This window comes from Armigeres subalbatus, chromosome 2 (genome assembly GCF_024139115.2).
Source record: "Armigeres subalbatus isolate Guangzhou_Male chromosome 2, GZ_Asu_2, whole genome shotgun sequence".
NCBI lineage: Eukaryota > Metazoa > Arthropoda > Insecta > Diptera > Culicidae > Armigeres > Armigeres subalbatus.
The window spans coordinates 406574042-406718220 of NC_085140.1; the positions used below are offsets into that span (position 1 = coordinate 406574042).

Genomic DNA, 144179 nt, shown 5'->3' on the forward strand with positions numbered 1-144179 from the left:
TTTTTTCATCGGTTTTCATTACCGATGAGAAGGTTTTCCTTACCTCCCGAATGGTTTCATTACCATTCAACATGATGTTTTTTAAAATTCGGTTTTCATTACCAAAAATTAAAAAAAAATCATTCTAGTCTCACTTTTTCTCTATTCCACAAGCATCTTACCTATTACCTATTATCCTTCCGCTTTCCACTCGTATCGAATAGCTTAATCCACAATTTTTGGCTTATACTCTACAAATTGGTACAACCAATAATTAAACTGGCAGGATCGCCAATGTAAATATGCTAAAATTATAGTTCGTTATTTGCGCTCCGAATTGCTATGACTGGTCGGAACGCGTCACTTGCACTGGCTGACTGCTGATGCCGGGTCGGGCGATGCCGGCCGGCGACATGGTTATCCTCGGCTTGCTCGCGATCGACATGCGACAGTCAGTGATACCAACAGAATGAAGCTGAGTTTGTATTGTATCCAAATGGGTAAGGAAACTGATGTAATAAGACTGGTATGCACCTCACATATATATATATATATATATATATATATATATATATTAGGGTGGCTCAAAAAACACTTTTTTCAAATTTTTTGATGGGCCGCCCTCTTATTCGGTTCTATTTGATGCCCTGATGCTCTGGACAAAATTTCAGCCAAATCGGTCAACGTTTGGGCAGTGCTAAACTCGTTGGAAGTTTATATGGAAAAATGTATGCAGAAACATCCAAAAACAGTGATTTGCAGTTGGACGGCACTATTTACGATCAAGAACCATGACACTCATTCAGTTCTTGTAAAATAAAATACAGAATGTTATGCTGAAAACCGCGAGAAGATTAGAGTGTATTACGCAAAGATATTAGCATTTTACTGGAGTGTTGTAGGGGTGCGGTAAGACGCGCGGCTACAAAGCAAGACCATGCTGAGGGTGGCTGGGTTCGATTCCCGGTGCCGGTCTAGGCAATTTTCGGATTGGAAATTATCTCGACTTCCCTGGGCATAAAAGTATCATCGTGTTAGCCTCATGATATACGAATGCAAAAATGGTAACCTGGCTTAGAAACCTCGCAGTTAACAACTGTGGAAGTGCTTAATGAACACTAAGCTGCGAGGCGGCTCTGTCCCAGTGTGGGGATGTAATGCCAATAAGAAGAAGAAGAAGTTGTAGGGGTGAATTTATTTCTTTTCAAAGGTAAAAGAAACGAAATTTGCTCAAACCCCACTGCAGAGAAATGCTAATAACTTAGCCGGGCAAACTCGAATCTTCTCGCGGTTTTCTGCATAACATTCTGTATTAAATTCTCCCAAGATATAGTTTCAAGTTCATAGTTCTTTATGGTAAGTTGTGTAGTCCAGCTGCAATTTACTGTTTTTGGATGTTTCTGCATACATTTTTCCATATAAACTTCCAACGAGTTTAGCACCGCCCAAACGTTGACCGATTTGGCTGAAATTTTGTCCAGAGCATCAGGGCATCAAATAGAATTGGATAAGAGGGCGGCCCATCAAAAAAATTGAACAAAGTTTTTCCCATACTAATTTGAGCCACCCTAATATATATATATATATATATATATATATATATATATATATATATATATATATATATATATATATATATATATATATATATATATATATATATATATATATAAGATGATCAAAAGTTGAAAATCTCAATCTCAATCTCTCTCAAGCTTTTCACATGAGCGTTACATTGCACAAGCAAAAGTGTCGTAGTGTGAATTTTCATCATTTTGAGAAATGTGCTTAAATCATAATTGAAACACAAACCAATACATTCATATTCTTTAAAAAATAATTGCTACAGAAACGAAAGTAGTTTCTACAGAAAGGAAAAACATAGAAATAACAATTAATACTATGTTCGCACTAGGTCCTTATAATATGTTATTCGGCTATCTTGATGAGCTTTCTTTTGTCGATAATTTGAATAACATGTTATTCATGCTGTAGTGCGAACATAGTATAAGACATAGAAAAACAAAATAAGAGTGACTACTGACTTCAGAACTCTTGAAGTGAAAAGACAAGTATATGTTCAATGTTTATGTACTTAGTAGTTATTTGATGATCAATTAAACAGTCTTTCCACATTTTGTCTATTGAATCCATGTCCTTTTCTGGATTATCATCCACTAGATTGGCACTCAAATATTTTACATGTAGGATGAACAAATCCACGTTGGCCACGGCATGAAAAACTAAGAAAATGAACAAATAATCGGCTAGTATTGATCCCAGTATTCCGAATATGTAAATATCTATGTGTAGAAATAAGTTCAAGATATATCCGAAGGAGCTTTCTGAATCCATCAACGGTATTTGGTACGTAAAAAGTGGAACCAGTTGTCCTTTCGAATAGTATACGTAGATAGGCCACATGCCAAAAACGAACAAGGTCGACGAATAGACAATCGCCAGCAGCTTCCAAATGATTCCCAGATATCGCACAGTCTTTTCAAGTATAGGTAATTCTTCCTTATTGCCATTAGAATAACGTTGGTGGATTTCCTCCGCGGTATCGACAATTTTCCGTATGGTATACTTTTTGGAAATTATGTAGAAAAATTTGAATATCAACTGCGAGGCAATCCCAAAGGTAATGGTAGCCTGCATCATCGTAATCGCATCCTTGTTTTGCTCGTAGATTGTAAAAGCGTTGCAAACGTTATAAATCACCATGTGAACTATCAGCACATAAGAAGCGGGTTGAAAAAATGTATCACATGTCCAAATTTCCGCGCCTATGATTTTTGAAATCGTAATCAAAGGGGCACGAATCCCGTAATAAGCTTCAAGATTGCCCATGATTCAAACAAGCACTAGTTGAAGTTAGATTGGTATTACAAGGTAGAACGTAATCTGATATGTTTGAGCAGGGGATAGAAAGTATTACAATCTAAGCATCACTTTACTAAGCATATGCGGTATTTCGAAAAATTTCGTTTCAGGTGGTTCGAAACGAAATTCCGCGGAATTTCGCGGAATTTGAGCATGACGAAATCTGATTTTTTGATTTCGTTTCGTTTCGTAAAATTCCAAAAATTTCGCAAGCAAAAACTAGCTTTCAACGAAATTTAACGGAATTTCGCGAAATTTCGAAACAAATTTAAGCTTATACCATACTTTATATTATCAAAAATGAACTGAAGCTGAACTGTTTTCAAAATTTTATGTTATACAAATTTTTCTATTAACGCATACTACATAACCCCATTATGAGTTCAGAGGATTGAAGATATTCCACACAACAATCAATAATCGGCTAATTTTATGATATTCTTTGACTTTTTGCACAACATGTAAGGAACATTGCATAGTCGTGGGCATTTCTAGATATTCGCATGGAATATGCCAAAAAAAACGACGGAAAAGATCAATAAAATTGCTGAAAGTTCTTTACTCATGATTGCTTTCAGCTCATACTGTCCATAGCAGCTGTTTTTTGCACTGAACTGAAAGCGTACTTCAATGCGAAACCCGATAGAATCCAACTTCAAATCTACTCCACGCTTTAGGGGGAACACATCTCAAAATACATGATGCTTTTAACATGAAAGACAAGTTTTCACCTTTGATGCGTTATAGAAAGCATTAAAATTTGTTGGACATCTATATTAAGGTGGCTCAAAAAACACTTTTTCAAATTTTTTGATGGGCCGCCCTCTTATTCGGTTCTATGTGATGCCCTGATGCCCTGGACAAAAAAAACAGCAAAATCGGTCAACGTTTGGGCAGTGCTAAACTCGTTGGAAGTTTATATGAAAAAATGTATGCAGAAACATCCAAAAACAGTGATTTGCAGTTGGACGGCACAATTTACGATCAAGAACCATGATACTCTTTCAGTTCTTGTAAAATAAAATACAGAATGTTATGCTGAAAACCGCGAAAAAATAAGAGTTTATTACGCAAAGATATTAGCATTTTACTGGAGTGTTGTAGGGGTGAATTTATTTCTTTTCAAAGGTAAAAGAAACGAAATTTGCTCAAACCCCGCTGCAGAGAAATGCTAATAACTTAGCCGGGCAAACTCGAATCTTCTCGCGGTTTTCTGCATAACATTCTGTATTAAATTCTCCAAGATCTGAATGAGTATCATAGTTCTTCATCGTAAGTTGTGTAGTCCAGCTGCAATTTACTGGTTTTGGTTGTTTCTGCATACATTTTTCCATATAAACTTCCAACGAGTTTAGCACTGGCCAAACGTTGACCGATTTGGCTGAAATTTTGTCCAGAGCATCAGGCCATCAAATAGAACCGAATAAGATGGCGGCCCATCACAAAAATTGAACAAAGTTTTTCCCATACTAATTTGAGCCACCCTAATCTATATACATAATAAGAATTTGGTTAGCTGGCCCTTCAGCTTTATTTCTAAGATTTACAGTTTGGTTTTACATCACAATTTATTAATTTTCTAATATAACATTTTGTCCTTGAAATATCAAATATCAAATTATATGATATTTCTTCATGCGAAAATCAAGATTATGGTTGAGTAAATCATGAACAACTAAATTTAAGATTGGAATTTTTACATGGGCAGTTCACAACGCACATTTTGACATACTATACAGGGCAACACTTCCTGGGTCAACTAGTAAGTTATAGAAACAATGTCATAAAGCACTGTATTATGCAAACAAAATTATAATTATCATAGGGTAACTGTACCAGTTTTGACCATGTTACTAATTTGGCCAGTTTATCTCATAACTCCAAAAGTAAAGTAATTTTCGATGTTTTATTAGCTCTAACAGAAAATATATCTCTTATCTTTCTTCGCTGTTGAAACTGATTGATATTTTTTAGAAAATATGCATTTTTCAGGGTTGGCCAAATTAGGCACTAAGGTGGCCAAAACCGGTACACTTCCCCTAATCATCTTCCAAAGGTCTCATAGATGTGCAGAATTTATCCGCAGTACAAATTGCACGTGCCATCAAAGCATTCACTGCCACAATCCACCACATAGCTGCCAAATTAGGCCGTTACAAATATTTAAAAACAATTATGCCTCCCCCCCCCTCGTTTTTTTTTTGCCCAAAAATAATATTTTGAGGGGGCTACAAAAAAAATTCAGACAATTTTGAGGAAAACATTCCGTAACAAATCCGAGGAGTTTTATTGATTTTTTCCATTTCAATATTTATTTTTTATCCCCCCCCCCCCTTGACCTTTCAAAGACCAGTAGGACATAATTTAAATTAAATATTTGTAACGGCCTTATAATTTTCAAAAATATCAAAGTTGCTTTTTTCTGAAGGTATATTCTTCTTAGGCAACTAACTGGCGCTTATGTTTGGTTGCAACTAAAAATAAGCCCAGGAATAGATTTTTTTACGCGCCGTACAATATATGAAGGTAGATTGAGTATTGCTGTTTGATATTTTAAATCGAATTAATACGATATGCTGCTCAACTCCTCTATAAAAGGTCAATTTATGCATATGAAAAAAAAATGCTTTTCTCATATAAATTCGAATCACCATTTTTGCCTTTCTCGTATACAAAGTATACGTAAAGGCTATATGTTCGCTCCAAAAACGAACTTTTTATAGGAGTCCCGGAGACCCATAGTGTTATATACCGATCGACTCAGCTCGACGAATTGAAGTGATGTCTGTGTGTATGTGTGTGTGTGTATGTGTGTGTGTATGTGTGTGTGTGTATGTGTGTGTGTATGTGTGTGTGTATGTGTGTGTATGTGTGTGTGTATGTGTGTGCGCAAAATAATCTCACTCATTTTTCAGGCACTTATCAATAACCGATTTGCTCGCAACAAGTTGCATTCAACGCGGAATCTTGTCCCATTGTTTCGTATTGAAAATTGGCCGAATCGGACTATGGGCTTCGGGGTTATGTCCAAAATATATTTTTTTACAACAAAAATTTTCACTCACTTTTTAGACACTTACTCTAAGCTGATTTACTCGCAACAAGTTTCATTCAACGCAGAATCATTCATTGTTTCGTATTGAAAATTGGACCAATCGGACTATGGGTTTCGAAGTTATGGCCAAAATCCACTTTTTCACATGAGAAACACGTACAGAATTCTCACTCATTTTTTAGGCACTTATGCTTAACCGATTTGCTCGCAAGTTGCATTCGACGCGAAATCTTGTCCCATTGTTTCGTATTAAAAATTGGCCGAATCGGACTATGGGCTACGGAGTTATGGCCAAAATATATTTTTATACAACAAAAAATCTCACTCACTTTTTAGACACTTACTCTTAGCTGCCCTAGCAACACACATGTTTCACAAAAGTTACTGCAACTTATATGTGACCAGATTTAGTCACAATCAAGTTGCTGCAACCAGCTTTGTCCAACTTGTGCTGCTCGGGTGATTTACTCGCAACAAGTTTCATTCAACGCAGAATCTTGTCCCATTGTTTCGTATTGAAAATTGGCCGAATCGGACTATGGGCTTCGGAATTATGGCCAAAATATATTTATGTATAAGAAAAATTCTCACTCACTTTTTAGGCACTTACTCTTAGCTGATTTACTCGCAACAAGTTTCATTCGACGTAGAAACTTGCCCAATTGTTTCGTATTGAAAATTGGCCCAATCGGACTATGGGTTTCGAAGTTATGGCCAAAATTCATTTGTTTACATAAGAAAACCTACAAAATTTTCACTCATTTTTCAGGTACTTATCTTTAACGGATTTTCTCGCAACAAATTGCATTCGACGCGGAATCTTGTCCCATTTTTTCATATTGAAAATTGGCGGAATCGGACTATGGGATTCGGAGTTATGGCCAAAATATATTTTTTTATAAGAAAAATTCTCACTTGCTTTTTAGGCACTTACTCTTAGCTGATTTTCTCGCAACAAGTTTCATTCGACGTAGAATATTGTCCCATTGCTTCGTATTGAAAATTGGCGAAATCGGACTATGGAGTTATGGCCAAAATACATTTTTCAAAATCTCACTCATTTTAGTCACATATGTACCCTCAGCCGATTTGCTCGCAAGAAGTTGCATTCGATGCAGAATCCGGTCCCATTGTTTCCTGTTGAAAATTGGCCGGATCGGACTATAGGCTCAGAAGTTATGGTCAAAATACTTTTTTTCACCAAAATTGAAATTAGAAATAGAAATTACTCACTCGAAAGAAACGAGAAAGGCACCATCACCGCTAAGTGGATTAATCTGGGTTTTTTTATAAATTTTGAACGCGATGGGCGATCGTATACAAATTCAACAATGAAAAAGGAGTTGGCCCCTGTCGAATTCAATAATCGGTTGAAGAAAATTTTGCAGCAATCTTTGCATGCCTCATATGCAGAAATATATATACAAGGGCAAACAGACAATAACTCAGTTAGTCGAACTGATTGTATATCAGACTATGGGTTTCCGAGTCTCGTATAAAAAGTTTGGATTTGGAGTGAAATGATAGCCTTCTTCTTCTTCTTATTGGCATTACATCCCTACACTGGGACAGAGCCGCCTCGCAGCATAGTGTTCATTATGCACTTCCACAGTTATTAACTGCGAGGTTTCTAAGCCAGGTTACCATTTTTGCATTCGTATATCATGAGGCTAACATGATGATACTTTTATGCCCAGGGAAGTCGAGACAATTTCCAATCCGAAAATTGCCTAGACCGGCACCGGAAATCGAACCCAGCCACCCTAAGCATGGTCTTGCTTTGTAGCCACGCGTCTTAACGCAAATGATAGCCATTTGGTACATTTTTTATTTTATTTTTTTTTAATCTATTATTTATTTGGAAGGCTTATTTGCCGTGAAGCGTTACGGAGCCGGAATCATGTTTTTAAATACAGTTTATTATGATTCTTATACACTAATGTTAGTTTTTCATTTTTTAATTACTTCTCAAAATTATTATACCTATCTCCATACATACAAACTGCTGATGCTGCCACAAAAACTTTGCTATCACATTTCTGAAATACAATCTAAAATTGTTATCTTTGTGCATCTTAGAAAGTTACGATTCTTAAATCATTACTTAATATTGTAAGCGGAGCGGTTGGTATATCCCCGTTCTATGGCTTGAATGTGGAATCAAATTATGAATTGATTTTCACAGAACTTCTCTGACACAGTAGGCCTGGCCGCTTTTATCTTTGAACTACACATTCATGATGTGCATCAGAGTCTGCTTATATACAGCCTTGGAAGAATCATGAAAAAATGTTAGAATCAACTATTTTTGTTATTTTTCTTGTCAATATTTGTGTTCATACTGACAAGAAAAATAATTAAAATAGTCGATTCTAACATTTTTTATTATTCTTCCAAGGCTGTGTATATGCGGACTAGACTTACTGATCTCCCATACAAAAAAAACAACAATTTCTAAATAACTCGAGAACGAATCAAGCCAATGAAACCAAAATCGGCATGTGGAGCTTTTAAGAGACAAATTTTTTTTATATAATGGTTCGAGACCCCTTTCCGCTCTAGAAGTTTTGACGTTTGCTCTGTCTTTCTAATCGTAGAGCAAAAATTAAAACTTATATAGTGAATGCAAAATAAAAGTTTGTACCAACTAATCCATTTTGGGCGAGAGGAGGTTCTACGGGTCTGCTATTGATATATAAACGGAAAAGCGACGAGTATGATTCTTCTGTTATTAAAACTCTATTGATCACAAAACCGTTATTTAACTTCGAAAAAATAAAATCATATAAGGTAAAACGTCCTATCGTTGTGGTATGCCCTAATGTTGCGGTAGTGTTAAAGTGATCCATTCTGGATATAATACCATTGAAAACAATTGCGGGTACGCTAAAACTCTTCGAGTTAACGACTAGAACAGCTTTTGTTTGACAAAATTCCGTTCAAAATGATGAAAAATCAACATTTTTCGTTAAACATTTGAATCCCTTGAGCCTATTATTGCGGTAGTGCTAAGGTCCTATTGTTGCGGTATCGCTCTCCATAAGAATTACATGCAATACCGCAACAATAGGACTGACCTTCAAGAAATATCGCAACGATAGGCAACTGCGTCCTATTATTGCGGTAGTTTGTTTTTATTGTGATAAAAACAAAACAACATAAGTTCAGCACAATCAAGTAATATTTACGAAACTATAGTTAACGAGCATCCTATTCAACTACTACAATGTGGAAATCGACCAACAGGTAATTTTTGAAGAATTTTTGTAATCAATTTTGTTTTGATACGGTGCTTAACCCCTCCATAATAGGTCGTTTTACCCTAATATAAAACCAATTCAATAAAAATTTCGCGGAAAAAATTTAAAATTTCGTTTCGTTCCGTGAAATTTCGAATTAAATGGACCTTGATTTCGTATCGTTTCGAAGTCTCGAAAGTAAATCTATATTTCGTTTCGTTCCGTTTCGAATCAACATAGACATTTAATATTTCGTTTCGTTTCGTTTCGTTAGGAAAAAGTATTTTATCGCATACCCTTACACTTTACATAACTTGCTTTGCATATGGTTCATTCCCAGTGTGTAGAATGGTACTCATTGAGAGCAATTATCTTAATTACAATCAGACTAATTTGCATACTAAACTACACAGTTAAAAATATAAAAATTCTGCAAATTACACGCTATGGAAATATTGAAATCCGTATTTTAGTGTCTTTACATCCCACTTTTTGTTGTACGTAATATCGAAACCAGCTCTATAGTAATAGAAGCATGTAATTCTAAAAAGTGATGGAAAAATGAGTTGAAAAGAAAGGAGCCTTTTGTTACATCATACGTGCTGTAACATTTTTATACTGTGTATATTGAGTAAACTCGTGGCAGCAATTACATTAATTTTCGCATTATTCCATACATGCTAAGATTTACAGTTCATTTGAATGGTTGGCAACAATGTTTCCCTAACGTTATTTTCTGATTCCGAGCCTTTTTATGGGAAATAAATTTGTGAATATCAGCTGGATATCAGATGTATTTTTTTTAAGTAAAACAGTGGTGTACCTTTCGAAGTGTTCATTCCACCTGACAGCTGCTTTAGCTTTATTATTGACTTTTTTATGGCACATGATGGAAAATAGCCCCGCATGCCATTAACAATCTCATACAACCTCAGCAAATCGTTCTGTCTCATGCTTTCTTGCGCCCAATAAACACTCGATCTTCATACTGTTTTTTTTTTACCTAAGATTACGTCCTTTGGGAAGATAAGGGGGATAAGTTACGCTGTGGATATGGATACTCCTAAGTAGTGCGTAACGGTGTAAATCCGGTCATATCGCCAGGCTAGGCACAACACTGAGGCTGGCAATATGATGTCCCTAATCCCGAATCCCAAGATGTCAGGTGACCCGTGCGAGGGGATGATTAGCCCGTGGGGTTAAACAACTAACCAGGCAGCCAACGGAGCCTGTAATGCTGGGGAGACACATTTTCGTGGTGCATTACGGGGTAAAATTTACCACACTGTGCTCTAATTCTTACTATTTTTGGTAGATGAGTGATGGTCGGAAGAGTATGGGACACCTATAATTTGCTTTTAGATGACCCATCTTTTGGACCTTTTGGATGGAGTCAATGGAGTAAATTATAAAAACGTTTCGAAGCTGACGACATGAATCTCCCTCCAAGCTTCGGAGCGCTGATTAATTAGAGAAAAAAAAACCATATCAATCCACCTCGCGTTGGTGGTGCCTTTCTCGCGCATAAAAAATAAGAAAAGCACATAAGAGAGGTCTGAATAGCACTCTAGGGGGATAGATTTCAATTTTACAATTCATATGTTCCAAACTTGGACGTACATGTTCATGATAGAATTAGAGGCGAAAGTATAGAATTGATAGTTCCGTTAGGATACGGCAGGCATGAAGAATGTTTTTATAGAAGTCGATTTGAAAGCGAGCGGAGGGCAATATTTGTGATGGCACATATCACACGACCTTCCTTCTGCCAAGCTCCCGTATGAAGGGGGAGGGAAGAATATCAGTGTGGAGGCTGATATATCTTCACTGGCGAAAGGAAGGTGGTTTGACTTGCTCATATGCCATCGCGTGCGGAAGGATTCTCTATCGACGAGTACTGTCTCCGAATTTCTAATATGACATCAGCATTTAGTCGAATAGGATTTTTATTGCACAGTTCTGTTTTCTCATTGCGTCCGTCTCGTCGCAACCAACTTAGCTGCCTCGGAGAGAACAAAGCAGAGAAAGGCACTGCTGCTGTACCGTCGACCAATAACAGCTGAATTGATGGATGCCCCCACCAAGGGTAGTACACTAAATTAATGATTTCGTGTGTGTTACTTCTACGTGAAGTTAAACGGAAAAAAAACACCAAGGGGGACCCAGCAGAAAAACAATGTTTTTTTTCAATAACTTTGGAACGCAATAACCGATCGGGCCAATTTTCAATAGGAAACAACTAGACCGAAATGCGCGTCGATTGCATCTTGTTGCGAGCAAATCGAATAATGCTAAGTGCCAAAAAGTGTGTCTCACATTTTTGTACACACACACACACACATACAGACATCACCTCAATTCGTCGAGCTGAGTCGATTGGTATATAACACTATGGGTCTCCGAGCCTTCTACCAAAAGTTCGGTTTTTGAGTGATCCTATAGCCTTTACGTATACTTTGTATACGAGAAAGGCAAAAAGCGGAATTTGGTGGATCTGCTGAACCCTCTGACTGATTATTTCTCTGTGTAAAGGTGAGCTTCTGAAATGTCAAACGCAATGAAATCAGATCTCTGTACAAAACCGGATTAGGAACTCATAAGAAGAAGCAAAAATATGTTCGAACTTTAGTACCGATGTACCGATGCATGGTCAAAATCAGGGGCGCGCCTTTGAGAGTTGATATAAGCCACATCTCGAAGGGTATAAATAACGGTACCTCAATCTCAAGAGGCCTCATAATAAGTTTTAGAAATGTCTGAATAAAAAACGACTATTTCACTTCTTCTCAATGGAAATGGAGCAGAAAGACGTGCACTAAACAAATGACACGGGTATACTACAAAAGATTAATAAAATGGACGCAGTGGTTCATACCGAACAAAAAAAATAAAAATGGCTAATAACTCAGCCATCTTCCATCCGATTTTGGTATCGAACGATCGACGAACTCTTCAACATGTTGTCCAACTATTAAAAACCATGAATTAAAGACGCTAAACTAATGAAAAATCGTATTTCGCCAAGCACTGTTAAGAAATCAGTAAACCGTGGTGGATACGGGGCGATGGGTTTATTATTTAGAATACTACCACTTCAGTAAATCTTCTGAACCCCTTTACAGATATCTACAAAAATTAGGACAAATATCCTTTAGCCTAAACAGGCGATTATAGTAGAACGGAAAAGGGGGAGGTGTAAAAGAGAAGTAAGGTGCGCGAGTAAGGTGCGATAGGTTTATCGAGCTTTGGGCATACTTCATATTTCCCATTCTTTAGTTAGGTTATTTGAGATTGAAATATTTAATTGAAAAATCCCAAAAATATATAACATATTCCCGGGAATAATAATAATAAATTGCATTCTTCTCCTTCATTGACTACTCACATTCGCCGCCATAACACTGATTCTGGCCCTCCGTTGTCTATTTCATTAGTTTCAGTAGGTGCTGTTATAGGCAATTTTTTGTTCTTAATTTGCCTTACACCTGGTTAATTCCCAGTGTGTTGAATAACGCTTCATTGGGAACAATTATCTTAATTGCAATAAGACTTATGTGCAAACTAAACTATGTTGAGTAGAATTCAGTTTACAGCAATTACATTAATTTCCTCTATGTTCTTTTGATTTTACAATATACAGTACCGTTGAATAGCTCCGTTACCCGTTTTTCAGTAAATATGTTTTATGATTTCGTAGCTATATAATAAAAATATTATATTATATTTTAGCAAATTTTGTAGCGTTGGCTCATCACGCAAATTCATCAATAATTCAGCGATAATATATCGTTTTGTAGAAAGATACTTATCATTGCTTCAAGCATATTTTAGTTGCATTACGCTATATTCACGTACTTCTCCAACTGATGAACCCAATAAACTTGCGTGAAAAATCACTTTTACTCGTTTTTTTAGCAGCCACTTAAGCAGGCAGGCTGTGCCAGAGCTTTTTCTTGTGCCCAATAAGGTAGTATTCTGATTGGACTTACCTATTTCCGCACATTAGATGAACGGATCGTTGTCCGTTACGGATCGTATCACGGATCTCCACTTAGGAAGGCGTTGGATTGCCAATCCGGATATAGCGAGTACGATTCTCGATCCGTTCTAGGATGTTTTCGGGTGGGAAACATTCTCGACTCCCTGGGCATAGTGTATCCCTTGTACTTGCCAAATAAGATACATACTCGCAATGACGGGCATAGAAAAGCTTTTAATTAATAACTGGGAGCTTTAATATATGAAAATTTATTGATTAATTAGGTTTTGATCCATACACCTTATATCGATAAAATACCTTCAGAGAAAACGATTCTGGTTCGTTTATGATGTGAAAAAAATATTGAATTTAGTCAGTATTTTATTCAAATTTGTTATAAACACTGCACTGAAAAGATACGGTTGTCAATCCAAAAGTTGTGTCGGGCAATAAATAACAAAATTTAAAAAAAAAAACAGGAAAACACGATCCATTAAATTAGCTGTTCCATATTACGTTGACATCACTGTAACAAATGAAATGGTCGCGGTCCAAATAATTTGTCGATACGAAATCCATTATATTAGAGTAAACCAAATTATTAAAATTTTCACTTTTCTGTGCTGTACATTAATAAAAAAAATTTTAATTGAATTGCGTCGACGCGTCGGATTACTAACGGGTGGCCACTAAATTCCGGTAATGAAAAAAATGGCTCGGGAGGAAAACTACAAAGAAGTACAGTTCAAACTGTTATACGTTATTTAAAGAGTTGGCCTTAATCTTTAAACTTAGATTAATGAATAACAGCATTTGGTCCGTGGTCCGCCGTGCAGCGTAGTTTAATCTTGCAAGTATCACATGACCGTTTAACGGCGGCCATTTCCGGATGATGCTTCTGATCCTACTGATGAGTTGCTTCGTGTCTTTGGTCTTCGAATCATCTTTGAATACAATGGAGCTCGGTCCCCCCTGAATTTTCTATGATTTTTTGTGAATTTTTTCGTGGGGTTAACTCATTGTTTTATTGACGCTAAAGGTCTTAAACGACCAAAACCAAACCGTGTAAAAAAAACCTGGATGTATTTTTTCCACGAACTTTGTTCACCTTCCTGTTTTGATGGCATGTTTGAAACAACTGAACATGTTGAGTAAAAGTTTGTGGGCGACAATTTTCTGAATATTCTAAGGATTCATTTACATAAGGAAATATTTCTCTGAAAGCATTAATGTTCTCATAGAAAAGTATTGAAGTATTAAAATACCCGTTTTTCTGTTTTGATGGCATGTTTGAAACAACTGAACATGTTGAGTAAAAGTTTGTGGGCGACAATTTTCTGAATATTCTAAGGATTCATTTACATAAGGAAATATTTCTCTGAAAGCATTAATGTTCTCATAGAAAAGTATTGAAGTATTAAAATACCCGTTTTTTAGTGACCGCCCGTTAGTTTAGAAACGATGTGATCCGGTTCCTTTTTGCTTTCCGAAAAGGCTATATGTTCGCTCCAAAAACAAACTTTTCATACGAGGCTCGGAGATACCGAACGACTCAGATCGACGAATTAAGGTGATGTCTGTGAGTGTGTATGTGTGTGTGTTTTTTTTCTTCCTAAGCAATGGAGGGGGAATCTGCTCAACAGACATCCTGGGTTGTCCAGGAAGTGCGGGGTTAGGGGCCACCTCCAACAGCAAACGAGGGAGGCAGGACTGCATCCCCGACCCGCTAAACCGTTTCAATTGCCGCCAAGCCCATCGTCCCTTCGGTACAACCAGAAAGTAATGCTTCAAAGGGGGGCCAGTGCATAACGCACCCTCGAGGTTAGCTGCGTGTCCTTGCAGCATCGAACATCATGACTCGCTTTTTTAGAAGAACACCATGGTATCGTGCCAGCGCATTGCCGGCTTTCCAGGTGACCTTACCACGCCCTATGTCCTCGGAAGGTGGGAAGAGTCGACTTCGCGCCTGCTTCCCTCTGCACGACTGGTATCAAGAATGATGCACCCCAAATTGACCTCTCTGCGATAGGGCCTATTCGCCAGCACACAGAGGGACTTGCCGACGCGGTGCCTACGCCTGCCCCAGCCTTGACGAGGACCCCTTTCCGTCCTCGGGCTCGGAACCCGCCCGGTTGACCGACGCCGCAAAGCGACGATACCATGTTGTTCTTCACGCGGCCACTTGTAATAAAAGGATCGAGTTCGACCACAGGGCACCGGTATGACCCATGAAGCCGACTCCGATCCCTTGGACCACCTCTTATTTGCGCCTGAACTAGCCATTCCTCGAGTCCACGCGCCACCTTCTGTGTAGCTCCGAGACGATTTGGACGATAGCCGATAAAACGGCGTTCCAGCCAACTTCATCTTTACACATCCTCCGGACTAGGTTGTCCGGGGTAGTGTCCAGACCACATGTGGCAAGCATGTGGTCACGCATTGTGCGAAAACGCGGGCACACGAACAACACGTGTTCCGCCGTTTCCTCTAAACCTGCGCACACCGTACACTCGGGCGAACCGGTGTAGGTACTGTCTGAAGCAACCATGGCCTGTAAGGACCTGGGTCAGGTGGAAAGTGATTTCCCCATGGCGCCTCTTGACCGACGTACCTATCTCCGGTATCAACCTATGTGTCCATCTACCCTTAGTGGAACTGTCCCACGCACGCTGCCATTTGACCATTGAGGCCAACCTGACAGTCCTACGGATGCCTCTCGTGCCGCGCATTTCGAAGCACTCTATGTCTTCACCGATAACGATGTCAATAGGCATCATACCGGTGATGACGTAAAGTGCATCGTGCGACAAGGTACGGTACGCGCTCGCAACTCGCAAGGCACATGAGTCTATACGTACTTTCTAACTTCGTTCTGTAGCAGTTAATACGCAGGGCCGTGCCCCAAGCTGGCCCCCCATACCTCAGTATGGACAGAGCAACGTTAGCCAGAAGCTGTATGTGTGTATGTGTGTGTATGTGCGCAAAAGTTTGCCAAAAATCTATATAATTTTTCAGGCACCTACCCTTAACCGATTTGCTTGCAAGTTGTATTCGACGTTGAATCCTGTCTCAGTATTCCTGAGGATACGCGAAGGCTATAGAAATACTCTTAAACCGAACTTTTGATAGAAGGCCCGGAGACCCACAGTTTTATACTCCAAATCGACTCAATTCGACTAAATACTCCAAATCGACTCAATTCGACTATTCAGGTACAATATTGAGTTAATGTCGCTGTGTGTGTATGTGCGCAAAAGGTCTAGCTCACTTTTGAGCACTTGTCCTTGACCGTTTGCAACAAGTTGCACTCGACAGAAAATCTTGGCTCATTGTTTCCTATTGAAAATCGGCCAGGTCAAATTATGGTCTCAGATGTTATAGCCATAATACATTTGTTTATACTTAAGCGCGTAAAAAAGTCTAGTTCATGTTTCAAACACTTCCCCTCAACTAATCTGCTCGCAACATGTTGCATTCGACGGGAAATACTTTCCCAATACAACCAGGTTTTTTTTACGCGGTTGGAATTCATTAATTTCTCGGTTAACCTAAACTTTCACAGCTTTTTAAATACCCCCTGAATTTTCTTTGATTTTTTGTGAATTTTTTCGTGGGGTTAACTCATTGACGCTGAAGGTCTTAAACGACTAAAACCAAACCGTGTAAAAAAAACCTGGATGTATTTTTTATTGAATATTGGCTAGGTCGGATTATGAGCCCGAAAGCTATGGGTAAAATACATAAAATACATTTTTGCCTTTCTTGTACACTGTGTACCGAGAGCTATATGCTCTCTTCAAAAATGTTTTTTATAGAAGGCCCGGAGAACCATAGTACTATATACGAATCGACTCATTTCGAAGAATTCTGGCTCTTTTTTTCAGCTATTTAACCTTAACCGATTTGTTCACAACAAGTGGCAATTAACTGGAAATCCATTCCCTTTGAGCTCATTTGAAAGTACACAGGAGTCGTTTTTAACGCAAATAGCTTTCATGAATATTTCTAGCTACGTAAATGTCCGCAACATCTGCAATAGATTTTTGGATTGAATAAATCTGAAAGTCATAACCAATCAAAAACAAAATTCAACAACTGTTTCAATTGGTGATGTTGTTAATCTGTTCGATTCATTCGTTTTAATAATTTTGTTATTTTATATGCATTGTTAAAAGCAGTGAATCGACGTTCTTCGCATATAACAATAGACAACAATAAATTCCTTCGTGTTTTGAAATATTTATGTTACTCTTCTTATCTTTTCTTAAGAACACACTGATGTTTTACTCTCTGATCAAAGACATTATTTGGGTAATAGAATTATGAGCGAATTTTTTATGGTCAGGTCACATTTATCAGCTTATCAGTGAGATCCAGCAAATTTGCACAGACGTTCATGAAATATCAAATGTTGTCATTGTAGCTTAGGAAAGCGTAAAAAAATCCAAATTTGAATCACCCTACTGTACATTAATAGTTAGATAATGGACACGTATCTTATTTCACAGACATTATATATTAAAAAGCTGTTAGCATCTACAAAATTGTTACCTACCAATTATTAGACCGATTGTTTATCCAACATTCCATAATACTTTTCGCATTCGATCACTTGCCACTAGAAGCAGCAAAACATCGCAACGATGAACGCCATCGATTTTTACCGTCAGAGTATACGAATCCTGAAGTTCAATTCCGTGATTGTGGGTGCAGAGCTTTGGAACACCAAGCAATTTCTCACCTTCGGCTCATACTCGATCATGACGCAGATGGTTATCTACTTCGGGTGCGTTTTTTCGACCGTGCATAAGTATCGACACGATATGATGCACGCCATGAAAGTATTGAACTGTGCAGGGATAGCTTTCCAGCTATCGGTAAAGTTTTTCATTGCCATGTCAAACAAGGATACAATACGTGATTTGCTGCAGATTATTGAAACAGAGATGTACGATCGCTACCCAGATCGATCAAGTCGTGAGGGAGAAACTGTGTTCATGTACGCAAAGAAATACAACATTCTATTGAGGTTGCTCTCACTGTTGTACTCGTCTACTCTGCCAGTTTTTGCGCTATACCCGCTGTTCATTTACTTCTCAGAAGGTGAACTTATTCCATTGTTCATGCTTGAAATTCCGCATGTCGATTGGCATAGTACATGGGGATACTTATTTACTAATTTTTTACAAGTGGAAACCTACGTGATGGGCCTGTGTGGATTAGTTTTGGCAGATGGACTGCTAATTTTGATAGCAGTTCATGGATTGGCATTAATGGAAATCCTCATGATTCATTTGGAAGAACTGGGGGAAATGCTAAAATCTGGAATCACAGATGAAAATGAAAATGTGATCAACAAACAATGGAAAGGATGCCTTCGCGAGCATCAGAGAATTACAGAGTGAAATATTAAAATATGAAATTAGGTTACGAAAATAATCTTTTGATGTTTTAGATTCTTTGAAGAGCTTACTGGATTCAGTGCTGGAATTTGTTTAATACTTGTTTTTACTGGAGTATTCGCAATATGTGATAATTTGGTTTTATGCGTTTTGGTTTGTGATATTTCATTTATTGAACTCTAAAAAAATAAATTCCTAATTAAACTGGATTTTTTTATTTCAGACTGACTGGTATGCATCATATCTATTTTTATTGGTTTGTTTTGTGCAATTGACTATCTATTACGCGCTGGGAAACACAGTTGAGCTAAAGGTAACCACTGTTCAAAAATGTATCTTCTGTTCAAGAATGGAGTCGATGATTTAGTGGGAGTTTCATTTTCCAGCATATCATTACACTACCGTAATCTGGAAAAGTGACGTAACCGCCATTTTACAACATGCATGTTTTCCATTTTTCTGTTAAAGGGCTCGATGAGTAGTACTCGTTAACACCATTTTTGGAAAATGGCATATACGTCACTTTTTCAGATTACGGCAGTACAGAGACTGGAATTCAAAATTTATTGCATTGTTAACTTTCAGCGCGATATTTTTCTATAACTACATATGTCTAATAACACATTGTTCTAAGACAATTGTTTATTATATTCAGTGGGTATTAGCTACTGTTATTAGCGCTCTAAGTATGTAACAAATGAAACTCAAACCCAGCTTCTGTAATGAGTTATTAGCAAATGAGTCAAATTCTAACTAAATGATCGCTGTTTTATTTCACGCATCGTATATATTGCAGAGTGATGCGCTGGACTTGAGCGTTGGAAATTTTCCTTGGAATCTATTGAGAAATGATCAACAGAAAGAATATTTATTTTTGCTCGGTCGTATGCAGCAACCAATTATATTAACGGTCTATGGATTCTCTAATCTTAATCTAGAATCATATATGTCGGTAAGTTTCTTTTTTTGAGTAAAAAGGCTGAACTAATTATGTTTACCTTCATATTTAGATTTTGAAGGTGTTATACCAATTCGCAATGATGATCATCAACTTTGTGGGCTAGTAATTTGACGAAAAAACATCCAAAAAATACAACATTTCGATATGTCATTTAATGTATTTCTAATTTATTTTCTTAAAATGAAATTGAGTAGTATAATTGAGTAAAAAATATATATGTAAATTGTATACTAGCAAATAGTGTTACTGAATGGAATAGCTCTTGATCGGATAATATACAAGTCAAAACAAGGCTTTTTTACTTGCATACTCTAGGCAATGCGCACCATAAATGGTGTCTTCGTGTACCAGACGGAATAGAATAAAACCCGTTGAGCGGCCCTTAGCCTTTTGCCTGGCAACTCCTATCTTCACCTCATGGTTCTGCAAGCGGGGTACGAACCCTAGGGAAGATCGGGCAACCAAACCCGGTGAGAATTTTGGTCATGTTCCGAAATGGAAATGGTGGAGGTCGCTCCTTTCCGGAGGTGTAAAAATGAACCAGGGAGTTGCGGCTGACAAAAGCATCTGTTACCCATGTTAGAGACGGCTGATCATCGGCTGAATAACATCGAAGAACTCCAAGCGAAGCAATACACTATAGTCCTCTGTAAACTATGGTCCTTCGGATATTCAGGTTTGGTGTCAGGCCCTGCAAACCAGCCATAAAAACCTAATTAACGAACAATCAACGAGGAAATTCGGACCAGAACAATCGGCAAAGACCACAGTGACGAAACTGAACTAGCGATCTGAAACTCGATATATGGAACTGTTCTTAAGAACGGCGGATTACAAATCGTAGCACTGCAGGAGGGTTCAACTATGCAAAAGTTAAAGGTTCCCCCAAACACAAGCGATGCGACAGTCGCGACGCGATTCTATCGCTTGGCGACAGCGATTCTGTCGCCATTGGTATGGAAGCGTAAATAGAACATTGCTGGCAGCGACCGAACGATAGAATCGCGGCGACTAGTTGTCGCCGTCGCGGCGATGAAATCGCTTAGGTCTGGGGGAGCCTTAAGAGGTAATCACTACCAGAGCTGTGGAAACACACACAAGCGAAGAACAACTTTCATAGCGATGGGCGATGCAGAGGTCAGTAATCGGGCAGTGGACAGTCAATTCTTCTTCTTCTTCTTCTTATTGGCATTACATCCCCACACTGGGACAGAGCCGCCTCGCAGCTTAGTGGTCATTAAGCACTTCCACAGTTATTAACTGCGAGGTTTCTAAGCCAGGTTACCATTTTTGCATTCGTATATCATGAGGCTAGCACGATGATACTTTTATGCCCAGGGAAGTCGAGACAATTTCCAATTCGAAAATTGACTAGACCGGCACCGGGAATCGAACCCAGCCACCCTCAGCATGGTCTTGCTTTGTAGCCGCGCGTCTTACCGCACGGCTAAGGAGGGCCCCGAGGACAGTCAATTACCGGGTCAATTATCAATGAAAGAATATGCAGGTTAAGGATCAAAGCTCGGTTCAACATTAGCATAACCAACCTTACTCCAAAAGCCCTCATGATGATAAAGTCGCATCCTACGCGCAATTCAAACATAAGTATGACAGCCAAGACGCGACGTCAAAAATAATCATAGAAGATTTAAACGCTCAGGTTTGCCATGAGGAGCAGTTCAGATAGACCATTCAAAAGTGCAGCGCTCATCGGCCGACGAACGAAAACGGCCTCCGCCTCACCGATTTTGCCGCCTCTAAGAATATGGTTATTCGCAGCATACTTACAACACAGCCTTGTGTACCGGTGCACTGGGAGATCACCACATCTGACAGAATCGTAAATGCACAACATTTTGATCAACGGGCGGCACTTCCCCGAAATTATTGACGACAGGACCTACCGTGGCGTTAATGTAGACACTGGCCTATCGGTATCGACGACCACCTCGATCTTTATCTTGAAACAGCAGGAGCAGGTGAGCTCGACGGAGTCCATCTTAAGGACTGCTGGGGTATAGTCAAAGTGTTCAGCCATTAACGATGAGATCGACTTTGGGTATATGAAACGGAGGTAGCGAAACGATCGGTTCAGACAGATTCTAAAGGAGTGAGACACAGCGCGGGAGACCCGACAGAATGTGGAAGAAGGGGACCAGAAGCCTGGAAGAAGCGGAATGCGAGGAGATGTAGCAACTGTGCTATTCTAAATAAGCACGCAAGTTCTATTAGAAACTCAATGCATCCCGTAAAGGCCGAAATGTTCAGAGATGAAGATAAGAGCGTTCTTGATGAACGAATGTGTGGTGATTGAAAGGTAGAAGCAGCACTTCGAAGGAGACTCGAATGGTTCGGCAAGTACAGTTGTCAGTGTGGGTCAAGACAGCTGGAGGGACGACTTTACTAAGCACTAACCTCCCCGCCAATCGTAAAATTATTAATAAGATATTCATAATTTTCAAGAAACACTTTTTGTCAATCCAGTTTAATCGGAAGAAAGTTATGAGAAAGTTAAAAATTGATATCCGTAAGCTCGAGCCAAGAATAAGTCTGAATAGATCTAGCAGAAGGGGCGTTGTCATCGTAATTTAAAGCAAGTTTTTATCATCGTTGCTTTAGCTGCTTTTTAATCGTTCATTACTTTTCTCGAGTTATCAAGCGAAAATGTCTTTTGTATTGCATCCATCGTCGTATTTCAGGCGTCTAGTCGAATAAAAACGTGTTTTTGCTCGTTCCTATATATCTATGTAAAATCCCAGACCATTTCGTTTGTTTCCTGTACATTTTGTAGGCAATTATAGCTAAAACTTAACTTAAGTATGCTTTCCGTTCTCTTATATGTACAAGGCATGATTATTCTGGCAAAGAAATACAGTGTACACAAAATATATTTTCCGTTATGAATTGGTTCTTTTATTTGAATAGGTACGTTGCAAGCTTGCTATTTGAAAATGTATTAAAAATTTGTGTTAATAACAACTGTACGCTTTTGTTCGACCACATACAATGAATTGAAAACTTCATCGTATATTTCTGCTATTAGTTTCGAATATCTGTGCTAGTATTTAAATGGTAATTTCCCGTTACTTGTGAATACTAATGTTGTCGCATTGTTTCCTATGTTGTGGTGTTTTGGTCATTTAATGTATTAGCGTTTAAGTAAGGTAAGATACAAAACCGAAAAAATGTTTAAGGCATCAACTATGATTTGCAATAAAAAATAGACCACATATTTCATTCTATTATTGTTAGCGAACATCTATGATCATTTTTTTTTTCAAATTCGATTCTTTGTATAACAAAGAATCCTGCTGGTAAGCTTCAGAAAGCTCGATGAACAGAAACATCCCTGACAATAAAATACCCAACATGACAACGCCGCCTTATTAACAATTTTTCGGTAGGAGGCCATGGTTTTGGTAACCATGGTAAGATTTCCAACTAAATTGTGGAATGCGAGGCCAGTATAGGTAATAGGAGAAGAGAAGATAAGAAAGACCAGTCAAATATCTTGAAATGCTACAGCAGTGCGATTTCATGAATAGGATTCAAAAATTAATTATCTGGTTTCGTAAACAAATAAAACGTCAAATTATCGAATCTTATAGCACGCACACGAAAGCCAACACTACTGACAGGTAGCGGAACCCGAGTAGGAACGCAAAACAAAACTATTACAAAACTGTTATAGCTTCAGTTATGATGATTTGTTCCGAATTTTTTTCAAACAAGTATTGTTTCAATGTTTTATTAGAATTTCAGCAACACCCTAAACCAAATTTATAAAAGCCTTAAAAAAAACTTTTGAGCTAACATACCACATTAATTGTCACATGCAACCTGACTGGAGTGTAATCAGATTTGATCGACAAATCGACTTTAGAATCTTTTTTACAAAGAAAGAAAGCTCATTTTGAAACCTTATCAATGATTTGTTTTGATAAATTATAACTTATGTGGAAATAGAGTAAAATTTTGTATTTGTTTTTCCGTCGACCGAGTTTTGCTATGCGTTATTAATATGAATTTTACCTAGAATTTGATCAGGAATTTTTTGGCGCAATGTGTTTTATCATCTGCCTGCTTCAATTTGAATTCTAGTAGTACAACAAATTTAATGAGTATTGCATTAAAAAGGTACTATCCAAGGTTTAAATAACACAAAAACAACGAGGAAGGGTCGTTTGGCCGAAACCCATTCGACCGAAACCTAGCCGAATGCCAATAGACCGAACATTTGGCCGAATAGGTTATTTGGTTGAACAGATCATTTGGCTGAATAAGTCAACAGGTCGTTTGGCTGAACAGGTAATTTGAAAAGTGAGAAATAAGGTGTGAAAAGTGAAACGTCTCACATCTCACTGCTAATTTCCCACTTCTCACTGTGAAAAGTGAGTAGTGCGAAGTGAGACGTCTCACTTCTTACTCCTCATTTCTCATTTCTTACTGTACTTCACTTCTCACCCCTCATTTTCACTTATCACTTCTCACTGCGTAAAGTGAGAAGAGCACATTGAGGAGGTGGACGCCTCTATTTCCACTCATCACTTCTAACTTCTTATTTCTTACTGTTCACAGTGAGAACTGAGATGTGAGACGTCAAATGACCTATTCTGCTGAATGACCTGTCCGGCCAAATGACCTATTCGGCCAAATGACCTGTTCGGCCAAATAACCTATTCGGCTAAACAGACCCTTCTTAGCATAGCGGGAAGATACGCGGCTATAAAGCAAGACCATGCTGAGGATGGCTGGGCTCGATTCCCGCTGCCAGTCTAGACAATTTTCGGTTTGGAAATTGTCTCGACTTTCCTGGGCATACAAGTATCATTGTGTTAGCCTCATGATATACAAATGCAAAAATGGTAACTTGGCTTAGAAACCTCGCGTTTAATAACTGTGGTAGTGCTGAATGAACACTAAGCAGCGAGGCGACAATGTCCCAGTGGGGAATGAAATGTCAATAAGAAGAAGAAAAAGGCTATTCGGCCGCTATATGACCGGCTATATGACCGTTTCGGCCAAATAACCTTTTTAGTCAAATGACATATTCGGTAGAATGACTTTCGGCTTAATGGTCTTCGGTAAAATGGCATTCGGCCAAACGGCCCTTCCCGAACCAGAAACATGTTAAGATTTCCGTTAGTAAAGTGTCAGAAAAAGGAAGAATTTTAGAAACAAATTCTTTTAGCAAAGCTTTCACAAAATTAAATAGAAGATTGATTTCAGACCATGCTTAATAAACACGTAATGTAATAATAATTTTAAACACTATTGACATCAAAACGTAAACCTAACCAAAGAACTAAGTAGTTTTAGGATACGCCTTTAACAATTATTCCATTCAATGTCATCCGAGAATTTCTTAGCAGAATGTTCTATGACTGGACATGTTATTTGACGTCGTCTGATTAAATAGGCCATTTGGCATAAAATGCCTTAAGGTTAAAATGGCCGTTTGAGAGTTAGAGTTAATGTAATATAGCCGAAATGAGCATACGGTCGATAGTATCGTTTGGCCCACCTGTTCATTTTGCCGAATAAGTTGTTCAACCAAATAGGTCATTTTGCCGAAAATGCCGTTTGGCCGTAAGAGTCATTAGGCAAAGAAGACCATTTAATCGAACGGGTCAGTATTTTGGCCATATAACCCATTCAGCAAATAACATTTTCGACCCAATGGCTCTTTCGACCATTTCAGTCAAATGGAATTTTCGATCAAATTACCTATTAGGCCAAACGACTTTTACCGTCAAATTACCAGTTAGGCTAGATGGCCTTTGGCTTAACGTGTTATTCGGCCATGTGGCATTCGGCCAAATGGCTTTCTACCGAATGACTTTCGGTCAACCTCTCTTTTGCGTTTTGAACAATTTCCCACTGAAGAGTTCCACGCGAAAACCCCAATAAAAATTTTAAATTAATATTTTGGGAAAACTTAGAAGAATGCCCTGTGGATGTTCATTGGACTTTTCCGGCGACATTTAAAAGATTCCTCCGTTAATGTTTTGAGATTATTAAAAAAAACTACAGGATTAAATGAAACTCACCACATCGATTCACGCCGTCACCGGCTGAAATGGTTTATGGAGTGAAGCTGAAAGCGTTGCCGCCGCCGCATACCAAAGTTATGACAAACACCGCCGCTGACGATTTTCGGACAGACGCACACCTTTCTGTGCAATGTAAAACTTAAGAACCGCATACGTAATGTATGGTCTTTTATCTCTATTTTAAACAGATGCAAGCCTTGAATGATTGATAAACCTTTAGGCCATTATACAAATTCTTCGAGTTCTTTGCTGGTCTGAAACGGAACATGCATTCGTTACATATTAAATTTAGATCAAAAGATCACCATAGAGCATGTTTCATAAAGGGCACAAATAGATGGTTTGCTACGCGTATTGACCTCCAGGCCTCCATATCATGGAATTCTTCGATGGCCTGAAATGGACAATTCCAGTTTAGTTCAAGTGACCAATAAAAGCAAGATCTTTCGTGCAGTCTATAGACTCTAAGGCCTTTAGGGAGTTCTTGGATGACCTGGAACACATGGCATATCCAATTTGATGCATGAATTGTGAGGAATATTGATACATGGACCACTGAATTGCTGAGACTGTGCATCATATTCAAAAGATTTTCAAAAGCAATGAATTAAGTGAAAACAAGTATTCTAAGAAAAAACCTTTTAAAGTCCCCAATAAATAGCGTAAAATGAGGTTTGACAGAATTCCATCAAATTTCTCTATTGAATTGGAATCAAATACACCTAAGATTTTTTATGCGTTTGGAATTCTTAAACTTCTTCGTCAACCTGAACCTTCATCACTTTTCAAATATTTAATGAACAGTCTTCGATTGTTTGTGGATTTTTTGGTGTAGTGCTTCTTTAAACATTAAACAAAATCGATCCAATTCAAATCATTTTAAGAGAGAATGAGAGGGGCCCATACGAGAACAGCCCATTGCATATTGGTGGTCGGGCCCTACCCAGTTCTTGGAATGGAAACAAAACCAGAATCACACCCATCTGACTAGAAAAAAAAAATGGTATTTCGAAGATGTGGTTATTGTTGAAAATTTGAATTCAGCATTTGCAGTGCCAAATCTCGAGAACCAACTGAATTATGCAAGCCTGCTGCAATTCTATTCGAGAGACACACACACCCACATGCCCACAGAAGACCCATATGAAATGTGCAACAAATGACCACTCAAACAGCACAGCTCCCTTTATTCTTGAGGCAGAGAAAAGCACTTTTGTGAGAAAAACCGGCCCGGTCGGTTTGAGACGTGACAAAAGGAAAAAGTTTTAGCATAGGTAGTTTTTTTTTATATGTTCCAGTTTGTCTGTACTCGGAATTGCTCAAGGCTTTCGTGTGAAAATGTTCGGTTCAAGAAAACTTAAATTATTCAATAATCCTTTTAAAGTTTACCACTCAACAGAAATGTACTGCCCTTCCATCTTGTACTTACCGGTGGAATGTAAGCAAAAGGCAGCACTTACATTGCACGATGGGCCACGCCGGGAAATAAGGAGGAAAAAATTAATTTCACCTTGAAGATGATATTTTAAGAACAAAGTGTCTTAAGCAAAGTCAATGCTTATTAATTAAGCTTTATTTTGAAGTTTGTTCCAATAGGGTGGTCCCACTACATGTTGAGATAATAAATTTACCTTCGATATTTCTAATTTTAGCATTGTACGATGTTCTAGAAAGTTGTTCATTATTGAACTTTAAGGCACTTTGCTGAAGAAACCATTGTTGTACGTCGTTTGTATCATTTTTTATGATGATTACAAATGATAACGTTAGGGTTACCCTAAAAAATCAATATTTTGATTGTAACTTTTAAGTTTTAATTTTTATTGAAGTGACGTCTTCTAAAAAGTTTTAGAGCATTCAAAAAAAGCACGTCTTGGTTATACAATTGGTGGCTTGTAGACATATCACTGTGACATATCTTGAAAAAATCTGCCATTTTCAAATACCTGTATTTTTGAATGAGGTAAAAAGGGGGATCCATTTCTCTCTGGTTAGATAGAGAAAGGGCTAAGGATTACCCAGCAAAACTGAGGAATTTGAGGTTTTTTCATCATTTTAAAAAATGGCTTTTTGTGCGAGGAAATCGAAATGATCAGTTCTAGAAATGTTGCAAAACCCAAAACTCTGCTCAATTCGTCATAAACAAAATATTTATAGTTATCAGGAAGCGTACACTTCACTAATTAGGGAATATGGGTGTGCGCCGCTGCCACTGCCGATATTTTTGCAATAGTGTCGCGTGTCGCTAACCAACATTTGTTACTCCACAAATTAAAATTTCAACGGGAATTGGGAATAATTTCTCGTCCTCCATAGAGGGAAATTTATCTTATTTGCACACAACAAAAAATGAAAGTGGATGACTACGTTGCATAAATTGTAAACCAAAAGGTGCTTCAAATTTTTAGATTTCAAACTTTGCGGTACCCTAATAAGCTCAATTAATCCCATGCCAATCGTGCCTGGCCCTACTCAGACAGGAAGTATTCAATGCTCAAGACTTCCTCATTTTGAAAAAAAAAAAAAAACAAAACATCGTCTTGAAAGTTGTATAAATTGAAAGACAAACCTTCAAAAAAACATGTGATAAAATCTCCAGAATACCCGTGTGGGGTAACTTGCAACAATGAAATTGGAATAAGTTGAAGAGCTTGCATACTTTCCGGCGATTGTTTACGCGGAATGTGAATTAATTGCAATGATTGAAAACTGTTCCGTTTTCCATCTCACTGAACATATATTCATCTCATTGCAAAACAAAGAAATACAGCACCAATCTCGTCGCTTTTTTATGGTAACACGCGTGATCACTGGTGAAAAAAATCACAAAAATAAGAAACAAACCAAATTTCTTTTCATTGCTTTATTTTTGATGGTATGGAAATAGGATCTATGGGATGAAGTGCCGAACCTTTCCCCTACTAAAATAGCAATGACGTTATGATGTTATGAGAAAGAGTAGTTTTGAAATTTTACTCTATTCGTATATCATTAGAAAAATGTATTCAAAAACAGTAAAAAAATTTGAGTAACTTTATCCCTTATTGTTTAGCGTCATTGTTCTAAAACAATTGCTGGCAACGTTTGATGTTAAGCTTGTCGTAAAGTCGGTGAAGTTGTATGTTGAAGTTCGTTCTCCCGAATCAATTCAATTGCTATTTATTTGGATGAAGTTAGATGCATGACGCATTCTAGGCGTCCCCATTAGGATATGGGGTGGAGTACTTATCTTCTTCGGCTGCTTAATTTATAATACAATTACTTTAAAAGTGAAAATCGTTGCAAGTCACCCCATTTGACGGCACTACTTAATTCTAATTGCGCCTACGTTTTTCATTTCATGATCGTATTAAAAATATCCCAAACTGTGGCATTTGTTGAGATCTTCTAACAAGCATTAATGTGCTACTGTAAAGTTTTTTGCTAAAACAAATAATACTAAATAACCTCACGTTCTCACAGTTCAACAACGACCTACCTAACCTAACACGATGGGAGTTGTATTCATGGGGAATGTACTTTTTGTGTTTTTGCACATCTGCGTTCAGCTTTTCTATCATATATGTTAATCTCTAGGTCCACGATTAAGGCAAAAATAAGCTTGCACGCACATTTCCATTCGCATCGCAAGCGCATTCAACTACGTTGTATATGAACATTTCCCCGCTTAAGTTTTAGATCCATTTGATTTAAAGCTACTAAAATGCTATTTGTGCTTGAAAAAAATCTACAGCACTCCCCTCGTCCAACGGTCGTTTCTTCTACTCTGATTTTGAATGAATTCTACAGGTAAAATTTATCAAAATATCGTTGTTCTATCATCACGGCTGTTTGCGTATGCTTCTCCTTGCTTTCATTTGTATAAAATTTGCATAATAGTGCACACTCTACTAGACGCACGCTACACTGGCAATGTGATCCTACAACTCCTGGTGATGGATGAATAAGGGCAATAAAAACAATCCAGCTTAGCATACCGACGTGACGTGAGTGGCGTTCGTTCACCAACGAACGCACCTGACTAGGAAACAGACGTGGCGCGATGGTATCAGCCTCAGACAACCGGCGGACGATCATGTTCGCTTCTGGGCCCACTTCATGTCGTCCGCTCGTGGCTTGTGCCCGGTGCAGACCTCTATGATGGCTTCCAAAGTAGACCAGAAACTACGGTAGGAGAAAGTGACAACAAATGTTACTAATGATGAACCATAGCTCATATCGTTGTGGGTGGATGATGTAACATACTTTATCTTCTCCAGCGGCCAGTTAAGCCACCCCGTGGTGATGCAAAAGTAGGTTTCGTGTGGCGCTACGTGATGGATGCGATGATGTCGCCGCGGGAGAATGATGTGATGATTTTGCAGAAACAGAACCCATTTCGGGAGACCCCAGTAGGTGTGCGACCATTTGTGAATCTAGAATTTAAGAAAACAAACAGTGAGTCACTTTGAAATGAACAAATATGAAACATTTAAGCGCATTTGTATTTATAACTTAAAGGTGTTCTATTTTGTACATATTTCAGTAACTTATACATTACTTATGCTTTGTTTGGAAATTGCGCTCGAAGCCATAAATGCAACTTTAACTCCAAGAAAATCGAGAAAAGTTATCATATCTAAACCAGACTAGAATTCGAACCCAACCACCTTCAACTTTTATTACTGGGCTACTAACAGTTTGTCTAGCTGTGGCTATTACTTGGTTCAGTGTATTGTGAAAATAATTGAAATTTCTAGTACATTCAAAGTTAATTGCCTATATGCCGGGTATTAAGCCACCCGGAGTGGAAATTAATTACTATGTCTGAAACTTGATTATGCATATGTACAACATGTGATAGATTTAGTTCGGAAAAGGTATTGGAGGGTAACCGCCCCTTCGGTGGGGTTTGATCCCACGACCCCAGTTCGCATGACAGGTGCTTTCCCTACTAAGCTACGAAGGACCTCCGTCGTCCACCGTAGCTTAGCGGGTACTGATGAAACCAAATTCCCAGCACCAGGTACCAGCCGATCTCTCGCAATACATTTTCAGAACTAGCTCTCTCAAATGTATTTTTGTACACATCATGTCAACCAAGTAGGATGAGTATTTAGTATTGTCCGGCTCCTACACACTTGCTTCATCAGCAACGGCGCTCAATGAAGTAGGGTTGTGTGAGGTTGTGCCAGTTTGGTCGTCAGATCCCAACACGACCACACAAGCGAAGAGAGATCGCCACTCGAGATCAGTACATTCAAAGTTAATTGCCTATATGCCGGGTATTAAGCCACCCGGAGTGGAAATTAATTACTATGTCTGAAACTTGATTATGCATATGTACAACATGTGATAGATTTAGTTCGGAAAAGGTATTGGAGGGTAACCGCCCCTTCGGTGGGGTTTGATCCCACGACCCCAGTTCGCATGACAGGTGCTTTCCCTACTAAGCTACGAAGGACCTCCGTCGTCCACCGTAGCTTATCAAGACATTGAGGCATAACTAATGTTGTGGTAGAAGCAAAAATATCTAACCAGAAAATTATAACTCAATAATATCAATGTATCTTGTAGACATTTATCAAAACCCATCTCACCTGATTTGTCATTGCAACGAAGATGGAACACAAAAATAAATATGCACTTAGTGCGTACTCTTGCTGTATTTCCGAATTCGATCGAGTGAAAAAATTCCACGCCAACTTGGCAAGAATGGGCACTGCCACCATGAAATTGTCCCCGTTGGTTTCGATGAAATCATGCCGGGTGATTGACGTTGGGTCGATATGATGCTCTCGGAATGGTCGCAAGAAATTCTACACCATTGGAAAATAAGGAAAACAAACTGAAATTAGAAAAACGAGTCAACAAATGTCGTTATTTTTGGCACTTACTTTTCCCAGTATTGGCAGTTCCACCGAGCCCCAAGTGTCTGCTCCCCAATGCACGAGACCAGAACCAAAATCGGCTGTCAAAATTCCGAACACAGCCGCCACCAGCACTTTGCTTATCCGTTCCAGGCGGAAGTGTTTCATAATGAGAAACAGATTCAATACTATTAGCGTAATACAGATGTAGACACAGATGATTTCCTGAGTACGTTTACCTGCAAGTGAAGAAAGGACATTTAAGCTGGAATAACAATACGATGTACAACTTGAATTGATTAAATTAGAATATACCTTCCTTAAAGGCAACAGAGTTAATTATTGACGCTTTCAAACTGTCGGAATAAGCATTTAAAACTGTGGAACGTATATATGCTTGACCTCAGCAATCATAACCATCTCATTTAGAAAAGGTCATTCTTAAAATAGATTTCGACCAAAGTATTTTCGTCCACTTCGAATACTGTCGTGGTGTTTTACATCTATAAAAGGTAGTTATAGAGAAAGTATGCTACCGCTTTTATCGCCACCTCAGCACGCCAAATATCAATTACGCGATTCCGATTTGCATACCAAAACATAGGCTGCCCACTACAAAGACCACAGTGTGCGTCTTTTGTCGCGTCGGGTGTCGCCGGAGTGGCGGATTCAACTTGTGGCGAGCTCAATCTCCGCTACAAAACAGTAGGTACTCCAGACCGATTTGACTGGTCAATTTTGGAGTAAATGTTTTATTGTACTGCAACAAGTGCCGTGTGCCTTTATTATAATGAAAACATTCATAACAAAGGAACAACCGCAGAAGAAAGCTTCCAAATATTATAGGGACAAAGAAATAGCAATAGTCAAATGATTCATTGGTGGGTACTTGTTTATATATACATTCGTTCACAGCAATTAATTAACTAATTTATATAAAAAAACTTTTATTTTAATGCTTCTCCTTTTTTACTGACAACTGGGAAACAGTCGTATTTCAGCATTATATGCACAGATTTTTCAATTTATTTTCATGCACATATTGCCTATGATCGCATATCAGCATATTAGGAGCATGCAAATAAACGTTATATTTATTCGAAATGAATTTAAACTGTGCTTGCTTGTAAAATTCAGCCAAATTTTATTGGCAATCAAATGTTAATTCCTCACCATTGGAAATTCAATTGCTAGGCGACTAAGTTCTAATTGTACCAAAAAAATCATAATATTAAAAATGTATTGAGCATTTATGAATCCTTGCTCTGATCTATATGGTAGGGTTTGAAGAAATCGCAATGAATCGCCTGCTTTGAGCGTGCTTACAGCGGCACACTAGGAGTAACTTTTGAAAATCAGTATGGCGATGGCGAAAGGCATCTAATGTTTATTATCTTGAAAATAAGCACCTTAATCGAAAAAATGTTTGATAGGCGTAGTAGCGGACACTTTCCTACATAACTGTAACCTAATAGTTTTTCGTGAAAAGTTCCTACTGTTTAGAAAACCCGCGTTAGATGTCTTTCGCCATACAAACTACTATTTTCACATATATGTTAGCGCCTGGTGCTGACAGCATCAGTTCAAGCTCCAACACCACACGCCCCATCCACCAGCGAATAGCCCCCGCTTCCTCCCCCTGGATTCTGTCGTCAGGATAATGAGCCCCTCCCGGCCGAGGGCAACCCACCGCTCTACACATCGGAGCAGCTAGTTTCGATTTTCACCCAACAGGTAACGCAACTACGCGGTTGCAAAACTCGCTTCGACCAGGGACAAGAGGGAGATCGACGTGGCTTTCATCACGGAAACACACCAGACGCCCGAGGTGAGCATATGTATTCCGGACTGCCGTGTGGTGAGACTCGATCGGCCAAACTCCAGGGGGAGGAGGTGTGGCCATCACGCTGAGAAGCAACATCAATGAATTATTGGCAGTGGCTGATTTTCTACCCGCCGCTGTCACATACAGGCGCTATAGTATATGCGCAAAATAGCCAGCAAGAGTTAACCGCCAGAAGTTTGTATGGCGAAAGACATCTAACGCGGGTTTTCTCAAAATAAGAAACTTTTCATGAAAAACTATTTGGTACCGATTATGTAGGAAGGTGTCCGCTACCATGCCTACCAAATATTTTTTTGATAAAAGTGCTTAATTTCGAGAAATCGAACCTTAGATGCCTTTCGCCATACTGATTTCAGAAAGTTAACTCCTAGTGTGCCACTGTAAGCACGCTCAAAGTAGGCGATTCATTGTCGTCTGCTACCAAGTCTCTAGCTCAAGTTCATCGAGGCCATTGGGGTAGAAGTTACTACTTCCGTCGGCGTCATCACCCTCATCGTGGCATACTGCCCAACGCAAGCCAATGAGATCGATGGGACAACGGCAATGCAAGACATCAAACCTGGGGAAACTTAAGGAGCAATCGAAAAGGCATGATATGGAGTAGCTATCTAGAAGAAGGCCATTACACCATATTAAACCCGGACTCACCCACCCGGTTGAGCAGATCCGGGGTTCATTCGAAGCTCGATCTGTTCATCACGAACATGGATAACCAAATATCGCAGCAGGTTGTTTATCAGGAGCTGAATTCCGATCACTATCCGGTGGTGGATATCATATCTTCAATCTACCGACACCAACTCTCCAGAAGAAACTATCATCGAGTGAACTGGCAGCGGTTCCAGCAGTGCGTCGACAACACCATCGATTACGAGGTGCGTCCGGAGACACCAGAAAGTATTGACCACCAGCTGTGCACCATCAAAGAGGCAATCTCGGAGGCCAAAGAGCAGCATGTCCCGATGGCTCGGCAGGTAAGCAACTCCTCCGTAAGCAAAAAGTTCTCCACTGGTCCACTAAGTGTTATGTGAATATCCTATCCGTTGTCTCATGCTAGATGATAAGTGGTCTGTGCGACGAAATTTACCAATTTTCCATACACTAATTTTTAACCGATTTACTTACCACAATTGGTCGTGGTTCTGCTAAACCGCACCAACCGGCTTTTTCAATCAAGACAATTTTGCTCGCAAAAGAAACACGCCAAACTATTCATATCTATTTTTCCGTTTATTTGATACAGAGTATGTTTTTTGCGACAATAGTCATGCACTTTAGCTTAGGGAAAAGCATTAAACACACTTAAGTTATGATCCATTTTCTGGCTGTTGTCAAAACCTTTTGAAGCAGTTTTTCGTCGACGAGCCAGCCTAGCTTTTAAAGGTACTTTGGCATTACATGAGATTAATTAGCATTTGTGATTGCTACATAAGAAGTCTTATTAAATACAAATTATGCTTTTCTGACGAATGAAAAAAAAATTGGAAAATGAAAACGAGTAGTAAGAGAAAACTTTGTTCTACTAAAATACATGGCTTTGAAATATTATCATGCTGCTTGCTTACTCACCATATGCATGCTCACACATTTTCGGGTACATCAATCATCTTGAAGAAGCACTATGCATTTCCGAAATCGTGATAGAAAAAAGATCGAAGAAATAACACGTGGCCTAGACCCACTTTAGTCACTATAAACATTTCACTTTCCCATTGACGTTGACCAGGAAATATGCATTTTTGTTTATCGGTCTTAGCCGTCACAAGCAATCACTAGTGGAGTACTGACGTTTGTTTTTTAAACTTGAACTGTCAAATATTCTTCTATTATGATTATCATATATGTTGAAAAATCATCAAATGGCATTTGTAGCAGCCAGTCAATCTAGCACATAGACAATTCAACATGAAAATCAGCTTCATAAATGTTGCATCTAAATGTTATGATTTTATAGTGAATTTCATCGAAGCAAAACAATTTGAGCAAATGAATCTCGAAAAATCATTTCGGATGCCATCGCCATATTTTTTCACTACACATCAGTAGTGATTTTGAATCGAAATATGTAATCATATTGCACTACATTCAAGGATATGTGTAATATTTTCTAAACAAATCATCTACGAACAATTAAATAAATAATTAAATAAATAAATAATAATTTAGCAAAAAATTGCAAATTTAAAATTACTTTTTTTCTGAAAATATTTATTGAAACGTTGTTTTCTGAGTCCACATGAACTATGTCGGAGTTTTGCACTCTATGACACAATAAATCTCATTCGGCATCATAAAATGATGCACCATACATCAACTATGCTTTAATTATTCTATTCGTTTATTAAGAATATTTCATTTGAATATTTGGGTATGATATTTTATGTTTTCATACATAATACAGTTTAGTTTATTTTGATGAGACTGTACGAGTTTTATTAATTCAAGTGATTGCTTGAATAAAGTTAGATATAGAGAATTCCGCGGGCAGCAGGGACTATGTCCAAGGGCTTGACGATCCCTCCCCAGGCCATCTGAGAGTTGTGGGGCTTGCCTAGGATGTGGTGGGGTTTGACAGTGGGCCCTGTTAAATTCCTACAAAAAAGCTACATGTATCCGCAACTAGGCCCCACCAAAGCGACCGTGTGCCGCTCCAAGGGCGCAAGCCCAAGTCCTGGTGATAGGTGGGACGTTAAACAGCCCTGACACGACGGCCCTCCGACGAGACAGGAGGATTGCGCAGGCCCAATAAGCCGCCTGGAAAACCAATAAATACGAACAATATAAGAGATAATGCGACTCGATATAATCGGCAAAGACCTAGGCGACGAATAAAGGATCACGATTGCAAGCTTGGAACATGGAACTACAAGTCGCTAGGTTTAGCAAGGTACGACAGGATGATCTACGATGAATTACATCCCCGCAACTTCGACGTCGTGGCGCTGCAGGAGATTTGCTGGACATGAGCATGAGCATGAGCAGGATAACCGTACAATTCGTAGTTGCTACTCCGTGATTGATTAGAACTTGCGAAATTGCACAGGGAACCAATTGAATGGAGCTTGGGTTTAGCTATCATTCTCAATGTGCAAATTTCGGAAATACAATGCACTTTACTAAGTCAATTACGGCGCCGGCCACGTCCTTACGGTCATCAAGGGAAGGAAGGATTATTAGTTCAACTCTCGTTGCTACTAGAGACCGAGTATACCTCTGCATCTCCACGATAGTCTTAGGATAGGATATTGTGTTAGTATGAAGGGATATATTATCTGGATTCACTTTGGTAAGTGATGCGATCTATGGGATAGGAATATATGAATGAGAATTAGAAGTACTAGAGTAATGAAAAGTATTAAAGTGAATTCTAATGGGATTCATTTTTACAATTAGAATTTGAATGCTATTGGATTCTAATACCACGCACACGTCTACCACACCATCGCTACCCGCACATCAACCTCACACATTCTTACTTGTATGAGGCCTGCACGAGCATAGCGACCGTATATAGCATTCGTATGCGGGTACAAATGAATACCAATCTATTTTTACATTTTATTTACTGCTACTAAGTAACAGGCAGCTTTTTATAACAATTCTATATTTAGAATCATTCTTGCTAGCAATGAGAATTTGATTTGCAAAGAGATTGAGTTATATGATTAACGAAATTATCTAATAGGAAATTGGAAAGGGCCAGGGATCAAACCCTTAATCTCCTGCTTATGAGGCAGAAGCAGTGACACAAGGCCACCAAGCACCCCTCTATAAAGGCCAACGACACGCGACGTTCCCAAGCGGTCACCCATCTAAGTACTAATCGCGCCCGATGTTGCTTAACTTCAGTGATCGGACGAGAACTGGTGTTTTCAACATGGTATGATCGTTGACTGCAGGAGATTTGCTGGACAGGACAGAAAGTGTGGAAAAGCGGGCATCGGGCGGCTACCTTCTACCAAAGCTCTGTGGCACCACCAACGAGCTGGGAACCGGCTTCATAGTGCTGGGTAAGGTGCGCCAACGCATGATTGGGTGGCAGCCAATCAACGCAAGGATATGCAAGCTGAGGATTAAAGGCCGTTTTTTCAACTATAGCATCATCAACGTGCACTGTCCACACGAAGGAAGACCCGACGACGAGAAAGAAGCGTTCTACGCACAGCTGGAGCAGACATATGATGAATGCCCACTGCGGGACGTCAAAATCGTCATCGGTGACATGAACGTACAGGTAGGAAAGGAGGAAATGTATAGACCGGTCATCGGACCGGAAAGTCTGCACACCGTATCGAATGGCAACGGCCAACGATGCATAAATTTCGCAGCCTCCCGCGGAAAAGTAGTCCGAAGCACCTTCTTTCCCCGCAAAAACATCCACAAGGCCACATGGAGATCACCTAACCAAGAAAATGAAAACCAAATCGATCACGTTCTAATCGACGGTAAATTCTTCTCCGACATCAAGACCGTCCGCACTTACGCGAATATTGGGACAGACAACTACCTCGTTGCAGTATGACTGAGCTCGAAACTCAAGACGGTGAACAAGAGGCGTCGAAGTCGGACGCCGCGGCTTAACATTGGGCGGCTACAAGACGGTAGACTAGCCCAAGAATACGCGCAGCAGCTGGAAGTGGCACTCCCAACGGAAGAGCAGCTAGGCGCAGCGTATCTTGAAGATGGCTGGAAAGATATTCGATCCGCCATTGGTAGCACCGCAAACGCTGCACTTGGCACGGTGCCCCCGGATCAGAGAAACGACTGGTATGACGGCGAATGTGAGCAGTTAGTAGAAGAGAAGAATGCAGCATGGGCGAGATTGCTGCAACACCGCACGAGGGCGAACGAGGCACGATATAAACAGGCGCGGAACAGACAAAACTCGATAAAGCGTCAGCAGGAAGATCGATACCGTGAAGAGACGGAGCAACTGTAACTAATAACGCGCTAATAACTCACGAAAGTTCTATGAGAAGTTGGACCGTTCACGTAAGGGCCACGTGACACAGCCTGATATGTGTAAGGACATAAACGGGAACCTTCTTACGAATGAGCGTGAGGTGATCCAAAGGTGGTGGCAGCACTACGAAGAGCACTTGAATGGCGATGTGCAGACGAAGATGGCGGTATGGTGATGGACCTGGGAGAACGCGCGCAGGACATAATTCTACCGGCTCCGGATCTCCAGGAAATCCAGGAGGAGATTGACCGGCTGAAGAACAACAAAGCCCCTGGGGTTGACTAACTACCAGGAGAGCTATTTAAACACGGTGGTGAGGCACTGGCTAGAGCGCTGCACTGGGTCATTACCAAGATTTGGGAGGAGGAAGTTTTGCCGCAGGAGTGGAGGAAGGTGTCGTGTGTCCCATCTACAAAAAGGGCGATAAGCTGGATTGTAGCACATACCGCGCAATTAGATTGCTGAACGCCGCCTACAAGGTACTATCCCAAATTTTATGCCGTCGACTAGCACCAATTGCAAGGGAGTTTGTGGGGCAGTACCAGGCGGGTTTTATGGGCGAACGCTCCACCACGGACCAGGTTTTCGCCATTCGCCAAGTACTGCAGAAATGCCGCGAATACAACGTGCCCACACATCATCTATTCATCGACTTCAAAGCCGCATATGATACAATCGATCAGGACCAACTATGGCAGCTAATGCATGAACATGGATTTCCGGATAAACTGACACGGTTGATCAAAGCAACGATGGATCGGGTGATGTGCGTAGTTCGAGTTTCAGGGGCATTCTCGAGTCTCTTCGGAACGGCAGCATAATAAAATTTCCATTAAAAATTAGAAATTTTCAATAAACAGTTAGGAAATTGCTAATAAAGAAATCAGGGTATGAGCAATAAATAAATATAAAATTTCCACAAATAAAACCAAATTTCCATAAATAATTAAGAATGTTCCACAAAACAAAAACAAATAAGCACTTTTAAAAGCGAAAATAGCAATTGTAAAAGAAGAATTTTCCATAAAGAAATGAAAATGTTCCACGAAAAAAATACTAAATTTCCATAAATAAATCAATATTAGCAATAAACAATAACAAAATTTCCAAAAAAAAATTATATTTTTTCTCCATAAGAAATTAAAAATTTTCCACAAAATAACCAATAAAGAGCAATAAAAAATAAGAAAATTTCCATAAAAAAATACAAGAAAGCAATAAAGCTGATGAAATTTTACATGTACTTTAAACGCTTTTAAAGAAGGAATCATCTATAAAAAAAAGCATAATTTAGCATATTAAAGCATATTTCTTTATGGAAATTTTCTTATTTTTTTATTGCTCTTTATTGATCATTTTGTGGAAAATTTTCATTTTTTTGTGGAAAAAAAATATATTTATTTTGTGGAAAATTTTGTAATTTTTTATTGCTAATATTGATTTATTTATGGAAATATAGTATTTTTTTTTTTCATGGAACACTTTTTTTTATGGAAAATTCTTCTTTTATAATTGCAATTTTTGCTTTTAAAAATGCTTATTTATTTTTGTTTTGTGGAAAAAGTTTAATTGTTTATGGAAATTTTGATTTATTTGTGGAAATTTTATATTTATTTTTTGCTCATACCATGATTTCTTTACTGGCAATTTTCTATTTTTTATGGGAATTTTCAAATTGTTTAGGGGTAGTATCTATTTTAGTCCTTCGAAACCCGCAGAGGGTTACGGCAAGGTGATGGTCTTTCGTGTCTGCTATTCAACATCGCTTTGGAAGGGGTAATACGAAAAGCAGGGATTAACACGAGTGGTACAATTTTCAATAAGTCCGTCCAGCTATTTGGCTTCGCCGACGACATAGATATTATGGCACGTAGCTTTGAGAAGATGGAGGAAGCCTACATCAGACTGAAGAGGGCAGCCAAGCGGAGGAAGAGGTTCAATAGAAGACAATGTGAGCCACCCACCGCGAGTTTTCATCGGTGGTGACGAAATCGAGGTGGTAGAAGAATTTGTGTACTTGGGCTCACTGGTGACTGCCGAAAATGATACCAGCAGAGGAATTCGGAGACGCTGGACGATAGTGGCTGGAAATCGTACATACTTTGGACTCTGCAAGACGCTCCGATCGAATAGAGTTCGTCGCCGTACCAAACTGACAATCTACAAAACGCTCATTAGACCGGTAGTCCTCTACGGACAGGAGACCTGGACGATACTCGTGGAGGACCAACGCGCACTTGGAGTTTTCGAAAGGAAAGTGCTGCGTACCATCTATGGTGGGGTGCAGATGGTGGACGGTACGTGGAGGAGGCGAATGAACCACGAGTTGCATCTGCTGTTGGGAGAACCATCCATCGTTCACACCGCGAGAATCGGACGACTGCGGTGGGCCGGGCACGTAGCCAGAATGTCGGACAATAACTCGGTGAAAATGCTTCTCGACAACGATCCGACGGGCACAAGAAGGCAAGGTTCGCAGCGGGCAAGGTGGATCGATCAGGTGGAAGATGACTTGCGGACCCTCCGTAGACTGCGTGGTTGGCGACGTGTAGCCATGGACCGAGCCGAAAGGAGAAGGCTCTTATATACCGCACAGGCCACTTCGGCCTTGATCTGAATAAATTAAATGAATAGAAAATTCCGCAGGCATCGAGATTAAGTGGATTAGAAAAGGTATTAAATGATGCCAACTTTTTCTAAAATGGTTTGCAAATGTATTTCGAAAAGTTTTTAGTGCCGAGTTCCTGTTCATGGTATATTATATTCCGATCTTGACGTCCGTCTTACATTTACCCTTCAGACGACCCATTGCAAGAGTGGGTCAACTAGGCAGATACTACACTTCAAAAGATTTTTGTGTAAGCAATGAAGAAGAAAAAGCCTTGACTAGGGTTTTATTGTTATACGATTTAATTATTCTTGTAGTAAATCATAAAATTTAAAAAGGTTACTTGGGTTGCCATCCTGAATGGTTTGAAAAAAAATATTGATTTGAAAAAAATGACCATGATGTGCGTTTCAACATATTGTTATTTTCTTGATTCTCATTGCGTAGGGGAGAGGCCCCAAAACTCCCTCCCGAGGCAAAACGCCTTTCGTGGTTTCCCTCATATTTACCGTCATTAAGATGTCCGTAACAAAACTAGATCTAAAATTATGTAGGTTAGGCGAAAAAAGTTTCATAATAGTGTATGGGAAGGTCAGAAAACCCGAAAATTTCCACATTTTTAAGAAATATCTAACATTTTGGCGAGGCAAAACGCCCTAGTGGCACTAACCTATAATTTACTTGCGTCTTCACGCACTATCCATACCAGAATGCTGATTTGCCGACGCGTGGTGCTTTGTTCCCTAGGAGTTGCCAGCTAAAAGGCGTTTTGCCTCACGGGTTTTCCGGCAACAGAATATCAACACTTTTTTGAAATGTAAATATTATCAATATGATTGAGATTTTTGACAATTGTTTAATGGCATCAACTAGCTATCTTGTTTAACTGATGCATAATGTAAAAATACCCATGAATAGCGTTACAAATAAGATAATAAAGCAGTGTTTGCTTAGCAAGGGCATATGCCCCCCCTTCCCCTATTTCGTATTTCGAGTGTCTTTCGTGGTGGTTCGCCCTTATAGATAAACACAATATGTGCAATGCACCACACGTACATGGAGACGCATGGTTGCTCAATGCTCACCATGGCAAAAGAAGGTTTTTTTTAATGTATGTATCTAGAAAGCAAGCAATAGATTCATAGTTGCAATATTTGGTGACTCTTTAACCTCTTTTTTTATTAACCAGTGTAACTATTTTGTGGACAAATCGCATTTTTGCATTTCTCGTATTAAAAATACGCAAAGGCTATATGATCGCTCCAAATCCAATTTTTTGTGTAGAATGCTTATAGACCCATAGTGTTATATTGTCTATCCGGAATAAATTTATACCGCTTTTTCTACCGAAGTTGGATTTTTCTCCAGATAGGGGAAAGGGGGGCAATATGCCCTAGCTAAGTAAACACTGCTTTATTGTCTTATTTGTAACGCTATTCATGGGTATTTTTACATTATGCATCAGTTAAAAAAGATAGCTAGTTGATGCCATTCAAAAATTGTCAAAAATCTCAATCATATTGATAATATTCACATTGTTTAGATGTTTCTTCAAAATGTGAAAATTTTCGGTTTTTCCGACCTTCCCATAACCTACATAATTTTAGATCTAGTTTTGTTACGGATGACGGTAAATATAAGGGTAACCACAAAAGGCATTTTGCCTGGGGGGGGGGGGGGCGTTTTGGAGCCTCTTCCCCTACAGGCAACTTTCCCAACTTCGGAAGTAGTGCGCTGGATTCGCCTAAAGATGCGCTAAACAACGCATCAATTAGTTTGACAAATAAAACTTCGGAAGAAAGTTCGGTTCGGAAGTCCCGACTTCCGAATTCTAACTTGGTGCTACGCCGACAATATACCATTCGACTCAGCTCGACGAACTGTGGTGATGTCTGTTATGTGTGTATGTATGTATGTATGTGTGTGTATGTATGTGTGCTTGTGTATTTTGCAGACAAACTTTTTGGAACTTAGCATTGACCGAATTACTCGCTACAGGTTTCATTTGATGGGGAATTTGTTTTGTTTGTTATTTAAAATTGAGCAGATCGTACTATGGACTAAGATGTTATGGCCAAAATACTATTTGTTAAGTACAAACACGCTAAGAAATCACTCATTCATATTTTTTTGTACTTTTTAAGACCTAGAAAGGCACCAACACCGTTAGGTGGATTAAGCAGGGTTTTGAATTAAATCTTGCAAATATCTACTGTAGTACATATGCACATCGAGCCCTCGAACAAGTTGTTGTTGATGTCTTGAAATTGTAAAAAAATGAACTCAGTTTCTCAAACAAATAACTAAACTGTGCATATGCATATTAGAATCATTTACAGCCTAATGTTCAAGTTAGAGCAAAAAGCTGCACTCGGAACGTAGCGTTTTTTGGTTTGTTTTTGGAGAACTTGTTCATCATTTATTTCGCACCGTAATTGATAACATATCAATGACGCTGCTGTGTCTCGGAAAAAAACATTTATGGACAAATCAAAATGAAAATTTAACCCTGTTTACTCACAGGTTGTGTCGAGCCATTCACATGAATGAATAAATCACCAAAACGTAATCAAAAACACTGGTGATTAGGTGATTAATCACCTAGCGGTGTTGGTCCATTTCTGATCCCATAGTCCGATCTGGCCGTCTATTGAAACTTGTTGCGAGTAATTCGGCTAACGCTAAACACATATACATAATACATACACACATAATAGACATCACCTCAATTTGTCGAGCTGAGTCGATTGGTATATAACACTATGGGTCTCCGAGCCTTCTATCAAAAGTTTGATTTTGGAGCGATCATATAGCTTTTACGTATACCTAGTATACGAGAAAGGCAAAAAAACGAGGCGAATTTGATACTTATGTGTAAACATTTTTCCAAACTTCACCTTAATTTGTCGGTTCGGTAATGCATTGATTGTATCACATTTATGACACACAACGTACGTCTGCGATGAGTCAACTACAGCTTAAGTCAGGTAGCTCCTCAAATGTCAGTGATAATACTTATCAGTTGAGCGTGACATTACAATACCTGTGTATGCTGTCATAATTCTTGAGACACATTTCAAAGCGTTTATAGGGAATCCCCACATGCAGACTTGCCCTTCGCTCAAAGATAACAAAATTTAATCTGGACTTTTTGCACCATAACAGCTATAAAAAAATAAGCAATCATAAAAAAATAATTTAGTAATTACAACTGATACCGCACGGAACGCGCAAAGCAAAACATACTGGGGTGTGCACACCCAGATGTTATTCCAGTGCGCGCCTTCGTGTGGCTTTAGTATATTGAAACTTCATTGGTAAAGTTAAAACATTTTTCTATTTGTTTCACATACTAAATTATAGTCGTTCAAATAGTTCTGAATCAAAAAGTGAAAACGGTTTGCTCTGTATGTAGAAGATGAAACTGCCTACAGGCAAATGAAACCTATTACATCAAACTAATAAACCTCGGTTAGACGGTTCAAACGAGTTGCTTGACTTGAGCGCAGACAGGACAAATTCAAATATTAGCAAGTAATTTTTAATTCAACTGAGTTGGTCGATTAACTTGCCTAATTTAAACCTAGCAATACTTTTTTGAAAAGTTATTTATAAAAAAAAACTTATTAACATAAATTTGAACAAATGTAGTTATATTGTATAAATCAGTGCTTTGCAGCATGCTTGCTATCAAGGGCCGCACAGAAATTGTGAGCTATTGAAGTGAACCGCGGTATTTTTGCAATATTTGTTTTTCTGTTTATATTCAATATTACAGAATATTTTATAATTGAACAAAATATTTTATTGCTGTGAGAAGCATTCACCCAGGAATCCGACAGGAATGCTGAACAGAATCCGTTTAGAATTCTAAACAGAATCCATTTGACATTCTAAAAAGAACTCGCACGTAATTCTGAACAGAATTCAGGTCCACATTCGGAGACGAATTCTTTCGGAATTTGTTTGAAATTTTGAATAGCGTCCGTTTAGGATTGAACATAATATGTTTGGGATTCTGAACTGAATCCGTTTGAAGGTTCTGAACAGAATCTGTTTGTGATTCTAAAAAAGTTCGAATGGTATACTGAGCAGAATCCATAGTTGATATATACAACGTAAATTCTGGAAGTAATACTCAGCTCTATTTCGCCAAACCAAACTTATTAAAAAAAAGCAATTTCAAATCTACGATTAAAAATAAATTTGCTATTATCCTAACTCGGGTCGATAACATAGAAGTTTATTTCCATCATAATGGTCAAATTATTGACGATATATAAGACACAGTTTATCATATTGATGTTAGCTTGCCAGGTTTTCGAGTACACAAAAATATTGGGAATGATAAGAAGCTTTCCCGGTCGTATAATATTTATCAATGAGTCACTTGTAGTGTATTCTCAGAAATCATTTGCGGGCCGCAAGAAAAAGCTTAAAGGGCCATATGCCGGCGAGCCGCACTTTGGGGATCACTGTTACATTATATAAAACATTAAGAATATATAAATCGCATCATAAAGTAGTGAAAATCCCATACTATTTAATAATGGGGAATTTCTTAAATATTCTTACCATTAAAATAAAAATTAATTGTATTGTTGAAGTTAGTTTTTTGTGATTTTTTCCCAAAACCAATATAGTCTTTGTGTATAAGGAGTTTATTCTATATTATCAGATATAAGAAATGGTAAGCGAATTCCGTAAGAATAACACGCCCAAAGAAAGCTTGAAAGCTACAACATGAAGGTACGACCTATCGTGTTCGGTTGACTGCTTATCGACAACGGCGATGACGATGGCTCAACCGATATATGGTATTTATGGAAATGTTATTCATGATTCATTCAGGGGAAAATACCCTGTCGGTGTGGTACACCATTCCGGATGCAGCAATATTCAAAGCCATTGTCAAAGCATTTCATCAAATGGAAATACTTTTTATCCGATGAATTTCATTTCCTATTTCACTTTTTATATTGCATCTCTTGAGTTTATTGTTTCCATGGGAAATGTTAATAGAATAACACATTTTAGCACTTTTTTCTCAGAAACTACGGTAAAATTGGCACCCAATCGGCCACTTCAATATTAAAGAAAATATCCAATTAACTTTTCATCCATAATAGGTCATGTTACCCTATCAATTGCAAATAGCATTTTTTATACATTCACTCATCCGTATTCCTAACGAATGGATACCGTACCTTTATATAGGTGAGTGGGCCACCTGTCTGAGTCAAGTTTGTTGCATTCTGAAATATGTGCGGACGTGTGTACGAATTCTGGTGCCAAAAGAGAGGGGAAGCAAAATATTTAGATGGGCTGTGGCTCGACTGGCTTCTAATTTTGCTTACCTTTCCCCAATGTGAAACGGACATTTTGTGGGTGCTGGCTGTGGAGGTTCGATGCTATTAATACTTTGCTTGGCAAGCTCAAGTTCAGAAGGTGAATGGGCCAATCTATTTTGAGCATGGTGGTTGACATTTGGAGCTACCAGCGAACTTTTTGCATCTATCAAAGTTTGTTTTACCCGACGTGATATTTCTGGAGGAAAAGGTCATGTAAATTGGGAACATTCTGTAGGTTCGGGGGGAGAGACGATCAGTACCCATTACTTACATATTTCTGTACACTTAGGGACGTCCAAAAATGTTTGGCTCGGGCCCCCAGAAGCATAAATCCGACCCTGTTCAGCATTATCTGTACTTTCATAAGATTATTAGTTTAGACCTTCAGTTGGCCTTCACGAGCAAAGGTCCATTCCAGAAATAGCTAATTTGATTCTCGGTCAGGCCTAGGATTTTTGTAGGCGTAGGGCGGCCCTCCTTAGCTGTGCGGTAAGACGCGCGGCTACAAAGCAAGACCATGCTGAGGGTGGCTGGGTTCGATTCCCGGTGCCGGTCTAGGCAATTTTCGGATTGGAAATTGTCTCGACTTCATTGGGCATAAAAGTATCATCATGCTAGCTTCGTGATGTACGAATGCAAAAATGGAGACCTGGCTTAGAAACCTCGCAGTTAATAACTGTGAAAGTGCTTAATTAACACTAAGCTGCGAGGCGGCTCTGTCCCAGTGTGGGGATTTAATGCCAATAAGAAGAAGAAGAAGAAGAAGAAGAAGAAGGGTATTTATTGTGTAGTATAGTGATGAATAGCAAAATTTCTATTGGAATTTAAAGTCATTAAAGAAGAAGAATAGAAGAAGAATAAGTATCTCATTCCATCGTATGTGCATAGAAAAATATCTGGTGATTCACATTATTGAATACTTTCCACCTATGTATACAAATAACAGCCAATTTCTTACAAGGTCAATCTACTGAATAAAACATTATTAAAGAAAAATTTACGAAAACCTGAAATTTAAACCTGTGCGATATACCCAAGTAAATTAAATTTCATTACACCCAAATCCCATACCCACAAAACCAACAAAAGCAATAGAAACGTCATCATCCAAATTGCATCATAATAAGATTGGTTGCACCACTCTGGCCATTCGCTTGAGGTATTGTCGGCCGACACACAGTCAGTGCCCAACCTAAAACCATTAACAACAAACAAACAGCCCCAATGTGTATGTTACCGACCTGGCACTGCCATTGCGGTACGCCACTTACTACTGGTGGCAGCCGGTCCGGTCTGAATCCGGGGAAACCGTTCCACTAATCGTAACAATTACAAAATGTACCATCAGTGCACCGGATCTCACCAAGCACGGAATATTCCCCAATACATATACTGCGTTGTGCTAATGATTTCAATTCGACTGAAGCTACTCCACATGCGAGATTGGTATCCCCTTCCATGTTACAGATATACTGCAATTATATGGCTCCAAATTTATCATGAATCTTTGTCATTTATATTTGTTTCTGAACAATAAAGATCAATACTAAATAAGTTGTCAAATGAATCTTCGCATAGGAAAAGTTCATAAAATCCAGATACACCTGTACAACCAAACGCATCGCCACTCGAACGATTGCTAACGTTTTCTCGCTTCTGACCACATCCGAGCCTTAACATGCCGGCCGCCTCGTAGCAGTCTATCATCACGTTGCGGCGGCGAACTGAAATTCACTTACCACTGCTGTATAGTTTAGCCAGTTCCTGGGCCCCTTTGTGCTGTGGTCCCCATCGTGGTCGCTTTTCCAGGCTGTCGCATCCATTGGGGCTTTTTCCGTTCGCCCCATCGTTGGCACAGCACTCCGTTCCTGTGGTGAGGATTGTGTTAGAGTTGGGATCATCTTCCAGCATGGAGTTCTCCAGGATTTCTTGATCCGTCTTGACGGGTGTCTGCGGAAGGAAAACAGAATCAGAGCAGTTCTTTTTCCGCACGATTCATTTGGCATGCCGCTATATTAAATTGCTCAATCATGCATGCCACCGTTCTGTATTCAATCAAAATTCATGTTCACTGAGCAGGAAAGCGGAGAATAATTTTATTTTTCTGGAGTGTACATGCAAGGGTTTGTAATGTTTCGAACTTGTTGGAACTTTCAGTGGCTTCGACTCGTTGGCGTCGACATCTAATTGGTTCCGCAGCCGCTGAGTCACCAAATTCAATATGTTTTTCATATTAGTTTTAAGAAGTAAGAACAATAATAGAAGGTGCATATATTCGGATAGGGCGTGAAAAAAGGTCACAGTCAGTAGAGTAAATTAGATATAAAATATCTTATAATTTATGTTTAGCAAGAAATATATTTATTAAATTGACGTCAATGTCATTTAATTGACAATCAACTCATAAGCGACAAATGCGAGTGTATGTAGAAGAATCGTTCTATTTTCCATCTTTGATGCTACGCTTTGTCAGGGAAAGTGAATTGAACAACTCAGTTGAATTCAATTGACTTGCCAAATTTGAACATGTTCCTTTCAAGTGAATTGATTGAAGGTGTTTTACACGTTCAATTCAAGCGACTTGTTCAATTCACTTGCCTTCAGTTCAATCAAAGGTAATTGCCTATTTCCGGGGATTAAACCACCCGACTTGGACGTTAATTTACAATGTTATGGAAACTCATATGTGAATATGTACGTTATGTGGAAGTTATTGATTTGGAAAATGTATTGGAGGTAACCACTTTCCCTTCGATGGGACTCGAACCCATGACCCTACAGTACGCTAGACTGGTGCTTTAACCAACTAAGCTACGAAGGACCTCCGTCGGCCTTCGCAACCTAGCGGCTACTGAACGAGCTCGAGATTCCCAAATTGGACGCATAGTCAAATCACTCGCAATCCATTTCTCACATTCTAAATACTCACGCTCCTCTAATGTGGACGTGTACAATACACATGTGGAAGTATTGGCTTGAGAAATGGATTGCGAGTGATTTGACTATGCGTCCAATTTGGGAATCTCGAGCTCGTTCAGTAGCCGCTAGGTTGCGAAGGCCGACGGAGGTCCTTCGTAGCTTAGTTGGTTAAAGCACCAGTCTAGCGTACTGTAGGGTCATGGGTTCGAGTCCCATCGAAGGGAAAGTGGTTACCTCCAATACATTTTCTAAATCAATATCTTCCACATAACGTACATATTCACATATGAGTTTTCATAACGTTAGGAAGGTTAAGTGATTTTCCTTGCATGCTAAATATTAGTGATTGCAAATGCGCATTATAAAAATAAATAAATGTGCATTATGAAAATAAGCGCATTATAAAAATAAATAGTTTTGCCGCAAATTTCTCACTCGTGTTAATACCGTTAGACACTGAAAGGAGCATTATTGGAAATTACTCGGTCCTTTTCAGCACTACTTTTATATACAAAAGAGTGTTAAATTGAGAGGAATTTTTTGCAGACTGCAGAAAATCCGATGGCGTCGGTATCGGTCCCAGTGTCGGCCTTGTGCGGGTGTTTGCTATAAAAAAAACTAATCGCAAGGATGGAGCAAGTCGTCTGTATAGCAAATCGAGAGGCTGTCATCGGCGGCAGCAGATTTCAAATGATTTTTTTCACAAGATTCCGATTTTGATTTTGTTGTCGTCAGGGATTGAAAAAAAAATAGTTTTGTTAAACATCAGAACGGCTGGAAAGTGTTTTGATTTTGAAAGAATTGAATGAGTTAAAAATGAATTGTATCGTAGAATAGGGTGGCCCATTATTTAGAAGAAAAAAAAACAAATATTCTTCTTTTTTCGGAATACTGACATACAATATTCTCAAAGTTGATTTAGAGTTGTTTTACCTAATGTTTCTAAATAATAGGCCATCCTATTTTTCTATAGCACCATAATGACGGCCTTAATATTCCGAACAAGTATGTCGAACTTTTTTTTCTTAAAAATATAGTTTTGGCGTAAAATGCATCTTTCCTCGTAAATCTATATCCTGGCCCATAGTGCTATGGTTCTTCCTAAGGTGATTCTTTAGAACCCCATAGGCAATTATGTGCGGTCAAGTCTCCTACCATGAGCATTGCGTGCGGAAATGGGCCGACAAGGTCAAAAAGTCTTTGATAACTTCTTGTCGTACACTTATTACGTAAACATTTTTTCTGGGTTTTCGACACTCTCTCCCCCCATTGTAAGATTTCTTCCATACAAATGATTTTTCATTTAAATGGTGTGTAAGAAAACGACAGACCCCCCCTTTCCCCATAAATGCTTACGTAGTATGTATACGGCCCCTAACACATTTTAACAATAGAAGCAATAAGCGAAGATCTTACCTTTAACACTATTGCCCTCATACTGGGGTCTCATTGTGCAAATCAAATTGAGTTGCTGTTCTAGATCATCGAGTACGTTCTATTCAACGGGATGTAGACAAAAAGAATGAGGGATAGATCTATCTGCGTGCAGCATGTCGCACTGCCAGTGGAGATATATCAGCTTCCACACTGATATTCTTCCCTCCCCCTTCATACGAGAGCTTGGCAGAAGGAAGGTCTTGTGATATGTGCCATCACAAATATTGCCCTCCGTTCGCATTCAAATCGACTTCTATAAAAACATTCTCCATGCCTGCCGTATCCTAACGGAACTATCAATTCTATACTTTCGCCTCTAATTCTATCATGAACATGTACGTCTAAGTTTGGAAGATGATATTAGCATTTCCATATCATTGGAATTATTCCGCTAATTTTCCATGTATTGAGTGTTCGGAATATGAGTCTGTTCGGGATTTGAGTCAAAACGGTATCCAGATCCCTTTTGCAAAAAAAAACACCATTATCCTGCCTATGAGATAACTGATTTCAGGTTCCTCCAGATACTGGCCAAGAAGGCTATAACCATCCTTTTTCCCTGGATGAGCAAGACTTCGTCTTGCGTAAAGACAAGGGTAAATCCGCGGGACCCGACGAAAACGAATAACCTATGCTGAAGTGTCTGCCCACTGGCGGAAAACTCGCCGTCCTTGAGGGCATCAACAGTGCGGGGCTCTCGGGCACCCATCCCAAACAGTGGCGATCACACCTCGATGTTACGATACCGAAAAGTCGTGGCTCTCACAGCGATGCCGGCAGCTACCGACCGATCGCCCTCACGAACGTCACTGCGAAGGTTGTAGAGCGAATGGGCAACAGACGGCTGACGGAGATTTTAGTAACAAGCGGCCGTTTGGATAACAGGCAGCATGCCTTTCGCTCCGAACGTGGTACCAGTACGTATTTCGCGCCGCTGCGCCAGGTCCTGAATGGCACTAGGCGCTTGAAGAACCACGTAGAACTTGTCTCCTTTGATATAAGGTACACTGTGGGAAGTGCAAAAAGGGGGTAAGTGTAACACTCGACACGAAAAATTTTAATTTTGCATATTTTACAGTTTTTATCACACCATAACATTGTACAAAAATATATTTCAATGTTCACACTAATACTATGTTGAAATCTGTATAATACATATACCAACACAGCTCTGATTTTAGGTTTCGCGAGAAGTAAATTTTTGTATTCATAAGTCCAATTCTTATTTGCACAAATTATCTCTTTTTCCGTTGAATTTGATTAACAGTTGATTATTATACCACAATCAACTAATTACAATTTGTAGTGGTTTGTTCCCTCCTTAGCCGTGCGGTAAGACGCGCGGCTACAAAGCAAGACCATGCTGAGGGTGGCTGGGTTCGATTCCCGGTGCCGGTCTAGGCAAGTTTCGGATTGGAAATTGTCTCGACTTCCCTGGGCATAAAAGTATCATCGTGTTAGCCTCACATATACGAATGCAAAAATGGTAACTTGGCTTAGAAACCTCGCAGTTAATAACTGTGGAAGTGCTGAATGAACACTAAGCTGCGAGGCGGCTCTGTCCCACTTTGGGGATGAAATGCCAATAAGAAGAAAAAGAAGAAGAAGAAGAAGTGGTTTGTGCCATGAAAGCATTTGTTCATCGTGTCATATGAATATGATTTGCTGAAAAAAAATTTATATAGAATTAATATTGTTTGACCAATTTTTGTTTGTTTCATTTCTATTGAGTGCAATCTAAAAAAAACATGGTTGAGACAATGCAAAATATTGATGGATTTACACCTCACGCCATTGATTATTTCGAACGCGAGGTTTTTACAATATCGAGTGTATGATAAAAAAAACACAAATCTGCCTATTGAGTATCGAAGAAAGGGGCAGCAAAATATAAGAATATGTATATCACCTCTACATAATCGTTCCCCTATCTAAAAATATGGCTATCAAACATATACAAGAGTACAACAATTTTAGTAGTGATACTCCCTTTGTGAATAGGCTCCAAATGACGGTACCACAAAAGCCATGATGATACACAAAATCAAGATTTTTGTAATAAAATCATCATCATAATACCATACAATAGTCGCTCATTGAAATCTGTAAGAGATAATTTAATAACAGTGGCCATCTAGAAATCATGTCAATATATTTTATAGTAGTTTCGCTGTGGTCTTGATTGCATAAACAATTGTAAAATCTTATAAAGCGCATGGTAATATAGCGATTGTACCAAAAATAACAATAAAAATTAGTTCTCGCTATCAGTACGAATAATTAGAACGATTTCGAGGCAATCTTAATCCCACTAAATTCATAAAGGCTCCATAATACACTAACTGATAACACTTAACCTCATTTTAGAAAATTAACTACCAATAAGCAAAACTAAAGAACAACTACAAAACCAAACACACCAGCTTACCTTCAGATACGTGGTCGAGATCTTTATCGTCGTCGATGTGGGCGAGAGACCACCAGTTGCACTGGTCCCGGTCGTGATGGTAAGCTGGTGATGGTGCTCTGCAACCCCGCTTCCCATCTTGCCAGTGTCCACTCGTCGAGAGCACGGTGGAAGCGATATTAAATCCATATTACCGTCCCATGTAACGGACCGAAGAATCAATCCCTCGCAGACGTTGGAAAGCTTCTCAGAACTGGAACACTGTCTTCTTTATGCGGCGCCGTTTGTGGCACTGTTTACCGTTCCCTTCTGGCTCAAGGTGAAACAATTTTGTGCCTTTGTCCGAGCTGTCGGTCTACTCCGATTCTTGGCTTCAACACGTGCGCACCAAACATCACTGAACACTGATTTGCGATTACAGGCAAGTAAAGGTACTCTATTTACCACTTCAAGACAGTTGGCCTTTGTTACTGGATGGCATGGCTTTTCACTTTTCCACTTCGACCTATGTTGGTACCTTTGCAACCTTTTCTAGAACCGTTAGTTGTTTCCGAATCGTTTTTTTTTTTTGTGGGGTTCGTAGAGCACGTTTGCTTATAGATTATCACAGTTTATTTCCTTGAACTATATCACTTCCTATATGGCTTTACTTTTCCCGAATTTGAATTTGAATTCTTGCTGTACACGGCAACTGTTCTGTAACGAAAGGATAAAAAAAATAACTCATCAAATGATGGATATTGTGAGCAAGACATTTATTTGGACTGTGGTTCAATTTATTCAGTTCATAATAATTACATAACTTAGTGGTCACATTTCTATTTCAAACTCCCAAAGAGATTAATGTAATCGCATGACACTCTTTCTCCAGCGCCAATTAACTCATATTCATAGTTATTTTTCACTTCCACTCTATTAGTGATAATTAGTTTTTCAGCCCCGACAAATTTGCCAACAGCGTAAAACCCACAAACGCTGCGCGGATTCCGGGTTTGGTTCATACAGTTGGACGATGGAGCACGGAATGTCACTTTAGGCTCATTTATATCATCACCCCAGCAAAACGGCAACCGGATGGGTTGTTAGACTAAATATGTGGAACCATGGCTCAACAATTACATTGTATGCAGCACAAAATGATTGTGGAACATCCTGTGGTGGGAATAGCTTGTTATTATAAATATTTGATAAGCCGTCTCACGTGGAACACTATCCCACCGACACCGAATATGTCTCGTGGCTTAAGGCCATTGTAGAATGCGGAACCGGATATGTATGGTGACCGTAATGTGTGATGAGTCCCCACATGCACAGATGCTGTACTTCCCAACGTTCAGCAACCCTTCTTTGAATATTTGATGAATTATCGCCTGTTCGGTTGAACACCTCCCTGTTTATGTTCCAACTGCGAAGAACTTTGGGCACAACCCAGAACGGGTGTGTTCTGGTTCAAATAGCAGACCATTAAATACTTTAAAATGGCGATTACCCATGAATGGTTTGGCTCATCATTGTTTGCCTTTTTTTACTATAACAAAATTCATTTCTTTTTTACTTTACAGTGTAAAAATAATTTAAACAAACTTGTGTGTTGAGTATAAAATATTGTTTATTCAATGAGCATTGTTTAACATTATGCTTAACGTGAAAAAGAGATTTAAATGGCAAGCCCAAAATGCTTTTTTTCATTAATTGTGAAAATGCTCTTAGAGCCTCCTATTTGAAAAACGGACCTAATCTAGCTATGTAGGTCGATAAAAACAAATAAAAGCAGTAACTTTGAGTTCGGGTCTAATTTATCAGCTTGAAGAAATTCATTAACTCAGTTTATTCACATTACCGAATTGATCAACTTCAGCCAGGTCGCCAATGGTACTTCTGATCTCTGCTAATATCTCTGAGTAATTTGAGTTGAGTATTTCCTTATCAAATATTCCTATTACAAAATAAATAAACCTGATCACTGAGTACACCGAACTCTAATAGAAGTTTGAGCATAGGTTAATGACTGTAATAAACTATCATTTCCCATTCAAATATAACCCCGTAGCTCCATCCACAGACTCGCTCCACACCAATTGTTCCAGACAGCTCACCCTAGCAGTTTTTCATAGGGGAAAGGAAGACAATATACTCTAGCCAAGCAAATGCTGCATCAAAATAACCTGCGATACCATGCAGACATCGATAGTCGTAATGACGATGTATCTGAACAGTAGGAGCTCTGTTATTCTAACACCGAATATGTAAATGAAAATCAAATCTGTATATTTATGATAAATTTATATTTAATAAACATCGTATAACAGCTTTGAAGCTTACCATTGACAAATTAATTTGTCTGTTTGCTGAAAGAATCGGCAATTTCCGGAACCTCCTGCAACACTAGCAAAAGCAAAGGAGTGAGTAAATTGATATGCATAATTCTTATTTTTGTGGGTTTGTTAAGCAGTAAGCATGTTATCGAAAATAACCGACGCAATTGATGGTTAATTCTTTTACTTAATTACCAACCTGCTTACAAAACAACGTATCACTTCTCTTTATGTTGTATATAAACTGAGTGTGGAGGCGCATGGTGTATTGTAGTGTTGTGGGATTGCCGAAAATCAGTTTCGCCTCTAGAAGGCATTCTGGACCCTTTTCCCTAATCCTGCGTGACTCCACGCCAACACGAACGTATATCCATTATCCCCATCTCGTTGCCACCTACTCCACGTCACGCAGTTGCAGCAAAACAATGTTCCAACTGCCGTCGGTTTTTCAAAAGCAAATATCGATTACCACCAAAGAAGTCTGTCTCCGTTTCGAGCCGCTTGACAGCTTAATGCGAGTATGCGACCACAATCAACGGAGCACGAATTGTTGTCTGCGGGGCCATAATTGTTGCCGCTGATGAGGATAATGATCACACACCACTCACTTTGTCAACTGGGGTCATCGGGTTAACTTTATGTGGAGGACTTTGGACACGAGAAACGTTAAGACGCGTTTGTTTTTAATTACACTCTTAGGTTGTCTTCAAGGCAAAGAATCATTTAAAAAAGCGAATCTTTTAAATATTCATCAAGTGGAAACATATACCACAGACATTACACTCGAGAATACTTCGTCTAACGCTGATTTATCAACACGCCATAAAACAGAACAAGCTATAGGTTCTTCTTTGTTTTTCACTGGCCCCATCAAACACTTTCACACTTATTTATTGCGAAAATTCTAAGCACAGTTCCATTTATTTACCCATATGTAATATGTATGAACAAGTAATTATGATTATAATTTATGCCAGGAAAGCCGAGAATACTCTCCACTCGAAAAAAAATCCTTAACCGAATTGAATCAATAATTAACCAGTTTTATTTAGTTGGAATGCAACTTAATAAAACACGTTGAATTCGTGAAAGAAGTTAGATATTTTTCGTGAACCTGCGACTTTCGCTTTGGGATAGGAAAAAGTGCGTGTCTCTGTTCTATACATTAAAGAATTCCATTGTGAATAAATGGAAAATTTATCTAACAACGAGTCATCGCTTGGCAACTTGGAGTGACTATGTATTTGTCGATTAATTAATTAAATTGTTAGATCATCTTGAATAAGTACGTACACAGAGCGAAATAAAAATGGCACCACCATGCTTTTTCTGAAATTAGGAACAGATGATGGTAAATCCAGTTTAGAATGTAAGCATATTCTGTTTCACAACTTTGCAGTGCATTACATTGATATTAATACGGATCATTAAAAATAAAGCTGAAAAATTCATGTAAATAGTTGCGATAAAAATAGAAGAGGTGAAAAAAAATATAATATTAGTTTTGACCGATATTTATTTCGAATTTGAGTCAGTTGCTAACAACTAACATGGAAAGTCAAGTTGTTTGCAAAAATTGATGTAATAGAGCTTTGTTTTTGGTAATTTAGCAGAAATGGGTCTAGTGCAGCATCTTCCTTCGAAATAGATGGTTAAAATTAAATCTACAATGATGCAGGTCTCTTTTCAGAGAAATCGATCCTGAAGGCTTTCGATCACATGCCGTAGTCGAACGGTTTTGAGAAAATGCCAATAATGGCCATTCCAAAGACAAACGAGGGAGGACTGGATTCTACGACAAAATATGAGTAATAAAATTACCAAAGCCGTGTAGAATTGAAATATTGAAAGACAACAATTTGGGAGATTTGTGCAATCACCTTCACTGGCATTTCTTATCATTTACCTGGAAGTGAAAAGGGAAAGGAAGAGAAGATGAAGCTGGAAAGGAGAATGGAACAGGTTTCTGGGGAAGGAGCCCTAGAAGAGGGTTGTTGTATACACCAAAGGCAAAACACAGAGTAGACTGTAAAAATAACACGTAAAGCAAATACATATTGATAAGCAAATTTCTATGAGAAACTAAGAAATCCAAACCGTTTTCAAATTAAAAAAAAAAACAGATTAATCCACCTAGCAGTGATGATGCCTTTCTCGTGCATTATAAAATATATTGAAAAAATCACATTAGAAAGGTCAAAAAAGCTCTTTAGGGGAATAGATCACATTTTTTGATCATTTTGCAGGTTTTTGTATTGCTACCACTTTTGATATTTTTTTTTGCTTTTGATGTTTTGTTTCCAGGAAATTCTTGGTAAAAAAACAATGATTTTTCAATACTTCCGATCAGGCCAATTTTCGATAGCAAACAATGGGACCGCATTCCCCGTCGAATGCAACTTGTTGCGAGCAAATTGGTTAATGCTAAGTTCAAAAAACGGTTTGTCTACAAAATTTGTACACACACACATACAGACATCACCTCGGTTTGCCGAGCTGAGTCGATCGGTATATAACACTATGTGTCTCCAGGCCTTCCTCAAAAGTTCTTTTTTGGAGCAATCATATAGCTTTTCGGTACAACTTTGTTGCACGAGAAAGGAAAAAACAATGAACAATACAAACGATACATTTTGTAAAAGCGCAATTTGCCTAACATTTATGTGATCATTTATGAGTGGAGCAAATTAGGCTCATGTACATGAAAGTAGCTTAAGTCTCTGTTTGAGACTAAAAAGTCTATTGACAGACAATATTAATTGAAAAAAAATGCCAAAAGTGAAACAATTAATTGACTGCGATTTAAAAAAAATCATACGAACCTTAGTACTTAGTGAATCTATATTTTGTAACAAAAAAGACTAATCAATTGAAAAGCGTTTGATACGAATCAAATACTGGTATATACAACACTAATGCATAATATGAGTTATCATTAGCCTCAAGCATATTGACCGAATACTGTTCAGCCGAATGCTTTTTGGCCGAAAGCCAAAAAACAAAGAAAGTTGTTTGGCCGCGAATATACCATTTGGCTGAATAGACCATAAGGCCGAAAGTCGTTTGGCCGGAAAAGGTCATTTGATCGAATAGGACATTTGACTGAATAAGACATCTGGCCCATTAGGTCATTTAGCCGAATAGGACATTTGACCGAATATGTCATTTGGCTGAATAGGTCATTGGCTGAATAGGTCATATGGTCGAAATAGTCATTTGGCCGAATAGAACATTTGGCCCAATAGGACATTTGGTCGAAAAGACATTTGGCGAAAAAGGACATTTGGCCGAAAAGAATATTTGGCATTGTGTAAAGCGCATGAAGCGATTCCATATAGGTGACCATTTAGGTTTTCACCTAAGGGATGAAAAGTCTTCTGCATGAGCAGACTAAAAAAGCTAAATGCTGTGAAGATTGCCCTAAGACTTCGCAGACTCCGTTCCACATTTCTAGGCAACCAACACTACACGGCTATCTAGTAAGGGTATGCGATAACACATTTTTATTTGGCGAAACGGAATGGAATTTGAAATGATTATATTGTTTCGAAACGAAACGAAGCGAAATATTATTTATTTCCATGAATTCGAAGCGGAACGAAATTAAGGTCCAATTTTATTCGAAATTTTACGAAACAAAACAATTTTTTTTTCGCGGATTTTTTGTTGAATTTTTATTTTTATTATGTAGGGATACTGTTCGGCACTTCATTATGAACAACAAAGCAATGAAAATAATTTTGACTTGTTTCTCAAAATATTTCACCAAGCATATACACATGGATTTCGGTCCCTCACGGTATATTGAAAACTATTTTCAGGGTTACTGTGATGGTCCCATCAAACAGATTCCGATGGATTTTCTATTCCACATCTCAATATTTCCATGAGTCGATGATCCCTTCAATATCGATTCATGGAGGTTTGACTGCGTATCTAATAGTCATAATAGTGTACTCCAGGCAATTGTTTGAGGGTATAGCAAATTTAGTTATATGAAGAACGGAGGCAATGATTTTTTTTTTTTCAAAATAAATAAAACAGCTATTTGGTTTCGTTTCAGAGGGCTTAATGTTTCAACGACAGGAAATTCTTGGATGAATTGCAATGAAATCATTTTTAAACGCTTATCCACTTCAAGTCCACAGATCACATTCATCATAAACAATTGAAGAAAACCAACAGCTCTCAAAATGCTCAAGCCCCGTCTGAGATGCAAGAATAGTTGAAACATTGTTTTTATCTGTGAATCACAAAGGCATCAACAATGAAATGCTATTCCAGACAATTATTGGTTACTAGTGTAGACATGTGCTCCAAGGAATTTTTCGATGAGGAAATTTTTAGATGTGCTAGAACATAACAGTTATTGAAGTCGTATCCAGTTTGGTTTCATGGGTCGAATAGGGCATGAACCATTTTCAAAAAGAGATATCAGCCATTCACGATACGCGTGTAGACCTCCAGGGATTTTTTGGATAACCCGAAATGTAACAATTGTGGAAGGCAAATATTGAAGATGCAAAACAACTACTTTTTTCTGCGCTTCTATAAGTGCCCTCTTATAGGTTCACTTTTGATTGCCAATAATGCTAAAAATTCTTGTTTCGTCACGTATCGTAAAAAAGATACGGTAGAATGTAGTGACGTATAAAAAAAAGACAATTCAAGAAGATACATCATCTGAGCTCAGTTACTGCTATTTTATTCCAATGAAAATACAACAATAATAGGACGCAGTTGTCTACTTTTCCCGTATTATCCGATGCTAAGTTCTATTCAGTGCTAAAAAATGTTATTTGTTTAATTAGACCAACGTTGTTCATAAAGGTCTTATTTTCGTTTTCTGTTTTTTCGACGAACGTATTGCACATGAATGGTTCAATAATATATTGCTATTAATATAGAATCTTGGCAAATGCCAATAAGAATGAGAAAATATATATACTAATAGATTATTTTTACAATTTCCATTCAGAGGCGAAAAGATATATCTTTCAGATTAGCGTTGATGCCCATATTTAACCATCATAGCTGTGCAAATTGTGTGGACGCCCCATAGTATTATATGTCGACGAACTCATCAAATATCTGCACAATATTATTTAAAATCAACAAATGCGTATTTCAGTAGATTGTTCACCGAAAAGAATCAAGTAGTTAACCCCATACTGCGTAACGGTGATTAAACCTTTTGCTAGTTTCAAGAAGTTCTACAATAGCGTGCTCACAAGCTTAAGGTTTTATTTTGGTTTTATACAGCCTTTTAATTAGATCCGCAAGAGTACTAAAATACAAAACCGTGTTTTGACTTCCAATATAGAACATCGGGTTCTAGGTTCTATAATGCTTTTGTATTCCTCTTCAGAACTTTAAAATGGAATAAACATAAAACCAGTGAGTAAGTTATATTATGGTTTTGGTCAAGACTTACATAAGCTGTCAAGCTTTATAAAGTACTATAAAAAAACACATATTACCTTTACTCTTTAAGAAGACCTGCATAGGAACATAAAGATTTTTTTAGGCAGAAACAAAATAAATCATGACAGTATTTTCATCGACTCAAATTATTGCATAAATTGAACATTGGCGTTACTAGCCCCGATGCTTAGGGGGGCTATAGACCTTTCATCTATTTTCTTTGTTTTGAGCTTCCTTTAAAAACATCTTGAACATGTTACCACCTCATTAAGTTATCTTGATGGTAATGTGATAAATACGGTTTAGCCTCCTTCCTTAGGTAATTGACTTTTCCCGTCAAATTTTTTTATTCGCTCTTTCGATTCTTTGGCTTATTTAAAGTCAACTTTCCAAAAGACCCCATATTTTCTCAAGCCTCTAACTATTTATAAAATCGAAAACAAAAACCGAAAAAGTTCTGCACGTTCGTTCAAAATCGGGCAAATCTTAAAAAAACAGCACTTTTTCGATTTAAAAAATAATTAGAGGCTTCAAAAACTATGGATTCTTTGGGAAAGTTGACCTTAATTAAGCCAAAGAATCGACTAAGACAATAAAACGAGATTCAATTTTTGACGGGAATGGTCAACTGCGGAACAATCACTCTCATCCATATTTATTCGCTTTTCTCATGCACGTGCTTTCTGTTGTAGCCCACAGTATCGAAGGGTGTTTGTTTACCAGCCGATGATTTCTACAACGACTCAAATTGATAGCGTATGGTTATTGCGTCTACGTGTAGTAGCGCTCGGTTTTGTCCCGCACACACCGCAATATGCGACGGATCGCCGTCAGGTTCCCACCGGTAGGCAGTGGATATTTCATAAATATTGTAACTATCTCAAATTAAAAAAAGGCAACATTCCTCCAAGGATGGAAATGTTCCAGGGATTCCGACGAGAATCTCCAGAGATTTCGACGGGAATCCTCCAAGCACCGAAGGGAACCTCCAGGGACTCCAACGAAAACAAATTCAGGGATTCCAACGGGAACGACGGGATCCTCCATGCTCAAGGGATTTACTTACTTACTTACTTATGGATCCTGTACACCTCCGGTGGTGCAAAGGGCCGACTTGAAAGATCTCCATCCTGAGCGTTGCCCGGCTATCGCTTTAACCTGTTGCCAGGTTAGATTTCGGTCAACTTCTTTTATTTCTTTATTGAGGCTTCGCCGCCATGAGCCTCTGGGTCTACCTCTGCTGCGATGTCCCGCTGGGTTCCAGTCTAACGCTTGTTTACAGATTTCGTTTCCGCCCCTACGTAGAGTGTGGCCGACCCAGCCCCACTTCCGATCCCGAATTTCTGTTGCTATCGGCCTCTGGTGACAACGACGATGGAGCTCGTTGTTTGAGATCCAGTTGTGAGGCCACTAGGCCCGAATTATATACTGCAGGCATCTGTTAATGAACACCTGCAGCCGTTGAGTGTTCTCCACTGATACACACCATGTTTCGCTAGCGTATAACAGCACAGATTTCACGTTAGAGTTGAAAATTCGTATTTTGGTGCGTTCACTTATCTGCCTGTTTTTCCAAATATTTCTTAAACTCGCAAAGGCAGCCCTTGCTTTCTTGATCCGTGCGCCTATGTCGATCTTGGTACCGCCGTCTGACGCCATTTGGCTACCAAGATATTGGAAGCTTTCAACATTCTCCACTGGTTGCCCGGCTACTGTGAAACTGGAAGGAGTCACCGTGTTTACATCCAACGATTTGGTTTTGTTGACGTTGATGACTAAACCTGCCGAGGAGGAGCGATCGGCAAGGTCGTTGAGCTTACTCTGCATATCAGAGCGCCGTTGCGCGAGTAGTGCAACGTCATCCGCCAATTCGAAGTCGTTTAGGTGCTCCATGGTTATAGGCTGCCATAACAGCCCGCGGTTTGGTTCACGGTCAATCGCATCTACCAGAATCTCATCGATTACGATGAGGAACAGTAACGGTGATAGAATACATCCTTGCCTCACACCAGCTACGACCCGGATAGGGTCGGACAGGACCCCATTGTGCAGCACTCTACACGAAAAGGCCTCGTACTGTGCTTCGATGAGGCCGATGATTTTCTCAGGAACCCCTTGCGTCTCAGGGCGCCCCACATATTCTCGTGATTGAGACGGTCGAAAGCTTTTTCGTAGTCAATGAATACCAAGTAAAGGGACTCTTGGAATTCGTTGACCTGCTCCAAAATGATGCGGAGCGTGACAATATGGTCCACACAGGATCTTCCGGCACGGAATCCGGCTTGCTGCCGCCGGAGAGTCGCATCGATCTTCTCCTGAATCCGGGCTAGGATAATTTTGCACAGAACTTTGAGAACGGTACACAGCAACATAATGCCTCGCCAGTTATCGCATACAGTCAGGTTACCCTTTTTGGGCACCTTCACTAAGATACCTTGCATCCAGTCGACCGGGAAAGTTGCGGTGTCCCAGATATTACAAAATAAACGATGCAGTAGTTGAGCGGATGTCAGCTTTGAGCATCTCGGCTGATATGCGGTCGACCCCTGGGGCTTTATTCGATTTCATGCTTTGGATGGCTGTTTGAATCTCTAGCAGTGATGGAGCTTCGGTATTGACACGTGTTATACGTCGGATCCTAGGCAGATCATGCCGAGGTGGTGATGGCCTGGTTGGCACTTGAAAAAGTTGTTCGAAGTGCTCGAACCAGCGTTTCAGCTGGTCAGTTGGGTCGGTCAATAACTGATCATTCGCGTCTTTCACAGGCATCGTTGCATTCATCTTCGCCCCGCTTAAGCGTCGTGAGATATCATAGAGGAGGCGAATGTCCCCGGTTGCGGCGGCTCTCTCTCCTTCGTCGGCCAGAGAGTCTGCCCACGCTCGCTTGTCCCGTCGACATGAGCGTTTTACTTCCTTCTCAAGAGCCGTGTATCGTTGACGGGCTAAGACTTTGGCTCCTCTGGTTTTCGATCGCTCTATCGCGGCTTTGGCTTCTCTTCGCTCCTCTATCTTCCTCCAGGTCTCATCGGTGATCCATTGCATTGTTTTCTCTGGGTGCGTAGTTCACCCAGATTGTTCTCGCTGGTGGCGATGAAGGCATTCTTGATGGCGGTCCATTGGTCTTCCACGCTGCCACCTTCCGGAATATCTGCAGCACGCGTCTCCAGTTCTTCAACGAAGGACCGTTTCACCGTGGCATCTTCCAGTCGGCGTGTGTTGAATCGTCGTCCAACTCTTTCCTCCTGCCGACGAATCCGCGCAATGCGCAGGCGTATTTCGCCGATGAGGAGGTGATGATCAGACGCGATATCGGCACTACGTTTATTCCGTACATCAAGAAGGTTCCGTTTCCATTTTCGGCTGATGCAGATGTGGTCGATTTGATTTTCTGTAAAGCCGTCACGGGAGACCCACGTGACCTTGTAAACCGGTCGATGAGGGAAGAGCGATCCCCCGATCACCATGTCGTTATTACCACAAAATTCTGCGAACAGCTCTCCGTTTTCGCTCATTTCTCCGAGACCATGGCGTCCCATAATGCGCTCATGGTTCGAGTTGTCGGATCCGATCTTCGCATTGAAGTCGCCCAAACAGATCTTGATATCACCCTTCGGAATTCTATCTACGACGGCATTGAGTTGACTGTAGAAGTTCTCTTTGTCTTGCAGATCGGCAGCATCGGTTGGCGCATAACATTGGATTATAGTAAGGTTTCGGACCCGTGTTCTAAATCTGGCAACGATTATCCTTTCACTTATAGGTTCCCACTTCATAAGCGCAGAGTGTGCCTGAGCGCTTAGTAGGAAGCCAACTCCGCGATGCCGGGGAGCGTGTTCACCTCGTAAACCAGAGTATAGCAGAACTTGTCCCGACGGCGTTCTGTGTTCTCCAAAGTTTGGCCAACGGACTTCACTCAGTCCCAGGATCTCAAGCTTCATGCGGCGTGCCTCATTGGCAAGTTGTGCCAATTTACCCTGCTGGGCTAGGGTTAAAACGTTCCATGTTCCTATTCGTGTCCGTTGTTTCGCGCTAAGATTCGTCGCCGTAAAATCAGTCCGTATTCTTTCATTATCGGATTCTCGAACAAATTGATGTTTCGGGAACAGTAGGTTGTTGGCCCAAGGTTCCCTATCCACCGGGATGGGGCTGCCATCTTAGGTATAGCTTCCGGGGAATAGCATTTCATACTCAGCCGCTGGATGCCAGAACAGACGCTGTTGGAGCCGCACCTCCTTGGTGGACAGACGCTCGATCAGTCGGGTCAAATTTGTTTAAAGTCCCACCCAACACCAGGACTAGGCTAGTGCGCTTTGAGCGGCGCACGGTCGCTTTGATAGGGCCTGCTTGGGGACACATGCAGCTTTTTATAGAAGTTCAACAGAGCCCACTGTCGAACCCCACCACATCCTAGGCAGACCCCACAGTACGCACCCTCTCACTCTAGCTGATGTCAGAAGGACAACAGTGCCCAGGCTACACTACCAGCTAAGTACGCAACCCTTAGCTGGCGGTCAATTGTCATCGGAAGACCCGTGGAAGCGTGAGTATTGGAACTTGTGAGGACCAGAGCTATGTTAGGCGCCCCTTCCCGGATGACAACTCACCATTTCGCAGCCCCATAAAAACATTGCACCAAGCATATACACATGGATTTAGGTACCTCACGGTATATTGAAATCTATTTTCAGGGTTACTGTGATGGTCCCTTTAAACTGATTCCCATGGATTTTCTATTCCAATAACGTCCTTTCAATATCGACTCGTGCAGGTTTGACTGCACTAGTAGCACACACGTTTCACATAGGTATACCCCGTTAGGTATAAGTACGTTAGGCATAAATACGTTTGGCATAAGTACGTTAGGCGTAATGGACGTTAGGCATAATGCACGTTCGGCATAATGGATGTTAGGCATAAAATGACCCAAAGAACAGCCCATTTCATAAAGAAGGCAGAAGTATGCCAAACGTCCATTATGCCTGTCGTACATTATGTATAACGTCCGTTATGCCTAACGTCCAGTATGCCCAACGTACTTATTAGGGTGCCAATGGAATGTATCGAATTTCAAAAAACGACATTGCTCACAAGTTCCATTACCCCAAAATATGACCCTATGCAAAATTTTAGCTCAATCGGACATGATTTAGGGGTGCCTAAAATTTATCAAAGTTTTGAAATTTTTGCCCATGAAAATTTTCCCAAGGGGGGGGGGGGACCAAAGGAAAGTTGAAAATCGAATTTTTGTGTTTGATGGCAAATGACTTTAAAATGCATGAAACGCTGAGATCTGATACAATTAAAAAAAAATTGGAAAAAAAAAACGATTTTTTCTCTTAAAACATTTTTGGGACTTCAGACGATGAAATTTTTTTAACTATTAATTACTTGTGTCGACATTAGGACATGTGCTCCAGGGGATTCTTCGATGACCTGGAAAGGAACATTTAATAAATAACCAATTTGGTTCTATGGATGCATGGACCATTTTGATAATGGATAACAGTCCTTTGATTACGCGTATAGACCTTATGTCTGAAATACAGTGAATTGTACAATGAACAACAATTGTTGCAGGCTTTTGCAATTCGGCTATGGATCAAACTTTTGAAAAAAATTACCAGCCCTTAGGCTTAGATTACGGTTACGTATACTCTAGGAAATGTTTAGATGTGCTGGAAGGAAACAGTTATTGATGTCGTATCCAATTTGGTTTCATGGGTCGAATAAGACATGAACCATTTAAAAAAAGAGATAACAGCCATTTACGCCAGGAAATTCTTGGATAACCTAAAATGGGACAATTGCGGAAGGCAAATGTTGAAGATGTAAAACAATTACTTTGATATATGCGTGCCTTCTTATAGGTTCACTTTTGATTGTCAATAATGCTGAAAATTCTTGTTTCGTCACATATCGCAAAAAAAAATTACCATAGAATGTAGTGACGTATAAAAAAGACAAAACAAGACAAAGCTCAGATACTGTTTTTTTTTCAATGAAAATACAGCACTAATAGGTCGTAGTTGTCTACATTTGCCGTATTTTCCAATGCTCGGCGCTGAAAAATGTTACCACCATCGGGGGTGACAATGGGTCTGGGGGGTGAGAATGGGTCATCGCTCTCAGCGGCAGCCTGAAGGTCGTAGAGCAAAACCGTTCAAAAGGGACTCTTATATTTTAGTCTTCTTGCCCTCAGATACATTCAATCCATTCTACAAGTACTCTAAGTAGTTGAGACAGTGACCCATTCTCAACCCTATTTGACCCATTGTCACCCCCGACGACGGTATTTGATTAATTAGACTGTTTATTCGACAAACGTATTGCTCACGAATGGGTTAATGGGTGCTATGAATATAGAATCTTGACAAAATCCAACTTATTTTTGTCAAAATGCGACAAGTCAAAAATTAGCAAAAGATACTAGGGTATCCAATCATGGTTTGAACTAGTGAAAAGCGTATCATGGTTTGAACCATTTTGAAATCAGTAGAAATTACCATCTCACTGGCAGGAAATGAACCTAAAATAGTATGAATGGCATATTTAGCTATACTGGAAGTGATAGAGTTTATTTAAACATTCGTACATATTGTTTAAGTAATAAAATGGAGCGATTTAAAAACGTCCTGAATTTGCGCTAAATCCCCCCCACCAGTGGCATAATTTCAAAAAGCTCGTAAAAGACGCATTTTATGACATAGGAGTGAGATCAAAATATCAAAAGAACGCTATTTTTATCTGTAATCGATTTACATCATCATACAATTAGAAACAGTTTTGAATAGTTAAAATAGTAACATTTATACAAGGTAAAAACTGTTCATGGTTTGAACTATATTCGTACCATGATTTGAACTTGTAAATGCAGTCATGTTCTGCTGCTGTCCGCTAGGAGCGCTACATGCGCCTAGCTGAAGTATTTTGTTTACATTTCCAATATGAAAAAATCACAATTTTCATATCGATAATTTAGACGATTTTCAAACGTTACTAATCTAATGCGAGAAGATAATTAGTAAAACAAATTTGCTTTTCTATAGATTTCCTCAGCGTTTCATGCATGTGATTAGTATTATATTTAGGAGCTGCTGCAGTAGTTCAAACCATGGTACGAATTTAGTTCAAACCATGAACAGTGTAGTTCAAACCATGGTACGAATCAAAGTTATGTAATTATTAAGTTTTTTCAATGAAACTAAGCATAAATATGGGCACCCAGGATGTTTTTAGAAAGATAATGAACTAAGCTTCCATATAATCTAGAAATCGCAGTTGTAACATGTCCCTTCAATGAAATAAATCAACTTTGTTTTGACGGCTCATCTAAAACCCACCATTTGGTTCAAACCATGATTGGATACCCTACTTCATTAAAATGATTATTGCACTAAAATTAAGGATCTAGTTTGCCGCAAAAAGTACTCAAATAGATAGGTGAACTTGTTTCCCACAAGTTGTTTCAAAAGATGATGAAGGATTACTCCTAACTTTAACGAAGTCATTCTTTTATTAAGGAGCCTTCCTTAGCCATGCGGTAAGATGTGCGACTACGAATGCAGGACCATGTTGAAAGTGGCTGGATTCGGCCCGGTCTAGGAAAAAATCGACTTTCCTGGTCATAAAAGTACCACGAAGCTAATCTAACATTGCTTAAATTCGGCGAAATTCCGAGGAATTTCGTTTCGAATCACCTGAAACGAAATTTTTCGAAATACTGCAAATCCTTACTTACTAGGCTGTTCAGGATAAAGAAGTTAACATTGATGGTTAACGCCCTATGTGACCGAACAGATGCAATGCAAATGGTTCGTATAAATATCATTGTAATGCACTGAAAAGTTGCAAAACAGAATGTGCTTACTCTCTGAACTGAAATTAAAGTCATCTGTTCATTATTCAGATTATTCAGAAAATATTAGTGAAAAACATGGTGGTGCTATTTTTATTTCGCTTAGTGTATGTCACCATACTGGCTAGAGTTTTGCTTTGATTGCGGTTTCACTTGACAGTAAGTTAAAATTGCAATATGATTTTGAATTCAACATATTGCTGTATGAAGGGTTAAAAATGGGGGTGGTGGACCTGTAAGCAGAGACACTTACACGAAACCCACGGGAAAATGAGAATCTCTTTCCCGCAGAATGATCCAACAAAAAGAATAATGAAATTTTCAATACTTGTCAACCCAAGTAACAATTGCAATGCTTCTAATACTGTTGCTAGTTTTATAGAGGTTTTATAATAGCGTGCTCAAAAGCTTAAGGTTTTATTTTGGTTTTATACAGTTGCCATTTAATTAGATCCGCAACAGTACTAGAACACAAAATCGTGTTTTGACTTCCAATTTAAAACCTCGGGTTCTAGGTTCTATATTGCTCTTGCATTCCTCTTCAGAACTTTAAAATGGAACTAACATAAAACCAGCGAGTAAGTTATATTATGGTTTTGGTCAAGACTTACATAAGCTGTCAAGGACCCGTAATGCTGGGTAGACACCTTTACGTGGTGTGTTACGGGGTAAGATCTACCACGGTTACATTGTCAGCTACAGGCAAATCCTGACCCAACGAATACCTTCCTCATTATCCAACTCCGTGGTACTTATGAGGGTGTCGCTAAGTCGGTGGCCTCTCGTTAAGTAAGTACTGCATCAACACTTCCTTCCTCTCCCTAGTTACGGTGAAGATGGGCGTGGCCAGGAGTAGTAATCCTCATGCTTTTGTTATTTTTGTTTAAGACTGGAATCAAGGACCACTCCCCTTCTTGATTTCTGATAGCATTCTAGATAAGGATCTCAAAAGTAAAACATGAGTATCACTAGTGTCCAATCTACGAATTACACCGTAACAATGCTAATGCTAAAAGACTTACATAAGCTGTCAAGCTTTATAAAGTACTGTGAAAAACCCACATAAAACTTTCACTCTTGAAGAAGACCTATATAGGAACATGAAGTTTTGAACTTTTACATTTGATAAATACACGAATTTCTAATCCAGCATAAATTGTTTGGCCATACTAAAGATTTTTTTCTCATTTTGCAGGCAGAAAGAAATTAAATCATGACAGTATTTTTATCGACTCAAATTATTGCATAAATTCGGTATTGGCGTAAATAGCCCCGATGACTAGGGGGGCTATAGTGGTAATGTAATAAATATGGTTTAGCCTCTTTAGGTAATTGCGGGTCAATCACACTCATCCATATCTATTCGTTTTTCTCATGCACGTGCTTTCTGTTGTAGCCCACATCGAAGGGTGTTTGTTTACCAGCCGATGATTGCTACAACGACTCAATTTGACAGCGTATGGGTATTGCGTCTACGTGTAGTAGCGCTCGGTTTTGTCCCGCACACACCGCAATATGTGACGGATCGCTGTCAGGTTCCCACCGGTAGGTAGTGGATATTTCATAAATATTCTAACTATCTCAAATAAAAAAAATGCAACATTCCTCCAAGGATGGACATTAGACTGGCCCAGGATACAAAAAGTCGTCCGATTCTTCGGGGCACCCCCCAGGATTTTGCCTTTAGGTAAGAAAATCATTCTCTGAAAATTTCAGTCTGATCGGTTATTGCATAAGCTGGCGCAATTGATTTGAAGTTAATATGGGGGTTTCAGCCGAAATATATGGGAAAATACACCTTTGTTACTATTTCGTACAGGAAATTGGATGGAAAAGCCCGATTGAGCCCAGATTTGCAGGAAATGAAGTTAACATGCCAATGAACAATTCTACATAAAATTCTACTATGATGAAATAAACTTTAAATTAGTTTTTAGCTGATTTAAATGTTCCAGCAACTCCAACGGAAATGTTTCAAGGATTCCAATGAGAATCTTCTAGAGATCCTCCGGATGGAATCTATCCAGATTCCAAATGGAATGTTCCTGGAGTTCCAACGGGAATGTTCCAGAGATTCCATCGGAAATACTCCATGAATTCCAACGTGAATATTTCAGGGATTTCGTGAGCAATGTTCCAGGGATGTAGAAGCAAATCGTATAAGGATTTCAAAGCAATCTGACGAGAGATCCCAAAGCAAATCATCAGGAGGGACTTCGAATTAATCCACCAGGGATTAAAAAAAAACCTCTCCAGCGATTCCGAATGGAATTCTCGTGGGATGTTGAAGCAAATCTTTGAGGGATTCCGAAGCAAATTAGCGAAGGATTTCGAAGCAATTCGTTGAATTTTTTCGAAGCAATTCGTCTAGGGATTCCGGAGTAAATCTTCGAGGGAGGCCGAACAAAATCTTCGAGGAATTCCAAAGCAAACCGTCGATATATTCCGTAACGAATCGTCGAATGATTCCAAATCAATTCGTCGAAGCAAATCTCCGAACGACTCCGAAACAAATCTTCGAACGATTCTGGAGGAATTCCGAAGCAAATCAACGAGAGATTCTGAAGCAAATCCTCCATGGATTATGAAGGGTATCCCTCAACGAGGCCGAAAAGAATCCAGTGTTGGTGGGCTATGTTGGGAATTCCTCTTGGATTCTGATGAGAATATTTCTCGAATGCTCTCATGCTGCTATAGCCTAAAGACAAGCGGAAGTCCGCTGGAAAACTGTCACTCTAGTCCAAGATGAATACAAAGTGGTGTATTCATCTTGCTCTAGTCCGTGATGGATGATGACATGTCTTTGATTGCTGGCGAAGTAGCACGATTGCTTTGATTGATATTTTGGTGGCTCTCCGTTGTCGTTCATATCAAGCCTACTCAAGCCTCAAATAAATTAGAGGAACTGTTCCGTTTTCCATCGAACTGAACAACTGAACATCTCATCGCAAAACAAAGAAATACAGAAAAATATATAAAGCATTTTAGAGAGAAATACAGTGAGAAACAAGCTCATTCATTTATCTTCCACTCATTATGACAGGGTGAATATGGGAGATAACACTTTTGTCTTCAAACTTTTCCAGTAATTCATTATGCTATCCAGATTTCCACGCTCGCCATAATGGCGGATGCTATAAAAAATGACAAGAACTGTTTCCAGACACTGAACTGCATTGATTTAAACTCTTATTTTTGTTAAATACCTTGGCTGCACAGCACATGTTTCGAAACAAACAAATTGATATGAAATTTGCGAAAAGGAATCCACGTGTCTTGGAGGGACTCGATCCCTCATCCTCTTACTCTCTAGATAGGCGTGATAACCCCTGCACAACAATACCACTTACAGGTTACGTTTGCGGAAAAGCCATAAGAATCCGAGTACCAACCTCCACCACGGATAGCTTCTTTTTGCAAATTGAACGTCTAAAGAACGCTATACAACTGATACAACCTCGCTCGTTACTTGGGAAGTTTTCCACGGGATGGTTTGATTGAAGAAAGGCGCGTTAACAGATTAACAACTGTTATCCGTTCGCCCTGAAAATACGCATTTTATAATTTCGTTCTACATCCGTCCCCTACAAATGTCAATAATAAGATGATATCGACTGTAAAATATAATACTTAGAATTGCATATCCGCTTAGTGTGAAACACGGCAGAGCCTGCTGGATAAACGAACAAGTTAGAAAAAAAATCAGATTTAAGAAAGACTGCTATGTGATCACTTCTGAACTCAAATTTAACTTCACTTCAATGTTTATAGCCTATCAAATGCTCCAAAAAAGTTCTACATCATATTTATGACCATATTCTTCAACATGAAAGAAGCAAAGTCACCTCAAAACAGCTGCATCACGCGAAAAATTAATATTCCTTGCAACATCTTCATCGTCAGTCATTCTAGCTATGTGCCACTGTCACGAAAGACCATGCCTCCAAGAGGAGTGCCGTTCCATTTGGGAAATTCAAGCGGTGACGTCATAGTACGAAACCATAGGCGGAAAATGTCGAAGATGAACCGTAGCATATATGCTGGAAAAGCTGTTATAATGGCATGATTTTCATCATATGGTCTCCATTGAGAGTTGTCTGATGGTATACGTTATTCCGCATTTGCTGTTTCAGTAGACACCAGTTGCTAACTTTGCAAAAGCTTCAAAGTGCCAGTAAGAGAATTCACATTGGGAGCTCTCTTTGTTATAAATTACGAAATCGTTATCAATGCTGCTTCTTGAGAGTTATGCATGTTGATGGAATCTGCTTCAGTTGTGCATTTAAATTCTCAGGAAGTCTTACCTAGAATAAGTCAATATTAGAAGAAATATGTTCACAGCAATTTTTTTCATTGTTACTTTCATTTGAAAACATATACGACATACTTCCACATTGATTAAAGATACTGATATGTACAGAAGGCTCAAAATGAAATGAATTAATGTAGGGTATAAAACATGCCCTTGAATTAGAATTTTAATAACCCTCACTTAGTGTAAGGTTTTATTTGCTTCGGTGTTTCTTCAAGTTTCTTAGATTCAAATGTTTCGGTCGCATCCCATAACCTTTTTTTCCTTTAACTAGTGAATTAAAATTCAGATAACAGCTCCATTTGGAATGTAGACCCATCGAAGAAGAAGAAGAAGATTAGCGTGATTTCATAGCTATTGACCACAGAGCTCACAAAACAATGTCGATGGAAAAATAGAAATGACTCGATGTCGTATTTTGGCAATGATATTTTCCCGACCCATAAATATCAACATTTCAACTATTAGTCATTTACCTACTTTTCTTCTTTTGCACAAGCACTTTATTTCTGCTGTATTAAATGGGTCACTACACAAAACCGCTCCCATATATAGAACGCTATACACCGATATAGTTCAACAGTTTTCCATTCACACACCGGCACCGTTCACACTATTGTTGAATTTCCCTCACCCCATGCGACGTTATCAGCTGCTCGACAATCCGCGCTGATATCCATTCACCTTTTTCCTGCTACCGTCTTCATAAACACACAATCCTAATACATTAGCGAAACTTTCTATCCGTCCCGTTGGAGCCGCGACTAACGATGACGTAGACGTCGTCGCCGTTGCTGATGGAGTTGAGCTTTGCAGTCAGCCATGTAGCGAGCGCGATTAGACTTCCTTCACCAGCGAAGACCGTACCACGAATGGGGCTAGGCTCCGTGCGCTCTTTGGAGACCATAACAAACCAGCCATCGAATCACTACCTTTCCCTTCCCCGGGTCCCCTAATCATGTCCCCGTCTTATCGATTCCGACCAAGTGTCACCTCTCTCGCTGTTGCTTTTCTAGTACTGGATTTGCGCCTTTGAGACGGCGGCTTGTCCTGTTGCCGTGAGCCACTCGCATTACTTCACCCATAGTAATAGTCCTTTCTATCCACGGCCATACGCGGTAGCCGTCGTCGAGTCAAATCAAGGCTGTACGAAACTTTCGTTGATACACACACAATCGAAAGGGGCAATTCTCCGATCGAATACCAGCGGAATGCGCCACGCCGGGGTAGGCAGCACCACCAGTTCCGTCGGCGAGGACGATGGTCGTCGAAGACAGACGATAAAATGGCTAATAAATAATTCAGTGATAGACTTTTCCTCTCACGAAAACCAGAGCTTAGTCATGCCGGTGGTTAAAGTGTTGCCCGTTTGAAAGAATTGTAACGAAATTGGCGTCGGAAAAACATATTTATGGGGTAAGACTTGCTTACTTTCATATGGTTGTAGTGAATTGAACAAATTCGTAGCTCACTATCATTTTCTCTAAATTGACCTTTATGTCTAGATGTTTTTCGTGATTTATTATGATACTTTTTTACGAAAACCTCCACTTCAATTATTTACCAGTAGATGCATGAAATTCAACCTCACAGCTGAGTTTAAAATTCGCGTATCGATTATTATACGAATTCAAAAAATGGGTGAATAAATGGAGAAGCACCGACAAGCCATTCTTGCGAAAACATTTCACTGAATAACAGCTAATCCACAAACCTGCCAGCACTGAACGGAAAATACAAGCCAATAGTTTCGATCATGTTTTCAGACATACCACGGTTTCAATTCGGAGCTTCATCGAACTACAAACAATCGTTAATCATCCTGCTCCATGATTTGTTTGACATGAACCCAAATAATTCACGAGAAAACAAAAGATTAGCGCTATGTCACTGCTTCATATCAACCGGCCAACGACCAACGTATTTTCACGCCCAACGTACTGTTGGGTACTGACTGGAACGAATCGAAATAAAAAGAACGATTTGATGTTTTTCTTTCGTTTCTCTCGGTTCACGAACATCGACCAACACCGCGAGCGACATTCGATGACGAAACAGTAACCCAGCTGAACGGCGTCGAGGCCTATTCCTACCACCAAAAAACCAACCCCTTTGTACCATCCAAAGTTCCCACAGCCCTTCTTCACCCCCATTCGCAACACGCTCCATTCATACTCCATGCCGACGACGACATAAACCTCGGAGCACGACTTTTGGCAATAAGGACCGACCAAATCTAGCTCTATCCCAACAAGCATTTCATTCTTCCGTTTTGATCTGCCGTCAACCAGCTGAAACCGGCTGACTAATGTCTGCGCTCCGCTCCACCGAATTTCGCCGTTGTGTTGTCAAAGTAAATTCCGCCTCCCCATCCGGCAGCACCCACCTTTCCCAACTTGCCTTTGTTCCCGCTTTCCTAAGAGTTTTCACGCCGGAGAAATACTAACACAAGTCCAGTAATCGAGTTTTATCCACACAGTCACCATATTCAGTGTGGGAGAGTTCCTTGCGGACACCGGACCGGGTACAAAACAGACAGGATGTTAAACAGACCGCCTGTTGTTGTGCATATTGATGGGCAATATCCGCTGACGGCGGCCACTGTACACTAGGCTAGAGGCAATCGGCGGCGGTCGCCCCACTCGTAGCTTCTATTGTGGTGAAAATCTTCAGCTGTGGGAGAATACCGTCTGTTTAGAAAGCGGGAGCAGCACATGCGATAGATAAATACGAAAAACAAACATACCGATAACCTGATATGGCCTTCTCTTTAGATATGTAGGTGAGTAACGTAAGACAAGTTGATGTGGCGCTCATTTCAACGGGTGGACAATGGAGGCGCATGGTATTTGGGACGGTGAAATATAATTGAATGAGCGATAATTGAATGAGTTTTTAGAGCCACTGAAACTCAAGCAGATGACTCAATTGGAAGTTGCTTCAGGCATACGATATAAAAATGCTGGTTACGTAGGCTTTGGTACAAAGTACAAATTGATGTTTCGTAGTTGGTACGAGGTCTAAGACTCGCTTTTGACAAAATGCGCTAAGAGATGTCAAACAATTGAACAAACACTATATTGATGAGATTTTGAAAACTGATCGTTTTTCCATGATTCTATAATGTGATGATTACTTATCTATTTTCATTGTGCTGTAGTTGACTTGTATTCGTAGTAGTCGTACGCCGACTCACAATTTGTTTGGCTAGTAAGATGTCACCTTGTATTCAGTTTATCTGCTTGCCCACCACTGTAAAATCAAAAATATTTCTTACTAATGAAGTGTCCACGGCACGGAATTCAGGTCGACAGAAAATTTGTATTCGCGTTGCTCATGTGCTGCATTTGTCTTTCTCGACTTCTTAAATCGACTGATGACTGGCGTTAGTTGATTGATTGGACAATTCCGAGATTATTTCGTCACAGGGATTGTGATACAAAATTGTAGGGATATTGAAAACTGTTTAGCAGCATAAAAGCATAACAACATATGGAGTCGCATGGTACATTTGTGTAATGATTCATCTTGTGACTAAACTTTTTATTCAAATTTCATCTTATCTGCTTAATTAAATAAAATGTACAAATGTGCAAGTATTTGTATGGCAACTTGAATTAGGGATTATATATTGGGACGTACATGTCGAATACTGCCATCCAGAAATCACGAGAATCATGATTTCAAACAGCAGGTTCCCGGGCGTCTTCTGAAGTATTCTCATAATTATTTCGTAGTTCTCTTATCCACCTTATGTAGTTTGCTGTAGTTTGCTAGTTTATCAGATTTCCAGATATAAGCATTAGCATTGAACAACTTGCACAAATTCGTAGGTGGTACAAGCCTATTGTATGAGAGTAGCATCATCCGTTACCACTGATATTGATTTGGGACTAATCATTATCTCTTAGATGGAAGCAATGCACTCTTTAATAGTCGAGATCTGTCCTGGCTGTCATAGCCAAACGGTTTGTCTATTTTCTCCGGGTGCCGATTTACTATCAGCGTCCTTCCGCCCCAAGAAACGAACACTGAATAATGTTCATTTATTTTCTATGTCACCCTTCGAACTATCTAGAATTCCATGTCAGCCTACTAAGATTGAATTTCAAATTTCTTGTCATTCGATTCTTAGCGCTTCTTACTACACGGAAGAAATAAACTACCCAATAGTGAGTTCAATTCACCCAACCTCGAACATCCGTACGGGAAGCCAAAATTGAGTAAGTGGGGTCGAAGTAGTTTGCCTTTACTTCCATGTTAAAACAGTACCCAACGGAAAATTTATTTACTCAAATGGAGGTTTATTTCACTCAATTTCGACCTCAGGTAATAAAACTCAAAATTGGCTTCCCGTATTGAACGGGCGTCGCTGGATTGTTTCGCTCTTTTGTTTTTGACAACAGAAGAAAGAGTGGATGAAAGAGAAGAGAAAAAATAACTCAAAAGTAAGTTTAAAAAAACTCAACGCTTGGTACTTTTTTTCTTCCGTGTATGCTAGCATTTCAAATGCCTACTACGATTGAATTTCAAATTCGTTAACATTTTTTATTTATTATTGTAATTTGATAATATTTTAGTTTATTTGTTATTAAGGGATTTTGAAAAAAAAGGCAAGATAAAATCTCTAGCTGTTCAAAATGCTACGATGGCCAGTTCAGAAGTAACGGTTTTATAGAGGCATATTTTATACATTCCAAGTTTAATAAACAAAATGTCGCTGATTTGAAAAAAAAGGATTTTCATAATCTAAATATCTTGCATGCACATTTTTTCACTATTTAATCGGTGAAATGTGTCACCCTGATAAGTGTCTAAAATATCAATGCATTATTAGTGTAATCAAAGAGATTATCAGTCAAAATTACTTCAAAGGTAATTGAACATGGCAATTAATTAAACATTTAAAATTCACTAAATAATATTAATTAAATTTAAACTAGGTAATTATAACATACCTATACATGCTATAGATCGCCAAAATATATAGGTAAACTATTATTTTTATTCGACATTACGGATTGTTATTCATAAAGAAACTAAAAAAAAGAACATTGTTTTTGCGCTATAAAAAAATAACAAATAATAAAAATGAGCGTTGACATCTCTTTATTTATTAGTTTATATATTGTATCAGGGCACGGCAAATGCTGGGTAAAGCGTACCATTGGTACTTCGCGTTCTTCTTCTTCTTATTGGCATTACATCCCCACACTGGGACAGAGCCGCCTCACAGCTTAGTGTTCCTTAAGCACTTCCACAGTTGTGAACTGCGAGGTTTCTAAGCCAGGTTACCATTTTTGCATTCGTATATCATGAGGCTAGCACGATGATACTTTTTTTTTTATGCCCAGGGAAGTCGAGACAATTTCCAATCCGAAAATTGCCTAGACCGGCACCGGGAATCGAACCCAGCCACCCTCAGCATGGTCTTGCTTTGTAGCCGCGCGTCTTACCGCACGGCCAAGGAGGGCCCTTACTTGGTACTTCGTGGTACTTCGCGTACCTGAAGGAATAAAATAGACCATGCACCATGGTCCACCGGAAATAAGGAGGAATGGTCCTCCGGAAATTAAGGGGGTTTGGTGTCAGGCCCTGCAAGCCAGCCTTTAAAAAATCATAAGCAACGAACAATCAACAAGAGAGTACGGACCGGAACCATCGGCGAAGACCACTGCGACGAAAAGGGACTAGCGATTGGAAACTCGGTTCGTGGAACTGCAAATCTCTCAAGTTCATCGGGAGCACACGCATACTCGCCGATGTGCTCAAGGACCGTGGATTCGGCATCGTAGCGCTGCAGGAGGTTTGTTGGAAGGGATCAATGGTGCGAACGTTTAGAGGTAATCATACCATCTACCAGAGCTGCGGCAACACACACGAGCTGGGAACAGCTTTCATAGTGATGGGCGATATGCAAAGGCGCGTGATTGGGTGGTGGCCGATCAATGAAAGAATGTGCAGGTTGAGGATCAAAGGCCGGTTCTTCAACTTCAGCATAATCAACGTCCATAGCCCACTCCGGAAGCACTGTTGATGATAAGGACGCATTCTACGCGCAGCTGGAACGTGAGTACGACAGCTGCCCAAGCCACGACGTCAAAATCATCATAGGAGATTTGAACGCTCAGGTTGGCCAAGAGGAGGAGTTTGGACCGACTATTGGAAAGTTCAGCGCTTACCGGCTGACGAACGAAAACGGCCTACGACTAATTGATTTCGCCGCCTCCAAGAATATGGCCATTCGTAGCACCTACTTCCAACACAGCCTCCCGTATCGGTACACCTGGAGATCACCACTGCAGACAGAATCACAAATCGACCACGTTCTGATTGATGGACGGCACTTCTCCGACATTATCGACGTCAGGACATATCGTGGCGCTAACATCGACTCTGACCACTATCTGGTGATGGTTAAACTTCGCCCAAAACTATCCGTCATCAACAATGTTCGGTACCGACGACCGCCGCGGTACGACCTAGAGCGACTGAAGCAACCTGATGTCGCCACTGCATACGCGCAGCATCTCGAGGCAGCGTTGCCGGAAGAGGGTGAGCTCGATGGGGCCCTTCTTGAGGACTGCTGGAGTACAGTCAAAGCAGCCATTCGACGAAGAGTGCAGACAGATTCTGGAGGAGAAGGACGCAGCGCGGGCGGTCGCGCTGCAGCAAGGTACCCGGCAGAACGTGGAACGTTATAGACGGAAGCGGAGACAGCAGACCCGCCTTTTCAGGAAAAGAAACGCCGCCTGGAAGAAGCGGAGTGCGAGGAGATGGAACAGCTGTGCCGTTCTCAAGATACACGCAAGTTCTATCAGAAGCTCAACGCATCCCGCAAAGGCTTCGTGCCGCGGGCCGAAATGTGCCGGGATAAGGATGGGAGCATCTTGACGGACGAACATGTGGTGATCGAAAGGTGGAAGCAGCACTACGAGGAACATCTGAATGGCGCTGAGAGTACAGGCAGTGAAAGTCAAGGCAGCGGAGGAGATGACTACGTTAGTTCAGCGGACGATGGAAGCAAACCAGCCCCACCTTGAGGGAAGTTAAGGATGCCATTCAGCAGCTAAAGACCAATAAAGCAGCTGGTAAGGATGGTATCGGAGCTGAGCTCATCAAGATGGGCCCGGAAAAGCTGGCCATTGGCCTGCACAAACTGATAGTCTGAATCTGGGAAACCGAACAGCTACCGGAGGAGTTGAAGGAAGGGGTTATATGCCCCATCTACAAGCAAGGCGACAAACTGGAGTGTGAGAACTTTCGAGCGATCACCATCCTTAATACCGCCTACAAAGTGATATCCCAGATCATCTTCCGTCGTCTGTCACCATTAGTGAACGAGTTCGTGGGAAGTTATCAAGCCGGCTTCGTTGACCGCCGCTCGACAACGGACCAGATCTTTACTGTACGGCAAATCCTTCAAAAATGCCGTGAATACCAGGTCCCAACGCACCATCTGTTCGTTGATTTCAAGGCGGCATACGACAGTATAGACCGCGTAGAGCTATGCAAAATTATGGACGAGAACAGCTTCCCTGTGAAGCTTACCAGACTGATCAAAGCAACGGTGGATGGTGTGCAAAACTGTGTGAAGATTTCGGGCGAACACTCCAGTTCGTTCGAATCGCGCCGGGGACTAAGACAAGGTGATGGACTTTCGTGCCTGTTGTTCAACATTGTGCTAGAAGGTGTCATGCGGAGAGCCGGGTGTAACAGCCGGGGTACGATTTTCAACAGATCCAGTCAATTTATTTGCTTCGCGGATGACATGGACATTGTCGGCCGAACATTTGCAAAGGTGGCAGAACTGTACACTCGCCTGAAACGTGAAGCAACAAAAGTTGGACTGGTGGTGAATGCGTCAAAGACAAAGTACATGCTTGTGGGCGGAACCGAGCGCGACAGGGCCCGCCTGGGAAGCAGTGTTACGATAGACGGGGATACCTTCGAGGTGATCGAGGAATTCGTCTACCTCGGATCCTTGCTAACGGCTGACAACAACGTTAGTCGTGAAATACGAAGGCGCATCATCTGTGGAAGTCGGGCCTATTACGGGCTCCAGAAGAAACTGCGGTCGAAAAAGATTCGCCACCGCACCAAATGTGTCATGTACAAGACGCTAATAAGACCGGTTGTTCTCTACGGACATGAAACATGGACAATGCTCGAGGAGGACTTGCAAGCACTCGGAGTATTCGAGAGACGGGTGCTTAGGACCATCTTTGGCGGTGTGCAAGAAGACGGTGTGTGGCGGCGAAGAATGAACCATGAGCTCGCCCAACTCTACGGCGAACCCAGTATCCAGAAGGTAGCTAAAGCCGGAAGGGTACGATGAGCAGGACATGTTGCAAGAATGTCGGACAGCAACCCTGCAAAGATGGTGTTCGCTTCCGATCCGGCAGGTACGAGACGGCGTGGAGCGCAGCGAGCGAGATGAGCAGACCAGGTGCAGAACAACTTGGCGAGCGTGGGGCGTATCCGAGGATGGAGAGATGCGGCCTCGAACCGTGCATTGTGGCGTCAAATTGTTGATTCAGTGTTATCTGTTTAGATGTTAACTAAATAAATGAATGAATTGTATCAAAGTCATGAAGTGGTCGCTTCTTCTTCTTCTTCTTCTTCTTATTGGCATTACATCTCCCACTGGGACATTGCCGCCTCGCTGCTTAGTGTTCATTCAGCACTTCCACAGTTATTAACCGCGAGGTTTCTAAGCCATGTTCCCATTTTTGCATTCCTATATCATGAAGCTGGCACGGTGATACTTTTATGCCCAAGGAAGTCGAGATAATTTCCAAACCGAAAATTGCCTAGACCGGCACCGGGAATCGAACCCAGCCACCCTCAGCACGGTCTTGCTTTAAAATCGCGCATCTTACCGCTAGGCTAAGGAGGACCCCAGGGAAGTGATCGTATCATGATTATATCTTGGTTCTCAAAACCACCAAGCCTGGAGGAGGTATTATGTAGCATGTTTAATGTGAGACTTGAAGTGTATTACAAAATTATTGCTCCTGAACTGGAACGCATATTTATTGTAATAAAACTGAGCCAACTGGCCATGACATGGCTGTATAGCGGTCTACAAGATGATGTGAGAACTGGGAGGTTTTGAGATAAGGTTCTGAAGTACGCTGCTCTGATACAACCTCGATTGTTACTTGGGCGCTGTCCTAAAACTACTCATTTATTTCTGTTTAAAACTATTGATTTAATAAACCATGCACTAAACCAATCTTATCCAAATCTAATCCACGTCTAATGCAAATCCAATCCTGATCCAATCCAAATCCAATCCAAATCCAATCCAAATCCAATCCAAATACAATCCAAATCCAATCCAATCCAAATCCAATCCAAATCCAATCCAAATCCAATCCAAATCCAATTCAAATCCAATCCAAATCCAATTCAAATCCAATCCAAATCCAATCCAAATCCAATCCAAATCCAATCCAAATCAAATCCAAATCAAATCCAAATCAAATCCAAATCCAATCCAAATCAAATCCAAATCAAATCCAAATCCAATCCAAATCCAATCCAAATCTAAATCCAAATCCAATCCAAATCCAAATCCAATCCAAATCCAATCCAAATCCAGTCCAAATCCAATCCAAATCCAATCCAAATCCAATCCAAATTCAATCCAAATCCAATCCAAATCCAATCCAATCCAATCCAAATCCAATCCAAACCAATCCAAAACCAATCCAAATCTAAACCAAATTCAACAAAAATCAATCAAATCAAAATCCAAATCCAAATCCAATCCAAATCCAATCCGATTCCAAATCCAATCCTAATCCAATCCAAATCCAATCCAAATCCAATCCAAATCCAATCCAAATCCAAATCCAATCCAAATCAAAATCCAATCCAAATCCAATCCAAACCCAGTTAAAAAACAATCTAAATCCAAAGCAATTTAAATCTGAAGTAAATCCAATTCACATCCAATCCAAATCAAATCTAAATTCAATTTCAACCCAATCCAAATCCAATACAAATCTAATCCAAATTCAATCCGAATTCAATCCAAATCCCATCCAAATCCCATTCAAATCCAATCCAAATCCAATCCAAATCCAATCCAAATCCAATTCAAATCCAATCCAAATCCAATCCAAATCCAATCCAAATCCAATACAAATCCAATCCAAATCCAAATCCAATCTAAATCCAATTCCAATCCAAATCCAAATTCCACACAAATCTAATCCAAATTCAATCCGAATCCAATCCAAATCTAATCCAAATTCAATCCGAATCCAATCCAAATCCCATCCAATTCCAATATAATCCAAATCTGTACAAAATCCAATTAAAATCCAATCCAAATTGTTGGAGATCAGTAAGCTATAAGGACGTCTGGACGAAAATTTTCATTACCTTAACAACCATTGCACAGTGGTCCAGGTAGCATACAAAGCGGTAATAAGTTGTTCAAGCCGATCATAGCAGAGATAGAAAAAAACTTTGTTCTACAAAGTTGCTCCTAACGGTGAGGGGCTTATTGAGGTTTTCATAAAAATTAGGGTGGGCCACATTTGAAAAAAATGAAAAATAAAACTTTTTCATTTACAGAGATACGGTTATACAATGTTCCGCGAAGTTATAGTTCAGCCAGATTCCAAGAATTTTGCTCAAAAAATTATTTCTCTAGCTCTTAAATTGACCTATTTAGAGCAATTTTTCCAAGTTTACTTAGGGTGACCCTTAAAAAAACAGTTTTTTTGCTCTAACTTTTTCGTTTCAAATTTCTCAGCAATGTGATGTTCACAGCACTTTTTGTGCTTTTCAGGGCGCAACTTTTCATGGACTTAGCGTTACCATATCTCATGCGGATCAAAAGTTATTGAGGTTTTTCTTCCAAAAAAACGTTTTCTTCTAACGGCTGTATATATGAATGGCGCAAACATTTTTTCAATCTGTTTTCTCGACCTTATTCTACTACTTTCAGGCTTCATTTCAGGGTGTTTAAATCGAGGGGATAATTGAAATTTCCCTCATATTATTGCAATGAAAAATTACCGTTTTTTTCCAATTTCAAGCACTAATTTGCTATTTTTAAGTGTTTTGCTTCCATGGCTTACTTCGTGATATGGCAAACATCACACCATTTTGTTATAGAGCCTGAGTAAAAGCTAATATCTTGAAAACAGCAGTTCTTTTGAACTTGATATGAATAAGAGGTAACATGACAAAAATAATAACAAAAATTAATATCCAAAATAAATTCTTTAGGCATAACATTATCAGATATTTTAATACAAAACGAAACATAATTATATTTTGCCTTTGATATTGTAATAACAACATATGTTATGCTTTGAATATTTTGTACATTACTTTTTGTTATTTCGTATCTTATACATGTCAGAAATTTTCGCTGAAACCGAGCCACTAATTGCACGAGGTCTTTGAAAAAGCCCAAATTTATGTTCATTCGAATGCTTTCGGCAAGTTTATTAGAGATCAGAGTTAAATTTTTCAGAAAGATGGACCCCTCATTAGTTATGAACGAAATCACTTTTATGGACCCCTCGATTTTTGTCAATTCTTGATTCACCAAAACTGTCATAACTCCAACATTTCTCAACCGATCTTAGGGATCAGCATATCGTTGGAAAGAGGAAAAGTGTATCCTCAATTTGCAATAATAACAATGGGGTAGCCATATTGAATTTGGTATTGGATTGAAGTTTTGAGCTTTTCAAATAAATTACTGCTGTAGATATGCTCTTCATTTTGAAATATATTTGGCGTAGAATAGTGTATTAAATCAATGAACTGATGTCGTAGTCTCATATTGTTTGTATAAATAATGTTCTTTCGTCAGATGGGCCTTAAAAATAATTTGGTGAACCGTACATAACTTTTGATAGAAAAAACATACACCTGAAATTTTTTAACACAAATCTCTATATAAGCTATCAAAATCGGTGATTGCAAATCTAGCGGAAAAATAGTTTAAAAAATAAATACAAGATGGCAGCCAAATCAAATATGGCTGCCCCACTGTTATTATTGCAAATTGAGGATACACTCTTCCTCTTTCCAACGATATGCTGATCCCTAAGATCGGTTGAGAAATGTTGGAGTTATGGCAGTTTTGGTGAATCAAGAGTTGACATATATCGAGGGGTCCATAAAAGTGATTTCGTCCATAACTAACGAGGGATCCATCTTTCTGAAAAATTTAACTCGGATCCCTAATAAACTCGCCGAAAGCATTCGAATGAACATAAATTTGCGCATTTTCAAAGACCTCGTGCAAATAGTGCCTCGGTTTCAGCGAAAATTACTGACATGTATAAGATACGAAATAACAAAAAGTACACCCAAAAAAACAAATCTGACAATCTGACAAATCTGGGCATATACAATTCTGTAAGCTTTTTATACAAATATTGTATTAAAATAATACAAATCTGTATTATTTCAATACAACAATTGTATTAAAATCTTCCGAAATTGGGTATGCCCAATTATTATACAATTTCTGTAAGGTTCTTATGCAGAACTGTATAAAAATCTGCCATCCGCTGGTTGGGTGTAATATACAAAATATACAAAGCATAACATATGTTATTATTACAATATCAAAGACAAAACATAATTATGTTTCGTTTTGTATTAAAATATCTGATAATGTGATGCCTAAAGTATTTATTTTGGATATTGATTTTTGTTATTATTTTTTGTCATGTTACCTCTTATTCATATCAAGTTCATAAGAACTGCTGTTTTCAAGATATTAGCTTCTACTCAGGCTCTATAACAAAATGGTGTGACGTTTGCCATATCACGAAGTAAGCCATGGAAGCAAAACACTTAAAAATAGCAAATTAGTGCTTGAAAATAAAAAAAAAACGGTAATTTTTCATTGCAATAATATGGGGTTATTTTCAATTATCCCCTCGATTTAAACAACCTGAAATGAAGCCTGAAAGTAGTAGAATAAGGTCGAGAAAACAGATTGAAAAAATGTTTGCGCCATTCATAGATACAGCCGTTAGAAGAAAACGTTTTTTTGGAAGAAAAACCTCAATAACTTTTGATCCGCATGAGATATGGTAACGCTAAGTCCATGAAAAGTTGCGCCCTGAAAAGCACAAAAAGTGCTCTGAACATCACATTGCTGAGAAATTTGAAACAAAAAAGTTAGAGCAAAAAAACTGTTTTTTAAAGGGTCACCCTAAGTAAACTTGGAAAAATTGCTCCAAATCGGTCAATTTAAGAGCTAGAGAAATAATTTTTTAGCAAAATTCTTGGAATCTGGCTGAACTATAACTTCGCGGAACATTGTATAACCGTATCTCTGCAAATGAAAAAGTGTTATTTTTCATTTTTTTTAAATGAGGCCCACCCTAATTTTTATGAAAACCTCAATATGCCCCTCACCGTTAGGAGCAACTTTGTAGAACAAAGTTTTTTTCTATCTCTGCTATGTTCCGGTAAACCGGTCAAGGGCCGAAAACCTCATTAATAAAGACAATAAAAAAAAAAATACTTTGTTCCCTAAGAGCTGCCAGCTAAAAGGCGTTTTGCCTCATGAGTTTTTCGGCAACAGAATATCACCACTTTTTTGAAATGTGAATATTATCAATATGATTAAGATTTTTGACAATTTTTGAATGGCATCAACTAGCTATCTTGTTTAACTGATGCATAATGTAAAAATACCCATGAATAGCGTTACAAATAAGACAATAGAGCAGTGTTTGCTTAGCTAGGGTATATTGCCCCCCTTCCCCTATCCATTTGTAGTTTTTTCCATTAAATTTGCCAGGTTTTGCCATTTTCATTTCCCATATGAAAGGCTTAGAGAAAGAGTCCCCAAAACGCCAACACCACGGTGCATTCGACGGGGAATGCGATCCCACTGTTTGAAAATAGGCCCGATCGAACATTGCAGTTCGAAATTATTAGAAAATTATTGGTTTTTCTCAATTGTTTTTAAAAAAATATTTTTTTTTTAAACTGATTAATCCACCTAGCGGCGATGATGCCTTTCTCGTGCATCGTACTGGAAAAATGTACTAAATGTATAAGAAAGGTCAAAAAAGCACTTTAGGGGAATATATTGCATTTTCTCTATCATTTTGCTTGTTTTTGCATCTTTTACTATGCATTGCCATCATTCTTGAAAAAAAAAATTCGGTTTCGATTTTTTTTTCCAAGGGGGGACTCTTGTGATAAAACAATGATTTTTCAATAATTCCGAAATGCAATGTCCGATCGGGCAAATTTTCAATAGCAAACAATGGGGCCGGATTCCCCGTCGAATGCAACTTGTTGCGAGTAAATCGGGTAATGCTAAGTTCCAAAAAGTGTGTCTACAAAATTTGTACACATACACACACACACACACACACACACACACACACACACACACACACACACACACACACACACACACACACACACACACACACACACACACAAGGGGCAGCAGGGACTTTGTCCAAGGGCTTGACGACCCCTCCCCATGGCCACTGCGAGTTAGACCAGGACCATCGTCCCTAACCCTAATCCCAAGGCGTCAAGCGACCCGTGCCGAGGGATGCATGGCCAGGGGGTGAAATAATGAGCTAGGCCCTTAACGGAGCCTGTGGGGTACCTGGGCACCCTCCGCAGTAATTGTCCCTTACCGCTTACATGCTGGGCTCTGGCGTGGTGGACCTCTTTTCCCGAGCAACTCGTGGGACCAAAATGGAAAACCAAGTCAATTCTTCAATTAGTGGTAGTAGTAGTGTAGGCGACAACCCCTTCGCAAGAGGTGGGTTGTTCAGGTCTCCGCCTAGGAGGCCAGAGGCAATAGTCGGCAGCTCAGTGCGCAGCGCCAGCGTGGGTCACTCAACCTTCCTCTCGGCTATAAAAACGCCGGTAGGGGTTATTGACGGCCCATGGCTTGTGGAGGCGATGAACCGCAAACGCGATGGGCTTTCGGCCTTCGAGGTGGCGACGGAACAGCTGGACGCCATCATCGACTTTGCGTCATCGAAGCATAATATCAGCAAGGACCTCAAGAGGAGCTTGCAGAAACTTCGAAAGTCGATGCTGGACGCTAAGCTGGAGAGGGAGGTCGGGACGGCCAAGTGTAAACCCGTGAAATCGGTGGAGTCGAGGTCTACCCAGACTGAGGCCCAAGGATTCGCGGACTCAGGCAAGGTCGAATCGACCGAAGGCGTGCCAGCGAAGACGGTGGTGCCAAAGTCTACCCAGACTGAGGCGCAAGTATTTGCAGGTACGTCAGGGGTGACTGCTCCAACGGAGCAGACACAAAAACAGGGAGACAGTCTCAGGGGATGAGCTCCTGGGGGCCGCTCCAAAACGCGGAGGTTACTACCCCGAACAAGGGTAGTGGGGCTGGGAAGCTGAACCCCGGTCAGGTACCTCCAAAACCGGGAGGAAGGACCTGGAAAGGTCCGTCCACTCCAGGAAAGACGGTGATAAAGGGTTACGGCAGGCCGAAAGTTCTCAGCCGCACCAGACCAGGGAAATAGAGGGGGGTGACGCCTCCTGGACCCTGGTCAAGAACAAGAGGAAACCGAAGACGTCAAGGGCCGAAAAGAAGGCCCAGGCGAATGAGGGTAGCAAGAAGTCTAGGGTAGGCGCCAATCGCTCCAGGGGCGATGCCCTAGTCATCACGGCGAACGAGGCTAAGTACTCGGATGTTTTGAAGGCGATGAGGAGTGACGTCAAGCTCGGTGAACTCGGCGCCGACGTACGTCGAATAAGACGTACCCGGATGGGCGAGATGATACTCGAACTGCGGGGCGTCTCGCAAAAGGGCACCGCCTACAAGAAGTTGGCGGAGGAGGTCCTAGGCCAGACGGTCAAGGTGAGGGCACTCACGACGGAGGTGAATCTAAGGGTTAAAGACCTGGACGAGATCACTGAAGTCGAAGAGCTCGTCACGGCACTGCGGCGACAGTGTGAAGTGGAGACGACCACCGCAGCCGTTCGGCTACGGAAAGGTCCGGCAGGGATGCAGGTAGCATTGGTTCGGCTATCTGCAGCGGACGCCTCCAAGGTAGTCAAGTTAGGGAGCGTCAAGGTGGGATGGTCGGTATGCCCTGTGCGCATATACGAGCAACCCGAAGTTTGCTTCAAGTGCCTGAAACCAGGGCACAAGAAATGGGACTGCAAAGGCCCTGACAGAAGCAATCTCTGCCGACGCTGCGGATTGGAGGGACATAAGGCACAATGCTGTACGAACCCTCCCAATTGTTTGATTTGTTCCAGCAAAGCTATGAACAGCAAGCACCCCATGGGGGGTTCGCTGTGCCCGGCGTTTAAGTGTGCTGCAAAATCAAAGTGCAGGTAACGCAGCTGGCTTGCTCGGCTTCGCCCGAGTGTTTGGTGTGCGCAGGTTTAGAGGAAACGGCGGAACACGTGTTGTTCGTGTTCTCACGATTTCGCGCAATGCGTGACCACATGCTTGCCACATGTGGTCTGGACACTACCCCGGACAACCTAGTTCGGAGGATGTGTAAAGATGAACGCCGTTTTATCGGCTATCGCCCAAATCGTCTCGGAGCTACACAGAAGGTGGCGCGTGGACTCAAGGATGGCTAGTTCAGGCGCAAATAAGAGGTGGTCCAAGGGATCGGAGTCGGCTTCATGGGTCATACCGGTGGTCATGCTCTGTGGTCGAACTCGATCCTTTTATCGAACAAGTGGCCGCGCGAAGAACAACATGGTATCGTCGCTTTCGCGGCGTCGGTCAACCGGGCGGGTTCCGAGCCCGAGGACGGAAAGGGTTCCTCGTCAAGGCTGGGGCAGGCGTAGGCCTCGCGTCGGCAAGTCCCTCTGTGTGCTGGCGAATAGGCCCTATCGCAGAAAGGTCAATTTGGGGTGCACGCGGCATCATCATTCTTGATACCAGTCGTGCAGAGGGAAGCAGGCGCGAAGTCGACCCTTCCCACCTTCCGAGGATATAGGGCGTGGTAAGGCCACCTGGAAAGCCGGCAACGCGCTGGCACGATACCAAGGTGTTCTTCTAAAAAAGCGAGTCACGATGTTCGATGCTGCAAGGACACGCAGCTAACCTCGAGGGTGCGTTATGCACTGGCCCCCCTTTGAAGCATTACTTTCTGGTTGTACCGAAGGGACGATGGGCTTGGCGGCAATGGAAACGGTTTAGCTGGTCGGGGATGCAGTCCTGCCTCCCTCATTGGAGGTGGCCCCTAACCCAGCACTTCCTGGTCAACCCAGGATGTCTGTTGAGCAGATTCCCCCTCCATTGTTTAGGAAGAAAAAAAAACACACACACACACACACACAAGGCCCTCGTCAAGGCTGGGGCAGGCGTAGGCCTCGCGTCGGCAAGTCCCTCTGTGTCCTGGCGAATAGGCCCTATCGCAGAAAGGTCAATTTGGGGTGCACGCGGCATCATCATTCTTGATACCAGTCGTGCAGAGGGAAGCAGGCGCGAAGTCGACCCTTCCCACCTTCCGAGGATATAGGGCGTGGTAAGGCCACCTGGAAAGCCGGCAACGCGCTGGCACGATACCATGGTGTTCTTCTAAAAAAGCGAGTCACGATGTTCGATGCTGCAAGGACACGCAGCTAACCTCGAGGGTGCGTTGTGCACTGGCCCCCTTTGAAGCATTGCTTTCTGGTTGTACCGAAGGGACGATGGGCTTGGCGGCAATGGAAACGGTTTAGCTGGTCAGGGATGCAGTCCTGCCTCCCTCATTGGAGGTGGCCCCTAACCCAGCACTTCCTGGTCAACCCAGGATGTCTGTTGAGCAGATTCCCCCTCCATTGTTTAGGAAGAAAAAAAAACACACACACACACACACAAGGCCCTCGTCAAGGCTGGGGCAGGCGTAGGCCTCGCGTCGGCAAGTCCCTCTGTGTGCCATGGTGTTCTTCTAAAAAAGCGAGTTACGATGTTCGGTGCTGCAAGGACACGCAGCTAACCTCGAGGGTGCGTTGTGCACTGGCCCCCCTTTGAAGCATTACTTTCTGGTTGTACCGAAGGGACTATGGGCTTGGCGGCAATGCAAACGGTTTAGCGGGTCGGGGATGTTGTCCTGCCTCCCTCGGTGATCCCTAACCCCGCACTTCCTGGTCAACCCAGGATGTCTGTTGAGCAGATTCCCCCTCCATTGTTCAGGAAGAAAAAAAAAGGAAACACACACACACACACACACACACACACACACACACACACACACACTCACACACACATACACACACATACAGACATCAACTCGATTCGTCGAACTGAGTCGATCGGTATATAACACTCCGGGCCTTCTATCAAAACTTGTTTTTTGGAGTAGTTCTATAGCCTTTCGATACAACTTTGTTGTACGAGACAGGCAAAACCGTATGATGGCAATTATTATAATTAATGCAAAACATGCAAAATGAAATAAAAAATGCTTTTTTTTTTTTTTTTTTTTCGGACTCACTTTATTTCCCATACTGTTTACATCCTTGCGAATGCTGAGGAAGGGGAAGGATGGTTAGTTAAACAACTACTTAAGAAAGATGCAGAGTACGACAACTCTTAGGTGGCACGGGAGTTTTTTTTTTGGAATTGTTAGTGTGGAAGATTATAACAACATCCATCAAACCAGCATAGGGGCCCTCCTTAGCCGTGCGGTAAGACACGCGGCTACAAAGTAAGACCATGCTGAGGGTGGCTGGGTTCGATTCCCGTGCCGGTCTAGGCAATTTTCGGATTGGAAATTGTCTCGACTTCCCTGGGCATAAAAGTATCATCGTGTTAGCCTCATGATATACGAATGCAAAAATGGTAACATGGCTTAGAAACCTCGCAGTTAATAACTGTGGAAGTGCTTAATTAACACTAAGCTGCGAGGCGGCTCTGTCCCAGTGTGGGGATGTAATGCCAATGAGAAGAAGAAGAAGATCAAACCAGCATGTACGTACAAGTGCCTGTATTATATGCTGTTCAAAATAGAACATCTGTATTGAGTTCCAGATTCCTCAAATTTATTTTGGAGTTCCGAACAATTAGTCAGCCAGCTCAATCCACGCGTCGCAGCATGCGTGGAATAATAAAAGTGACAGTTGCGCGTAGCTTTCGTTTTGAATGGGGTGCCCTTGAAAACTCGAGTACTTTTATATTTGGATTCCGTGAGGATTTTCCTTGCGTGTCTCTCTCGGAGATGCGGATGATCAACCATTCTCTTGTAGCAATAAGAGGCAAATAATTTTCTTCTTTTAATCAAAAATTGACTGTGAGAACGTGAGTTTGGCTATCTGATTTCAAGAAGACTTTTTATTTGATGAGCTGTTGTACAGTTCATTTTATAAGCGTGGATTGATCGATCGATCTTGATCGATTAATTGCGATAGTTTATCACCATTTCAATAATTAACAAGCTTTTTAAATTATTTATTATCTAGTTAGCATTTAGTGCAGTCTTGTTTCTGCTACTTTATTAATTGTCTATATTTTTTAAAATAGTTGGTCTTAGTTACATGGCGTCGATTGGTAAACCCACCGTATACGATGCAATGTTTTACTTTTGATTATTCTACTACAATTACCCAAGTCTAACTGCAGCGCACAAGCCTTTACTTCACAACAGGACTGCGGAAAAATGTTTCTCATCTTTACGGAGAAACCCAATATCAATACTTTATGTATAACCTTATTCCATAACCACCGAAGGCCTATTTGAAAGTTACGATCCATACATTTTTTTTTAAACGTTCCATAATAAGCATAACCCTATGACCCAATGGTAAAAAAATGTTGACGCTCGTGCTAATGCCAATTCCGTTCAAATCAAAAACCATGCGTCTCCATACTCCATGCCCAAAAATCTTTTCCTCATGTGAGACTAAATTTATTGAGTGAAAATACCATCTGCGTTCATCATCACAAGACATAACAAGCCAAGCAAATCTCCCAAATCTGGAGGCTGTATCCTCTCAAGTGGAATAAACAATTATGTCAATCTTATCTTTGATCGCCCGACCGTGCCTCCGCCACACAGCAGGTAGGTAACGGCTAAACAAATCAAAGCTAATTTCATTCTATCAACATTTGTCATGCCACCAGGCTACCGGGCCGATGATAAGGCGTCTGCGTGCAATATATCATGGGATGTCAAATCGATGAGGTGCGAATTCATAGACAGACGATAACTCACCTGTCTGTGGTTGGTTGGAAGTTGATGGAACCTAGCTGGAAGCGGATTATCGGCTGTCGGAGTCGGGGGTCGGCCGTGTCTGGTTGAAAGCGTGTGAGCCATTAGCATTGCCCGAAGGCGTGTGAAACTATGACTTACTTGTTTCCTCTATAGCAGTAGAGATGGTGGTAGAGAATGGAAGTAGATGGGATGTTTTCCTGTCTGCGGTGACACCATTGTTGGAGATTGTGTGATTGTGATAGGAGAATGTTGAGAGTAGGTACATGAATAATTGTGACACAAAGAACAGGCATCTAAATACATGTGTTAATCTACTATAACAAAGTTACAGCACCTTGACATCTTGTAAAAAAATGTATGCTCGCAAGTCTACATTTCGTCACTTAAGGAATAAATAAGAATGTACTCGCGCCCTGCAAGACGAAGGATTGAATTGTAAGAAAAAATTAGCAAATAATCAATGTTCAATCAGTAACAGTAACCAAGCTACCACGACAAACACCGATGCCACCGAAACAGTCGATTTTTGCAAATCAATCCTTTCTTTCCAGAAAACGCTGGTCCTAGAAGTCGTAAAAATCCGAATAATCGATTAGTAACTAATCGATTACTCTCGATTCTCCCTAGCAGCACAACTCAGACCGATTAGGTAGCAGTAACTTATAAATGACTGAATATTAGGGTGGTTCAAAAAAATAATTTTGCTCCACAGTGCTCATCCGATTTCCCACCATGTTCTCAGTGTCCTCTGAAAATTTGAACTCATTTGTAATAAAATTGATTTAGCACAAGCGATTTCAAGTTTGCATGCAAATTGGTATGGAGAAATTTCTTTTTTCAGTATACTGTTAATGACGCTTCCGCATTAAGCGCAGGTTAAAAGAAAACCTATATAGGTAGAAGGAATACTCAACAACGTTCACCCAACGAAAACCGCATGGTGATTAATCGCCCCAATATTTAGTAATCGATTTTAAGGCAGGTTGTGAATCTTTAGTCATGATGGTTAAATTCTCTGTGGTTAAACTTCATTGAGGGCATCACTGCAAATCACATTTAATGTGCAGTGCAACATAGTAGCCTGAATTTGTGTGTGCTATCTTTCGCGCCACGAGCAGCAATGTTGCCTGTTGAGGAGTTATGCAATTAGTTCCAGAAAACCACGGTATAGATTAAATTCGATTACTAATTATTGGAACGATTAATCAAGATGCGGTTTTCACTGAGTGAAAGCTGTTGAGTATTCCTTTTAGCTATGTAGGTTTTCTTTTAACCTGCGCTTAATGGGGAAGCGTCATTAACAGTATAATGAAAAAACAAATTTCCCCATACTAATTTGCATGCAAACTTGAAACGGCTTGTGCTAAATCAGTTTTAATCCAAATGAGCTCAAATTTTCAGAGGACACTCAGAACATGGTGGGGAATCGGATGAGCACTGTGGAGCAAAATCGATTTTTTGAACCACCTTACTGAATATGGTCGTATGTGAGTAATATTAACTTAACTACAACAAGTTTGCTACTCGGGCTTGTCGATTATTGAATCGATTAATCGTTGAGAAGTAATCGATTCAAAATTAATTGGTTTTTACAACGATGAATCGATTAATTGAAGTAATCGATTAACTTGCGACATCTCTAGTCCTGAGAAGAACCAATTTTATTTCCCCAATGCCCCTTTTCAAAAACTAACTGCAACCAAACGATTGTGAACACATTGAAAAGTATGAGCCCGAGGATACTGCCCTGGGGAACGCCTGCAACGATGTTGTGCACATTGGAACTCGCTCCGCTGATTGAGACCCGGAATGTCCTTGCCGACAGGTAATTGTTGATGATTTTCACCATGTAGCTGGGAAGATTGTAGCTTTGTAGTTTTTACACCAGACCATCGTGCCATATCATTGTCAAATGCCTTTTCGACATCGAGTAGGAGCAACTTCACCAGTGATACAAATCGTCGATTTAGACCAAACTTTGAACCAATGTAAAAAAAATTGAGCTCGCCTATTTTACTGTTGTGGGATTAGATGCAGTAAATTGAGCTTTCAGAATAATTCACAGGCCTTTTACAAAATGAACAAAAATGCGAGTGTATATAACCGTTATATTTATTCAACAACGGTCGCTCTTTGCTAAACATACAGGTTCCAACTTGTCTAATCTTTCTCTTCTTCTGTTTACCTGACTAACTTCAAAATGTGTTTTACAATGTTCTGAAAACTCAGATGTGAATATGTACATTATGTGGAAGATTAAGTTTTAAAAAATGTATTGGAGGTAACCACTTTCCCTTCGATGCGCCTCGAACCCACGACCCACAGTACGCTAGACTGGTGCTCAACCAACCACAGATAAAACCAACTAAGCTACGAAGGACTTCCGTCGGCCTTTTCTCAACTTAGCGGCTACTGAATGAGTCCGAGATTCCCAAATTGGACGCATAGTCAAATCACTCACAACCCATTTGTCAAGCCATCTCTTCCACACGTGTATAGTACACGTTCACATTAGAGGAGTGTGAGTAGTAGTTAGCTCCAATACATTTTTCAAATCTTAATCTTTCACATAATGTACACACTTAATCACGGCTTTCTTGTTCGGTAAATTTTTTTACGGTTTTCGAACCGTAAAACGTAAAAAATACTGAAAACTCGGTAATTCGACACATTCTTTCCGACGGTCAGCATTAAGCAAAATGGTTTACTGAATTCGGTAATGATTATTACCGACTTTACTGCAATAAGTGCATGTTTACTAATGTTTACTGAATAGATTAAAAAGTCAGTAAACACGAATACCGAAATTACGGTATTTTGTTGTTTTTTACTGACAATGCGTTTCAAAACTAAACGTCAGCTAAGCTCGTGGTTTGAAAAGGCAAAACATTAATTTTCTCGCCTATTTTCAAGGATCTGGAAGCAAACGGTACAGTTGGTGTTTTTTCTTCGCAGGACTTTTGAAGAATCAAATAGTCTTGAGCAGGCACCCTCGATAGAACCTCGATTTGAAGATCCGGAATTGAAAAAAAAGTACTGCTGATAATTGCGCAGAAGTTTTGGTTCGTTTTGGCCCTTACATATATGCCGGCTGCTACTGTTTCCATTAGCCGTAAGCTATCAGGTTCCCAACGGCAATCCATTCCCAAGCACACCGCCAGAATCAAGGCCAGAAGGGAATCAGAATCGAAATTGATTGTCGAATCTAGTAGGAAATTGTTGATTCACGTAAACGTTTATAAACTCATTTAAATGACTATAGTTGAAGATGAAGCAATGATACATATTTGTTCTTATTATTCTAACATATTAAGCCAACAATGATATTATGCATCCCAAGATAAACACTCAGATCGTGATCATCTCAATCAGCCTCCGTTGAATTGCGCTGGAGCGCGCCCATTTACTTTACACACGGCGGCTATTCAACTATGTCAACCCCATTCGGCGGCTTATTAAATTAAACAGCACAGACTCACACCCTGTGTAAAAGCTTATGGGCGCGCTGCTGCGCAATCTTTGCTTGCGCGTTATCACCGCGAAGAGTTGAGCGTTTAAGAAGAGCGCGACAATATTTTTTTTTAAATATTCCACAAAATATTTATGATGAGTTCAATAACTGGAAATTTCGGTAAACCACAGTGAACGAAAAAATTACCGAGAAAGTCAGTTATTTTTTGACATTTCATGAGCTCGGATCTTTACCGACTTTTCAGTAGCATTTAAAATTACCGAGTTAAGTCAGCTGTTCAAAAACCCAGTAAAATTTTACCGACTTCGGTAATCGAAACTAACAGTGTACACGCTTAGTTCAGTTTACCTATAAATAGGTACTTGATTCACCCATATTTGGGTAACCGGCGCATTACCAATAATATGGGTGAACTGTACGGAGAAAATCGGTAAATTTCACTCATATTATCAGTAACCCGACTTTACCCAAATATGGGTGAGAAGGAATTACCAATATTTGGATGAAAAAAGCGACTTTCATTTTTCAGTCAGTCAGCTCAGTGTTGTGTGTTTATTAAGTTTCACAATATTCGGTCGCACGAAAAACGACAAAGTTTGCCGTATCCATATAAGATTGGTTCTACCGATTATGCCGGTTATGTAATTATCTGTTCCGTAAGTTCTGGATATTGGATCTGCTATGAGTACGAAATACCATACAAGAAGGCAGAAGTGGACCACTTCACGCGATTTTCTGCGGCTGATGTCGGATCAACTGGATGATGGAATACAGTAAGTCGCCCATATTTTATTTATTTAAAAACTTCAATAATATTAGCTATGCTTGCAGTACGAGTAAACAAAAATCATGCGGGGAAAACCCCCATTTCAGCAGTATGATAAACAGCCGAAGCAACGGCAGGCGGCAGGGACCGGAGGTCAAGTTCAGCAAGCAACGATCGTCGTCTGTGGTGTTGGAACCAGTGCGAGTCCGACCGTGGCAACACTTGTGCAAGCCTCATCAATACAGGCCGGACGCGCCCAGCCTGTGGTCTCGACCCCAGCCCGAGTCAGCAGCAAATTGTGAAGGCCATAGTTGCAAGCCCTTTAAATCAGAACATTATCACCCAGCAACATCATCCAAACAGGCAGTACAAGTGCAATCAGTCGGACAGAAGGTCTCAGTTGCTACGGTTAGTACTAGTTACAAGTTGCGCAGCCGGCATCTATTGCCGCTGGTGGACAAATCGTGCTGGGGAAGACCAGTGTCGGACGGTTCTTTCCGGTGTCAGTGTCACAACAGACCAACCAACGACAGATCGTTCAAGTGAGTATTGATTCTCTACTACATCGAATTGCAACTGATTTTGTAGTTAGATCATCCATTAATAACCCTTAAATTTATCATCAACATTTTCAGGTTGTGACCGCAACTTCGGCTGCACAAGCAAATGCAGCTGGCAACATCCGAGCCCATGTTCCTACTCAGAACATCGGGAACATTAAGGTGACCGCCGGAGCGACTTCAGCTCAGCAACAGCAGGCTATTCTGACTGAATTTCAAAATCAGCAGCGCTCAACTGCAAGCTCAGTGAGATTGCAAACGTCCAGCGGATCATTAGCGATGGTAGCGGAGGCACCCGCTACCAGTGCAGCCGAGCTGCAGCAACAGACGAAACAAGTTGTTACACCTGTATATCTCAGGCGCAACAGCAACAAACGCAAACCGCAACCCAAGTTCTGCAAATTCAAACAATTTTATCGACTCGATCGGGTGCGAAATGCCATTTGAAACAATGAGTGATATACAACCAGAATCTTTATCGAAATGATTTCCCAGGAGTACGCTGAATACCAGGTCGAACGATTATTTTGTATAGAACGTACGATTATCTCTATCATGACCAGTCTCTGTGAAGTGTTAGGGTATCAGACTAGCTGAAACCTATTAGTAAATTAGATATGAATGTTTTATAAAATATAATGAATAAATTGTCCTTTGGTTTATCCTCGGAAACCCATTTATATCGGTTGTTTTTTTTTATTTTAAATATTCAATTTAAGGAAATGATTCCGGTGTATCCCGAGGTATATCCTATATACAAAAGTATGAAAAAATACCCATATTTGGGTGAAATTTACCTATAAGTTTGCTCCAATCGAATTACCCATGGGTAAAGGTCACTTCACCCATATTTACGTATGTGCACTTTTTGGCGATTATAGGTAATGTTCACCCATATGTGCGTGAACTGAACTAAGCGTGTAGGGGAAGGTGGTCGGTTGCCGGCACTGGTCGGGTGACGTAACTTTTGGCAGATGACAGATATGGACATTTTGACATACACGCTTAGTTCAGTTCACCCAAATATGGGTGAACATTACCCATAATCAGGAAAAAGTGCACATACGTATTTATGGGTGAAATGCCATTTACCCATATTTGAGTAAAAGTAGTTCATAGAAATATTGGTAATGTTTACCTATTTATGGGTACACCATTATAGGTGAAATTCACCTAAATATGGGTATTATTTTTTTGTTTGGTGATTAGTCACATTGAATAAAATTCATATTTCACGTAATAAAAAAATAATAAATATAAATATTTATATTAGGCAAATTATTTTATTGCATGAAATTAATATTATAGATTTTTCATGTAATTCATTTGCCGGAAGCCTGAATATTGCTTCAATACAAGCAGCTGCGGGAGACATCTTTTATAACATCTGATGATAGCAATTCCAGCCGAACCGGAACCTCGACCGGAACATCCCTCAGCTTCTCATCACTGCGGTGGAGGAAACATCAATCGCAGCAAGCACCGGATCACAAGTTAGCTGTGCGAAATTTTGACGCAATACAATTCCTGAACTGGTGATGGTATCTGAAGATGATGTTGCTGGATACATTGATGAAACGACTGGCCGTACCGAAATCTGAAAAATATCAAAATCGAATTGTTATTTAATTCATCGAATTTAAAATATTTCTGCTAGGGTAAGATAGTTAAGGAGTTGCATATTTTTTTCAATAAGTGTATAAACTTTTCTCAACTAGTTTTTGAGAAATGATTTTGAAGCAGAGGTGGGCGAAAACTGGAGTCAAAGGATTTATAAGGCACCCTACCCAACCTACCAATCTAATAAAAAATCTGCCATCCGGATGTTGTTTTGTACCAAGAGCTGCTGTTTGATGGGCATCAAGAATATAACTCCTCCTTGGCTTACGCTCCATTTCCCTCTGGCGACGCCCCTGTCAGTCGGTCGATCGGTCCGACTGATTTTTCTCATTTCGCTTTTTCCTACCTGTTCTTCTTTTCGGCCACTTCCGGGAGCGACAAGACGAACCAGCATGCGAATTGAACTGAACATCGATAACATCTTTACGTTGGATGATTCTGACGTCCGGAAATGATTTTTACGTTCGGTAGATCTTTTAGCAACAGATCGTGGACGAGAATTTAAGCTAAGTCTATATCTTGGATGCCAGACTGCCTGGTGCCATCAATGCTCCACCCGCACCGAAGTAGTCGTTAAAGAGCCAATTGTTAAATGCTGCGCAATGGGGCCCTATTGATTGGGGAATCAGCAATCTTCTCAGGACATCCGCGGAGCTCCCAATGGCAAAACAATGATGGTCGTTTTCGCATTTATTCCGTAGCACTGGTGGTAGGTTTCAAGAACGTAATAAACCGGAGTCAGAGACTCGCAGTTGTGAGAAAGTCTCCACCGATGGTTCAGGAGCTAGTCCTCTTTCTCATAATATAGCGTCGATCATCACTTGTGAGGTTGACATCCGACAGGAGCTCAAAATGATCGGAACTGGTTAAGAAAAGCTGTGTGAAGAAAATGGGTGGTAATTAAATAAATATATATCAATTTAACTGAAAGAAAACAAAATATTTACCTCACATCAAGAACTGCACTCGGAACTACATAAATACTCGTCGATTGTCACTATGTATTGAGCATAAAACAGAGAATTTTACAAACTACTGCGACTGCCGGTGGTCCTCAGTTCGTATTTGTTATGTTTATTTTTTCACCCAAATATGGGTAAATGCGATCACTCATATATAGGTAAGGTCAGTTTCTTCAGAATATCAGTAAATTTAACCGATTTTTTAGGTAAAGTTTACTAATAATATTGGTATAATTGCATTTACTCATATATGAGTGAAGCAAGTACCCATAAATAGGTAAATCAATCTAAGCGTGTATGCCATGCATGCGCTATATAGAGCTTGCTGACGTTTAGTCATCTTTCTCTTGCACGCGCACAGAAAGAATGGGTTTTGTTTTCATCGGGAAACGCTTCCGAAGCACCCAAACATGGCCGGTGGTCGGCGCCCCTTTTTCCAAGAGAATATCAAAACAAATCAAAGTTAATTGCCTAATTTCAGGTTATAAGCCACGTTATGAGCGAAAAATACTATTTTTAAAAGCTTAATTTTTTTGCCCCTTAGGATTGCTATGATTGGGGTATTTACTAATCCAATAGTACTAATACTATTTATCTATCCAATATATCCAATTGGATGCACTACATCTTGGGAGCATTTTTACATGTTTGCTTCATAATCGAACAAAATAAGTAAAATTTGAAAATAAAATACTAAAATTATTAGAGTCAGGCGGGGCAAGATGGGTCACGGGGTAAGATGGATCAGGACCGTTTTGAGCATTTGAGATTACGACTTTGTAGGAGGAATAATTTGGTTCTACCACATATAACAGATATTGAAGCTAGAACAAATTTTATTGAAAATCCTGTGTAAACTTTTGAATTGATATACGTTGGCCCACTACTGCCATCTACTCAACTGATTGCAGCAGTACATAAGGATGCAGCTGATTAACAACCGTCGAACGCAGCCAATGCATTTGACAGCCGCATTCGGGCTGCGTTTTCAATAACAATGATCCTTGCGCCATCTCCAATCGATTGCGAAACGCAGTCCCAATTTAAAATACATTTGAATTAACGGTTGCGGATGTTTACACACGTATCGGATGCCAGCCTCAATATCTGTTATCTGTGGTTCTACTTTATTGTCACTTTTTTTTGCCTTTCTAGTACAACAAAGTTGTACCGAAAGGCTATAGGACTACTCCAAAAAACAAACTTTTGATAGAAGGCCCGGAGACCCATAGTGTTATATTGTCGATGCAGATAAAATCAAGAACATATATGAACTTGTCTCAACTACGTCGCTCGACTGAAACGTCACTGGCGACCCTTTCCAGTAAGTGCTCCAGCGACGCAGGCAAATTCAATGCGTCGCTGCAGCACCAAACTGGAAAGCGCTCGCTGGCTCAGCGACGCGACGGTCCAGCGACGTTCCAGCGATGACTCGCATAGACAATCCAGCTTTTTACGCAGGTGATGCTATAAACCACGTGTTGAGAAGAATATTGCGGTGAAACTGGCAACGCTGAAGGAGTAGAAATTGGAAGAAAACTGATAAGTGTTAGGAAGATTGTCCTTCGGAAAAATACGGTGAATACTATAATGTAAGAAATTTGTAATTAGTAATTCGTTTGATTATATTTAATCTTGTAATCTTGTAATATCAACGCACCCTCTGACCATAGCCTATCTGCGTTGTATTTAAATACCGCTGAGCGATACGTCTACTGGGCAACACGTCCGGTGTGCACTGCACTAAGATCTCGATCTTGTTGTACGAGAAAGGCAAAAATATAAATACAATATCACATCACTACATTAAAAACACTGTCAAGAGGTTAAAATACAATACAATCAGAAATACATTAACTATAGTCTATGTGTGTCAGTTGTTCTGGTCGGTGAAAAATTATGTGAAGAACCGGCGGAAGACATCTCGCATCAAGTGGAAATCAAACACCGACGCCACTCTATTGAAAACACGCTGCAAGCCATGGAGGGCACTACGCAGTCCATAGTTTGTGCGACGAAAAGGAAGTATTAGCATTAGGTTACTCCGCAGTTGTCGGGGTTGTGCGTTGATGTTTATTTGTCGCAGAAGAGTGTCACAATTTATTCTTCCTTGCAAAATATCGGCGACGGTTAATGCTCTGCATACATCCCTTCGGATACACAGAGATTCTAAGCTGATCAGCTGGCAACGGCTCTCGTAGCGAGGAAGTCGTAGCGGATCTCTCCAGGGAAGGTTGCGGAGTACGTAACGTATAAATCGACGTTGAACGGATTCGATGCGTTCCATTATTATAATTTGGACTCCAGACCGCAGAGCAGTATTCTAACGTAGATCGCACGAGAGAGCAATACAGTGTTTTCAAACAGTAGATGTCTGTGAAAGTCGTTGTCACTTTCATCACAAATCCAAGAGACCTGGATGCTTTATCAACAACATATGAAATGTGATCCGAGTATGTCAGTTTGGAGTCCAATAGAACACCGAGATCTTTCACACAGTGCACTCCTTCAATAGTCGTTCCGAACAGGCAGTAGTTGAAGGTAATCGGTTGTTTCTTTCGAGAAAAAGTTATGATCGAGCATTTCTCGCTTAACTTTTCAAAAGGACCTAAGTAACATTTTTTCATGATTTAATTTGAATACTGCAATCAATAGCTTTCATGTTGTTCTGTTGATTGCGCTATTCAAATTAATTCATGAAAAAAATGTTACTTAGGTCCTTTTCAAAAGTTAAGCGAGATTTTTTCGGGTCTATTTAGATCGCACCAATGAGCGAAAGCATCGATCTGGTCTTGTAGTAGATGACAATCGGCTATTGAGCAGATGCGCAAAAACATTTTAAGATCATCTGCAAATGATAATCGCGGTCCTTTTAGAACTAGATGTACGTCGTTGAAGTAGAGAAGGAATATCAATGGTCCCAGATGGCTACCCTGCGGTATGCCAGACATCGCGAAAAAGCTTTCCGAGCGACAATCGCCTAGAGCAACTGTCAACTGGCGCTCAGTAAGGTACGAACCAAACCATGCAAGCAGGCTGCCTCCAATTCCCAATCTATCAAGCTTGGCGATCGTAATGCTGTGGTTCAACTTATCAAATGCTGCAGTTAGATCCGTATGAATTACATCTGTTTGATCACAAGGCGCTCATTGACAAACACGCTAGCAAACGTGGCCGAGAATAGGTTACAAAGTTCTTGTTGAGTTGATGCCATGACTCCGTTTTAGACCATGGACGATGGAAGACCTACTTCCTTACGCTGCTCGTTTACGTAGTTCCAAAAAGATTTCGGATGGGATTTTAGCCGTTGCTGTATCCTCCGCTGGTAACGTTTAAAATAAAAACGACTTAACCGTTTGTATTCGTGGTTCAGCCTAGCATAATGGTGTTTCAAGGGAAGAGTGCAGAACCTTGTGAACCTTTTCAGGACGGCCTTTTTTGTCCTTTTCAACGAACGAAGGTCATTTGTCATCCACGGAACCCTAGAGTCGGTATGGGCAACCTTCTTTGGAACATGTCTGTCAATGACATATGCCAAGACATGAGAAAAAGTTTGTGCAGCGATAGTTGCATCGGCCGGGTGAAGTACCAACATAGTCGCGGACGTCGTCATTCTCAACTCCAATTACTAGAGATGGATGGTGAGGGGCAGTCTTGACCAAAGGAACAGATGCAGTGGAAATAAATGGAGCGGTGTAACGACCGCCGACGAAGCACAGATCCAGCAAGCGATTATTCTTATTCACGATGCAATTAACTTGAGATAAAGTTGCAGTACTGTAATTATCCAGCAACCTGAGAGCTCCCGGGTGAAACGAGGAATGCTCCTGATCAGGGCGTAGGAAACCGTTGTGAGTTGGAACCCACGCGACTCCTGCAAGGTTGAAATCGCCCAGAACGATGATTTCATCGTTGGGAGACACTATTGCCAACGCAAAGAAGACTGATACAAAGAAGAATATACACCGCACAAGCAAATAGTTTATGGCCTCCGAGCTGAATAGATACCCAAACCATGCTCCACGGTGTTGAACGAATCGTCTTCGATTAGAGTAGAGTGGGGCAAGAGTGCGCGTGGGGTAAGAGTACGTTTTCGATTTTTTGAAGTAATAAAAAAAGATAAACTAGCAGCACTGCATCAGTTTGACAAGTATTCTAGCCAACTATTATCATGTGTAATTGTAAACGATTTGAATAAACAACAAGGGAGATATGGAGTTAGATAACTTTTTGGTCATTTTGCTAAAAATAATTGGATTTCCGCAACTAGTATTTCCTTACCATATATACGTTCAATCAGGTGAACATTATACCATTTCGATAACCTATTGTATGGAGTACTTTATGGTACAGAACACCAATCCGGTTGGTTTTCCAAGAAGTCAAAACCATTACTTGAATAATTTTTGGGACTGTGGGGTAAAAGTACGCAGGAACCGGTGGGGCAAGAGTACGCATATGAATCTTCAAGTTATGATGTCAAACCCGTATCTCCGGCCGAAATAAGACTTCTTCCAGAGCGTTAAGATCCACAACTAAGAAAAAAGGGACAGAATTCGAAATTATCACAAGTTTTTAGGATAAGTTGAAGTAATTCGGTGTCGGAAAGCGAACAAAGCACTGAAGCGAAATAATGAAATTGTATTAGGACTTGTTGTACATCTAAACATAGTACGAAAACACAATTTCATCTAAATGATAATTTCATTTAATCAAAAGAAACATTCATTAATTACGCAACGTTTAGCTGGGAGGGGTTGCGAGATGTGTGACGATCCATATAATTTTTAGAGGATTCATACAAATAGTGTAAGATAGGGGGGGAGGGGTGATGAAATAGCCAAATTTTACGTTACGTGATTGGTGGACTTTCTGTAAGGAAAATGCCTTTGTATATGCCACGCGAAACCTGATATATATTTTTACCTCTGTAGTTTTTTTTTTTTTTTGTATATATAAAAAACAATGGTTTTTCGTATGAAAGTGCACATTTTTAGGACCCCCTCCCCCTTTGAGAGTTACGTTATCTTTAAACATTCCCTAATATATGCTCATTAAACATCAATTAAATGTTATTAACTCTTATTTGTGTTAATATATACTCAAAGCACATGATTGGATAAATGCGTACTCTTACCCCACCCGATGCGCACTTTTACCCCACCGGTGGGGTAAGAGTGCGTTTTTCACTTGTCTTGCAATAAGGGTTCTACTAAACCGAATCTCAATAATTTCAATATTTTTTCCACTGGGTAACATAAAGGAAGAGTATATAAATTATCGACACAGATTTAATATGCAAAAGCTTGCTTCATAAGGGCCTCATGATCGATTGAAAACTAAGTGCGTACTCTTGCCCCACTCTACTCTACTGATGCCTTCAGCCTAGAGCTTACAGCGATTATGATGCCACCTCCTGTCGATTTTCTGCTGTTATTCGAGTTTCGATCACATTGAAAACCTCGTACCCAGTTCCAAAAATATAGCTCGAAATTGTGCGAGAGTCTAGCCAAGTCTCGGTCAGAACTATGATATCGTAACAATGATCCATGACCGCTAGTCGATAATCTTCCACTAGACCATTAATTCCGCCAACGTTCTGATAGTACATAGTAACGTGCGATTTCGAACGGGGGATGTTGCTCTGGAAATCGGGATAATATCAGGAAAAGAGGCAGCAGTACTTGCCGGTAATAGGAATTCGGAAGACCCCGTCTCCCTTCCCATGCGCAGGACCGGGACGGCTGCTGGACGCTGGCAGGAGGGGCTCGACTGCGATGGGAGGAATAGGGGCTTCCTTAGGACTTATAATGTCTCATTGAGCCCATTTTTACAGCTATAAAATATGAGCTGGGTACTGAAATGGTATTTAAAATTCTTGTTTTTACACTTTTATTGATAAAAACAATTGTCGCGGTATTAGGCCATCTTATTCGCCAGTAGTGCCTAATACCGTGACTAGGATATACCGTGAAGTTTATACTCCGAAAAATTAAACGTAACCATCATATTGGATACATAGACCACTAGACAATATCGTATTAGGTATTGAAATATTCATGTTAGATATCTACGACATTTTATGCGTAGGATAACTAGGGGAGCATCATTCAGATGAATTACATATTGCGATATGTACTAGGTATTCCAGTACTTCACCAAAGAGAAACTTCTGTTGAAAGATTTGAAGAAGAACACATCTGATGAACACACAAATCGTCTTTATTGTGTCGTTCAGCACATACGAATACGATATCAGTTATGCGATATTTACCACAGACTATTGACGTAAATTTTTTTATCTGTACAGTTTTATTTAGGAATGTAGGTAGAGGTAGAATATTTTTCATCTGAATACAAATCCGCCCATTGTCTTCAAATCTACTTAGACACTGGATATCAGCTACCTAAAATCTAAATAAATGTTAAGTAAATTATTTGAAAAATAAATAAACGCTTTTAAACCGTCAATATTAAGTTTCTAACTTCCCAAGGAAATTATTCTTTTTCTAGTAGGTATCTGTGTAAAATAGTAATTTTATATGAAGTTTTTGACTAAAATGAATTTTTTTTATGATTCAATTATTTATATATTTTATTGTAAATGTGCTTTAAAGTTCATCATTTGAGCTTGTTTGATAGGGCAGGGTATTAGGCAATTTTCTGCGCGGTATTTGGAATCGTCTTCGGAATCTACGCGGTATTAGGCATATTCATAAGTCAAATATCGAACACTATTTTCTTCATTTTTCATGAATTGTAGTACAAAACATATTTTTCCCTTTAAATGTATTTAATATTGATTAAAAAGACATAGTTTTCAAGAGTGATTGTTCCAAATTAAATTTTATATAGCGAATTTATTGTGGACACGTCTTTAACCCCACGGTAATAGGGCATGTCACGGTACCCAGAAATCGTTTGTTTTCTTTATTTTACTTTGTTACTATCAGTCACAATCTTAAGATCGTTGTGATTCTATATTTTTCTTTCAAGCGGCGTCCTTTTTGGTAGGCCCATGCTGCTGCCGTATCAACATACTTAAAGCCATTTTCAAATTCATTTTCAATAAACTTCTAGTAAAACTACGGGTCCATAATTCCACGGATACAGTTCAAATGAATTCATCGTGCCATTTGTATTTAGTGCGAATTTATTTGCTAAATATTCTTCCTCTACAAGCCAACAATTTACATAATAAAGTGGTCGATGACACACTACCAGCCTTTTTCTGATCGAGGGTATTCAAACCATTTCGTAATAATATGCTTGACTGATAGGTATATGAGAAAATGCTTTTTTCGAACAATATACGCAACATGCCTGCCAGCTTCCAAGCTACTACAACAGTAGCTATAGTAAAGCTATGAGCATAAGCCTTTGGTAGACCCTAAATACTGTTCCGAACATGCGCTAATGAGGGGACCTTTTCTTTAATTTCAAAAACGTCTGCCAGTTTAAATTTGTTCAGAGACCATAGGGGAGGAGAAGACCACCAACTGTCATCGAGAGAAAAAGTAGAATCATTGAAATTTCACACAGTGTGGTATAGGAAATGAAGTATATTTTTGTTATAAAACAAAAATTAAGGACTTTTCCCAAAAAAATCTTGATTTACGGGGTCTGAATTTTAAAAGCAAACAAAATAGACATGATATCTCGATTTTTATATTTTTTTCGAATAAGCAGTTAATGCTTAAGATTGTTGAATTTCTAACCTCACAAACTGAAAATGGTTTGACAAAAAAATTTCTATAACGTACTAGAGACATTTTAATTCTCATTTTCTATATCATGCCATGTCAAATTTCCATGGTTCTACCACGTTCTACTTTTTCTCTAAACTTTTCCAGGTGGCAGGACTGATGAAGGAACCTCCGCCATGTTGATGGAGCAATCTAAAATAGTGAAAATTATGCGGAGTATTTAATGCAGAGTTTGCCTTCTGGTGCTGCTCTTTGATCCTTAAAATAAACAGAAAATTGGCAATTCATTTTATAAAGAAAAGGTAATCAGTCCTGGCGTTCCTCAAAACAATGCTAAAAAGTCTGACATTTATTGATGAACAAAAATCCATGTCGAGTCAAGTACGAAACACTGAAAACGGCCTTACTGTTGAGGTCGAAATACGTATCTGTCAAGATCCAATTAAGTGGTGGAATTCAATGGGATTGTACAAACTCGTCTTATGACAAGTGAGTTTTTTGTTGTTTTCTCGAAATTGTGTAAAATAGATATATATGCACTTTCTCAAACAAATGATTCAATTATGTAGATTCAGTTTTGATTGTTGATAAAAAAACAATTCAAATTATGTGAAAGCAAATCATACGTTGTTCAGAGATTTGGGATTCAGGGACTTGAATTTTCTGACTGAAGCGAGCAGAAAAACACGTGTATGTCTTTAACGAACAAGCGCTTTATTACCTTTCTCTACATTTGAAATGACTTCACAAGAACCGCACTCTGCAAAGACTTCTAATGGACTGTTTCCTGTTGCAACATAATTTGCCTACATTTTCGGATATTGTACTTACCATTTTCCTTCACTCTGTCTAGCAAGCTTTCGTCTTGGCACGCAAATAAAAAAATATATATATATAGGGGGAATGACGGCTTTGGCAGGTTTTGTTCTATTATTGACAGGGGTTTTTTTATGACTGATTATGCTCAAATTTGGCCTAAACATTCTTTGCATATCAAAGAATATTGTGGCAAAATTTTATAAAATTTGGTCAACAAAAACCCCCCTGACAATAATAGAACAAAACCTGCCAAAGTCGTCTTTTCCCCTACTCAAAAAGTCCGGCGGTGCGCTGAAGCAAGAACTGTCTGTTTTAACACGTTTGTTGTTTTATTTGCATACCGGTATTATTTTCTAGTAAATAGAATAAATAAAAAAAAATCCTGTTTTCAGCATGCTTCTCTTCTTTCTCATTTAAAAACTCATTGAATGGTTCGTTATTATGACCCATGTTCTATTATTCAAAAAAAAATAAAAATTAAAAAAAAACTTGGGTCAATTTTGTGAACAATTAGATAAATTTTGTCGGCAACTAGGTGTAAAAATGTTGGTTGCAAAATAGAAATGCATCAACATTTTCCAAGTTGTCACTAAATTGGAAAACCACTGTCGCAGTGTTGGTGGCGATATCAGCGTGAATCCATTACTGTGTGCATGCATCTTTGAAAAATCCCTACGTATTGACTTCGAACCTTGAAGGGTCTATCTACAGTTTCTTTGGTGTAGGTACTGTAGTCTACGCATTTTGATCTGTGACTCGAGTTGACTCATTTTTCAAACCATCATAAACTACCCTGATTTCCTTCAACAACTCGGAAACGTTTGTCCCCATCTTAGCACTGATCGGTATCACCGGAACATCTACGTGATGCGACAGTAACTGCAAATTCCTCTCCGCGTCCGGTAAATCAATTTTGTTTGCAATAATCATCCTTGGCCGATTGGCCAGCTCTTCGCTGAACATAGTCAATTCGTGCATCAGTGTTTGGTAGTGATTCCACGGTTCCTCAGACGACACATCCACAACGAATAATAGCACATTGCAGCGTTCCGCATGCTTCAAAAACTGAATCCCGAGACCTTTGTTTTTGTGGGAGTCCGGGATCAATCCCGGTAGGTCGGCCACAGCGATCTGCTCGTAGTCATCGTATTGAACCATTCCGAGATGGGGTTTTAGTGTGGTAAAAGGATATGAAGCAACCTTAGGCCGGGCTCGGGATATTGCCCTAAGAAGTGTACTCTTTCCTGCATTTGGCAGTCCAATGAAACCAACGTGAGCCATGCTTCTCAGTTCTAGAATGTACGACTTGTCTTCCCCATTTCCACCAAACTCAGCCACTTGTGGAGCCTGTTCCAGATCACTGATGAAGAAGTGATTACCTTTACCTCCCGCTCCTCCTCGTGCAGCAACAAACATCATTCCCTCGCCGTTCAGGTCGCCCACCACCTTTCCGGAACTGGTTTTCACAATAGTTCCCAGCGGCACCTTCACAATGGTATGACTGGCGTTTTTGCCGTGACAGTCTTTGTTACGCCCGTTATTGCCGGGGTCCGCCGACAGCAGCGTCGTGAGGTGATTTAAATCACGAACATCCGAGGTGGCTTGCAGCACGACATGACCACCATTTCCACCGTCACCTCCGTCTGGACCGGCATTCTCATTGCACCACAGACGCAGAAATGAGATACAACCGTCACCGCCTTTGCCGCCGACCGTTCGTACGGGTTTACAGTCTACAAAGTATTGTGTCTACAGAATGGGACACAGTTTTGTTAGAAGTAATACGGATATAAAGCTGATTGTTACTTACCGTAGGTTTATCTGACTTAGCCTTCTTGCTACGCAGGGCAATCGCTACTCGTTGTGAGGAAAAATCGGCATTATTCTGCAGCAGTATCACACGCTGAGTTGGTATTCGGCGATAAAGATTTCTCAACAACGATGGCAACATTTTACTGGTAGAAATAACAGATAATAAGGAGGAGTTCAAATCAAAATGTACTGAAAGCTAAATAGCTACTAACCTAGCTCAGATTAAAATTATTAACTAATTTTCACTATTTCATCTAACTTTGCAGAGGAAGAAAACAAAATACAAAAAATGCAAGCGTGGATTGACATTTCTGGATCAAAATAAATCAGCCCCGTGGCAAGAGATGCTACTCAGCGTAGCGAACATCTTCATGAATATGTCCAGCATACATTTTGAAAAGTACTTCTCCAGAATCGTTCCTTTATAAGCAACTGGATTTTATCCAAAATATTGTTGGTTGCACTTTTTCAATTTGTTCAAAAATAATACCAGCTATTATAGGCATGAAAATATAATCCTAAAACATCTTTCAGCACACCATTTATTTCATTTCAATTTCACTAATGAATGTTGTTCGATTTGCATCCCCGGACCATTTCAACTGTGATGCTAAACACATTATAAACAATAATAATATCTTTTGTTTGATTCGGAGCGGGAGAACAAGTTACGAAAAATGATTTCGTGTAGCGCTTGATTTTACTTGTAGATTCCCTCCAATTCGTAAGTTTATTATATTTTATCATCAAATAACATAATTCCCATGGTCAAAGATGTAAATCTTGCAAATTATTTTGAAAACAATTTTTAGATTTAACCAAAACAAATAGTAAACAAAACACATGATGTTTATTTTCGTACAATAACAACGGATGGTAATGAGCTACCGTCCGTGGACATGGTGGCTATTGTCAAACCCCTTGTGATAGTATGGGACGCCAGAGGTGAAATAAATGCACTCTGCACATTGAAAAAATCAAAGGATTAATTGGTAAAACTTTCCTTTTTAATTACAAACTCAAAAGTATAAACATTAAAATAATTAATCATTTTCATAAAAGCATACACAATCTTTTAATTAAAATTTTGACGTAAACTACGTCTAAGGGGAAGACTCGGATACAGGGTGACAAATGAAAATTTCCAAATCCGAGACCGTCACGAAATCATGTAAGATTTTGAACGTTAATAGCGCATTCATCTTTCGATGGATTTTTGTGATTTATATATCAATCGACTCGGAAACTCTCCACCAATTTTCCAGTTATATTGAAACATTTGATTATTAACGTTAAAGTAGGGTATTGGACCATTTTGGCAGCACCTCTTTTTCCCGTTCGCAACGTGAGTCTCATTCGGCCGTCGTTCAGTGTAGTTGGATTTTGGGCTCTTCTTTTTGTGCGGTGCTTCGCACCAGTTTGCCACAAAAAGTAGGGCCAGAGCAGTAACCGCAGTCGGCGATATACATACAAGCGCATATTTGTGCAAGGATAGGATGATCGATTGTTAGCAACGGCAATGCAATGTCATAATGCGATAATCGCAATGCAAATGAACAAACATGTTCGATTCAAAGATAACTTAGGAAAATGGTAAGCCATTTTATGATAAACTGCAAATTGTTAATTATATTTTTATTATTAAATATGCGCCAAAATCAGATGAATTCAATTTTAATTCAGGAAGTTTGAATGCATTTCAGATACTCTGTGGGTACCATCATGCGGGGCTTATTGTAAACGGCTATAGCTTCGGAACGCATACTTTATTGAAACGGGCTATAGGTTACAATAGAACTATTACTTACTAGCTCCCGGATCTAAGATTCTTGCAATTATATTAATAATATGGTTGCACGAATATGTTATCCATAATGCCACTGCCAGATAGTGGGAGTTAGATTGTAATAAAATAGCACAAATACCCTATTCCCGTCCGCAGCGCACGCAATGTTTAAAGGCAACTATTATGCAAAGTGAATGCACCTCGGATGTTAAGTCGTTAGGTCATAGTTTTTGACCTCTAGTTTAAGGATCCATGTCGATTGAAATATTTCATCGGTGAAAATTTGACTTTTTTACCATTTAAGGGAATATTTTTAACCTAAAAATCCACTCTGATTTTTAAAAAATTTTTGAAGCAAGTTACATAAAATACAGGCACCACATTTTTTCCTGGGATTTCAAGGAAAATTTTCATATAAAATCAATTTTCATATGATGAAAGTAGCAAAAGTTATACTAAAAATACTGTTGACATCGAACATATATTTCATTTTTTGATAGTGAATTCTTGTGTAACTGCATATCTCATACGTGTCTCAAAAACAGCAACCCTGCACCACTTATTACCATAGAAACAGAATTTAACGCTGGACAGGTCAAGGAACTATATTTCAATTGTGTTCATAATCATTTTCTGGAAGGAGGAGACTATGACACAATTTAGACAAAAACCCTCCGCCAGCGCTACATTAGCTGGTGGGATTGGTCTACTAAATATTCGGCCCTGTAGCAAAAAAAAACATCCAGACAAATCTGAAGTCTGGACATCAGAGGTCAACGCAACTCATCACGCTCAACTTGGTTTCACTGGGCATTACTGCCGTTGTCGAAGTCTTTTAGTTAAACGGGGTGTTTTGAAAGGAAAATAATTCAATGGTTATTACAATGTATTGGAGAGTCTACCACAGGTAGTTGATTGCTGTTTTAGTATAACATTGTTGGACTTCTATTCAGACAGCGTTCGAGCTTTTTGTTACAGTTGGATAGCAGCCGGGCTACCAATCACCGAAAAATTTCTTATTTTGAAATTCCATGTTCTTGAATAGAACGCATCACAGGAAGGCCTTACAAAGTATACGGAGCAAACAACGGAAGCCATCCACAGAAATTTCTATACTATCTACCAAAACTACAAAATGCCAGATAACCACGAACAGTATGCAAATAAACTGTTATCCTCGGTGGGAGCATATAACAGTGGTCACATAATGCAGGCGTCCATTGAGGTTCAATCGAGTTTGAAAAACAGGACAAACATAAATACTACTTTGAACTAGTTCGTAGTTTTATTTTTTTGTTGATTTGAAATGTTAAAGAGTGATATTATGTTCTTAAATTTAATAATACTTCTTCTTATTGGCATTACATCAACAACTCTGACATATGCCGCCTCGGAGCTTAGTGTTCATTTAGCACTTCCATAGTTATTGACTGCGAAATTTCTAGTCCAAGCTACCATTTTCGCATTCGTATATCATGAGGCTACGATGATACTTTATGCCCAGGGAAGGTGAGAATATTTCCTAGACAAGGCCGGGAACCGAACCCAGCCACTTTTAGCATGGTCTTGCAGTGTAGCAGTGCATCTCACTGCAGGGCTAAGGAAGGCTACAGATCTATGCATAATATACCGTAAGAACATTTAAGACTTGCAGTAATTTTAATACAACTTCTACTATTTTCATCATATGAAAAAGGTTTTTATATGAAAATGTTGCTTTAAGCATCAGGAAAAAAAGTAGTGGTTGGATTTTATATAACTTGTTTCAAAAAAAATTAAAAAATCGGAAAAGTTTTTTAGGTTAAAAATATTACCTTAAATAGTAAAAAAGTCAAAATTTCACCGATGAAATATTTTAATCGATGCAGATCCTTAAACTAGAGGTCAAAAACTATGATCTAACGGCTTAACATCCGAGGTGCATTCACTTTGCATAATAGTTGCCTTTAAACATAGCGTGCAGCGTTTACTACTCTGGCGCATCTCAACCGAATGGCTTGGTTTTTGGTACCGTTCTGACTCAAATCTCGAATATGACTCATATTCCGAATACAAGCGCCCTAAAACTAAAACTGTTATTGGTTTTCCGCACTGAGGATCAAGATAACAAACGAATTCAAACTCCTGTGGAGAAAATTACAAGAATAAAGTTAAAATGGGCATTTAAAAGCTAAAGTTCGGAATATGAGTCATGTACGGAATTTGAGTCAAAACAGTACATGGCTAGTATTTGTTGATTTCTAGTTGGCGCAACCGGGTTTTATCGACTCGCGCTTCTTAGTCGGACTCAACAATACGACTATCCCTTCTCTGCCAACTATTCCTCGTCACTCCAAATAACAGAAGGCGGAGATTCTGCCAAAGGTCCAACGCTCGTGTTTTTCCACCAGTGATGACTCGATGCTCTGACTACCATTGGACAGAGGCACCTGTTTGTCCGTAGCCAGAGCAAGGTCCAGGGCCGATGCGTATCGTCTCGCATCTGTCGTAAAATCGCTAAATCGTGGTACACGCACTCACCAGTATTCACCCCCAGCAACAAACATATTGCACATCGATCACAGTAACTTATATATGACCGAATTCTCTCACAATATGGTTACTGCAACAAGATTGGCTCAACGTGTGCTGCTTGGGATATCATAACCATGTAACGCAAGTGAGTTATTTTTATTTCAGAATAGTATTATCTAATAATCATACTCCACTATTTCCACCTATATATTACGACAAATAAACTAGAATAGTGGTCGAAAATTTGGAATGAAACTGAATCCCTACTAATTTTACTCTAAGTCGAATGCAACAGTTGGAATTGCGAAAAGCATTATTACCACTTGGGGTTTTAATGTTAAAATTTTAAGCTATCGTACCGTCGTCGGGGAGACAACGGGTCAAATGGGGTGAGAATGGGTCACAGTTTCAACTACATAGAATGCTTGTAGAATAGATTTAATGTTTCTGAGAACAATAAAACTGAATTATAAGTGACCCTTTTTAAACGATTTTGTTATCCGACCTCCAGACTGTCGGTGAGGGCTCGGACGTCACCCCTGACTACGGTATCCAACATTTTTTTATATTTTAAGTTATGGTAATTTTGTTCTAAACCAGTGACATAAGTAATCAAATGAATTATCTTAAAATATGACTACATTCCTCAATGCACCAAACTGTTCTACGTAGTTTACGTTGGGCGGTCGTGTCTTGTACATAACCCTTCAGATTTTTTATATTATTTCTTATTATATGTTCATATTTATTATAACACTATGCCACATAACACGTTCAAATTGTTCTAAGTTTGGATTAAAAAAAAATGCATGTAGTGCGTTGTATCCAATATAATTATATGAATTATGACATTTTAACTATGAATAATAAAACATTTTATTTTTACGCGCGAAATGAATAAATGCTTAATCGAGAGCATAATTTTTACTGTGCACCTACGCCAGATTCCGTTCACGAAAGCATTTATACTGTCATAGCCCTAACGTTTGAACCATACGTTAGCATCGTAAATGATGATTATTAATAATGACTGCAGTCATTTTATTTTCTGACAGCTTCCAGGCGCTTCGGACAGAAAACCAACGCCGCGACTTGGAATCCAAACAAAAAGTGGAGTGAAATCGCGGAAAATTGCTATTGTGCTAGTTCTTTTTACCAAGTTAAGTTCCATTTTTTTGTGTTAACAGTGTGTCCTCCGCATTGCGAGGACCATCAAAAACTTCAAGCTGTCTGCCGTCGTGAAAATGAAGCTGATCGACTCGGTCGTTCGAAGCTTCAAAGTAGCAAAGGTATTCCGTGAAAACACGGACAAAATAAACGCCATTGACTATTCGTCCAATGGGGAAATGCTAATCAGCTGCAGCGAAGACGATCAGATTGTGTTATTCGATTGCGAAAAGGGAACCCAAATCCGGACGGTCAACTCGAAGAAGTACGGCGTGGATTTAATTCACTTCACACATGCCAACAATACCGCGATTCATAGCTCGACCAAAGTAGACGATACGATCCGGTATTTGAGCCTTCACGACAACAAGTACCTGCGATATTTTCCTGGGCACACAAAAAAGGTCATATCGTTAAACATCTCTCCCGTGGAAGATACATTTTTGTCGGGCTCGCTGGATAAGACGTTGCGCCTGTGGGATCTACGGTCGCCCAACTGTCAGGGAGTTATGCACCTAAATGGGCGTCCAGTGGCGGCGTATGATCCGGAAGGCTTGATTTTTGCGGCCGGTGTTAATTCCGAAAGCATCAAACTGTACGACTTGCGCTCATTTGACAAAGGACCTTTCGTGACGTTTAAACTGAACCAGGAAAAAGAATGCGATTGGACCGGGTTGAAATTTTCCCGAGACGGAAAAACGATTTTGATCAGCACAAATGGTTCGATCATCCGATTGATTGACGCTTTCCATGGTACCCCGCTGCAAACATTCACAGGTGAGTCGTAAACGTGGTTGGAATGATAAGATAGTTGTATTCCAATTAATTCTTGTCTTAACATTTGACACGTATTAAAGTCGTACTGGTAGAAATGGCCTAACAAGTTCCTGTTTCAATTCTCCGCAGGTCATTTGAACAACAAGGGTATACCAATCGAAGCATCCTTCAGTCCGGATTCGCAATTCATTTTCTCCGGCAGCACAGACGGAAGGGTTCACGTGTGGAACGCCGACACGGGTTACAAAATATGCGTTCTCAACGGCGATCACCCCGGGCCCATACAATGCGTTCAGTTTAATCCCAAGTTCATGATGCTCGCCTCAGCCTGCACCAATATGGCGTTCTGGTTACCAACGGCGGAAGACTCCTAGATATTAATCTACCGAACGATAGTAGCGAAAAACATTCTTACTTTAATATTGAACTATTTTAAAACCAGCTAATCGAGCTGTCGTCTTAAGATTTTTATAGAAATGAATAAATAAGTATTTCTATAAGTAGAACACGCGTTGATGGTATTTGACAACCCTGACAACCTATTCTGCGGCGCTAAATTGATTTGATTTATTAAGATTGGGGAGGAGAGATCCGCCGCAGCACCAATTGCAAGAGAGTTCGGAAGTTGACCTGACTGTGATGACTTTTTCTTTTCGGCTCGTCGGACATTTTTAACGAATTGAAATTTCTCGCGATCCTTCGAATAAAACATGTCAATACGCCGCAAATTCGTCGATTGTTTTTCCTCCAGAACTATGTCTTGTCTATCGGCATCATCCCAGCAATGACTCAAACCGCCTCGTACGATATAGTGCGGTATGCGCTTGCGACCCGTCTGATGCAATTTCTTGACGTTGTACCTAGCTTCAAGTGATTCGGACCATGCTGGTACGCCGTATCGGATAATAGACAACGCTACTCCCGATATAAGCCTACGCACCTGACTATGCACCGCCGATCCGTTGGACATCATTCGTGATAATGATTTTATCGCTAGTGATGCCCTTTGGCATGCATAATCGACGTGGCTCGTAAAATTGAGCTTATCGTCGATCATCACGCCCAGATGCTTCAATGCTCTCACGGACTTAACTGTGCAGGTCCCTAACCTGCTTCCTGCAACCCATAGTGAACATGTACCACCACAACTTCCGCCTTGTGACGTGCTAACGCCAACCTCTTTGAACTGAGCCATTCCTCGACTCTGCTAATCGCATATGTAGCTTTAAGTTCAACTTCATTGAGAGTGTCGCCAATAACCTCAATCATCGGCGAACCCGATATTTTTTTACGTCGGCCGGGAGATCTAAACAAAATACTCCGTCATACATGATATTCCACAGCGTCGGTTCGAGGATCTATCCCTGTGGAACGCCTGCTGACACCTCAATCGACTGTTGACCAACATCGGTCTCATACAATAAGATCTTATTCTGAAAATAGCTTTTCAGAATCTTATACAGATAGTCTGGAACTTGCAAGCGGTGTAATGAGTCAGTAATAGCTGCCCAGCTTGATTAATTAAAACCAATTTTAAAAATAACGTAATCAATGCAATGCACAGTACCTAAATACTTCTTCTATTCAAACCACGTGCTATCCTAGCCGTAACTGTTACCGATCGAACTGCTTCAATAATGGTAGAACGACCTTTGCGAACCCATACTGGTTGCATTATGAGCCGCCATCACATTCCGTGTAAACCAACAATCTATTCAGGATCAGCAACAACTTACCAGTTTTGTCTGTAATTGGAAAGCCAAAGGGGGCTTCCCGGGCTTGAGCAGCAGATCCAGTTTGCAACTCCTGAATATATCCGGATTAGCCCGAGTCTCATGTTTGAGGACCAGGTTTTGGATTCCATCCGGACCTGGTGCCTTGTTCATTTTAAGTTTTCTTTTAGCGACTATAAGCTCATCGTTAGTCGTACGGTTTAACGGGCCAGTCTGATGAGTCATGCTTCGGAAACGACCCTTCGACGAGCCTGGCTCACATTTCCTAAGACTTTTGAAAGGGTGTGCTATTAGTCCTAGCCATAGTGATATATGCATCCCTCCATAGAGCGTCACTAGTCATCCAACAAAGCTCCTCAAAGCAGGCTCTCTTACTACGTTTGGTCTCGTAGTTTAGAAATCTGCTGCTGTCGTGAATACCTGGACCTGTCCACCTCGGTTCGAGTACGTCACAATCTTCTTTTAGTTCTAAGACAGGTGCTACGAAGATCAGCAATCGTGTTCCTCCACCCATAAACGCAATAAACCTATTGGTGGTTGCCGGTTGGCTTAGTCCTCCTTGTAATTCTTACGCCACAAGCTCGTCTCAGGACATCGGATAACTCGTCGCCGCTCAGTCCAAGAGTCTGATTTTCCCATCGTAATGATTCCTCTAACAGTTCCGGGATGAACTGCAAGATACGCCATCCTAGGTCAACTGTATTGACCCACCTTGTGGTTCTATTGGGAACATAATTCAGGGTCTACTGTCCATCCCGCGCTGCAGAAGGTCACATCGATGCATGACTCACCTCTCGGACCTCTGAACGTGAATACCTGCCCCTCGTACAACAGGACCACGTTCAGTCTCGCTAGCGACTCTAACAGAATATTACCTCTGGAGTTAGTGATCTGGGATCCCCAGTCCACTACCCACGCATTGAAGTCACTTGCTACTACTAATGGTTTCAAACGAGTTATTACGCCTACAAGACTATCTAATACTCTAGTGTACTACTCTGCATTCCATCTAGGAAGACAGTAGCAGCTACAAAAGTGAACACCGTGAAACAGATGAATCTATTTCCTGAATTGAGTACTTCCTGCATGTCCAGATTGGTCTCGACTTGTCCGCAATCCAACTGCTGTTCCAAGCAGTGATCCGATACGGGTTCGATAGCAGAGTAACATCAGTCTTGTTCTCATATACCGACCGCGGTAGCAACGCTTGCGCTGCCTCGCAGTGGTTAAGATTTAACTGAGTTACTTGTATGTCTGAACCAGGCTTGTAAAATGTCATCTGCATGTCATTTGACTAATTTGTTCATAACTTTCTTTAGGAACCAAATTTATTCCATAATTTTAGATGCACTCATGACGCTTGAGTAGGGCTATATTTTTGTCCAAAGGTACATTGCTCTAAATATAACATCTGAGGCTGCAGAGTGAAAACTCTACAAAATGTCACGTGTCATTTGACATAATGTCATTTGAATGACATTTTGCCTCCCACGCCTCAGATTACATATTTACACCAATGTCTTGTTAGACAAAGTTGTAGCCACATTTAAGCGCTATAAGTTCGTCATGCATCACGAATAGATAGCTAACTTCGGAAAAAAGTTCTGAGAAAATTATACAAACAAATGCAAATGACATTTTACAACACTGGTCTGAACCCGTTTGGAAGCCGAACAGGCCAGCCCACCGGATGGATGTTTGTTTTTGTAGAAGATAAAAGATATTGGATAAAAAAATAATCCATTTTGGAGAGTTACACTAAAGTAACACTAATTTGAGAAATAAAAATTAGAGTGTAAGCGAGAGTGCTGTCAGTAAAAAAAAATCAGTTTTGAAACGGATTTAGCTGTGAACGGATGTAAGTGCGTTTCGTGGGTTCACGACAATGGCAACAGTCGGTGGGATTTCCCCTGTTGTTTTTGTTTTGTTTTGACGGAAATTCGGCCACGATGTGCTTGCCTCATAGGAAGATGAGGCAATTGAGAAAAGTTTGTGATATACGTGTGTTTTGTGTATAGATCGGATGACTGATGTAGCTATACTAATGAGGTAAGTTTGGTATAAATAATGAATATTGTGCACCTTGATCGGCTCAGCGAGGTCATAAGATGCGTAAGTAGTTAGATTCCTTTGTTCTTCCGGTAAAAAACCTTGACCTAAGTAAAAGTCCTGTAACTGGTAGGCTATCGTAACAAATAAATATACTTATACTTATACTTAAAAAAAAACTGATGAATCAGTGAAACGGTTTTGCGCCATCGAAAATGGTTGACGTTTTCAAATACACTGAAACCCAAAACTACCCAAAAGTGGGTTGTTTTCACTCAAAACCGCACTTTGGGCTAATAATTCAATTTTAAAGGCCAGTATAGACTTAAAAAGTAGAGAGGTTACGGAATTTTGTTCAATATTACCAAGAGGAATTTTTACTTACGGAATAATCAAGCAGAATATTTTTCCGAATGTAATGTGACAGCTCCTATTGCTTTGCGTGGGAACCTTACAAATGCCAATTTTGTTTTTTTGTTCTGTTCATGTGGATACTGTTGTAAGAATTTTGTTTCGATTCTTTACTTTTCCGATTCAGTGAACGGAATTTATCATGTGCTTGAGATAGAAAAAGAAATTTTTTGAACACGAAACCAACCTTAAGTAAAAAGTCTTCTAGCACTGGCAGTTTGTCTTATCACATACAAAAATTTACCCAAAGCTGAGTTTAGTTTACGCAAAGTGGTTCAACTCAAAATTGAGAGTATTGAATATACTCAAATGTGGGGTATTGGGCTGAGCGGGTCTGGTGAAGTGCGTTGCCAGTTTATTTGTTTCAACAAGGCATAGAAAAATATTTAATGATTTATACTTTAATTCCATTTTTATCGGCTCTTATATAAATAAGTTATACAATAGAGCAAACTGAAGTTTATTACTAATGATTTGAGCAGTGATTTAATTGACAAATTGACAGAGATAAACTTGAAATAATATTCAATTAAGTAAAACATTGACATAACTGCTCGAAGTACGATTTATAAAATCCGATACGATAGAAAGCTGGAATCGACAAAACCTGCCAAAGCCGTCATTACCCCTATGTAAAGTGTTAATGTTAGAAGAAAGGCTCAAAGCTTCAACAATTCACGAGATATGCTCTCGGACCTAGTTGGATCAAGAAAATCCAACTCTGGAGTGGGTTTGTCGGTGGCTGGATATGCCATCGGACCTAGTTGGGTAAAGAAAATCCAACTCTGGAGCGGGTTGGTCGGTGGCTGGATATGCCATCGGATCTAGTTGGGTCAAGAAAATCCAACTCTGGAGTGGGTTGGTCGGTAGCTGGATATGCCATCGGACCTAGTTGGGTCAAGAAAATCCAACTCTGGAGTGGGTTGGTCGGTGGCTGGATATGCCACCGGACCTAGTTGGGTCAAGAAAATCCAACTCTGGAGTGGGTTGGTCGGTGGCTGGATATGCCATCGGACCTAGTTGGGTCAAGAAAATCCAACTCTGGAGTGGGTTGGTCGGTGGCTGGATATGCCATCGGACCTAGTTGGGTCAAGAAAATCCAACTCTGGAGTGGGTTGGTCGGTGGCTAGATATGCCATCGGACCTAGTTGGGTCAAGAAAATCCAACTCTGGAGTGGGTTGGTCGGTGGCTGGATATGCCATCGGACCTAGTTGGGTCAAGAAAATCCAACTCTGGAGTGGGTTGGTCAGTGGCTGGATATGCCATCGGACCTAGTTGGGTCAAGAAAATCCAACTCTGGAGTGGGTTGGTCGGTGGCTGGATACGCCATCGGACCTAGTTGGGTAAAGAAAATCCAACTCTGGAGTGGGTTGGTCAGTGGCTGGAAAACTCTACCCACGATTGCAAAACCAAGATCAGTACTTGAAGGTTAGAACATGTAACATCGTAGTGTAGAAAAGTAATTTGTATGTTTTCTGATGTTGATGCTTGACTGATTTTAGAGCCTGGAAAACTCTACCCACGATTGCAAAACCCAGATCAGTACTTGAAGGTTAGAACATGTAACAATGTGGTGTGATAAGAGGATTTGTATGTTTTCTGATTTTGATGCTTGACTGATTTTAGAGCCTGGAAAACTCTACCCACGATTGCAAAACCAAGATCAGTACTTGAAGGTTAGAACATGTAACATCGTAGCGTAGAAAAGTTATTTGTATGTTTTCTGATGTTGATGCTTGACTGATTTTAGAGCCTGGAAAACTCTACCCACGATTGCAAAACCAAGATCAGTACTTTAAGGTTAGAACATGTAACATCGTAGTGTAGAAAAGTAATTTGTATGTTTTCTGATTTTGATGCTTGACTGATTTTAGAGCCTGGAAAACTCTACCCACGATTGCAAAACCAAGATCAGTACTTGAAGGTTAGAACATGTAACATCGTAGTGTAGAAAAGTAATTTGTATGTTTTCTGATTTTGATGCTTGACTGATTTTAGAGCTTGGAAAACTCTACCCACGATTGCAAAACCAAGATCAGTACTTGAAGGTTAGAACATGTAACATCGTAGTGTAGAAAAGTTATTTGTATGTTTTCTGATGTTGATGCTTGACTGATTTTAGAGCATGGAAAACTCTACCCACGATTGCAAAACCCAGATCAGTACTTGAAGGTTAGAACATGTAACAATGTGGTGTGGTAAGAGGATTTGTATGTTTTCTGATTTTGATGCTTGACTGATTTTAGAGCCTGGAAAACTCTACCCACGATTGCAAAACCAAGATCAGTACTTGAAGGTTAGAACATGTAACATCGTAGTGTAGAAAAGTTATTTGTATGTTTTCTGGTTTTGATGCTTGACTGATTTTAGAGCCTGGAAAACTCTACCCACGATTGCAAAACCAAGATCAGTACTTTAAGGTTAGAACATGTAACATCGTAGTGTAGAAAAGTAATTTGTATGTTTTCTGATTTTGATGCTTGACTGATTTTAGAGCCTGGAAAACTGTACCCACGATTGCAAAACCAAGATCAGTACTTGAAGGTTAGAACATGTAACATCGTAGTGTAGAAAAGTAATTTGTATGTTTTCTGATTTTGATGCTTGACTGATTTTAGAGCTTGGAAAACTCTACCCACGATTGCAAAACCAAGATCAGTACTTGAAGGTTAGAACATGTAACATCGTAGTGTAGAAAAGTTATTTGTATGTTTTCTGATGTTGATGCTTGACTGATTTTAGAGCATGGAAAACTCTACCCACGATTGCAAAACCCAGATCAGTACTTGAAGGTTAGAACATGTAACATCGTAGTGTAGAAAAGTAATTTGTATGTTTTCTGATTTTGATGCTTGACTGATTTTAGAGCCTGGAAAACTCTACCCACGATTGCAAAACCAAGATCAGTACTTGAAGGTTAGAACATGTAACATCGTAGTGTAGAAAAGTTATTTGTATGTTTTCTGATTTTGATGCTTGACTGATTTTAGAGCCTGGAAAACTCTACCCACGATTGCAAAACCAAGATCAGTACTTTAAGGTTAGAACATGTAACATCGTAGTGTAGAAAAGTAATTTGTATGTTTTCTGATTTTGATGCTTGACTGATTTTAGAGCCTGGAAAACTGTACCCACGATTGCAAAACCAAGATCAGTACTTGAAGGTTAGAACATGTAACATCGTAGTGTAGAAAAGTAATTTGCATGTTTTCTGATTATGATGCTTGACTGATTTTAGAGCTTGGAAAACTCTACCCACGATTGCAAAACCAAGATCAGTACTTGAAGGTTAGAACATGTAACATCGTAGTGTAGAAAAGTTATTTGTATGTTTTCTGATGTTGATGCTTGACTGATTTTAGAGCATGGAAAACTCTACCCACGATTGCAAAACCCAGATCAGTACTTGAAGGTTAGAACATGTAACATCGTAGTGTAGAAAAGTAATTTGTATGTTTTCTGATTTTGATGCTTGACTGATTTTAGAGCTTGGAAAACTCTACCCACGATTGCAAAACCAAGATCAGTACTTGAAGGTTAGAACATGTAACATCGTAGTGTAGAAAAGTTATTTGTATGTTTTCTGATGTTGATGCTTGACTGATTTTAGAGCCTGGAAAACTCTACCCACGATTGCAAAACCCAGATCAGTACTTGAAGGTTAGAACATGTAACAATGTGGTGTGGTAAGAGGATTTGTATGTTTTCTGATTTTGATGCTTGACTGATTTTAGAGCCTGGAAAACTCTACCCACGATTGCAAAACCAAGATCAGTACTTGAAGGTTAGAACATGTAACATCGTAGTGTAGAAAAGTAATTTGTATGTTTTCTGATTTTGATGCTTGACTGATTTTAGAGCCTGGAAAACTCTACCCACGATTGCAAAACCAAGATCAGTACTTGAAGGTTAGAACATGTAACAATGTGGTGTGGTAAGAGGATTTGTATGTTTTCTGATTTTGATGCTTGACTGATTTTAGAGCTTGGAAAACTCTACCCACGATTGCAAAACCAAGATCAGTACTTGAAGGTTAGAACATGTAACATCGTAGTGTAGAAAAGTTATTTGTATGTTTTCTGATGTTGATGCTTGACTGATTTTAGAGCATGGAAAACTCTACCCACGATTGCAAAACCCAGATCAGTACTTGAAGGTTAGAACATGTAACAATGTGGTGTGGTAAGAGGATTTGTATGTTTTCTGTTTTTGATGCTTGACTGATTTTAGAGCCTGGAAAACTCTACCCACGATTGCAAAACCAAGATCAGTACTTGAAGGTTAGAACATGTAACAATGTGGTGTGGTAAGAGGATTTGTATGTTTTCTGATTTTGATGCTTGACTGATTTTAGAGCCTGGAAAACTCTACCAACGATTGCAAAACCAAGAACAGTTCCTGAGGTTTAGAACATGTAACAACGTTGTGTATAAAAGTTATTTGTATGTTTTCTGATTTTGATGCTTTAGTTTAGATTCTCGAAAACTCTACCCATGATTGCATAAGACGAGAGGAACATAACTATTCATCCAAAAAATTTAAAATATATATTTTTAGAGTAGAGGAGAAGGTGAATGTAGAAGATAAAAGATATTGGATAAAAAAATAATCCATTTTGGAGAGTTACACTAAAGTAACACTAATTTGAGAAATAAAAATTAGAGTGTAAGCGAGAGTGCTGTCAGTAAAAAAAAATCAGTTTTGAAACGGATTTAGCTGTGAACGGATGTAAGTGCGTTTCGTGGGTTCACGACAGTTTTCTACGCCAGGAGCGCAGATCAAACACCTCGGTGCACCTCTCAATCATCGAGGCTTCTTGCACGAGCTAACTCGATTGCAATTCTGTGGGGAGAGCATCACGCTTGAGCTTAACGGACAGAATCGCATCGCTTCGCTCACTAGCTGATAAGTGATTTCGCTCTAAAAAGCGTCAAAACGCAACCGAGACGTATGTTTAGTTTATATATGGATTTATTAATCATTGTTTCGAAGTTCCAATAAACACACGCGATGCGACAGTCGCGACGCGATTCTATCGGTTGACGACTACGATTCTGTCGCCGTTGGTATGGAAGCGTAATGGCCCGTTTACATATGAGCTAGTTCTAGCGGACAATGCACTGTCCGACAATACTAGCAAGATATTAGCATCATGTAAACAGGAATTGTCCTCGCTAATAAGCGTTGACATTATGCTAATTTCGTGCTAGTATTGTCGGATAGTGGATTGTCCGCTAGAACTAGCTCATATCAGGGCTGGTAGCGACCACTGCCGCTCAAAATAGTGACTTTAGTGACCAAAGCTGACGAAAAAAGGGACCAAATAGTGACTTTCAGTTGCAGAAAAAGTGACCAAATAGTGACTTTCACTTTCAGTTGCAATTTTGATGAGACGAAATTAAGCGTTTTTGGGTCGATGGAGAATTTTTGTTCGTAATTTGTGGCGGAGACCATCTTTCACTCACCATTCTCTCATAACGAACTCAGAAAAGAAACGGAAATCGTGCACGCTAACTTTTGCCCTCTCTTTTTATCCCAAGGAAATTTTACTAAATATCAGTCAAAAGCAGGTCTACTCAAAACTATGAGTATTTCTGCGAACAAACCAAACACTTGCGCCACTGGAAGTGAGCGAAACATGGTTATCTATCACTCATAAGACCTGTTTTTCTTCACCGAAAAATGATTTCTAGGCAAAAATCTGCGTGAATGAACATTCTCTTCTCGTTAGAATGAGTGAAAATTATGATTACTGGATTAGCCGAATACCTACTTAAGAAAAATGCAGATTTGCTATAGGTTTAGGAATTTTTAGAGGGAAAGGAACATCAGTACGGATTGTTTTGGTTAAAAACGAAACAAAACTTATGAAAATTCAGTTACAACGAACTGGCATTTAACGCTCGACCTCCTGCTTATAATGCAGGACCGTCGGACTAACGAATCTAACAAAATCTAAAAAAAATCACGATTGCAATCTGTATGCTATTTCAAATGTATAAATTATCATCACAATATATTTTGATATATATTGATCGAATTAGATGTTGGGAGGAAAAACGACTTTTATTTTCTCATGTTCTTACAGCAAAATTACTTTGGGATCCCTTACATAATTAATGTATCGCCTTCTAATTCGATTGCAGTACAATCGTAGATGCAAATATCATTATTTCGTTATAATATAATAAATATTTTTATTTAACCAAAATATCACGCGCTGAGAATCATAACTTCGTCAATAACTAAACAGTTATAACCGTGATTGTTGCCAAACCATTAAATCTTCGGCAAACTACCGCAATTCGCTACAATGATGAAAAGAAAACATCGATGAAGAGCAATGGATAAATGCAGTTACGCCCCTATGATTCTGAGCACGAGGTTTGTGATAAAACAATTTTCTGTTTAAAAAAAATGATAAGTATGTAAATGCTATAGATATGCACTCTATGGTATGCACTAAATAACGAGCCTTCCATCAACTATTGGTTACCCTGATCCACCAAGAAGAATACCTAAAATTGAAAAGATTAATCTGAACCGCCAATAGTGCAATCTTCAAAATTGGGGAGACTTTATCCCCTTTATATAATATCTATATCCCTTCCCGTCAAAAATTGCATCTCGTTTTATTGTCTCAATCGATTCTTTCGCTTATTTAAGGACAACTTTCTCTTTCTTTCAAGTCTCTCTCTCAAGCCTCTAACTATTTTAAAAATCGAAAACAAAAGTTGAAAAAATGTTGCACGTGTGACTCGGTCTGACAAAATCAAGGATGTTATCGATCATTTAGTAATCTGTGTTCGATCATTTAATAGTTTGTCAATAACTCATTCCAGAGGCTAAATTTCAAAATGTGTTGTATGGTGGACTTTTAGTGCGAAGGTTTTTCTACAACTCTCCTGAACAGGTCGATGTTCGAACTCCACTGCTAAAGGAGTAACGGTGCTAGTTGCTATACTTATACCAAATGATAACAAAATATGCAATCATTTAGTCTAAGTTACTGCTACTAGCGCTATAGCTCCGTTATTATTGAAATTCAAACAACGAACTGTTAGGCAGAGTTGTAGATAAACCTTTGAACTAGAAGTCCCCCATACAACACATTCTGAAATTTAGCCTCTGGAATGAGTTATTGAAAAACTACTAAATGATCGAAGGCAGATTACTAAATGATCGAAAACATCCTTGGACAAAATCACTCACTGTTCGGATGTTAGCAAAATCTTGAAAAACAGCACTTTTTTTAATATTCTGTTTTAAATTTAAAAAATACTTAGAGGCGTAAAAAATATGGGTTCTTTGGGAAAGTTGACTTTAATAAATAAAATAAAGAATCGATTGAGCAAATTAAATTTTTTGATGGAAAAGGTCAATTAGCTACTGGCGAAATGCCAATAAGAGCAGCGAGTAAAATGGCTGGCGAAGTTTCAGAGCGATCATTTTTCCAAGATCCGAAATTTCATTTCTGCCATGAACAAAGCATCGTCCGACTTATACATAAAGCTTCATTCAAAAATAGTCAATAGTTTCAAAATAGTTGAAAATAGTGACTTTTTGCGAGAAAAAGTGACTTTAGTGACTTGAGGTCGAAAATAGAGACTTTTTAGTGACTTGCCCGAAAAAAGTGACCAAGTCACTAAAAAGTGACCCGCTACCAGGCCTGTCATATGTAAACGGGCCATAAATAGAACATTGCCTGCAACGACCCAACGATAGAATCGCGGCGATGAAATCACTTAGGTCTGGAAGAGCTTTTAAGCGAAAAAAGTTAATTCAATACACTCAACACGTAAAAATCATGCAATAATGCAAATCACGATTCGAATCATGAGTGATTCTCTAAGCCATGATTCAAATGGGATTTCAAGTTTATTTTCTTGTTTTTTGCTTATAAACTTATTTTACATAGCAAGTGTTTGGCCAGCTGGCCCTTCATCTTTAGTTTTAACTCTTATGGTTTAGTTCTGATAGAAGCAATTTGAAAAATCAAGCTCTATCTGGTAAAAGAACGAATGTCGCAAGAGAGGATTCTGTTCGTCGACTTCCCCTCTTTTAAATAAAAGTGACTAGCAGAGGATTTCATCGCGGTTTATCACCTCAGAATGCAAGTTTTCATTGTTTTCATTCTTTCGCCCTTATTCCAGATAGAGCTTGAAATATCTTATTCTACAGTTAGACGTAAAGAGGCATCGATTAATTTTAACAATTTGATCACCTAACTACTATGTACACTAAGTATTTTCAATAAAAATTTGATAACCTAGATTGGAACGAGCGTTCTAATCGCTGCTTGGTCCAAAAAGGCGTAACGCACCCTAAACCTTTCTTTGCACTCACCAAAGCGCTCTTGTAGTGTTTTGATCTCGGCCAGACGGTGGACCTCAGATGTTCGTGTCCTGGGAGAAGTGTTGAGGATCATCCTCAGGAACTTGTTTTGAGCTCATTGGAGTTTCAGATGATGAGTTTTTTCGCAGCTCTCCCAGACCGGAATGCCGTGATCGATCACAGGGAGGATGATTTGCTTGTAGACAGCAAGCCTATTCTTCAGAGACAATGACGACCGATGGTTGATCAAAGTACAGTAGTTTCAACAAAACGTTACACTTCGTCACCGTCTTGTCAACCTGTTGCCGGAAAATAAACTTGCTGTCGAGGGTCAAGCCAAAATAGTCGGCCTCCTTGGCCCATTCCATGGTCGTGCCATTGAGGATGATTTTACAGTCCCCAGCCGGAACATGTTAAGGGGATTTAGAGTGGGGAAGAAGTAGTTGGGAATCAAATGAATGTTGTTAGCATGCTCGTCAACAGACTGTCCAAGATTATGCTAGCTGACAAAGTGACGACCTATTTCGGTGACCTTCTCTGCAGGAGTTATCAAGCGATCCTTAGATCCATTGTTGTCTAATGGGATCAAAGGTGGAATGGGTCGAGGCTTGGATTTTAGAATTTTCGTTAACTTCGTTAACTTAACGGCTTAGCACAGTCTGGGAGAGCGCGGATCTTATTGAAAAAATCACTATTTCTGAGGTTCACCATTCTGGACTGGACTACTTTTGTCGAGCGATTGCAACGGGCTTTGAGTGCAGGCAGCTCATCAGTACGTTGGTACTTTCTGCGAACCACGTTGCGAAGACGAATGAGATCTTTGGTTAGGGTGTCAATGGATAGGGTGCTACTTACCTGACGAGCCTTTGGAACATGCTGCTCTCTGACCACCGAGATTGCCTCTTCGATGGCGCACAGCTGGCGGTCGATACTTTCTGGCATCTCCGAACGCACCTCGTAGTCGATGGTGGTGTCAACGCACTGCTGAACCGCTGCCAGTTCACTCGATGGTAGTTCTTTCTGGAGAGATGATGACGGTTGATCGACGAACCGAATTCGGCCACCATAGTGATTCGGATAGTGATCCAAGCTCCTGGTACAGATCGGGTTTGAGATGTGATCGTCCATGTTAGTTATGTACAGGTCTAACGTTGCGTGGACTCAGGACCGACTCAGCTGAGTGGGGGAATCCGGGCTCAGGATCGTGAAGTGAGCTTCCCCCATGTCGTTGCTCCAGATGGCACCGTTTTGATTGCCGCGACTGTTGCGTCAGGCTTGATGCTTCGCGTTCAGGTCACCGGCAATATGATGTACTGACCTTCCCGCCGCGTGAGCTGGACATTGTCCTCCGAAGGGCGGCCGATGTACCTTCGATCTCCTTGGCTTGAGTTGAGCAGTAGGCCACGATGAGGGTGATTACTCCGACGAAAGTGGTGACTTCTACCCCAACGGCATCAATAATCTTGAGCTGCAGTTCCTCAGTGCGATTGCCACACCTTCTCTCATGGAGTTGGACCGATCGAGTCTCACCACACGGAAATCCGGAATATGTACACTCACCTCGGGATATAAAAAATCACGAGAATAAAGTAATTAAAAAAAACCTCTGGCTCCAGGTGCCTTTCCGTGATGAAAGCCACGTTGATCTCTCTCACTCTTCGAGGAAATCAGCCAGCTCAAAGATTTTGCGCTTAAGTGAGCAAGCGTTCCAATTGACCAGACCCACCCTAGCAGCCATTTTCAATGACGAACATGCCCAGGGTGAAGATCTGGTCGAAGCGTGTTTTACACTCACGTAGTCGCGTTGCTAGTTGGGTGAAAATGTGAACTAGCTGCTCCGAGGTGTTGAGCGGTGGGTCGCTGTCGGCCGGAAGGGGTTCATTGTCCTGATGACGCAGTTGGCGCTTTTGGGATCAGCCACCTCCATCTTGTCGCACTTTTCGGTCGGATGGGGTTCGCCACACTTGTTGCAGCGCGGCTTCATACGGCAGTTCCTGGTGCCGTGCCCGAAGTTGAAGCAGTTGGTGCATTGCGTGACGTCGCGGTGCACTGGCCGATATCGCTCCCAGTCAACGACTGTGTAATTTATAATGCCGGCCAGCTTCAGGTCCTTCCATGTGGTGGAGCCGTGCTCCAAAAGGACCAGATACATTTCAGCCCCTTAGCGATCAGCTGGCGAATTTTCGGGTGCAATTCCGGCGGATTGCCCTTCACAATCACGGGCGGACAATTCTCCTTCCGCTCCGGTTGCACCTGCGATTGCTGCTTCTTTCTCCTTTTCGGCGGATTGCCGGCGTCATCAAGCGGCAACACGCTGCTCTGCAAAAGCTGCTTGGGGGTTATCCGCGCCTCCAAAAGCAGTGCGCACAGGCACTTTTTGTGCGACCGAATCGGACACTGAGTCTCCCATGACGAATCCGGGAGAAAATAACGTCAATGCGACGAAGCGATGGTGCCTCCAGGTGCCTTTCCGTGATGAAAGCCACGTTGATCTCTCTCACTCTTCGAGGAAATCAGCCAGCTCAAAGATTTTGCGCTTAAGTGAGCAAGCGTTCCAATTGACCAGACCCACCCTAGCAGCCATTTTCAATGACGAACATGCCCAGGGTGAAGATCTGGTCGAAGCGTGTTTTACACTCACGTAGTCGCGTTGCTAGTTGGGTGAAAATGTGAACTAGCTGCTCCGAGGTGTTGAGCGGTGGGTCGCTGTCGGCCGGAAGGGGTTCATTGTCCTGATGACGCAGTTGGCGCTTTTGGGATCAGCCACCTCCATCTTGTCGCACTTTTCGGTCGGATGGGGTTTGCCACACTTGTTGCAGCGCGGCTTCATACGGCAATTCCTGGTGCCGTGCCCGAAGTTGAAGCAGGTGGGGCACTGCGTGACGTCGCGGTGCACTGGCCGATATCGCTCCCAGTCAACGACTGTGTAATTTATAACGCCGACCAGCTTCAGGTCCTTCCATGTGGTGGAGCCGTGATCCAAAAGGACCAGATACATTTCAGCCCCTTAGCGATCAGCTGGCGAATTTTCGGGTGCAATTCCGGCGGATTGCCCTTCACAATCACGGGCGGACAATTCTCCTTCCGCTCCGGTTGCACCTGCGATTGCTGCTTCTTTCTCCTTTTCGGCGGATTGCCGGCGTCATCAAGCGGCAACACGCTGCTCTGCAAAAGCTGCTTGGGGGTTATCCGCGCCTCCAAAAGCAGTGCGCACAGGCACTTTTTGTGCGACCGAATCGGACACTGAGTCTCCCATGACGAATCCGGGAGAAAATAACGTCAATGCGACGAAGCGAAAACGTAAATAACGCACGAACGAGAAAAAAACACTTGGAAAAAATGCGAGAGCAAAAAGCACGTCCGTACGCTTTGCTGTCACGAACTGGAATACGCCTGCTCCGAATCCGGGAGAAAATAACGTCAATGCGACGAAGCGAAAACGTAAACAACGCACGAACGAGAAAAAACACTTGGAAAAAATGCGCGAGCAAAAAGCACGTCCGTACGCTTTGCTGTCACGAACTGGAATACGCCTGCTCCGAATCCGGGAGAAAATAACGCCAACGCGACGAAGCAAAAACGTAAACAACGAACGAACAAGAAAAAACACTTGGAAAAAATGCGCGAGCAAAAATCAAGTCCGTACGCGCTGCTGTCACGAACTGGAATGCGCGGGTCTGCTCATTCAAATGGGATTTGACTCACACATGATTTGAATCACCGATGAGATTTTCAAATTTGAGATTTTACCAACACTGGGCGTGATCCTTGTGTCCTTCAGCTCCACACCTCCTACTCCGATCTGGACCCCTGCAGTCATATGACTTATGCCCAAATTTGACGCCACACTGATTTCTCAATGCAGCCACCAGGACTCCGGCTTCAGTTATTTCATCCAGGCCCCGACACTGGACTACTTCTACTGGTCATAACGTGTACTCCATTACTCAGCACCTCTTCTGTCAATTTTTTATACGCAGCACTCTTTTGCGCAGCATTCCAATTCAGGACGAGAATCATCTCACACTTCTGCGTTCTACGAATACAGCTGACATCCTCAACCATGTCAGCGAATTTTTCTTCACAAATCATGGCCCTCAGTACATCAGCGTAGCTTTTGCCCTCGGTTCTGCCTTGCCTTTGTCCCTTCGACTACGGGCATTGCAAGGTGCGCTCTTTCGCATACGAGTATCACTCTTCTTGGCCACCGCTCCTTTCCGTTTTCTTTGCGGCTTCCTTTTCCGCTAGTTTTGCTTTTTTGGGGTTCACGACCTCCTTCCATGGAAGGCGTTAAATGCGACGTGCGATGCGACAGTGCAATCTGACAGCCTGTTTATAATGATTGTTATTCTTTTACGTGAGTCGCGTCGCGTCGCAATGCTCGTCGCTTTTACTCTGGCTTGCCCGCCCCTTAGGGTCAGCCGTTTCCCTGACTTTCTCCAGACGTTTGGCCGTATGCTTCCTCTCTTGTGATACTCTTCCGTAATCTGAAAAAGTGACGTATGCGCCATTTTACAACATACATGTTTTCCATTTTTCTGTTAAAGAGTACGACGAATGCTACTCGTTAACACCATTTTTGGAAAATGGCGTTTACGTCACTTTGCCAGATTACGGCAATACTGGCTTAGCACTAGCTCCTTTGTGATTAGTTTCAAACCCGCGATTATTGAGCTTAGGTGTTGCACCGATGACGACCACCGTCTTTTCGGAGATCTGCAGTTTGGCGTTTCGTCAGCTGTTTTGACGTAGGACTTACGTCTTTCTTTACTATACTGGGTGTCATTTAGATTTTTGGAAATCGAGAGCGTTACGCTCAAAGGGAAGATTTCGAACGTCACTAGCGCCTTTATCTTTCGACGGATTTTGAAGATTTATATATCAATCGACTCGGGCACTCTCCAGCAATTTGTCAATTTCATTGAAACTCAAGATTATTAGAATTTTCAATTTTTGTCAAAGCCAATAAAAATTTCATATATAACCAATCCGATGCATTCCTAACACGGACATCAGAATGCAGTATGCCACGGGCCATCGGGTCCACCGGAATATTTTCTTTGTATATAAAAGAAGCTGTGCCTGCCGTGTGTGAGTCATTCCAGTTTGTGACAGCAGCGCGTATCGACGTGCTTTTTGCTCGCACATTTTTTCTCGTTCATTCGCTATGTACACAGCATGCAGTCGCCAGCAGGAGAATATGCATGAAAAAAAGGACGCATTTTTTGTCATTCTATGCTTGATGATGGTCGGATGCAGTGGTGTCGGTTGCGTTCGATGCAATAGCCCATCGCATCGCTTGGAGTTTACGGCAAGAGGCCAATGATGGCTGAAGCTGCGATGGCAGCGGTGGTGGATGAAGAAGAATAAAACTAGTCCAGAAGTCCGACCAAAAAAAAAAAGTTTCCAGAAGTATATGTTAATAAACATTATTTTGAACTTTGGTTTTCATTTTCTGAGAAATTATGTCGCTAAACTTGTCTTAGACTAGGAGTTTGGAGCCACAACTTTCAATATTAGCGTATTAGCAAAACCTCCTCTATTTTAGTAGGCAGACGGCTCCTTGACTTATTTCTTATTTTGTAATTTTTCAGCAGTAAGCACGCCTACCCCTGGCGACATATGGGGCGACCGATTAAGACATCATGGCGATTGGGTCCCCATTGTAGCTGTCATCGAATCCCACTGAAGTAGTCGCCTTTGTGATCCCATGATTATCTATGCTTGCCGAGGTAGCAGGGAGACCATGCGGGGGTTGACACTTGCGTGTTCAGAGCCAGTTCAGTGATAGTCAGGAATTATCATCTAAGACTACACCCACCCAGTTGGCAGTTGTGTGGCAGGATTGGACGGCGTGCGACAAGGCCCGCCACGGTTTAATGGGACGGTTTAGTGGACTTGCCATTAGCCCACAGGATGTCGATGTCACCCGGCCTTACTAAGAGAGTAGAATGTCTCGACTGCCAGCCCTCCCATCCAAAATATAGCAATAACTAAAGCAAAATCCATAATTGAGACTTAACTGGCATCAGTCTCAATGCGTTTTTCAGCGCCTCCGGGGACATATTGTCAGCTGTAGTATTAAACCGAGCCTGACGATATGACCAGATTCACACCGTTATACACACTACTACAGATAATATCCCAACGTAACGATAAGTATTCAGAAATTTATAAGCATTGAAGTAGTGTAGCACTTTATGGTCGCTTTTGCGAATTGTAGTGGTTATTGGTTACTTAGGTAGTTTCTTGATTGTTTTCAATAGTTTCACTATCTGTACACAAAACTAATTATTGGATGGCTTCAATAATTATTGTTGTTGAAACAATTCGATGAAAGTTGGAATGGGTAAAATTTTATGGAGCTCTGCAGCTACCATGGGAAAGAAAGGATTAAATCAAAAATTGTTTTGGTAAACATCACATTCAGTCTGCCCCGAATTTATTCTTTATGGATGACTGTGGTTTAGTTGGGAACTGGACTTATTTTCACAAAATTGATTCCACACCATCCTGCTAGCAGTTGCTATGTGTACTAATTATCCAAAGTATATTTAAAAAAAGCTTGCTCGTTAACGTTCGAAAAATGTATAATTTAAGTATAACAGATTATTAAACTTAATTCGATATCCATGTTGATTGAAATGCACTTCCGGTGTGGTTTCTCTCGGGGCCACAGTTTAGGACAGCTTGGAAGCAGCAAACTGGCGGGCCAGTTCTAAAATCTCCTCCACCTTGTCGAAGTTGGCGCCCGATGCTTGGGCGGATTCCGGCTTGCCGCCTCCTTTTCCACCCATGCTTGGCGAAACGTGCGAAATCCATTCGTTGGCCTTCAGCCCCTTTTCAACGGCGGACTTCGGAACTGAGGCTAAACAGAAGATCTTTTTCGAGTCTGGATCGGAGGAAACAAACAGCGCAGACTGGTCGGGGTTGATTTTACGAACCTCTTTCAGCGCGGTGTCCAGAGCCTTAGTGTTGTTATAGGCTTCCATTCGATGGACTAGGAACGGCGCATCCTTGTTCGCTTCGGATAGTTCCTTTGCTTTTTCAACAACCGTCGTGGAGAGAGCAGCTCTGACAGCACGCTCCTTATCGTCGAGCGTTTTCTTCAGTAATTTGAGTACGTTACGAATTTCGTCCTTCTTAACATAGGGAATGACTGCCTGCGACACGTCCTCGTTCAGTTCAACGATCTTTCTTACGTGTTCCTTGGAGTCTTTCCCCGTGTTATCTGCATCGATGGTGGCTTTCAGAACATTAAGTTCATTTTCAAGCAGTGCTGTCTTCTTGAGCGCCTTCTGAGCTTCTGGCCCAGTAAGAGCGACGATCCGACGAATGCCTTTGGCGATGGCTTCTTCGGTTGTTATTACAAAATCCCACATATGACCAGATTGATGCAGGTGAGTGCCACCGCAGAACTCAACTGAGGTTTCAACTCCTTCTTCGCCTTTTGGATTGGCCTCCAGGTTTTCGACTGGAACGCCAAATGAAATTACACGAACCGGGTCCGGGTAAACTTCGTCGAAGACAGATCGCAGACCATTGATGCTCTTTGCAACAGCGAGTTTGGACTCTTTTGCGTAGATTTTAACATTCTTCTTAACCACTTCACGAGTAAGACGTTCGGCTTCGCCTACCTGCTCCACAGTCATGGCGGACTTATTAGTGAAATCAAAACGAAGCTTCTCCGGCACGACTAAAGAACCACGCTGATCTGTGTCTTGCCCGAGTACTTTGAGCAGAGAATGGTTGAGGGCGTGAGTTGCCGAATGATTCTTCATAGTTAGCTGACGACGCAAACTGTCCATATGGCAAGCGACTTCATCACCAACGCGTAGAACTCCTTCTACAACACCGATATGGATGATGAAACCTCCACGATTGTATACCAAAGTTACGTTAAATTCGGTACTTTCATCATTAACCTGGAACAGAATTATAGTCAAAATGAAATATACAAAAGCTGACTAACAAAAACAGCCGTACCTTAACGAGATATCCTTGATCATAGATCTGTCCACCACTTTCGGCGTAGAAGTTGGTCTTATCTAAAATCACTGCACACTCCTGGCCGGCTTGAACTTCATCAACAAAGGAGTTGTTGTATCTCAACGCCAAGACTTTTCCGTTGCACGGTTCAAACTTGTATTCGGCCATGGGATCGGTTTCGGCCTTATAGCGGTACTTGTAGGAATCGTCAGTCGTAGGGACATTTTTCTCTTTCAGTTCGGAGATGGCATGCACATCCAGATCAACGGTGGCAGCCTTAGATTTTTCCTTACCCTGGGACAGGATGTACGATTCATGTTTGGCCTTCTCATAACCTTCCATGTCAATGCTCATGCTTTTCTCCTCTGCCATCAATTGGGTCAAATCAATCGGGAATCCATAAGTATCGTACAACCGCCAAGCAACATCACCGGGAATGACTTTACTATCTCCTAGTTTGGCAATTGTGCGATTTAAAAGGTTTCGTCCACGAGTCAGTGTTTTCAAGAACTGTTGTTCTTCTTCGTTAATGATATTTTTGATATGCTGAGGATCTTTTTTCACCTCCGGGAAGGTATCTCCGAGCAAGAAGACGACCGTGTCAACCAAAGTAGCAAAAAATCCAGGCTTGGCGTTAAGTTTTTCAGTGGCATATCGAACAGCACGACGGAGGATTCTTCGCAAAACGTATCCACGTCCGGTATTATCCGGAAATCCACCGTCAGCCAAAGCGATAGTAATTGTACGGGCGTGATCAGCAAGAACTCGATAAGCCATATCAACACCATCAACATCATCTGCACCAACACGTCCCTGATAATTCGGAGCTCCAGTTCCCTTCTGGATAGCTTCAAACAATGGCACAAACACATCGGTATCGTAGTTAGATCGCTTGTCCTGAATCACCGATACGAGGCGTTCAAAGCCCATACCACAATCAATGTGTTTCTTCGGCAGCAACTTCAAACTACCATCTTGTTCCCGGTTGAATTGAATAAACACCAAGTTCCATATCTCCAAAACGTCCGGATCATCCATATTAACCAACTCCGGAACGCTGCGATCTCCAATGCGATCGAAATGCAACTCCGAGCATGGACCACACGGACCAGTTTCTCCCATTTCCCAAAAGTTGTCTTTCATGCTTCCCGGGAGGATGTGCTCTTCCTTGACCCCCAGGTTCAGCCAAATTTGACGACATTCCAAATCAGGGTCCAAACCAGCTTCCGGATGTCCTCCAAAGTACGTCACATAAAGCCGTTCCTTGGGCAGCCCCAACCTATCGGTCAACAGTTCCCAAGCCCAGGTGCAGATTTCCTTCTTGAAGTAATCTCCAAAGGACCAATTTCCCAGCATCTCGAAAAATGTATGATGGTAAACATCCTTTCCAACGTCGTCCAAATCATTATGCTTACCGCCGGCGCGGATGCATTTCTGCGTATTGGCCGTACGGACCCACTTGGCCATGTCGCTGTTAGGATCGACTGTGCCGAGGAAAATCGGCTTGAACTGGTTCATTCCTGCATTGGCGAACAGCAGCGTCGGATCATCCATCGGGATTGTCGACGACGAGTGCACGTAGAGGTGTTCCTTTTCCTTGAAGAAGTCCAGGAATGCATTCCGGATCTGCTTTGCTGTTAGGGAGGTGTCCATTTTTGTTGTCCTGCAAAATATAAAACTAGTTCAACTATCGATTTTTACTTTCACTTTTTATATCAAGCCCCTCCCTTTGCAATGTGTGGCATTTTACTTCACCACCCTACACTACACCTAAGCCATTTATAACTCAGTGCGAGACTTGCATTCTGATTTCATCATCCGCCACGGTGTAGTCGGAGAGAAACATGGGTTAGGTAACTTACTCGTTTAAAAGTGATTTTCCGGTCTGATACAGCTTAGGAAAAACAGTTTTCCTGGAAAATTAGATGTTCAGATGGTCGCTAACTTTAACTATTCCACGTTTTTATCTACTGTCACACGGATTAGCCTTTCACCGCACTCACACTTCAGGTGTTGGTTTTTTTTTCTTCCTACAGACGAGACTTCAGCAACGTAGCAGAAAACGGTACAAGTCGTACAAATACGCGACCCGAAAGATTGCGTGCCAAGACGATGAATGAAAGAAAATGACAGTTCGTATCTGCCGGCGAACAGAAGGGATAAAGAGAAAACGGATGCACTTTTCAATCGTCTGATAAATGGGGGGTATGAATATAAATAAATTTATGAACGTACTCCGCAGCCTGGGTGCACGCTAATCTGAAACAACCCAGTGGCCGGGTCGATTTTACCCGGATTTTTTCGATATTAGCGGTTGTCAAAATCTGGGTATGTCAACAAAATGGATCTGAGTCAGACGAACCCGAAATCTGGGTAAATGGGGAGTTAACCATTTTCGAATACAGCAACATGGCGCCGACGTTGTATTCCAGAGAAAATGTTGGAATTTTTCGTTGTATGCAGCAAAAATAAGGTAAGAATGGTTAAATTTATCAAGGCGGAACATTGTCGGCACAGCCGGCAAATGATATACACGCTTAGTTCAGTTTACCTATTTATGAGTACTTGATTCACCCATATTTGGGTATTGCACATTTCACTCATATTATAAGTAAAATATACTGAGAAAATCGGTAAATTTCACCCATATTGTTGATAAAGTGACTTTACCAATTTATGAGTGAATGAATTTACTCATATTTGGGTGAAAAAAAATGACTTTGTTGTTTTTGTTTTCAAGTTGTTGTCGAACATAATCCGAGAATCCGAGATAGTATCTGAAAACTGTTCTGTTCCGGCGGATTGTGGCCCAATAAATGTAAGTAAATATTTAATGCCGAAAATATAATATAACATCTTCCGTTTTACATTATTATTCAATAAATTCTAGGTATCAAATAATCTCTCTACAGTGTCATATACGACGGTGAAGCATTCACAACGGACTCCAACCTAGCAGATCCGCAACCAACGAAAATGCGGAACCGAATCAGCAGTCATCTGCAGATTTTGTACAAGGGGTGCATCCAATTTCAATCACTGTAGCATCAGGAGGTAAAGTCAACAACCTTAATTCATTCATTGGGAACTTTCAAATGCCCGGAGCACCTTCATTGAAATCCTGCGTGTTCTGTTGCCTTTTCACCACGCTCAACATAAACATCAACCTGCAGTAGAGAAGCTTACACCTGTTGTGAAAGCCACACACCACACACCTGGTAAGTTTGATTTATTATCGAGTTTATTATCCATGCCTCCAATGTCCATAAAGAGACTCCTTTTTCCATCTTGCAGATAGGTCGTCCGCCGGAACGAAATGACATCCAACTTACGGGTACTCCCAACAGATTTAGTCCACCTGATTTGCAAGGCAGCGGTCAACACCCATCAATATTTGTCAAAACGTAAGTTGAAATGATTCGGCACTCTAACCCTTACCATGACACTTCGTCTCCGACTGCTTGTAGGGACGGAAACGGCTTGTGATCTTTGCCGGTCGCTCTATCCTATCTACTTCGGTACCATCCAAAGAGTCTGACGATGGGTAAAACTGCAGACTCTGCATACAACGATGACAACGGAGGTTAAAATGGTGCAGTTACAAATTATTGAAGCAATTGACCTGGTGGTGGAACCGCTGAGTGGAAGCGGTCGAATGGAAGAACATATATGCCTAAGCGATCCTAAAGATTGATTATGTAAAGAGGATGACATTGTCCTTACGCCTCAGAGTAGATAGTTCAATATGGGATTTGCTGAACTTATCTGTGGCTGCGCGAAGCTTGAACTTCGGAGGAAGGCTGCTATGCACTGAACGGAACATCTTTGGAGGCAGAGAATGACGTAGTGGCAGTGGTCACTGGATGTGTCTTGGTACTGCTGACCAGATATGGATACACCGGAAAGTAACGATTATCGTGCGCAAGGTAATAGCTACCGAACAAGAGTGCGAAATATTCGCGAAGTTGCCCGAGGCCGAACGAGATCTAAACGATATAGATTCATGATTCGCACGGAGGAAACAATTACAATTTCGATAATTACAATGATCATTAACATCTATATGCTCACAAGCGTCGTCGAGACGAGAATGGACTTCCCTAAACTTCAATTTCCGCCAATACAGCCACCGGAAAGCTGAAATACTGCTACTCTACCTATAAGGCATGGATCCTGCTTTCCCCTGTCCAACAGTAACCAGTAGCTCCGATATGGTGTTCCAGTCAGTAAGTTTTAAAATCAAGGATTATGTATTGCATCTTTTTGAAATAAAATTTTAATAAAAAAAATACTTTTTTAAACAATTATTTCGAAAATTTCAATATTTTGAATGTCTCAAGCAAGAACAAAACAATGAAAAATTACCCAAATTTGGGTGAAATTTACTAATAAACCGCTGTCATTCAAGTACCTATTTATGGGTGAAGCTCGGGGTGAAATCGGTTTACTCATATTGTTGCCAACACTGCAGCAGCGAGAACATCTGTGACGTCATAGGCGTCCGAAATAAAAGTTGCCACGGCGTCGACGTCTGCCGCATCCACGTGTCGTCATGGTAATCAAATCAACAACCATCGAAGTATGCCATGCATGAAAATCTAGAAAAATCTACACTTTTATCAAGAACTTCAAGCCATCCAGAAGCAAATTAAATGTACTTAATCTAACTTATTCTAAAATAAAATAGTATAGTAAAACTTATAAGTTAGTAATTATTAGCGAAAAGGTGAGAAATTGCCAATAGTAAAGTGCCTGTCTGTTAGCTTTGTGGTATTGTACTGTGAGGTTTGTGAGTGTCCGGTGTCGTTGGCGGGATCCTGAATGTGGCCAAACCTGAGGCTCCACCCCCCGACGCGCAACATCCTGAAATCGTACAGTCTTCCCCCGCAGACAGGTGAGTTGGTGTGACGGTGCTTCTGCTGTGCCCGTTAGCTCACTGAACGCGTAATTTACATTGGTCCTTCTCCCCCGACAGGTGAGTTGGTGTGACGGTGCTTCTGCTGTGCCCGTTAGCTCACTGAACGCGTAATTTACATTGGTCCTTCTCCCCCGACAGGTGAGTTGGTGTGACGGTGCTTCTGCTGTGCCCGTTAGCTCACTGAACGCGTAATTTACATTGGTCCTTCTCCCCCGACAGGTGAGTTGGTGTGACGGTGCTTCTGCTGTGCCCGTTAGCTCACTGAACGCGTAATTTACATTGGTCCTTCTCCCCGACAGGTGAGTTGGTGTGACGGTGCTTCTGCTGTGCCCGTTAGCTCACTGAACGCGTAATTTACATTGGTCCTTCTCCCCGACAGGTGAGTTGGTGTGACGGTGCTTCTGCTGTGCCCGTTAGCTCACTGAACGCGTAATTTACATTGGTCCTTCTCCCCGACAGGTGAGTTGGTGTGACGGTGCTTCTGCTGTGCCCGTTAGCTCACTGAACGCGTAATTTACATTGGTCCTTCTCCCCGACAGGTGAGTTGGTGTGACGGTGCTTCTGCTGTGCCCGTTAGCTCACTGAACGCGTAATTTACATTGGTCCTTCTCCCCGACAGGTGAGTTGGTGTGACGGTGCTTCTGCTGTGCCCGTTAGCTCACTGAACGCGTAATTTACATTGGTCCTTCTCCCCCGACAGGTGAGTTGGTGTGACGGTGCTTCTGCTGTGCCCGTTAGCTCACTGAACGCGTAATTTACATTGGTCCTTCGAAAGCCACCGACCGGCTTATATGGAAAAACAGGTACGTTGCTCTAGTCGTAAGAATCGTGGTATTGCACCCAAACGGTTAGACAATTACGTCGTCGAGATACCGAAACTCGGTGAGATGCTTCGTACTCCACCAAACCAGCAGAATCTGAATTCCCACCGGAACATGGACGTCGCTGCCACCACGACCATTACAGGAGATCAGGTCGATGTGCCGGAGAACAAATCGGTCGTATCCGATGCCGCAAAAGATGATGCTAAAACTGGATTAATATCAAACCGATCCGGAACCTCGCGAAGCAGCAAAACTGACAGTCAAATCAAGATCTTGGAGTTAGAAGAGCAAAATGAGGTGGCTGAGCTGCGAGCTTCTATCGAACGAGACAGAATCGAAGCAGAAAAACGACTAGCGGAGCTGCAGATTCAACATGATCTGGCATTGAAGACGGAACAACGGAAGGCTGAATTCCAAAAGCGGAAGATGGAACGTGATATAAGAAAGATTGAGCTGCAGTCGACCTCCAGTCATCGATCGAACACCACGTACGGAACGAGTATGTATAGCAATGCATCGCGACGTATTGTGGATTGGCTTGCTAATACAAAGAGGGACAAACCATTGGACGTTGATGAGTCACCCTATCGAATGGATCCACCGTTTCATGGAACACGGGTGCATCTGGTGCGCCACCTGGAGCGATAAACGTATCAGCAGTCGGCGCTAATCAAGCACAAGTCGCCATACCTGACGTGAATGGCGTTTTGTCCCAAGCTTTCAAAGCACTACAAAGCAGAAATATGAAAGATTTGCCATTCTTTACAGGCGATGTTATGGAGTGGACGGTATTTGAGAACGAATTTAAAACGTCTACCGAGGAATTCCAGCTTACTGATCGTGACAATCTGAGACGACTGAATAAAGCGTTGCAGGGAAAAGCACGTAAGACCGTAGAAGCCCTGCTCTCGTCTCCCGACAATGTGAATCAAATCTTGAGAATGCTGAAGTCCAATTTCGGTCGCACCG

General features: G+C 40.5%; 6 protein-coding genes, 1 long non-coding RNA gene and 1 other non-coding gene across 9 annotated transcripts; 4 read left to right on the forward strand and 4 right to left on the reverse strand.

Moving 5' to 3' along the window:
• The first annotated feature begins 17778 nt into the window (after positions 1-17778).
• On the forward strand, positions 17779-19601 carry LOC134210259 (uncharacterized). The gene is made up of 5 exons (XM_062686302.1): positions 17779-18536; positions 18591-18690; positions 18761-18850; positions 19334-19489; positions 19548-19601. The coding sequence occupies exons 1-5, from the start codon at positions 17779-17781 to the stop codon at positions 19599-19601; spliced, it is 1158 nt and encodes a 385-aa protein (XP_062542286.1).
• A 9038-nt stretch (positions 19602-28639) lies between these two features.
• LOC134217591 (plasmanylethanolamine desaturase 1) lies at positions 28640-73811 on the reverse strand. Of its 2 annotated transcripts, none has more exons than XM_062696368.1 (7): positions 73318-73811; positions 52953-53627; positions 47908-48118; positions 31428-31639; positions 31131-31349; positions 29797-29966; positions 28640-29715 (listed from the first exon to the last, which is right to left on the reverse strand). In XM_062696368.1, exons 2-7 carry the CDS (start codon positions 53118-53120, stop codon positions 29625-29627), a joined length of 1071 nt encoding a protein of 356 aa, XP_062552352.1. In that variant the 5' UTR covers positions 53121-53627; positions 73318-73811; the 3' UTR covers positions 28640-29624. The 2 variants fall into 2 exon arrangements, with proteins under 2 accessions (XP_062552352.1, XP_062552353.1); XM_062696369.1 differs by having other exon boundaries at positions 73314-73811.
• LOC134218590 (5S ribosomal RNA) lies at positions 37022-37140 on the reverse strand. Its single transcript, XR_009981380.1, has one exon. It is a non-coding gene; the product is annotated as a 5S ribosomal RNA (ribosomal RNA).
• A 22888-nt stretch (positions 73812-96699) lies between the features above and the next one.
• LOC134217592 (uncharacterized) lies at positions 96700-98457 on the forward strand. Its single transcript, XM_062696370.1, has 3 exons — positions 96700-97235; positions 97294-97770; positions 97864-98457. Exons 1-3 carry the CDS (start codon positions 97144-97146, stop codon positions 97868-97870), a joined length of 576 nt encoding a protein of 191 aa, XP_062552354.1. The 5' UTR covers positions 96700-97143; the 3' UTR covers positions 97871-98457.
• A 10314-nt stretch (positions 98458-108771) lies between these two features.
• On the reverse strand, positions 108772-111044 carry LOC134217593 (mitochondrial ribosome-associated GTPase 2). The gene is made up of 3 exons (XM_062696371.1): positions 110920-111044; positions 110706-110850; positions 108772-110644 (listed from the first exon to the last, which is right to left on the reverse strand). Exons 2-3 carry the CDS (start codon positions 110844-110846, stop codon positions 109631-109633), a joined length of 1155 nt encoding a protein of 384 aa, XP_062552355.1. The 5' UTR covers positions 110847-110850; positions 110920-111044; the 3' UTR covers positions 108772-109630.
• Positions 111045-116050: 5006 nt separating this feature from the next.
• On the forward strand, positions 116051-117457 carry LOC134217594 (WD repeat-containing protein 82). Its single transcript, XM_062696372.1, has 2 exons — positions 116051-116951; positions 117081-117457. The coding sequence occupies exons 1-2, from the start codon at positions 116252-116254 to the stop codon at positions 117323-117325; spliced, it is 945 nt and encodes a 314-aa protein (XP_062552356.1). The 5' UTR covers positions 116051-116251; the 3' UTR covers positions 117326-117457.
• An 18545-nt stretch (positions 117458-136002) lies between these two features.
• On the reverse strand, positions 136003-139552 carry LOC134213338 (alanine--tRNA ligase, cytoplasmic). Its single transcript, XM_062692322.1, has 3 exons — positions 139331-139552; positions 137466-139131; positions 136003-137404 (listed from the first exon to the last, which is right to left on the reverse strand). The coding sequence occupies exons 2-3, from the start codon at positions 139119-139121 to the stop codon at positions 136160-136162; spliced, it is 2901 nt and encodes a 966-aa protein (XP_062548306.1). The 5' UTR covers positions 139122-139131; positions 139331-139552; the 3' UTR covers positions 136003-136159.
• A 181-nt stretch (positions 139553-139733) lies between these two features.
• Positions 139734-141772, forward strand: LOC134213339 (uncharacterized). Its single transcript, XR_009979440.1, has 5 exons — positions 139734-139941; positions 140209-140286; positions 140359-140686; positions 140763-140872; positions 140936-141772. It is a non-coding gene; the product is annotated as an uncharacterized LOC134213339 (long non-coding RNA).
• The last annotated feature ends 2407 nt before the right edge of the window (positions 141773-144179 follow it).

Coding starts and splice junctions, on each gene's coding strand:
- LOC134213338 (XM_062692322.1), bottom strand. CDS start 139,121: ATGGACACCTCCCTAACAGCAAAGCAGATCCGGAATGCATTCCTGGAC. Junction 137,405..137,465: donor ATCAAGGATATCTCGTTAAG/GTACGGCTGTTT, acceptor ATTCTGTTCCAG/GTTAATGATGAAAGTACCGA.
- LOC134217594 (XM_062696372.1), top strand. CDS start 116,252: ATGAAGCTGATCGACTCGGTCGTTCGAAGCTTCAAAGTAGCAAAGGTA. Junction 116,952..117,080: donor CCCGCTGCAAACATTCACAG/GTGAGTCGTAAA, acceptor AATTCTCCGCAG/GTCATTTGAACAACAAGGGT.
- LOC134217591 (XM_062696368.1), bottom strand. CDS start 53,120: ATGGATTTAATATCGCTTCCACCGTGCTCTCGACGAGTGGACACTGGC. Junction 48,119..52,952: donor TCTCGACCACGTATCTGAAG/GTAAGCTGGTGT, acceptor TTCCTTCCGCAG/ACACCCGTCAAGACGGATCA. Junction 31,350..31,427: donor AACTGCCAATACTGGGAAAA/GTAAGTGCCAAA, acceptor CCAATGGTGTAG/AATTTCTTGCGACCATTCCG.
- LOC134217592 (XM_062696370.1), top strand. CDS start 97,144: ATGAGTACGAAATACCATACAAGAAGGCAGAAGTGGACCACTTCACGC. Junction 97,236..97,293: donor CAACTGGATGATGGAATACA/GTAAGTCGCCCA, acceptor CTATGCTTGCAG/TACGAGTAAACAAAAATCAT.
- LOC134217593 (XM_062696371.1), bottom strand. CDS start 110,846: ATGTTGCCATCGTTGTTGAGAAATCTTTATCGCCGAATACCAACTCAG. Junction 110,645..110,705: donor CTAAGTCAGATAAACCTACG/GTAAGTAACAAT, acceptor CCCATTCTGTAG/ACACAATACTTTGTAGACTG.
- LOC134210259 (XM_062686302.1), top strand. CDS start 17,779: ATGAACGCCATCGATTTTTACCGTCAGAGTATACGAATCCTGAAGTTC. Junction 18,691..18,760: donor ATTTGGTTTTATGCGTTTTG/GTTTGTGATATT, acceptor TTTTTATTTCAG/ACTGACTGGTATGCATCATA. Junction 18,851..19,333: donor GAAACACAGTTGAGCTAAAG/GTAACCACTGTT, acceptor TATATATTGCAG/AGTGATGCGCTGGACTTGAG.